At 44.1% G+C, this 144179-nt stretch overlaps 1 long non-coding RNA gene across 2 annotated transcripts; it reads right to left on the bottom strand.

Moving 5' to 3' along the window:
* Positions 1-72306: 72306 nt before the first annotated feature.
* LOC137305449 (uncharacterized) lies at positions 72307-142534 on the bottom strand. Of its 2 annotated transcripts, none has more exons than XR_010958719.1 (3): positions 142413-142534; positions 130866-130995; positions 72307-72390 (listed from the first exon to the last, which is right to left on the bottom strand). It is a non-coding gene; the product is annotated as an uncharacterized lncRNA (long non-coding RNA). The 2 variants fall into 2 exon arrangements; XR_010958723.1 differs by lacking the exon at positions 72307-72390 and adding an exon at positions 90444-91009.
* Between the last annotated feature and the right edge of the window lie 1645 nt (positions 142535-144179).

Genomic DNA, 144179 nt, shown 5'->3' with positions numbered 1-144179 from the left:
ACATTCCAAAGTGCTTTACAGCAAATGAATTTTGAAGTGTAGTCACTGTTGTAATGTAGGAAACGTGGCAGCCAATTTGCGCACAACGAGGTCTCACAAACAGCAATGAGATAATGATAAATCTGTTTTTGAGTGATGTTGGTTGAGGGATAAATATTGGCCAGGACACCGGGGAAAACTCCCCTGCTTTTCTTTGAAATAGTGTCATGGGATCTTTTACGTCCACCTGAGAGGGTTTAACATCTTATCCGGAAGACGGCACACTCCAACAGTGCAGCGCTGGGAGGGTCAGCCTAGATTACGTGTTCAAGTCTCTGGAGTGGGACTTGAACCCTGAACCTCGTAACTTAGAGGCATGAGCGCTATCACTGCGCCACAGCTGAATATGCTGACTTAGCCGTAGAGTTCCACAGATTCTGGTTGTCCTCCAGCATCTTTGCCCCGGTGACAATAGTTCAAGCGTGAGGCGCCCTAGACAATGTTCTTTCTTTTGTTTCATATCGTTCGCATTATTTGAAAGCTGGGGCCTGTTGCCTTCATTCTAAACAGGTGCCAAATCATCCGACTTCACCGACATCAGAAATTCGTGCAGCCCACGATTCTCCACTCATTAGTTTAAGTGGATGTGCTCATCTGGATAAATGCTTCTTCCGGATTAGGCTCCATGCTGGGAGCACAAAGTCAGGAAATCACCCCCTTCGTAAATCAGCTCGTTCTATTATTTCACTTTGCTTTCGGAACATGTCCCTTTCATCTGGGGAGCATTTTAAGCTCTCATCCGTGTCATTTTAATAATGCTGCAATCATGTCATTGAGACAGTGATTGTTACATTTGCAGAGTTTGTCGTTATAAGCGCATACATTGAATGAACCGCAACCCTAGTTCTAAGTTTGTATCCTAATCGCTCACCATCACAGTCTATACTTCCCCAAGAGACAAGGATGGTCCCTGAAATCTAAAGTCACACCTGGGCTGTCACAAAAGGGGTGGAGGGATCTGATGACAGTATTTCGAGAGATCCGAAGCATCTCACAATTCCCTGGGTTATCCCCTCTGTTTATGGTACCTGTTCCTTTTTTTTAATGTGGGTTATTGGGTGAAGCAATGCTCTGACATCAACTGTTTACAATCTGTATTAATGACTTAGATGAAGGGATCGAGTGTAATGTATCCAAGTTTGCTGACGATACAAAGCTAGGTGGGAAAGTAAGCTGTGAGGAGGACACAAAGAGTCTGCAAAGGGATATAAACACATTAAGTGAGTGGGCAAGAAGGTGGCAGATGGAGTATAATGTGGGGAAATGTGAGGTTATTCACTTTCTTAGGAAGAATAGAAAAACAGAATATTTTTTAAATGGTGAGAAAGTATTAAATGTTGGTGTTCAGGGAGACTTGGATGTCCTCGTAGAAGAAACACAAAAAGTTAGTATGCAGGTACAGCAGGCAATTAGGAAAGCAAATGGCATGTTGGCCTTTATTGCAAGGGGGTTGGAGTACAAGAGTAAGGAAGTCTTACTACAGTTTTACAGGGCTTTCGTGAGACCTCACCTGGAGTACTGCGTACAATTTTGGTCTCCTTATCTAAGAAAGGATATATTTGCCTTGTGGGGGTGCAACAAAGGTTAACTAGATTAATTCCTGGGATAAGAGGGTTGTCCTATGAAGAGAGGTTGAGTAGAATGGGCCTATACCCTCTAGAGTTCAGAAGAATGAGAGATGATCTCATTGAAACATATAAGATTCTGAGAGGGCTTGACAGGGTAGAAGCTGAGAGATTATTTCCCCTGGCTAGAGAGTCTAGAACTAGGGGCATAGTCGCAGGATAAGGGGTCAGCCATTCAAGACTGTGATGGATAGATTTTTGGACTCTAGGGGAATTAAGGGATATAGGGATCGGGCGGTAAAGTGGAGTTGAGGTCGAAGATCAGCCATGATCTGATTGAATGGCGGAGCAGGCTCGAGAGGCCGTATGGCCTACTCCTGCTCCTATTTCTTATGTTCTGACGTCTTCGATTTTCTGCCAATTGACTACGAATGGGTGGATTTCAAGCCCCGTATTCTTGAAATTGGGTTTTGAAAGCCCCAAGTGGCCAGGCTCCCATCTTCTATTTGTTTATCTGTCTGCAGCCTTGGCAACAAAAGAAACCTATTGTAGATTTCCAACTTCAATTGTTTGGACAAATTCTACCATGATGCACTTATTATATGGCCTCAGTATTGCCTGTGCAGGATTCCACACTTAGGCCTTGAAATTACGCTGTGTGAACATTAACGTAAATATTAAGAAGAAAAAAAAAAGAAAGAACTTGCATTTATATATAAATTGGCTCATGAGGAGCATAAACACTGACATGGACCAATTGGGCCGAATGGCCTGTTTCTGTGCTGTACATTCTAAGTATTTCTATGTAATATTGCGCCTTTCACCAACCATCTCAGAACGTCCCAAAGTGCTGTATCGCCGATGAGGTACTTTTGAAGTGTAATCACTGTTGTAATGCAGGGAAATGCGGCAGTCAATTTGCGCACAGCAAGTTCCCAAAGGTGTTTAATGCGTTCGTATGAAACTCCTTTGTCCGCTATTTTATAAGGTTTATTGCTTCCATTAAAATGGGGAGAGAAGAAAGGGATTTCTCATGCGTGTATGTTATTAAGTGCACAGTGTAATTTCAAAACCTCAATAGTTTTTGCCTTAAATTGAGGAGTATTTTCATTTTCATTGAGATAACACTTAATACAATGACTAATATACGGTAATTACATTGAACTTTTTGCGGTATGCAAATGTCATTCTTCAACATTCACAATAAAAACTTTGTGCCATCACCACGGTTACGTTACTTGAATCAACTATCACACAATATCTTCCATCTGTTGTTTTAAGTTCAATCTCATCAATTCATATTGAAAATTTAATCCATCCTAAAACAACCTCCATATCATGCAACTTTGTTTAAACAAATCTGAGACTTGGCTGCAGTCTTCTTACTGAACCCTCTATTATCAGACACCAGACAACTTATCATGTTAGTGGTTGAATGTCAGCTTGTAAATATTAATAATGGGGTGAAATAATTAGCTTTTTCATTAATATTATGCCATGGATAAGACAGAGAGGCGAGTACTTTGATAATCATTGAATGATACAGCACAGAAAGAGACCATTCGGTCCATCGTGCCTGTGAAAGAGCTATCCCATTAGTCCTACTCCCCCCTGCTCTTCCCCCATAACCCTGCAAATTTTTCCTTTTTCATTTGGTGGCTGGGAGTTTGGCTGACCGTCACTCTCAGCTTACGTCACATACTTATATGAGCCCACCCAGACCCCTTCCCCCTGCATGTGCGGCAAAAAAATTACCTTTTCTGGTATCCTTTTGCAACAGGAAAAATACACATAAATCGTCCACCCTCTCCAAACATTTGACGTTTTCTCGTCTGATTAATAATATAGTTAGCCTCGGTTACTGTGACATATAACAACGGAGTTTCAGTTTTCACTATTGACGTTTCAAGTCCGTGGCTCCAGTATACCTAAAGAAAGTTTCTATCTAAGTGAAATTTGAGATGATTTTATTTGTTTGCAGGATTACACAGCAGTGGGAAGGTATTGCTGAACTCATCTCACCAGTATTAAAATGGCACCTGAGAAGGTCAAGAGATCTCAAAGAGAACTTCTATCTGTGTGTATTACATAGAATTACATAGAATTTACAGCACAGGAACAGGCCATTCGGCCCAACAGGTCTATGCTGGTGTTTATGCTCCACCCGAGCCTCCTCCCACCTGACTTCATCTCACCCTATCAACATATCCTTCTATTCCTTTCTCCCTCATGTGTTTATCTAGCTTCCCCTTAAATCCATCTATACTATTCGCCTCAAACACTCCTTGTGGTAGTGAGTTCCACATTCTAACCACTCTCTGGGTAAAGAAGATTCTTCTGAATTCCTTCTTGGATTTATTGGTGATTATCTTATATTTATGGCCCCTAGTTTTGGACTCTCCCTCAAGTGAAAACATCTTCTCTAATCCACCCTATTAAACCAATAATCTAGAAAATGTCATTTTAAATTTAATTTTAATTGTAAGATTATGTAATCGAGAAAACATTGATTGAAGCCTGTGTAAGTGTGGGAACTCCATCAATGTTTTCTAGGTTACCCACAGTATTAAAATGGCAAGAGGTGTGAACAGAGCTTCTATATGTGGCAATCTAGAATGGTCCTTATTAGCTGTGGAGCCACAGAACAAAGTTAGTGCAAGAATATGTTTTCTGGGTCATGAGGAAGCCTTGCAGCTAGATAAGGGATGTGACTACTAAAAACAATTGAAATTACTTGGATCATTGAAAGACTGTGGAACGCACTGCCTCAAGGAGTAGTTGAGGCAAATAGCATGAATGCAGTTAAGGGAAAGCTAGATAAACACATGAGGGAGAAAGGAATAGAAGGGTATGCTGATAGGGTGAGATGAAGTAGGGAGAGAGGAGACTCATGTGGAGCATAAACGCTGGCATAGACCAGTTGGGCTGAATGGCCTATTTCTGTGCTGTAGCTTTGATGCAACTTGAGGTAACTGCTGACACAGTCTAGCACCATAGAACTGATACCATTGAAAGACTGTTGAAGCAGTCTGGCACTATAGAACTGATATCAGCAGAACATAGCAGCTGAATAATATAAAAACAGGGCATGTGGTACCCGAATTTCGGAGCTCTCAGGACGGTCTGAGGTCCACAACCCTATGAAAGCCAAGCTTGATCACCTTGAAATCTGCAAGAAAACTAGGTGGTACAAATGCTTGTTGTTTGATCTAACTATATTAGAACATTGTTCTTGGGTTTGTAATAAAGCTTGCTATTACAAACACACTCATGTCCGAACCCTGTGGAATATTATTGAAAAGGATTAACATTGGATTTAGAGGTTGGGAGGGCTTCCTTCTGGTCTTCCCCTGAGAATTCCTGGACTTGGTTACGTTCCCAGGAGCTTGGAAACTTTTCCGTGCAGCCTGGCACAGAGCTAGGCAAAAATTAGAAGGGGACTGAGATGTGCCTTTGGGGAGCCTCTGAATTGCAGCCAACCAGATCTCATGGGGTTGTTTCACATTGGAATACAATGAGGTCCTGAGATAGTCTAAGCATTGGGTGACATGCAATTTGTCAACCAACTACTGAAAGGACATGTTTTCACCCTTAATGACGCAACTAGCACCACTCAGTGATGACCTTCTCATGCTATGACTCGAATCCTCTTGCACGGAGATCCTCTGGGAGGTTGGATAAACATAATTTAATAGGACAAAGTCAGCATGGCTTTACGAAGGGGAAGTCATGTCTGACAAATTTGCTTGAGTTCTTTGAGGATATAACGTGCAGGGTGGATAAAGGGGAACCAGTGGACGTAGTGTATTTGGACTTCCAGAAGGCATTCGACAAGGTGCCACATAAAAGATTATTGCTCAAGATAAAGAATCACTGGATTGGGGGTAATATTCTGGCATGGGTGGAGGATTGGTTATCTAACAGGAAGCAGAGAGTTGGGATAAATGGTACATTCTCGGACTGGCAACCTGTAGCCAGTGGTGTTCCGCAGGGGTCGGTGCTGGGTCCCCAACTCTTTACGATCTATATTAACGATTTGGAGGAGGGGACCGAGTGTAACATATCAAAGTTTGCAGATGATACAAAGATGGGAGGGAAAGTAGAGAGTGAGGAGGACATAAAAAACCTACAAGGGGATATAGACAGGCTGGGTGCGTGGGCGGAGATTTGGCAGATGCAATACAATATTGGAAAATGTGAGGTTATGCACTTTGGCAGGAAAAATCGGAGAGCAAGTTATTATCTTAATGGTGAGAAACTGGAAAGTACTGCAGTACAAAGGGATCTGGGGGTCCTAGTGCAAGAAAATCAAAAAGTTAGTTTGCAGGTGCAGCAGGTGATCAAGAAGGCCAACGGAATGTTGGCTTTTATTGCTCGGGGGATAGAATATAAAAACAGGGAGGTATTGCTGCAGTTATATAAGGTATTGGTGAGACTGCACCTGGAATACTGCATACAGTTTTGGTCTCCATACTTAAGAAAAGACATACTTGCTCTCGAGGCAGTACAAAGAAGGTTCACTCGGTTAATCCTGGGGATGAGGGGGTGGACATGTGAGGAGAGGTTGAGTAGATTGGGACTCTACTCATTGGAGTTCAGAAGAATGAGAGGCGATCTTATTGAAACATATAAGATTGTGAAGGGGCTTGATCGGGTGGATGCGGTAAGGATGTTCCCAAGGATGGGTGAAACTAGAACTAGGGGGCATAATCTTAGAATAAGGGGCTGCTCTTTCAAAACTGAGATGAGGAGAAACTTCTTCACTCAGAGGGTAGTAGGTCTGTGGAATTTGCTGCCCCAGGAAGCTGTGGAAGCTACATCAGTAAATAAATTTAAAACAGAAATCGACAGTTTCCTCGAAGTAAAGGGAATTAGGGGTTACGGGGAGCGGGCAGGAAATTGGACATGAATTTAGATTTGAGGTTAGGATCAGATCAGCCATGATCTTATTGAATGGCGGAGCAGGCTCGAGGGGCCGATTGGCCTACTCCTGCTCCTATTTCTTATGTTCTTATGTTGTTGTTCTTCCAAAGTGGGAGTTCCAACAGCATTCCGAGATTACATCTTGTTTCTTCTACTTGTTTTCTAAGAAGGCAACACTGATACTCCAGCACTTACCTTCTGCTCTGCACTTGGACACGTAACTTCCCAGCACCGATTAATCGAAGACGGTCACCAGTGTCGACTTTGCCGCTGCACAGACTAAACATTTATCGTATTAAAAACGCGGGATGGTAAAATTACCACTTTTGCTCCAAGAGTCAACGTTGTAACCAAGTATAGCACTAGCACCAAGTTTATCAAACACCGTGTGGTGAGAGGCCAAATCACTCAATTGCTCTTTAAGGAGAATTTGAAGGTTAGCCATGGGTTTTAGTCTCACTGCGGAGGATAAATAAATAAGGATGAATTAGGTGGATGAAGTAAAGGGGAATAGGGTGGGTAAATGTGATTAAGACTATTTGCTCACATGGAGGGTAAACGTCGATCCCGATTGGTTGGGCCGAATGGCCTGTTTCCATGTTGTAAGTTCTGTTTGTTTATGTATAGAAGGGACAAAGTTTTTATATGCTGTTACTAATATGGACATAGTGTGTGAAAGAAAGACACAGACAGACGACAGACATGAAACAAATGACGAGACAGTCTCTGTTCGTGATGTTAATTGAGGGATAAATGTTGGCCAGGACACTGGGAGAACTCCCTTGCTCTTTTTCGAATAGGAGGTTCATGTGGAGCATAAACATTGGCATAGATAGTTGGGCCGAATGACCAGTTTCTGCGCTGTAGACTCTTTGGGCGTAATTTTGACCCCGAGCCGGGAAGGGAGTGGGGCGGGGGGTCAAATTGCAGATGGGAAACCTGGAAGTACGGGTTTCCCAGACGTCCTTATGATTTTGACGTAAGGACGTCTTTTTTTTGTCGGTTTGCCGTCCGACTGACCGGCCTGATTGGCAGACTGGTCTCAGTTGGACGGGAGAGCAGCCAGGAAGAGGACATGTTCAGGTAAGTCTTCAAGTAAATCTTTGATTGCATGGGTGGGCACGGGACATGGGTGGGCATGGGGGCACTGGTGCGCATGGGGGCTTGGGTGGGCACGGGGGCACCGGTGGATATGGGACAGGGGTCATTGCAGGAGCCCGTGATCGTTGAGGGGGGTCGGAGATCGTGGTGGGGGGGAGGGTCCGCAATCATTGGAGGGTCGTTGCAGGTAGGCTTGTTGGACCTGGGGGAAGCACTCCTGCTCCTCTGGCCTCTCAAGCAGTGCCAGAAAAGCACTCACCTGTAGTTTCGGGCCTTCTCGCCTCCTTTCATGTAGCGTGAAGGAGAAGACCCGGGAATCCTGGCCCCCAGGGGTTGAAATTGCAAATTCTGCAAAATTGTTGGCCCGCAGCCTCCTTGAAAGGTTTTAGTCACCAACCCGCCTCGTGGGAGCGGGTTGGTCGCCCGCCCTGGTGCAAACTGGAAATGGGCAGGTTGGAGGCGGGTTAGGGGCGGGTCTGAAATGGTTGTGATTTTGGATCCCCCCTGCCCCCGCCCCCAACCCACCTGTTTTTCAATGTTAAAATCGTGCTCTATGTAACTATATGTGCTCTGGGATCTTTAACGTCCCTGAAAGGGCAGACGGAGCCTTGGTTTAATGTCTCATCCGGAAGCTTGTTTTTTGCAGATTATCTGCCAAACTAAAACAAATAGAACTTTTCTATTGATATTGAAGGTATAATGAGAGAAACAGTGGGAGAACCCCACTGAATTTACTTATATATCAAATGTAACTGTATTCCTGATTTGTATGTGTCTGTGTATGAGTCAGGAAAAGAGAGGCTGATATAATAGCTTGCTGCATTCGGGGAGTCATCTGAAGGTTTCCCAGTGATCTCACTTGCAATAATGGAGTGTTTAGATTGAAAATTTGGCAGATGCTGGGAATACTGCATTAAAACTTTGATTTTATTATAAAACAGTTTGAGTAAGATATAATAAATGTCAAGCCTTGCCAAACCTTTTGGCACAAGTATCTTACTGTTACACTTCTCTAAACGGTCTCTCTGGCGCCTTTATTTATATGATATTTCATAACATTAAAAAATACAGCAGGGATTTTCCTTGCTTGTCTTTATTTATTTATTTTTTAACAAGTAGTTGATTTGATGTTTCACAATCAATGACACTCAAATAGATGCCTGTATAACCAGCTAGCAATGGACAAGATAGCAATTAACCTGTGTCAATGTTCTGTGCTTTGGGCAGTGCTGTAGATAAAGGGACAGGTGGATATTTCAAGCCCTGTTAACCACAGTAAATTTGTAAACTCCTCTCAGGGAATGAATATAGGCAGATGAGTATTCATGTAGATCTGTTGCCTGGAATGTTGAAACTACCACAGCCCATTCCTAAATGCGATCCCATCAAAGCGTTTGGCCCAAAACTGCCGTCTGGATTCACTTAATGCAGATTGTTGTTTTCAATTAACCTATAACACACTGCTTGGAATGTGGGGCAAGAGTAAAATAGCACCGCACTGATAGACTATCGCTTTGATTTAGCAGCTGACATGCAATTGCTCAATGCAATCTGTTCATTCCAACCCCAACTAATCCTAAAATGTACAGTACAACATATAAAAAGCTACCATCTGTGATTGATTGTTTCATACATCGCGCTCCAAAGTGCAGGAAATCTGAAATTAAAACCAAGGACGGACTGGAATACAAACGAAAATGCTGAACAAACGACTCCGCGTCTGAAAGGGAAAGAAGGATTAACGTCATGTTAAGGATTGGGACTGTGCACAGGGCGGCAAATTGGCGGCATTTTCAGTTTTTATTTCGAAAACTTCTGTGCAGTCCTTCATTGTGATTATTCTGCTGGTCCCACTTTATACCAAACCTGAAGCAATGCTGAGTTTTTCGCAGCCAACACTTAAGAAAATATCCTTTTTGAGATGCTTTATAGAAGCTTTGACAATTTGTGTAATATCCTTTTATCTTGTAATGACCTCTATCTTTTTGGCTGCCCCCTGTCTATGCTCTGTCTCTCATTAGAATCCGTTCATTTGCATTTCAATTAAAATCTGTACAGTAGAAATTGGTCTGCAAAGCCAATCCCTGAAATCTCCAAGAAAGCTTCGCTCGTTATGAAGAAGTGCTATAGAATTAAACTTGAAGCTGTCCCCAGAGTCGGGATTAGAAAAGGAAGATTGCCCCAATTGACTTTCTAATCTTAATCGCCAGCTTGGCTCGGTGGCATTCTCAGCGTTGAGTCAGAGAGTTGAGGGTTCAAATCCAGCACACAATCGATGCTGACGTTTCAGTGCGGTATTGAGGGAGTGCTGCTTTGTCAGAAGTGCCATCTTTCAGATGAGACGTTAAACTGGGGCCCCGTCTGCCCATTCAGATAGGTGTGAAAGACCACATGACTTTATTCAAAGAGCAGGGAGTTCTCCCAGTGTCCTGGGCAAATTTCATCTCTCAACCAACACCTCCAAAACAGATTAAGTGGTCAGGTATCTCATTTGTTGCTTGTGGGAGGTTGCTATGCACAAATTGGCTGCCTTGTTTGTCTACAAAAAAGAAATTAATTGGCCTTAGGATGACCTGAGGACGTGAAAGGCTCCATATAAATTCAAGTTCTTTCTTTCCTTGCACACACAACAACAACTTGTATTTAAACAGCATCTTTAACATAGTAAAACTTTCCAAGGGGTCTCATAGGAGCGTTATCAGACAAAAATTGGCTCCAAGCCAAAGAAGGAGACATTAGGACAGGTGACTAAAAGCTTGGTCAAAGAGGTAGATTTTAAGGAGCATCTTAAAGGAGGAGAGAGAGGCGGAGAGGTTTAGGGAGGGAATTCCAGAGCTTAGGGCCCAGACAGCTGAAGGCACGGCCGCCAGTGGTGGGGCGAAGGAAGTGGGGGATGTACAAGAGGCCAGAATTGGAGGAGCGCAGAGATCTCGTAGTGTGGAGGAGGTTACAGAGGTAGGGAGGGGTGAGGCCGTGGAGCGATTTGAACAAGAGGAAACAAATTTTAAATTCGAGGTGATGTTGGATTGGCAGCCAATGTAGGTCAGCAAGCACAGGGTGATAGGTGAACGGGACTTGGTGCGAGTTAGGGCAGCAGAGTTTTGGATGAGCTTAAGTTAATGGAGGATGGAAGAGGGGAGGCCGACCAGGAGAACATTGGAACACACAAAAACATCGTCCTCAGAAGAGATTTCCCTCTGCCCCAAATTGTGAAGTAAACACTTACTTGGAAACATAGTGAAAAATTACATTTCCAGTAATGCTTGCAAATTGCCTAAACACACAAATATTTATAAAAATATACATGACTGTTATAATTCACAAACCATTCAGTTCTGAATTTGAAACACATACACTAACTGGGCCCCTTAGTAATATCAGCCAACTGGGAGGAGAGGTTAAAATCTTCCCTTTTATTGTCACATCTGTCTTTCCCGCCTGGGAAATGACACCTGCTGTTGACTGTTTTCTACCTCCCCCTCCTTCCTCCTCCTCCTCCGCTGGTTCTTTAAATAATAGCACAGGGAATCTGAATGACATTAAACGTCTGCCAACAGGGGAATGAAATTCCTCCCGTTGATAATTTTAGCCGAAAAAAAAAGCCAGCGTCAGAAAATCCTGTTCTGTACTCACTAAAACTATCAACGGAAGGAATTTTGCCCCTTCCAGCTGTCAGTACATATCAATACGTGTTGACAATAATATTGGAGATGGACATGTTATGAGGTAAATTCTAGCCGATTAAATGTCTAACTATGGTTCGTTGGTTGATGCACCAGGTTTTATCCCAGCCGTTGTAACGCAGACCTATCGAATGTCCCAAGAACTTGTGAAACGGCACTTACCAACTAACGAAAAATACAACGTCTCACCCTGTCAAAAATTTTATTTCAAAAATGACCATACAGAAGAAAGATTGAGACTTGGGAGAGATTATAAACATAGTAATCTCACCTCGGGGTTCAGAAGGCATCATAAACAATGACAGCAGTGCTTGAGTGGTTTATAAACTGTCATCAGAACGTGAGATAAGATTACAGCTTTCAAATCACTTCGTGGTACGTCTGTATGCATCTATATATATGTATATATATATATACATGAGTGTATGTATATATGTGTGTGTATATATATATATATACATATATATATATATATGTGTGTATCTTTTTACCAGTTTTAACTTGTTTCCCCCAGAACATATATGTGTGTGTGTGTGTGTGTGTGTGTGTATATTATATATACATATGAGTGTGCTAGCTTTCTCCTTCTAGATACTGTTGATTATTCTTTGCTGGGATAGGGCTTCACAGTCAGCCAAGCTTCCGCTGGCATCTCAGACTCTTCGTGTGTGAGCCTGGGCAGTGAGTACTGGTCGGCTATTCGACTACACGGGGCATCGTATATAGATGCGCTCAATCCTGTTCTTGCCTGATGCCCATCTGAGCACACTCCCAACAGTGATCACAAGGAAGCAATCGTGGGAAAGGAACCCCTGCTGACGTTTTATTCCCCTTAGTTTTCTTTAATCAAGTGTCAGCTTGGCTCAGTCGGTAGCACTCTCACCTCTGAGTCAGATGGTCATGGGTTCACGCACTTGATCCAGGCTGACCCTTCAGTGCAGTGCAGAGTGGTGGCTGTATTGTCGGAGATGCGACGTTAAACCGAGGTCCGGTTTGCCTGTTTAAGTGGACGTAAACGACCCCAAGGCTCTATTCAAAGAGCTGGGGGGGGGTGGGAGGAGCGGTTCGCCTGATGTGTTGGCCAACATTTATCGTTCAATTAACAACATTAAAACATCTCATTTATCTCATTTGCTGTTTGTGAGACTTTACTGTACAAAAAAAATTGTCAGCCGCATTTGCCTACGTAACAACAGAATGTGGCATTATCTGCCGTAAGCAGTGATGAAGCACAACCCATAAATTCTTTAAAAAGGAATTCGATAGTTGCTTGAGAAAAATAAATATTAAAGGATGTGGGGAGTGAGCAGGAGAGTGGGATTAGACTAGGTAGGTCACTTGGAGGAAAAATACCAGCACAAATTTGGCGGGTCTTGAGAGAGGGTTAGGGAGAAACAGTTTCCACTGGCAGGTGGGTCGGTAACCAGAGGTCACAGATTTAAAGTAATTGGCAAAAGAACCAGCGCGGGGTTCGGGGGAGGGGAGGGGCGGGGAAATGAGGAGAATTATTTTTTACGCAGCGAATTGTTACGATCTGGAATGCGCTGCCTGAAAGGGCGGTGGAAGCAGATTCAATAGTAACTTTCAAAAGGGAATTGGATAAATACTTGAAAAGGAAAAATTTGCAGGGCTACGGGGAAAGAGTGGGGGGGAGCGGGACTAATTGGATAGCTCTTTCAAAGAGCCGGCACAGGCACGATGGGCCCAATGGCCTCTTTCTGTGCTGTATTATTCTATGACTGAATGAACTGTTTTTGCTGTAACGTTCTGTGATTCTAAGCCCTGCTGTGTCCTCGCCCTCCGATTTAAACTGGGGCTCTGTTAAATCCATTACGTCCATCTTCTCATTCTACATGCCCCACAGTGCCAGGACATTGGTGCTTGTCCAACCAAGCCAAGTAAGCTTGTTGGGATTCTGGCTATTGCAAGGACTTGGTGACAAAGTGTATTTATTGCATCAAGACATTACATAGAATTACATAGAATTTACGGCACAGAAACAGGCCATTCGGCCCTACAGGGTCTGTGTCGGTGTTTATGCTCCACACGAGCCTCCTCCCACCCCTCTTCATCTCACCCTATCAGCGTAGCCTTCTATTCCTTTCTCCCTCATGTACACATCTAGCTTCTCCTTAAGCTTCCACGTTGCCTGTGGAATAGTTTAGAGTTGCACTGAAGATTTGTATTTCAGTACAAGTGCGAGGATAGAGAACACTGCAGTTTTAGCTAACAGTTGCAGTTCAGTGAATAGTTGATAAAGAAGTGTTGAAATAAATGTTTCATAATGAATAACAATGTCAAATGGCTGTAAATCCCTAGCTTTCACTCAATGTTGGTGTGTCAGATGATTTACTATTAGGGCTTACATTACTATCGCAATATGTATTTTGCCTTTCCACTCAGATGCAACTATTCTGGAATATAGTGTTACGTTGCAATTTAAAGTACATCAGGTGTGTTGTGATAGATTAGATGTAATGATATTTGAATGCAAATTTCTACACTCTTGAGGAATGTTTCCAATTCTGCTATGAACAGTTATTTGTGCGAGCAGAACCCAGCACTCCCAGCTCTCAATCCAAGCCGACCATCTGCCATTCGGTGAACAGTTGATAAGATTACAGATATAATTATATTTTATGTGGTCAGACTTGACTGGTCAAATATGACTCTCAGTAACACAATATGGATTTATCCACGTCTCACCGCAGATGTGAAGACGTTCGCTTAAATCAACAGTACGTTCGGCAAAAGACCCTTCATAACAATGCATGAATTCAGTGTCAGTTCCCTTGCAGTGAAAGCTGAAGGCAGGTAATGGAAAGGCAAACTGTGAGCAATTTGATTTTATGGGGGCATGGCTCTTCTGTAGATAGTCCCACAGAGAGTGAAGAACAGAATAGATCCAAAACTGCTGCGACTGGGAAATCTGAAGTGGTCAATATTGACAGAGAGGATGGAACGACATATGATGTAGAAGATGGAGTCAATGCCTTGGCACTGTAGTGACTACATTAGATTACAAGGCAGAATTAAATATCGATAGAACTCCATCTAGGGATCAATGGACTTTTTGAAGATTGATACCTTGGCACTCTTTAACAGTATCCATTTATACAATTCAATAATCCACTTGGTGTGGAAAAGTAATACAGTGGAAGGCTGTTAATGGGGATGGCATTGGGGGAATGAAATCATCCACATTTATTAAATCGGTTCCCAGCACACAAAATCCATCAGTGCTCATTTAAATAAATTGGGAATCAATCATTGTGCCGATGCAGCATTCCTTACAATGGGATAACGTACTCAATAGTCACAACATTAGAGCCGGCCTCATGGAAACAAAGTCATACCGCATTAAAAGCAACACGGTCCAGTGCTCCGATTGGAACCCCGCCTTCTGTACTGTGTCCAGATTTACTCGCCGAGACACAAGGGAGATATTGAATCCCGAGCATGAGAGGACTCGGTATTGGATGAGCAGAAATTTCCTCCAATTAAGTATTGGGAAGACCGAAGCCATTGTCTTCAGCCCCCGCCACAGACTCTGTTCCCTAACCACTAACCCCATCCCCCTCTGAGGCTGAATCAGACTGTTCGCAACCTTGCCGTCCTATTTGACCCTGAGCTGAGCTTCTGACCCCCTATCCTTCCCATCAACCAGGTGACCTGCTTCCACCTCCATAACATCGCCCTTCTCCGCCCCTGCCTCAGCCCATCTGCTACTGAAACCTTTATCCACGCCCCTGTTACCCCCAGACTCGACTATTCCAATGCTCTCCTGGCCGGCCTCCCACCTACCATCCTCCATAAACTTGAGCCCATTGAAAACTTTGCTGCCCGTATCCTAACTCGCACCAAGTCCCGCTCAGCTATCACTCCTGTGCCCGCTCACCACGATGGCTCCCAGTCCAGCAACGCCTCGATTATAAAATTTTCATCCGTGTTCAAATCCCTCCGTGGCCTCGCCCCTCCCTATCTCAGTAAACTTCCTCCAACCCTACAACCCGCTGAGATCTCTGCGCTCCTCCAATTCTGGCCTCTTGGGCATCTCCAATTTCCTTCGCTCCACCATTGGCGGCCGTGCCTTCAGCTGCCTAGGCCCCAAGCTCTGGAATTCCCTCCCTAAACCTTTCTGCCTCTCTATCTCTCTCTCCTCCTTTAAGTCACTCCTTAAAACCAACCTCTTTGACCAAGCTGTTGGCCACCTGTCCTAATATCTCGTTATGTGGCTCGGTGTCAAGTTTTGTCTCCTGTGAAGTGCCTTGGGATGTTTTATTACATTAAAAGTGCTTTATGTAAATGCAAGTTGTGGTTGTTGCATCAAGAGGAAAGATTGAGGCAACTAAAGAGGGAATTTCATAGAAATATTTAAGGTAGCAAATAGAATAGAGAAGGTAACTCTGGAACATTACTTCAAGTTAAACCAAGATGCTAGGACAAGGGCCATTGGTTCAAACTTGCAAAGGGCAAATTTCGGAGTGACTTCAGGACTTTGCTCGCACACACAGAGTGGTCAACATGTGGAATGGACTTCCCAGTAGAATAGCAGAGGCAAAAACATTGGAAACATTTAAGATCACTTGGATACTCTGACGGGAAGACTCTGGGGTCTTTCTGGATGCATAAACTGAGATGGGCTGAATGGCCATTCTCATTCATATTTATCTTGTGATCTTGTGAATGACCATTCCCCATTAAGCAAAATCTTTCAGTCTAATCAAATCAAATTCCAACTTGATTACAGCTTTAGAAGATTCCTTGTGTAACGGAATGCATGCATTAGGTATCAACCTTGGTTTAGTGGCAGCACTTGCAGCTCTGAGTCAGAAGGTCATGGGTTTAAATCCCACTCCAGGACTTGAGCACATGACCTTGGCTGCACCCCAATGCAGTACTGAGGGAATGCTGCACTGTCAGAGGTGCTGCCTTTCAGATAAGTTGTTATACCGAGGTGCTGTCTGCCCTCTTGGTGGATGTAAAAGATCCCATGGCACTATTGGAAGAAGAGCAGGAGAGTTTTCCTGGTGTCTTGGCCAACATTTATCCCTCAACTAACATCAATTGGTGTTTGTGGAAACTTGCTGTGTGAAAATTGGCTGCCCTATATGCTTACATTGCAACAGTGACTACACTACAAAAAAAATACTTCATTGGCGGTGAAGCACTTTGGGAGGTCATAAAAGTCGCTATATAAATATAATTTAATTGCATTCCCATTTCCTGATGTCAACTCTGTGTAATATGAATAGGTGCAAGTGTGAGTATTGCACTGGAGGTCGTGAACATGCAAACTTCATTGTAATCCATCATTGTAAAAAATATAGAATTTTTTGTGAGGACTTTATTCAATAAGGGCTTTATTAACAACTGGCACTCTGGCATGGTGGCATTGGAGTGCCAATGTGCAAATGAGGGCAGCAGGGAGAAGAGAAGGCTCTGATACTTGAAAAACACTACAAAAATGGGGATAAAAGTACTTTCAACACAGGCGGTAATCTGGCAGAATGGATCACCCCTCCCCCTTTATAGAACTCACTCTATTTTCATTCCATTGATTTCGAGTGAATTAAAATCAGGCGGGTTCTGCAATGGGCAGGTGATCCATCTCTACTGCCCAGATTACAGCCCAGAAGGTGGAGATGAAAATGTAATCCCTATGTCTATTTCAACAGCATTCATAGAGTACATTTTGCCCATTTTTCCTTCCTATCTGCACGATATCTTACATTTTTCTGCATTAAATTTTAGCTGCCATTTTTCAGGCCCACTTAAATATTCTGTTCAACTAATTCTGTAATTTCTGTGGCCTTGATTCCTTCAATTCCACTGCTCCTCCCAGTGTGGTATCATCTGGAAATGTAACCAATTTGCATTGAGTTTCTGGACCCAAACCATTAGAAAAAGTAATGGTCTTAACAGCAACCTCTGTAGCAGCACACTCAGTACCTCATCCCATCCCACCATTACTCCTCTGACAAGGACCCATTTTTTTTCCCGCCCTTCAGCCAGCTTCCTACCCATTCCCAAGATTTTTCCCTGAATCCCCACAGCCTTAAGCTTAAACAACAGCCTTTCAAGTGGAACTTTGTTAAATGCCTTTTGGAAGTCTAGGCACAACATGTTCTATGGCTTTCCGCAGTGCACTTTGGACGGATGGCATCTTCTCAAGGAAGTTGAACAGATTGGTCAAACTGGGTTTTTCCCTGCTGAATCCTTTCTGCTACCGTTTACTAGGTTATTATTGTTCAGGTTCCCTTCAAGTGATGATTGATTCCAACAGTTTGCATGTGATTGAAGTAAAAATAATGGGTCTGTAATAGCCTGACTGTTTGACATAGAATGACTTAAGTTTTACAGCACAGAAACAAGCCACTCGGGCCAACTGGTCTACGCCGGTGTTTATGCTCTACACGAGCCTCCTCCCACCTTACTTTATCTCACCCTTCTGTCACCCTTTTTGAATATGGGCACCAAATTGACCTGTTTCCAATCTACTGGCTCCTCCTCAGCATTCAGTCAATCCCTCCTAATGATTGCCAGTGCCACACAAATCGCTCCCTAGTCTCTATTTTAGTACTCTGGGGGTAAATACCATTCATCCCAGGGGAATTATTGGTTTTGAGCTTTTTTAGCCTGTCTACAACTTTGATCTAATTTACGTTATTAATTTTTGCCTAGACTATCTCCGTTTGGGGAACGCATGTTGGTCATATCTTCCTTCGTGAATACTGGGAGAAAGTAATGATTCAAAATGTTGACAATCCTGTGATTAGCCTCTGTTTTGAACTCGTTCGCATCTTTTATCGTCCTCACCCCTTCTCTGACTGTTGCAGTACTGAAAGCATTTCTTACTGTTATGATTTACATCAGCAGCTATGGTATTTTTCATTAGGTGTCTCTTTGCTCCTCATCACCATTTTAACATGTCTCTACATGATCCTATATGAATCCCAGTGAACCCCTGAAGGATATGCAGATGTGTTTAGGATCACGTGACTGGAATTTATTCACCAACAAATCTCAGATGTGACTCAGTGTTTTAATAAGACAATGATATCTTCTGTCTGATCAAGTTGAAGAAATAATGGGGGTAATTTTAACTTTTGAGTGACAGTGTAAAATGGGCACTATCGATTTGGCCACCCATTGTAAACCCCGCCCGTTTTTTCCTTCCATTGACTTCATTGGGGTGTGATGTATAATAAGCGGCTAATTCAATATCGCCCGATTTACACCGTCGGCCAAAGTTACAGTGACCCCCAACGGCTTACAAGAGGCAGTTTTTTCAGGGACTCTTATCCACCAGGAAGCATGCATCGGAAATTCAGGCACGTATTGTACATGCTGTGGGTGGCACAGTGGGTGAACATGTTCATCTTTCACCTGCAGAACATGGATTCAAATCAGCCCAAACTGAGAGCTCTCGGGCTTCTACAGAAAGTGAGTTTGGCCAATTTCAATCTAGGTTTTAGTGAGCATGAAAACTTGAGCATTGGGCAATGTGAACATCACTCAACAGGGGCACAGAGATGGCTGGTGAGGGGAATGGAAATATCACACGAGTACAGTAGGGAATGTTCTTCTCGGTTGGAGATTAACGTAATTGGGGCAGAGCGTATTACCCATCCCATACCCAATCTGCGAATGGCCGATGTGGACATTGTCGTAATTAGAAAATGTTCCAATCCTCGGCACCGTCCAACATCCTCACACAAAACAAAATAACCAAAAATATAAATTGAAAGTAAATTGAGATGGTTGGATTGGATCTGAACATCGTTTCGTTTCAAACAAATACCTTTGTTGGTAAGAGTCTCTCGCTGGGGTCCTGTCTGTCTATGTTATCCCAGTGGAATGCTGGGGCACAAACACAGTAACTTGAATTAATGCAGCGTCTTTAGCGTAAAATAAAAAATCCCAAGGTGCTTCACGTGGAAATAGATAGAATGGATGGCAAGTCATGGAGGGAGAGATAGCAGGAGTAACTGAATGCTTGGTCTAAAAGATGAGTTTGAAGTAGGGTTTTAAATTTGAATAGAGAAGTGGATAGGCGGAGAGGTTCAGGGAGGGACTTCCAGAGAATAGACCTGAGGTGGCATAAAACTTTACCACCAGTGGTAGGGTGAAGGGAGAGCAGGGTGCACAAAGGCTCAGAATCAGAGAACTGAAGGATCCGGGAGTGACTATAAGGCTGAAGGAGGCTGTAGAGATAGCGCAGTGCAAGACCAGAGAAGCACATGAAGATGAGAATGATTTAAAATTTAATGTGTTGGGGGACAAGCAGCCACTTTAGGTTGGCGACGCCGGGGGTGATGGGAAACTGGGCATAGTGCAGGATGGAGGCACCTGGGCTTTGAACAAGTCGGAGTTTATTGGGGGGCGGAACACGAGATGCTGGAAATCAGGGTACATTTCAATGACATCAGCCAAGGGAAGACCGTTTCAGCACAGTCTGATAGGGAGGAAAATAGCTTGAGATCAGTGTGAAAACAGATCGAATACATTAATATCAGAAATGGCACAACACGTGTTCCAAAGGAGTCTCATGGCAGATATCACTGAAGCATGCCCAGTCCATATTTTTCTGAGGAAATGGAGAATATATGGAAATCCAAGCCATCAGGGATGCTCCTCTCCAAGTATTCTTCGATCAATCTAATTTAGTGAAGTATGTTGGGTGTTTGTGTCGGCATCAGACAATGGAATCAAAAGTACCAGGAGTTCCGTTAACACCAGTGACAGCTCAGTGCCCACCATTTCTGCTTCTGTGGGGACAATACCAATCAGACACCAGATGCTGCAAGGAGGGAGGGAGGCACATTCCATGCCACTCTTGGATGCCTCCTAGATATTGCCTGCCTAGTTGCACTGGCAGAGGTCTGTAAACAGGTTATCCACCCACCCAGATGTGGATGGCATGAGGAGATTCAGCTGAGAAAAGGCTAAGAAATAACTTTAAGAAATATGTTAAAGTATTTATATTTTTAATTAAGAAGCATTTATGAAAAATGACCATCTCACGTTAATTGTTGTGCTATTCAATAATTCAGATATATGAGCAAACAATTACATTTTGAAAGTTGGAGATGAGGATATTACTAGTCTAAAACTTTAGATATAGATTTCCATGACAGAGCCTTGGCAATTATATGATCTGGCCAGATTCAGTGAAGTGACTCACATCAGGGTGCTCATTAACTTAGTATTTTAAGGAATGTACATGCATTATACCACTTCATGCCTAATGTGTACCAGACAATTAAATGCTGGAGTTGTAGTTGATGAAATACCATGGACGAATAAGCAAAAGAAAGATGAAAGAAAAAAGATGAAAGAATTAAAGAACATACAACTGAAGACTATTGAACTGTTAAATAAAAACAGGAAGTGCTGAAAATGCACAGCAGGATATAGTCAACTGGATGATTCTAATTAAAGAAGGAACTTGCAGTTTTATAGCACCTTTCACGACCTCAGGACGCCCCAAAGCGCTTCACAGCCAATTAAGTACTTTTGAAGTGTAATCACTGTTGTAATGTAGGCAACATGGCAGCCAATTTGCGCACAGCAAGGTCCCACAAACAGCAATGTGATAATGACCAGATAATCTGTTTTTTAGTGATGTTGGTTGAGGGATAAATATTGGCCAGGAGAACTCCCCTGCTCTTCTTCAAAATGGTGCCATAGGTTCTTTTATGTCTACCGGAGAGGGCAGACAGGGCCTCAGTTTAACATCTCATCCGAAAGACGGCACCTCCGACAGTGCAGTACTCCCTCAGTACTGCACTGTAGTGTCAGCCTGGATTATGTGCATTCAAGTCCCTGAAGTGGGACTTGAACCCACAGCCTTCATGATAAGAATGCTACCCATTGAGCCACAGTTGACATCAATTAATGATTCAATTCAAAGCATCAACCTGCCCCTCCCTTTCTCTTGCCAGGAATTCCATTTGGATTCCCCCAGTTGGCCTCCGTAATTTTGGCGGAAAAATCAGCGGCCAATTGGGAAATCCCTTGAGGAAATTCCTGGCCTCTGTTTATTACCAGTACTTCTGTTTCTCTTTCAGATTTCCAGGGTTCTCTGTTCTTTTTTTCATCTCCACTATTAAGTTGCCATTCTCCTTTCTTAGGATTAATTGAGACACACCTGCATTGGTTTTTTTTGGTACGGGAAATTCCCTCCAAAGTACAAAACAAAGATCGTTCTATGTTACTTGGGTCCTGTATATGGAGAAAATGAATGTAACTCCTGGGACCTATTATATTTCAAATATCAGCGATTACACTGCTCCTGAGAGAGTTCAAGTGCATTTCAAAACCGGAATTGTTCAAAAATAAATCAAGCTACTTCAAAATCAAGTTACAAGAGAAATACACGCACTCCTTAAATGTACACATGCAGCCAACTCCAGATAATTGCATGGCTGCCGTAAACACACCTCCAGTCAAAATGGCCTGGAAAATCATAAGAGACTATAATTTGCTGTGTAAGGAATCTTACAAGGAAGGAGAAAGCCTCCGAAAGCTTGTGATTTTCAAATAAAACTGTTGGACTATAACCTGGTGTTGTAAGATTCCTTACATTTGTCAACCCCAGTCCATCACCGGCATCTCCACATCATAATTTGATGTAGCAAGGCATCTAACGCTGTCTGCCGTTAGTTAGACTTCCCCTTGCACGTGTCGGCTTTTTAATTTTTTGGGTGGCAAGTTGCTGAAAGTGCGAGCTGATAACGTCGCAGCGAGGGAAACCGGGCATCTGGGACCTGAGGGAACAGGGCAAGCAACAGGGTATCTCCTTAACCGATCAGATTGAAGGATTGGGGACATAAACCGCGCAAGGACTCAGAAGGAACTGTAAATTAGAGTGGGTGCATTCAATGTCAAATCAGGTACAGAGAGAGAAATAGAAAAGGGAAAGAAAGATTGGATTAAGAGAGAAAGAAAAAAGAGACAGAAAGGAAAAGTTTTTTAAAAATTAAGTTTAAAATTTAACGTTATTGAAATCTCCAACAAAAATTAAAACCTGAAGGAATGAGACTCCACACTTGTAATAGTTAATTTTCAGTGGCGGAGAGGTTGACTGGCAGTAATTAACACTTATCACATCGTTAAAAGGGTACTTAGACTGAAATGGACGAGACGTAACTGTCTGTGGTGAGTTTAGTTTGTATCTACTGCGCAAATACAGCAACTTCACGCCGTTCAATGTATTTCAACGGTGAGGCAGACAGCGAGATGCTGTTTTCGTGAAGCTAACGGCAAAGCGGTGCATCTCGGACAGCAACTTTTGGATTTCCGCATTTAATCGCGCATCTGCCCCTCAACTGAAGTTGCTGTACCATTTTCGCTTAAATAACGGCAAACACCATTAGCCTCACCGTTATTTTGACAGCAAATTCTATCCGACAATGTGGAAAGTTGCCCAGGTATGTCCTGTCCACAAAAAGCAGGACGAATCCAATCCGGCCAATTACCGTCCCATCAGTCTACTCTCAATCATCAGCAAAGTGATGGAAGGTGTCGTCGACAGTGCTAGCAAGCGGCACTTACTCACCAATAACCTGCTCACCAATGCTCAGTTTGGGTTCCGCCAGAACCACTCGGCTCCAGACCTCATTATAGCCTTGGTCCAAACATGGACAAAAAAGCTGAATTCCAGAGGAGAGGTGAGAGTGACTGCCCTTAACATCAAGACAGCATTTGACCGAGTGTGGCACCAAGGAGCCTTAGTAAAATTGAAGTCAATGGGAATCAAGGGGAAAACTCTCCAGTGGCTGGAGTCATACCTAGCACAAAGGAAGATGGTAGTGGTTGTTGGAGACCAATCATCTCAGCCCCAGGGCATTGATGCAGGAGTTCCTCAGGGCAGTGTCCTTGGCCCAACCATCTTCAGCTGCTTCATCAATGACCTTCGCTCCATCATAAGGTCAGAAACGGGGATGTTCGCTGATGATTGCACAGTGTTCAGTTCCATTAGCAACCCCTCAAATAATGAAGCAGTCCGAGCCCGCATGCAGCAAGACCTGGACAACATCCAGGCTTGGGCTCATAAGTGGCAAGTAACATTCGCGCCAGACAAGTGCCAGGCAATGACCGTCTCCAACAAGAGAGAGTCTAACCACGTCCCCTTGACATTCAACGGCATTACCATCGCTGACTCCCCCACCATCAACATCCTGGGGGTCACCATTGACCAGAAACTTAACTGGACCAGCCATATAAATACTGTGGCTACAAGAGCAGGTCAGAGGCTGGGTATTCTGTGGCGAGTGACTCACCTCCTGACTCCCCAAAGCCTTTCCACAATCTGCAAGGCACAAGTCAGGAGTGTGATGGAATACTCTCCACTTGCTTGGATGAGTGCAGCTCCAACAACACTCAAGAAGCTCGACACCATCCAGGACAAAGCAGCCCGCTTGATTGGCACCCTATCCACCACCCTAAACATTCACTCCCTTCACCACCGGTGCACAGTGGCTGCAGTGTGTACCATCCACAGGATGCACTGCAGCAACTCGCCAAGGCTTCTTCGACAGCACCTCCCAAACCCGCGACCTCAACCACCTAGAAGGACAAGGGCAGCAGGCACATAAGAACAACACCACCTGCACGTTCCCCTCCAAGTCACACACCATCCCGACTTGGAAATATATCGCTGTTCCTTCATCGTCGCTGGGTCAAAATCCTGGAGCTCCCTTCCTAACAGCACTGTGGGAGAACCTTCACCACACGGACTGCAGCGGTTCAAGAAGGCGGCTCACCACCACCTTCTCGAGGGCAATTAGGGATGGGCAATAAATGACGGCCTCGCCAGCGACGCCCACATCCTATGAACGAATAAAAAAATAAATAATTCTGGCCCAAGATGTTGAAAGAGTATCTAAAAGTGGTACATAACGTAATGGGATAGTGTCACAGTGTCACTCAGTTCTATCCATTTGCCTGTATAAAATATTTAACAAGGTGTATGGAAACCTATCTGAAGAAGGAAGTGGAACTGAACAAGACACTGACCAAATAGAGGAGACGGACTTTATTGCTGTAGTCAATCATTAATCAAAAGTCACTCTAGAGATTTACCGATCATCAAGGCCCCGGAGAGCTGTGCGGCATTATTCTCAGAGCAAGTCCCAAGCTGTATTATTCTCAGAGCAAGTCCCAAGCTGCACCCACCACTGATCCTAGCAGGATCAGGAGGAGGTCCAATGATTTAAATGGCTTTGGAGGTTTGGGGATGCATCTGGGGCAAGCCCCAGCCCTCCCCCACCAAGTCAAAGAGGCCAGAACGTCTGAAACTCCCCCTGAAAGAAACTTTTCGCTACCCCCATGACCTCCTTTCCAAGGGAGCGACCTTAAAATTATTATTTTTTTAAACTTGTGAATCCAGGCCATAACACAACTCGGAGCACAAAGTGAGCCCCTCAAACTGGTCGTCCGATACGCCCCCAGACTTACCAGCATCAACCGTATGGCAGGTCGCTAAGTAGGTCCATGTGCAAGAGATCCAATGGTCAGAGTCGCGGTCCCAGGCCTCGCCAAAGTCCTTACATCAATGGCCTTCTAAGGGCTGGGTCGTGGCTCTACTCCCTTAAGGCCACCCCGGAAATCTTGGCATTAGTCATACCGGGGTTCCGGGCTAATTTCTGTTCATTCCAATGAACTCCCGCAAAGTTACATTGTATTTATTTACAACACAGAAACAGGCCATTCAGCCCAACAAGACTCGGCCGGTATTTATGCTCCACACGAGCCTCCTCCCGCCCCTCTTCATCTCATCCTAGCAACATATTGCTTTCTCCCTCGTGTGTTCATCTAGCTTCCCCTTAAATGCATCAATGCTAGTCACCTCAACTGATCCATGTGGTAGCAAGTTCCACATTCTCACCACTCTCTGGGTAAAGAACTTTCTCCTGAATTCCTTACTGGATTTATTAGTGACTATCTTATATTTATGGCCCCTAGTTCTGGTCTCCCCCCACAAGTGGAAACATTTTCTCCATGTCTACCCTATCAAACTCTTTCATAGTTTTAAAGACCTCTATCAGGTCACCTCTCGGCCTTTTGTTGTATCAGGAATCCACTGGAACAGTTACAGAAAGGTGTTAAGAACAAAGGCATACTGATTTATGGTTTTCACCAGAAAAAAGGATAGAATCATGAAATGCGATCCTCCAAAACACCAGTAAAATTCCTGTAATCCCATATAACAAAAATGGAATTAGTTTTAATCAGTGACTGTAAACCAGTGGGTCTAATTATCAATGGGCAGGATTGTGGAGTGCAATTCCCAGAAGACTGGTAACAATCCTAGAATCCCATGTAATGCAAAGGGAATTTGTCTTATTCAGTCACTCAACAAAGCAGCCCTGGTTGTAACCTTGGAGTAAGAAATGGAGAACTTTTAACACTTCCCGCAGATTGCAAAAAAAAAACCGAATGAACATTACTGATGGAATTTCATCTCATTCAGCGCACCCCTCTTCTAATCAATGCAAGCTGGATGCCTATTGACCACTGCTAACGAGAAAGAGAGAATTGGTCTTAAGCAAGTACGGAATGACCGATCGTCTTCTGAAACAATCCAATCAGGGAGAATTCACGGCCCCAAAACTGAAATACAAAATCACAATGAAGTATTACATTTTCCCCAGTTTGCTGGTTGTGATGTTCAAACCACTGTTGAATTTTCATTCAGATAACAACAGTCTTGTGTTAAATTTGTCTGCGTCGTTGTGGTTTTTTTTGTTGCGAGTGAGTTACTCAATGAATCTGTCCTTGGGCCCCTCCTCTTCCTCATCCACGTGCTGCTCGTATCCTATTCTGCACCTTGTCCCACCCTGCCATCAACCCTGTATTCGCTGACCTAAATTGGCTCCCAGTCCCCCAAGGCCACAATTTTAAAATTCTGATCCCCGTGTTTAAATCCCTCCATGGCCTCACCCCTCCCTATCTCTACAACTGCCTTCCAGTCCTGCAACTCTCCTGAGAACTCTGCGTTCCTCCAACTCTGGCCTCTCATACATCCCCCACTCGTTTCGCTCCACCATTGGCGGCCGTGCCTTCATCCACCGAGGCCCCACACTCTGGAATTTCCTCCATAAACCTCTCCACCTCTCCACCTCGCTATCTCCCTCTCTTTCTTTAAAAATCACCTCTTTGATTGAGCTTTTAGTTACTGCTCCTAACACCTCATTCTTTGGCTTGGCGTCGAACTTTAACTACACTTCTGTGAAACGCGATGGGGTGTTTTTCTACGTTAAAGGCATTATTTAAATACAATTTGTTGTTGTTGGATAATTAAACAAGCTACAGTAAGAACATTTACAAATTATATATTAGGGATCCAGATACTAGGAAGAAAGAAAGACTTACATTTATATAGCGCCTTTCAAGACCTCAGGACATCCCAAAATGCTTCACAGCCAATAAATTACCTTTGAAATGTCGCTATTGTAATGTAGGAAATGCGGCAGCCAATTTGCGCACAGCAAGGTCCCACAAACAGCAATGAGAAAATGACCAGATCATCTGTTTTAGTGATGTTGCTTGAGGGATAAATGTTGGCCAGGACACTGGAGAGAACTCCCCTACTCTTCTTCGAAATAGTACCATGAGATCATTTATGTCAATCTGTTAGGACAGACGGGGCCTTGGCTTAACATATCATCTGAAAGACGGCACCTCCGACAGTGCAGCACTCCCTCAGTACTGCACTGGGAGTGTCAGCCTAGATTTTTTTGCTCAAGTCGCTGGAGTGGGACTTGAACCCACAACCTTCTGACTCAGAGGCGAGAGTGCTACCCCACTGAGCAACTCCTAAGCCTCCTTTAGGTCTCCTAAACCACGTATAGTGGCAGTGTCAACAACAATTGCTTGGAAAATTCACGCACAGGTTAAAATAAAGAGATTGAAAAACCCCAAAGTTGTTTTTATGCAATGTGAGATCCATGCAAGCATTACCAGATCTCCACGCACAGGAGTCACACAGCTTGCTGCAACCCTACGGTAAACCAACAAGGGTTTGCAAAGGCTATTGGCCAGGAATTCCCATCTTTATACCGTGTCTTTCCGACAATCAACCTCAGCAAATCCAATAGTGCTGGCATGGGTCTTATATCGTATAAAAGCAGATTGCGAAACAGAAAATTACGTTTCAAACACTGCCCTACTTATTTTAAATTGGATATATACTTGATAAGGAAAAATATGTATGGCTATGGAGAGAGAGATGGGGGGAGTGGGACAATTGGATAGCTCTTTCAAAGAGCCGGCACAGGCACGATGGGCCGAATGGCCTCCTTCTATGCTGTACGATTCCAATATTCTAGAGTTCTGATGAGTAGTCATTCACTTGTTTCAAAGATGCTAAATGCATTGCTGAGTGATTAGGATGAAAAGATACTGGGGTAGAAATTGGAACTCAATGCACGCATGTTACAGGCTTAAAATGGGCTCAACGGGGGCCAATTTTGGGGACCGACGTCCCGTGCCCAAAGTACACCTGAAAGACATCTAACCCGATATTGGGTCGGGCCATTTTTCAGGCCTCGCTGGCGGCCATCTAAAACTGGCATTCCGCCTCTTACGTATGCAAATGAGGGGGCCTGTTTTAGGCCGCTTTGCCGAAACTGGAACAGGAGACGGGCCTGCTCCAATCAGGATGCTTTGGCGGTGGGTAAGTTTCAAATGGTTTCTGTGGCGACAGGAGGAGCAGGAGTACCCCCCCTCACTCCACAGTATCTCGATCGACCCACCCCCCACCTCCTCCCCTCTCGTTGTCACTCCACCGTCCCCTCATCTCCCTCCGGGACTTAGCTTTGGGCCGCTGCCAGCGAGGAGTGCAGCTCTGGTCGGACGTACTCCTGGAGGTTTCATCACCTGACTTCCCTCCTCCAAATGCCCCGCCCCCTATCGCCCCATCTCCAATATTTTTATAACTAATAAACAAAAGTGTTCAAAGAAAATGGAACAAAAAACACAATGTTATTTTTAAATCACCAATGATTTTCCTCTCGGGTTTTTGCTCGGAGCAGTGTCCTGGAGATTATTCTTCAATTCCTGGAGGCTCCAGGGCGATCCTGGAGGATTGGCAACCCTAGCGACAGCTCGCCCAAATAATATTAATGAGGTCCGAGGCCCAGTTTCTGGTCGGCCCCTCAGGGCCTTCCGGTTGGGAATTCGTGTTCTGCACAGGGTGCCTATTGCAGGCCCGAAAGGGGACCTAAAGGAATTTCAGCTCCACGATATCTGAAGAGCTTTGTTCCTGTTTAAATCAATGAACAGTGGAATCCTGGACTAGTCTAAGGCGGCTGTTTTGAAAAAAAAAACCCATTCATTCACAGCAGTAGGGTGAGACAGGTGGGACCTAGGAAATGGTATTTTATGGAATATTTAAATCTTTCAGTTCACAAGTCTCCATGAACAGGATAATACACGCACTGTGTAAAAAGAGACTGTAAATGAAAATGCATCTGGATCAGAAGATTGTGTCTTTAAATTTCAGCCGCATTAATTTACAATTGCCTTTAAGCTACATTTAAGAGCCTATTTTGTCAAGTCTGATTGAAGCATATGTCTAGACCTTTTCTTTATTAGATATTATTACCAAAATGCCATGTTTTCATTGTGCAGTTTCCTGCAGAGCTTATAATAGGTCCCAGTCAGGGTCAGGGACTGAGAACATTACCTTCTCTGCTGGAGATATCACAAAGGCAACATAATTAAATAAAATTATAAATTAAACAGCAACATAATTAAACAAGGATTTTTAACATTTATGCCGGTCCATTTATTTCTAATGTTCATCATAACTCATATTAACTCTTTGCGTGCCACGCCACATATCACGTACAACTCATATTTAGTCATAAATCCAGTTAGATGGGCCTTTAGTGCATAATGGGATCTTTGAAACAGCCAAGTGAAATACCAGTAGGCTGTTAAATACTCTGTAGACGTTTATTAGACGAGAACTTTATGGATCAGGAGGATAGTTTAAAGAATGGTTTTCATCCATTAACAGTAAAAAGCACAGGCCATAAGCCAACTCTACCGCCCCACATTACGACACGCATCGCAAAAAGAAAGCTCCATTTCTCGACCTTCGTTCTCACTGCACTTTCACAACGTTTGCATTTTGAAGCCTCCCTCTTGACAACTCCGGTGCCTTCATCCTGTCATCCAGTTAAGTGTCATGACAACGGCATGGACCAGTTAGGCCAAATGGCCTGCTTCTGTGCTGTACATGCTGTGTCATTCTATGTAACTTTCTTCCAGCTACACATCGAGAAGGCCAAAGCCATCAGCCCTCACCGCCAACTCCATAACCTCGCCCCCCAGCTTCATCCCATCTCCCCAACCACTGTCTTGGGCTGAACCAGACTGCTTGGAACCTCGCCATCCTGTTCAACCCCGTGTTGAGCTTCCGGCTCGTAGATCTTCTCCATCGCTTATTTCTACCTCTGTAGCATCGCCTGTCTCCGCCTCTTCCTCAGCTGAAACCCTTATTCATGACCTTGTCCCCTCCAGACTCGAGCACACACCAGGCCTGCCTCCTATCCTCCACCCTCTGCAAACTTCAGCTCATCGAAAGCTCTTCTGCCCGTATCCTATCCTGCACCAAATCCCACTGGCCAACAACAACCGACATTGGCTTCCGGTCCCCCAACGGCTAAAATTTAAAATGATTATCCTTGTGCTTAAATCCCTCCATTGTCTCACTCCCCACTTTCTCTGTAACTTCCTCTGGCCCTATAATCTCCCTGAACTCTCTGTTTCTCTGACTCCAGCCTATCGTTCATTCCCCCCCCCCCCACCCTCTTTACCCCAACATTGACAGCTGTGCCTTAAGCTGCCTAGATCCCAAGGTCTGGAAATGCCTCCCCAAAACCCTTCTGACTCCCCATCTCTCTCTCCTCCTTGAAGACTCTACTTTGAGCCCAGCTCTTTGTCCAAGGGTATGGTCACTCCTCCTAATCTATCTTCCTTTAGCACGTGTCCATTTTTCCTTCCGCTCTGTGTGGCACCTTGGGATGTTTTTCTATGTTATGTAAATGCAAGTTCTCTTTGTCATGCCGTCCGATTGCCCTTCGACCCACAGAATGAATTTCTCAAATCAGCTACGTCAACAGCAGGAGAAATGTCAAGGCACAGGCGACTCAGAGCTGCGGAATCATAGGCCCTGACTTTATGGGGAATGTTGCACGCGAACCCTTAAGCGGGTGGCACCCAGAAACGTTGGCGATGTTGACCTCCGCCTGAACCCAGGCCAGATCCACTATCTGGCTGGCGGGCGTGAGTTGGAAATTGGTCCTTAGCCAAGGACCAGCGGGAACAGTCCCCGGCAGTCAGGTAAGTGGTTAGGGGGGAGGGGCTGGAGGGCGGAGGGTGTGGGGGGGCGGGTGGGGTGGTGAAAGCGATCACGAGGAGGGAGGAATCCAGGGGCAAGGGAAGCCCAAGGTTTCCTTGTGGAAAGGTTTGGCCTGATAGGAACACCATCACTGCTCCCCAACTCGCTGTGTCAAAAAAAATTCTCCTCATCTCCCTTCTGGTTCTTTTGCCAATTACCTTAAATCTGTGTCCTCTGGTTACTGACCCTCCTGCCAGTGGAAACAGTTTCTCCCTAACTACTCTATCAAAATCCCTCATAATTTTGAACACCTCTATTAAATCTCCCATTAACCTTCTCTGCTCGAAGGAGAACAATCCCAGCTTCTCCAGTCTCTCCACGTAACTGAAGTCCCTCATCCTTGCACTCCCCCTCCCCTGCCCCCAAATAAGTCAGAGAAAAGCAGGAAATGAGTTACCCCATTACTCTCACACATTTGTAAGTAGCAAATCAATCTGAGACTGCATTCTTCTGCTGAGGGAAAGTGACAAAAGAGGATCAAAAACCAATGTATACAGCACAAACAGGCAAACATCTCTGTAATTGCTCATAAAATTAATCCTGCAAGTAGACCGATCTGTTGAATAATATTTGGATACTTACTGGCAAATGTCTTCAAGCTGGCAACAGTGAGCAGCATTTAAGTGTCAATAAAATTGAGTTCATATTTTTATGTGGTCTTTGCATTTGTGTCATTGTGTACTCATCTCTGAGCAGTCCTATTTACATTACATTTCCCAGTGGGGAAGCTCAAACATTAATCTGGATGGCACCAAAAGGATATTTATACCAGTTTTAGCATAAACCCAAGGTTCTACTATTTAAACAGTTGGCTTTAATCTTCGGACAAGTATGTACTGTGATCTCATATCAACCATGGGTCAGCTGACATTACAGCTATAGAATTTACAGCACAGAAACAGGACATTTGGCCCAGTTGGTCTACGCCAGCGTTTATTTTTTTTATTGTTCGTTCATGGGATGTGGGCGTCGCTGGCGAGGCCGGCATTTATTGCCCATCCCTAATTGCCCTTGAGAAGGTGGTGGTGAGCCGCCTTCTTGAACCGCTGCAGTCCGTGTGGTGAAGGTTCTCCCACAGTGCTGTTAGGGAGTTCCAGGATTTTGACCCAACGGTGAAAGAACAGCGATATATTTCCAAGTTGGGATGGTGTGTGACTTGAACGTGCAGGTGGTGTTGTTCCCATGTACCTGCTGCTCTTGTCCTTCTAGGTGGTAGAGGTTGCGGGTTTGGGAGGTGCTGTTGAAGAAGCCTTGGCGAGTTGCAGCAGTGCATCCTGTGGATGGTACACACTGCAGCCACTGTGCGCTGGTGGCGAAGGGAGTGAATATTTAGGGTAGTGGATAGGAACATAGGAACAGGAGTAGGCCATTCAGCCCCTCCTGCCTGCTCCGCCATTTGGGGTGCCAATCAAGCGGGCTGCTTTGTCCTGGATGGTGTCGAGCTTCTTGAGTGTTGTTGGAGCTGCACTCATCCAGGCAAGTGGAGAGTATTCCATCACACTCCTGACTTGTGCCTTATAGATTGTGGAAAGGCTTTGCGGAGTCAGGAGGTGACTCACTCGCCACAGAATACCCAGCCTCTGACCTGCTCTTGTAGCCACAGTATTTATATGGCTGGTCCAGTTAAGTTTCTGGTCAATGGTGACCCCCAGGATGTTGATGGTGGGGGATTCGGTGATGGTAATGCCGTTGAATGTCAAGGGGACGTGGTTAGACTCTCTCTTGTTGGAGACGGTCATTGCCTGGCACTTGTCTGGTGCGAATGTTACTTGCCACTTATGAGCCCAAGCCTGGATGTTGTCCAGGTCTTGTTGCATGCCGGCTCGGACTGCTTCATTATGTGAGGGGTTGCGAATGGAACTGAACACTGTGCAACCATCAGCGAACATCCCCATTTCTGACCTTATGATGGAGGGAAGGTCATTGATGAAGCAGCTGAAGATGGTTGGGCCTAGGACCAAGTTCCACATTGTCTAAACCCCCCCACCCCATCAACTTTAACCTCGTTTCTCCTTTACAAATGTAAAATTACAAGCCCTGTACTCTGAGGGGTGATAGGAAACCAATCAGTAACCATCAGTAATAAGAATACAGCTGAAGACGTCATATTTGGAAGCCATCCTTTAGGGACTGCAAGATACCCGATACGAAAAAGATTGAAATGTTCTTTTCTGCTGTAATTTTATCGTTCGATGTTCCAATGGCTGTCGTACTGAGACAGTTACACCCATTCTCCCGTTCTCACAAGCGTTTGGTGTTCTGATGTCCATAACTCTACTTGATGACGATTCGCAGATTCCTTTCATTTCAGCACCAGCGTTGACTCCCAATAACCTCTTATTTGAGCAGTACATTGCTCGGCTCGTCAGCGGAACTTTCTCACCAATGATTAGCTCAGGAATCAGATGATCTGGCCGCTCGTTTGCTCAGTCGTGATCTTCCAAAAGCAAAAAGAAATTTGTTTTTTTAAAAAAAATGTTTTGCACCAAAAGGAAATCTATTGCACAGATTTCCTCCCACATTTCCTCAATGTTATAAGGAGAGAGAGTGGTACACTTCATTCTGCCTTTCTTCCTTGCATCTCACTTTCTCATTATGTTTCCTGCTAATTCGAAAGGCACATGGGAAGACATTTTGAGCAAAGATCCCCTAATGATCCCAAACCTGTGACCTCCACCACCTCCAAGGATAAAGGCAGCAAGTGCACAGGAACACCATCACTTCCAGGTTCCCCCTCTCAGTCGCAGATACCATCCTGACCTGGACATGTATTGGCCGTTCCTTCATGGCCACCGGATCAAAATCCTGGGACACCCTACCCAACAGCACTGTGCGAGCACCTTCACCACACTGACTGCAGCAGTTCAAGCAGGCGGCTCACCACCGCCTTCAGAGGGGGCAACTCGGGATGGGCGATAAATGCAGGCCTTGCCAGCGATGCCCACATCCCGAGAATGATTAACAAATTGCTATCGGAAATACTGCCCGTCCCCACTGTCCCCAGCATGTCTATGAGTTGAGAGCGGTAACTGCAGAGGGGTTTATAAAGGTTACTTGAAAAGATTACATCGGAAGAGAAGATACAATGAAGTACGTTGCAGATATTAAGCCTCCTTTCACTACCATCACTTAGTCTCACTCATGGCTCATTACATTTTATATTATTCTTAAAGTTGATTCAGTATAATAGATCACCATCCTATAAAGATGACAATATTTAATACATAAAACAAGCAATTAGGACATAATCATTTGCATTTAAGTTTGCACAAATTTATTGGGCCGGATTTTGCTCTAAAAATAACAGTGAGTCCAACAGCTCTCACCGTTATTTCAGTGCAAATGGTAGGGCAACTCCCGGCAGTCACAGTTAAACACGGAAATCCTCTACCAGATGCCCTGCTGCTCCAGACGCTTCACGGATAGGAGATCTGGCCAGCCGACTCACCGCTAAAATGACTGCAATGGCGTGAAATTCCTCTCCTGCCTAGCTGGAAACGAACTAATCTCGCCAGAAAAAGGTACGTCAACTTTTTTAAGTGTACTCAAAATTTTAACAGCATGATAAGTCTTAATGACTGCCAAACGACCTCACTGGCATTGAAAATTAACTTTTACAAGTGTGGAGTCTCATTCCTTCAGATTTTAATTATTGTTGGACATTTAAAAAAAAACACATTTTACATTTTTTTTAAACTTTTTCTTTCTGTCTCTTTTATCCCTGTCTTTTAATTCAACATTTCTTACCCTCTCTTTATTTTACTTTCTGCAACTGATTTTACATTGAATTCATTGTTCTAACTTACACTTCCTGGTTCTGTGTCTGCACTGCTTATTAACAATGCTCCAATCTGATTGGTTAAGGGGATAGGCAGCAGCCTGCCCCGTTCACACAGGTCCCAGATGCCCAGGAGAGGGGGGCCGTGCTGGATTGAGGGCCCCATGAGGGGAAGTTGTTGTGTAAGAGCCCATGAAAAGTCTATGGGCGAGTGCAAGTCTAATGAGCAGTGGTTGCTCTTTGTTCCCTGCTCAGAGCAAAAATCCGGCCCTATCTTTTTAATATCTATACCTGTGATTTTCTTTCCCTTCTGTTCTTTGAAATAACAGATGCCAACAATTTCTCATTATTGGCAGCCACTGCCAGCTTCAAGCAATCTCAGGTCAAGCATAGCGACTGTTAGTAATAGAGTAAAATTGCCTCTAGTCTGTCTCCAAGACATGTCTTAACAGGATACTCAGAACTATTTCACCGGTGTGACATCTGTCATTCTCACACCAGCCACCCCTAAGGCCTCTTTGAATGAATTGAGCAATGTAGTTGCAATTTGTGGTCAGTTTTGTCCTGATCTCCATTGCAAACAGGGCTGGACTAACCAAACTCATTTCACATAGGATTCTTACAGCCAGCAGAGAAAGACCTTTATCCCATTAGTCTAGGCTAGATTTGAACTCTTGTACCAGTGTCCTGCTTCACAATACTCAGTTCCTCTGTTATAATGTTTCCCTACGTACTTAAATTGGTTATTAGAAATGAAGACAATGGAAGTAAAAACGGGGAGAGATGTAAGACGAGTTGCACCCATTTTACACTGTCGCACATTTCAAAATTAACCCCTTTGAGTGTGACTGGTCTTTGCTTGATGTATCCTTTGACAGCAGGGCAGATATTATTAACGTGCCAAGTGGGAAACTGTGAGCTTTAACATGTGCTATAAGTTGGAAAGACAGCAGCCCCAATTTTAAAAGGGGGGGAGACGGGAGCGTGAACGGTATGCACGAGTCCCAAAGAGTCCGGGGATGTGGAGGCCCACGGGCATAAAAGTTGTGCAGTCCCGCTCAACACCCTGGCCGACGGGTGGGAGCGGGAATTTGGCGGCAGGTGGCTGCAGCCGGGGACCCGTGAGAGCAGTGGGTGCAGAGGTCTGGAGGCGATCGGGGGGCAGGGAGGTTCCAGCGTGGTCGGAGGGAGACCGGGGCTGGGAGGCCCAGGGACTCCTTGCTGGGCCTGAGTCTGGTGGGGGGGGGAGGGGTGGGCGGGATGGAATGGGTAGGGGGGTGGGGAGCACTCCTGCTCCTCCTGGCCCACAAGGAGTTCTGACAGAAGTAATTTTTTTACAACTTACCATGGCGTCTTCTGGCCCGGTCGGCTTCTCCCACTGTGATTCCGCTGCCGGGCAGCAGACAGTGCGGGACTCCCCCCGACTCTTAGTTAAGATCACGTTGCGTCGCTGGTGACATCGTCGGGCTGTGACTTTTGAATATAGAGTAGGCCAGGCCCTCCCCACCACCCACCTGCCTGTAGTGGGAACCCCGGCCGGCTTGAAAGTCAGTGAAGATAAAATGGCGTCGGTGGGAACGGAGTGACCTTCGGCTCGGTAAGCCGACTCGGCCTGATTTTAACCCCCTCCCACGCACCATTCTCACTGGGCGTTGAAGCCCCAACCCAAAATTTGAGTGCATTGCGTAGGTTAACAGGTTATTGCAGTACCGGGGGAATGCTGCATCGTTGTAGTACCCTCCTTCAAGTGAAATGTTAAACAGAAGGCCCTGTCTAGGCAAATGTTATTTATTGGAGGCAAAACACAACTGCTGATAGCTGTGGAAACAGATTGGAGGTCTTGGTTGTTCCAGATCACAACTAGAAAACAGAAGTTAGTTCTACACTCTTTACTGAACATTAACTGTATATTACATTACAAACTAATTCACTTTCTTAATTAACTTCTACCTTCCCTCATCTGCCCTGCAAAGAATCAATTTAACAGAAAATAAAAAATCTGTTTAAATCGTCATTAATAGATAGTATTTGGGAGTGGGACTCATTGGACAGCCCTTTCAAAGAGCTGGCACAGGCACGATGGGCTGAATGGCCTCTTTTTGTGCTGTAAGATTCTATGATTCTAAGATAGGGATGAGTGTATTAGTTCAGAAGCCCCTTAATGGCCATTTCTGAACAAAAAAATGTTCATTATATTAAAAAAAAATTAACTTTTAAAACGGTGCAACCCGGGTTTAGATTCCTTAACTTTATTAGGTCCCTGCGGCAGAGGTGAGGGCTACACCAGGTCTTACTGTGCACTCTGCGTTAAATAGTTAACATGCGACGGTTAGTTAATGAATTATACGTTAGCTCAGGTCAGAATGGAAGTGAAGCTGTTTTGCTGTGGCTGACTGCATCCATTGTTATTCCACACTTGCAATGGGCTGGGAGCACGAGCAGGCCAGCTAGATAAAACATTTGGAGAGCCACAGGAGACTTGCACGCAGTTTGCGAGACATCGGTTGAACACCCCTGGACTAGAGCCCCCTGCAGTCCTCGATTGTTAGCAGATTTTCTCCCGTTACTGTCGCAACTATGGGTTGTTAATCCATCAATAATAACTTCTGCTTGATTCTAGCCCGTGTTGCTATAAAATAGCACGTTTAATAGGTTGACTTACAACAAAGTTGCATTACAACTGCGTTCAACATTACATTCAACAGTTTTGTAGTTATAATACAACTGTCTGCAGATTACATTAAATGACAAGCAATCAATACAACCTGATGGACTTCTGACCGTCCCCTCTTGAGAGCTCTAACTTTTGAGAGGGAGCATGGCCTATCTTTATACTATTTGGCTGCGTTGTTCTGTACGTAAGCACTGCTGGTCTTATCTCATAGTCGTAAGTCCTCCCACCGTGCTGATGCCATGTTAGTGACTCAAGATAAGCTTTTTTAGCTAAAGACCTCAACCTCCATTTCTGTTTACAAACTGTTGTGTTCCTGAGGAATTCCTAGGTCCTTCTTATCTGAGTACGGCCCCCCCCCTTATTCGGCCATGCACGGCCCCACCAATGTGGTTTCTTAGCAACTACATCTTTTGTTTTGGTGTAAACCACCTTTTGTCGTTAATGTTATCTATTCTGTGGCCTCCCTGATGCTCCGCTGTGTGAGCTGTCCTTGTTCTCACCGAGATGCTGAACTTCTGCCTTTCTATTTTCTATGCTTGTTTCAAACCGTATTCTTACCTCGGTGAAATGGTAAAACTTTTTCACTTTTAAATTGAATCAAGCAAGGGGGCATAATTAAATCAACATTGATCTTTGACCTGCTAATTTCCACATTATTAGTTTCGAGTTTCACCCAGGCTGAGTGGGGAAGCTGACAGGCAGAGAGGACAACACCCCACCCCTCGCCAAAGTGTGGCTTGGGAATGCAGAGATTGAGTCAGCTGGCACTGCGGTCACGCACCCACCTCGCCCTGTCGCAGATCTGTTATGGCAGTTCCTTTGGAGCAGGACCTTGCTTGCCCCCTTGCTTGGGAACTGGTGTACGACTTGGAGTGATCAACAAATTCAGAAAATAACCTTAGACTTTACGGAAATTGGCAAAAGAAGCAGAAGCGACATAAGGGGAAGAACAATTACGCAGCGAGTTGCTACGATCTGGAACGCGCTGCCTGAAAGGGCGGTGGAAGCAGATTCAATAATAACTTTCAAAAGGGGGGAATTGGATAAATACTTGAAAAGAAAAAATTTGCAGGGCTATGGGGGAAAGAGTAGGGGGATTGGATCGCTCTTTCAAAGAGCCGGCACAGGCACGATGGGCCGAATGGCCTCTTGCTGTGCTGTATGATTCTATGATTGTATTTCTATAATTGTATGCCTACCCTCTTGCGATACAGTATAGGAATAATTTGAGACATGACCTGTAGTAAGTGTAGCGTGCTTGGGAGGAACAGGTGACTTTGGACCAATGGCTCCCAAAGCTCTCCACCACTGGGGGTTTTCCTCACCTCATACCTGGGACTGTTATAGGGTAATTGATAGAGATTTGATTTTCTCTGCCTCTGCTCCTTGGCTATTGTAGCTGTTCCTGACTGCCAATTTTTTAAGCCTTTCACTGCTGGTTGCTATGTGATAATCACACATTTCATACCTGCTCAGTTATGATTTATTGTTGAGTTTATGAATACAAAATTTAAGCCAATCATGTGCAAATGTGATTTGCAAATTTTACATATAAATAAGTGTGACACAGGAAATGCGACAGATGGCTGAAAATGCACACGTGCTAATCCTTTTATCAATAGTCTCGCAGCTCTCTCGTAGCATTGCTCACATTAGGTCAGATGATGCGCTGTTTAATAGGGGCAGGAGTGTTATACTATGTAATGCAGATAAGATGGACCTGTGCCCTTTAGGGTCACAAAGTCTAATTGTGAAGTAAACAGTATATCAGATAAATCAGAGTTTAACTGTTTGATGAGGGAACTGTGTAAACCAACATCAGTCAGAGTTTAAGGGCGGGATTTTAAATGGGGGCATTGAAAATTGCAACAATTTCAGACCCGCCCCCAACCCGCCCATTGATGAGGTAACAGTGAGGGTTGATGAGGGCAATGCGGTTGATGTGATGTATATGGACTTCCAAAAGGCGTTTGATAAAGTGCCACATAATAGGCTTGTCAGCAAAGTTGAAGCCCATGGAATAAAAGGGGCAGTGGCAGCATGGATATGAAATTGGCTAATTGACAGGAAACAGTGGTGAACAGTTGTTTTTCAGACTGGACAGAGGTATACAGTGGTGTTCCCAGAGGTCGGTATTATGACCGCTGCTTTTCTTGATATATATTGGGTGTACAGGGCACAATTTCAAAATTTGCAAATGACACAAAACTTGGAAGTGTAGTGAACAGTGAGGAGGATAATGATAGACTTCAAGAGAACATAGACGGCCGGTGGAATGGGCGGGCATGTGGCAGATGAAATTTAATGCAGAGAAGTGCGAAGTGATACATTTTGGTGGGAAGAACAAGGAGATGCAAAATAAACTAAAGGGTACAACTCTAAAGGGAGTGCAGGAAAAGAGAGATCTGGGGGTATATGTGCACAGGTCGTTGAAGGTGGCAGGGCAGGTTGATAAAGCAGTTAAAAAAGCATACGGGATGTTGGGCTTTATAAATAGAGGCATAGAGTAACAAAAGCAAGGAAGTTAGATGAACCTTTATAAAACACTGGTTGGGCCACAACTGGAGTATTGTGTCCAATTGTGGGCACCGCACTTTAGGAAGGATGTGAAGGCTTTAGAGAGGGTGCAGAAGAGATTTACTAGAATGGTTCCAGGGATGAAGAATTCAGTTACGTGGGTAGACTGGAGAAGCTGGAGTTGTTCTCCTTAGAGCGGAGAAGGTTGAGAAGAGATTTGATAGAGGTGTTCAAAATCATGAGGGATCTAGACAGTGCAGATAGAGAGAAACTATTCCCATTGGCAGAAGGGTCAAGAACCAGAGGACATAGAATTAAGGTTATTGGCAAAAGAACCAAAGGCGACATGAGGAAAAACTTCTTTACGCAGCGAGTGGTTATGATCTGGAATGCACTGCCTGAGGGGTGGTGGAGGCAGATTCAATCATGAAGATTGGGAGGGTTTTAGGAATCAGTAAAGGATGACCAAAAAGCTGATAAAGAGGGAGAAAATAGAATGTGAGAGTAAACTAGCAAGAAATATAATAATAGATTGTAAGAGCTTCTACAAGTACGTAAAAAGGAAGAGATTAGCGAACATAAACGTGGGTCCCTTAGAGGCAGAGACAGGAGCAATTATAATGGGAATTAAGGAAATGGCCGAGACGTTAAACAAGTATTTTGTAGCTGTCTTCACAGTAGAAGACATAAAAAACAAGGGTCTAATGAGAGTGAGGCTCAGTGGGTAGCAGTCTTTCCTTTGAGTCAGAAAGTTGTGGGTTCAAGTCCCACTCCAGAGCCTTGAGCACAAAATCCAGGCTGATATTCCAGTGAACTACTGATGGAGTGCTGCACTGTCGGAGGTGCTGTCTTTCAGATAAGACGTTAAAACCGAGGCCCTGCCTGTCCTCTCAGGTGGACGTTAAAAGATCCCATGGCACTATTTCGAAGACGAGCAGTTGAATTCTCCCCGGTGTCCTGGCCAACGTTTATCTGTCAACCAACACCACTAAAACAGATTATCTGGTCATTATCACATTGCTGTTTGTGGGAGCTTGCTGTGCACAAATTGGCTGCCGTGCTTCCTGCATAACAATAGTGACTACACTGCAAAATGTACTTCATTGGCTGTAAAGTGCTTTGGGATGTCCTGAGGTTGTTAGAGGTGCTATATAAATGCAAGTCTTTCTTTCTAAAGTAATTAAGCTTCGTAAAGAAAATGTACTGGAGAAATTAATGGGACTAAAAGCCGACAAATCCCCTGGACCTGATGGCCTACATCCTAGGGTTTTAAAAGAGGTGGTTGCAGGAATGGTGGATGCATTGGTTTTGATCCTCCAGAATTCCCTAGATTCAAGAACGGTCCCCATGGATTGGAATATAGCAAATGTAACCCTGCTATTCAAGAAAGGAGGGAGAGAGAAAACAGGGAACTACAGGCCAGTTAGCCTGACATCAGTAATAGGGAAAATGCTAGGATCTATTATTAAGGACGTAGTAATAGGGTACTTAGAAAATCATAATATGATTAGGCAGAGTCAACATGGTTTTGTGAAAGGGAATTCGTCTTTCACAAACCCATTAGAGTTTTTTGAGGGTATAACTAGCAGGATAGATAAGGGGGAACCAGCGATTGTTGTATATTTCGATTTTCAAAAGGCATTCGATAAGGTGCCAGGAGGTTGTTACACAAGATTAGAGCTCATGGGATTGGGGATGATATATTAGCATGGATTGAGGATTGGTTAGCAGATAGAAAATAGAGAGTAGGAATAAACGAGTCATTTTCGGGTTGGCAGGCTGTAACTAGTGGAGCGCCACAAGGATCGGTGCCTGGGCCTCAGCTATTTACAATCTATATCAATGACTCAGATGAAGGGACCGAGTGTAATGTATCCAAGTTTGCCGACGATACAAAACTAGGTGGGAAAGTAAACTGTTGGGAGGACAAAAAGAGGCTGTAAAGGGATATAGACAGGTTAAGCGAGTGGGCGAAAAGGTGGCAGACGGAGTATAATGTGGAGAAATGTGAAATTATCCACTTTGGTAGGAAGAATAGAAAAGCAGAATATTTTTTAAAAGGTGAGATACTAAGAAATGTTGGTATTCAGCGGGATTTGGGTGTTCTTGTACACGAATCATAGAAAGTTAACATGCAGGCACAGCAAGCAATTAGGAAGGCAAATGGTATGTTAGCCTTTATTGCAAGGGGGTTGGAGTCTAAGAGTAGGGAGGTCTTGCTGCAATTATATAGGGCTCTGGTGAGACCACACCTGGACTACTGTGTACAGTTTTGGTCTCCTTACCTAAGGAAGGATATACTTGCCTTAGAGGGGGTGCAACGAAGGTTCACTAGATTGACTCCTGGGATGAGAGGGTTGTCCTATGACGAGAGATTGAGTAGAATGGGCCTATATTCCCTGGAGTTTAGAAGAATGAGAGGTGATCTCATTGAAACATACAAAATTCTTAGCGGGCTTAACAGGGTAAATGCTGAGAGGCTGTTTCCCTGGGCCGGAGAGGTTAGAACTAGGGGTGATAGTCTCAAGGTAAAGGGTTGGCCATATTGGACCGAGATGAGGAAAAATTTCTTCACTCGGAGGGATGTGAATCTTTGGAATTCTCTACCCCAGAGAGCTGTGGATGCTCAGTCGTTGGGTATATTCAAGACTGAGATAGAAAGATTTTTGGACACTAAAGGAATCAAGGGGATATGGGGATAGGGCAGGAAAGTGGAGTTGAGGTCGACGATCAGCCACGATCTTATTGAATGGCGGAGCAGGCTCGAGGGGCCAAATGGCCTACTCCTGCTCCGATTTCTTATGTTCTTATTAATCCCTTCTTTTTCTAAGAGTGACTGCAAAGGAGATATTCTGACATGCAGAGGAAATCAATAATGGAAAAACCATCATGATAAGGTTGCAGGGCAGTCTTATCAGTATAAATAAAAGGGAGTTTGAAAAAGTGCTTTCTTTTTTACTCAGTGGATTAAGAAAATGTGTCTGACTCATAGCAGAATATTAGATAGAATTTATAGCAGAGAAACAGGTCATTTAACCCAACTGGTCAATGCTGGTGTTTATGCTCCACACGAGCCTCCTCCCACCCCCCCTTCATCTAACCCTATCAGCATAACCTTCTATTCCTTTCTCCCTCATGTGTTTATCCAGCTTCCCCTTAAAGGCATCAATGCTATTCTCCTCAACTACCCCTTGTGGTAGCAAGTTCCACATTCTCACCACTCTCTGAGTGAAGAAGTTTCTCCTGAATTCTCTATTGGATTTATTATTGACTACCTTATATTTATGGCCCCTGGTTCTGGTCTCCACCACAAGTGGAGACATCTTCTCTATGTCTACCCTACCAAAGCCTTTCATAATCTTAAAGACCTCCATTAGGTCACCCCTCAGCCTTCTCTTTTCTAAAGAAAAGAGCCCCAGCCTGTTCAGTCTTTCCTGATAGGTATAACCTCTCAGTTCTGGTATCATTCTTGTAAATCTTTTTTTGCACCTTCTCCAGTGCCTCTATATTCTTTTTGTAATATAGAGACCAGAAATGTGCACAGTACTCTAAGTGTGGTCTAACCAAGGTTCTATACAAGTTTAACATAAACTTAATGTGATGGTGAACAATGTGCAGTCTCTTGTCACAAGCAACATACCTGCTAGCAGTTTAAAGTGTCACTTCGCAAGAAGCCTGCTGAAACAGGCCGGATTGTATTTGTATGGCCAAGTTTGCTTTCAGTGTGGCTTGTGACACGCAAGTACCTGCTCGCTGTCCCAGTAAACTCTTTATTTTATTCAGCTTGTGTGTCCATCCAAAAGGGTCAGGACTTGCGCTGAAAATATCAGCCTTGAGCCTCCCTTCCTGCCCCCAGCACATACATGTCTAATTCGAATTTACTTTCACTAAAAAGCGTAACTATTAAGAAATCTTTCTTCCCCGTTGCTTGGTTAAAATTTTATTGTTTAGCCTTGTCCAGACAATATTTGAAAGAACCGGCTGTTTTTGTTGTATTTAAGGAGTTTCGAAGGTTTGCTGACAAGTGTATTGTTGAATATCTTCCCTCCCTCCATACAGAAAGGCACAGAATAGTGGTCCCTGTCCATCTGAGACGCTTTCAGAGTCTAAACTGATTTGAGGACGCTAGGTAGGATCAACTGTGCACGAGAAACATGTAAAATTCATCAAACCTACACCAAGGCAGGAACACTCACTTCTTTGTTGCTCTCCTTATATTTGGGGAAGTATGAAAACAGCAGAAAACTGATCAGAATAGTCACGGATGTATATTTTATTGGGCCAAACCTTGCTGGAAAAATAACGGCGAGTTAACGCCGCACGCGGTTATTAACGCGCAAATCGGCCAGCGGGTTCAGACACGCCGTGAGTTACGAATCACCAGAGCTTGCTGGTCGATTTACGCCGCTCCACCGTTTGCTTCGTACAAACGGCCTCTCGTCCTCAACCTCCCCGTTATTTTTAAGAACTTGCTGGATCTGCACATTAATTGCCCGTTAAACTCGTCGCAGAAAGTTAGGGCTGGTAATCAAGAGCGTAAGTACCTTTTTTAATGACGTGATAATCGTTAATGCAATGCCGATCAACCTCCCTGGCCCAGAAAGGGAACAATTTAAATCGTTCAAACTCACTCCTGCGTGTACTGTAGCAAATTGTTCTCAGAGATTTAAAAAATGTCAAATTTAAAATTTAAAATGTTTTTTTTTACTTTTCTTTTTTGTTTCTTTTTTTTCTCTCTTAATCCAATCTTTCTTTCCCTCTCTTTATTTCTCTTTCTGTACCTGATTTGACTCTAATTCACCTGATTTCCTTCTCCGTCGTTCCTCCGTTTCTTTCTCAATCCTTCAATCTCACTGGGGTTGAGGAGATAGACTGTTGGTCCCATCGTTCACTAAGGTCCCAGATGCCCCGTTACCCCCGCTGTGCAGTTATCAGCTCGAGCTTCCAGCAAGTTACAGGGCAAAAAAATTTTGAGCTGAAGGGTGCAGGTCTGACTAAGGGCACACACCGCGAGATGCCCCACTCCAGCAAGATCCGGCTCATTAATCCACAAGTTTTGCTAAGTGCCTGGAGAAAGAACTGAAATTGGATATTTATTCACCGGGTAAATATCAGATCAATTTCATAATCATAAATTAACCTCCCCAATGATCTGTGTTTAGTTTCCACCAAATGGGTCTTCGTGAAAAGTCGCCAAAGAACTAAACTGGTATTAAAGACCAATGTCAATTTGCAACTTAATATTGGTCAACATGGGCACAATGTGCCCAAGTCTAATTCATTTTGATAAAACATATGGAGAAGATTAATTGACTTGGAGTGTGATATAAGGCTGCAAAACTATCGAGGGATTCGAATGACGTCATAAATCACAAGCCGAGCTTGATCGGTTCTATAAAGACATCTGAACCCTGAGATTGTGGTACATCTTGTAATGTATCAGCCAAGCGGGTTGCTCTAAGTCATCTATTTATGTAATGAAAGTTTTTGCACCCTGCAGTGTCCGTAAGACATGGGAAAACATCTTTTGTGCAATCCTGATTGCTTCGACGACAGCCTCGATTTTAAAGACAAAACAGCGAATCACGATCTGTTAACTATCACCAAACTGGGAAAGACTGAGGCCTGAACCATCTCTGCCACAATGTGGCAATGAGGGGACTGACCTCTCGCACATGGTGGAAGGCCCGCCAACAGAGGCGATTGAGTCCATGCGTGTGCGGAGTCGAGGAATTGCTACTGCCCCAGCACCTCCTCAGCTCCGCGCTGCCCAATTAGGCAGAGGGGGGTACTAAAACAGGCTTCGGGCCCCTCATTTACATATGTCAGGGGCCTGGTGCTTGATTTAGGCGGCCGGCATGGGGCGCCTGAGAATTTGTCCAAGTGAATTTTGGGTCGCACGTCTTTCAAGCAACGTCAGGGCACAGGGCATTGGTCCCCGAAACTGGCCCCTTGTGGCGCCTGTTTGACACTTGTAAAATGGGCGCAACAAGATCCGATTTCTACCCCTACATGTGTTACCATGTCCTGTATGTGCACATATAATCGTCATATGTAGATCCTGCCAGCTTGGGACCGGTATCCCCCTCGCCTGCTCAAAAGAACAGGGTGATTTTCGGACCCGTCAGGAAGCTAGCGGGGTCGGAGGGGGGTAAGTCGCTCCCTTCAGTTTAACTGCACCTCCACCCCCCCACCCACATGGTTTCTGTCAGGCGGGGGGGGGGAGTTCAAATCAGGGATTCAAAACTGAGAACTTAAATGAGAACAAAAAAGCGTGATGTGATATGCAAGAAACACTATCCTGGCCAGGCCCTTCAGCAGGAATTAATACACATTCCTAGAATATGGATTTTGATCCCTTGTGAGCTGGATTTAACCCAATAGCAACATTGCAATATTAAATTACCCGAATTTCCTTCTGGGTCAAATAGTCAAAAATCCCGAAACATGACAGTAAGTCACATCCGTGATGAGGAATGGCAGAATCTTCACTTCAGCTCAGTAATAGTACAGACAGATACAAAGTCAACCTCCCTCTGCTCCATTCAAACAAAATGCCTTAATACCCACCATGCAAGAGCAGCCTCTAAAGTACAATCACTGCGGTTCAGTTACTCTGACCAGCTACACTTGGCCCTTTAGATTGAGGTTGCCAATTTAGCATCAAGCAATGGGCAGTTTTAGCCCTGTGGGCTAAGATGGTAAGAATGTGAAACTCGCTACCACATGGAGTGGTTGAGGCGAATAGCAGAGATGCATTTAAGGGGAAGCTGGATAAACACATGAGGGAGAAAGGAATAGAAGGATATGCTGATAGGGTGAGATGAAGTAGAGAGGGAGGAGGCTCGTGTGGAGCATAAACACCAGCATGGACCAGTTGGGCTGAATGGCCTGTTTCTGTGCTGTAAATACTATGTAAATCCATGTAATTCTACGTAAGGGCTGATGCTTAAACTGCCAAGCTCAGTTCATAGCGGACACCTCCGGACAGTAGAGATTATATCCATTGTATCAGTCGGGGATGAATTCAAGCCCAGAGTTTATTCAAAATCATGAAGGGTCTAGACAGAGTAGATAGAGAGAAACTGTTCCCATTGGCGGAAGGGTCAAGGACCAGAAGTCATAGATTTAAGGTGATTGGCAAAAGAACCAAAGGTGACATGAGGAAAAACTTTTTTGCACGGCGAGTGGTTAGAATCTGGCATGCACTGCCCGAGGGGGTGCTGGAGGCAGATTCAATCATGGCCTTCGAAAGGGAACTGGATGAGTACTCGAAAGGAAAAAATTTGCAGGGCTACAGGGAAAGGGCGGGGGAGTGGGACAAGCTGGATTGCTCTTGCATGGAGCCGGCGCGGACTCGATGGGCCGAATGGCCTCCTTCCGTGCTGTAAACTTTCTATGATTCTAACTTAGAGGTGAAAGCAAATATATTGTATTCCACAATGCCATTAATCCCGAATTCTGTTTCTCTGTAGGGTCAGGGTGGATATAAAAATTGAGACTCGTTGAATTTTGCAAAAGATTATTTGTTAATATAAATGCTGTGATCTTACTAAATTTTAAAGTCCCCTATTCAGATATTTCTCTGACCAGCAGTCCAATTCATCAATTTGCAACATTGGCTTTATGTAATGGAATATATTTCCACTTGAATTAATAATCTCATGGAAAAGTCTGGTGTCACAGGCCCTGCATCATTATATTTAATGGGGTGATTGATTAACTCTGAATATGGTTAATAAACGTTCCTATTGACTAAATTTACAACTAGTAATAAAACAGCTATATCCCCGTTCTTCCTTGGACAGCTCTCTCCTATTTCTGATCCGACTGAGCGTCATCAGGGACTGGACACTGCCAGCGCTGTTTGCCAATATTAATGAGGTCAAAGTACCGCAGGTGTTTGTGAGCCAACTCTGAATCTGAGACTCACTCCATAACCACCTTTGTTTAGACTCGGTGGCCTTTCTGTATCAGCGGATGATTGTCTGGTGTGAATCCAGGTCGGTGAGTGGGTGGATCAGGTCAGATTCTGTTAACTTGATACTACTGAAACAGAGAAGCAGGAGGACCTGCAATTTCACATGGAGCTGGGGGGGAGTTAAGGCCCAGGTAGTGTTGCCAACCCTCCAGGATTGTCCTGGAGTCTCCCCGGAATTTAAGACCAATCTCCAGGACACTGCTGCGAGCAAAACCCGGGAGAAAAAAAAAATCAAAGGAGCGTTAAAAGAAAAATTAAATTTTCTTTGCACACTTTTGTTTAATAGTTATAAAAAAATATGGGGCATGGGGAAAAAACGGCTGTTTGACCGATGGTCAAGAATCATCCAATCGGGTACCAAAGAGTCTGTTTGCTTTCCGATTGGTGTGGGAAGGCGGGGCACCGTGAGGACGGACGTGTCGGGCAACCAATGACGGAAGTGTGGGGGCCGGGGGAGGAGGGGGGGTGGGGGGGGGGGGGGTTGGAGGCAGGAGATCATGTGATGAAACCTCCAGGAATATGTCCAACCAGAGTTGGCAACCCTAGGCCCAGGTGATCGGACTTAAATTTGGTCTAAGTCAGGTAAGTGTTTTCTGAAACGGTTTCATTTCATCGAACAACAAGCAGACAGGGGTAAGTTGAGTGATGATACAATCTGTTAGCTGCTGCTAACACACGTATTGATTATCCATCTTGAGCTTGTGCCCCGTCTCGACGACCGAATCAAAATCTGACCATTGCCTCTTCGAGTTGCAAGACTGACTCTGGTCAAAGGCTGTTTTGTTTTTAATTAATGCTGTCAAGATTTAGCCTTGGTGCTAACTTTTCACTGATCTGAACTATGAAACTGATCTTAGCCACAAATATCTCCTGCGAGGGACATATATGAGGATAGACATATCCACCGACAATGCATGCGTAGAGGAGAAAGAAGGAACAAGGCAAACGGAGAAGAAATCACAGAGTGAGTTTGAATGAGAGAGAAACAGATTACACACACGCATTCCCTCACTCTCTTCCTGAGCTTAATATTACTGTTTATCATGTCTTTATGCAGATTCTAACTTTTGTTCGTGCGTGCTTTTTATTTACAGTTAATACCTGCACATTGAGGATGTGTTTTTATTTTTAAATTGGCAAATATATACCAAGCTAATTCAGAGGCAGCCGCACGCCCTTAATAATGCATCAGAATTCGGATCCAAGACTGCATGGATATCAAACAAGGCATCTTTGTCATTCACAGGCAGTGTGAAAAGGGGCTGAGTCCCTATTGCTTCAATTGGACGTTAAGATCTGACATCTGGGCACGTGCGAGCTACACAAATAAGTTAGGAAGAGAAGTGCAGCCTAATGAGAACCCACGATGAAGAAGCAAGTTCTAATTACTGAAGATGGGGGAGTGCAGTTTCCTGAATTCTGGCCAGATCTGCACAGTTTTTTGTTTTTTTCTTGCTCCCTTATGTCTGAAGCTCCATGTAAATTTGAAATGACATGCTGGGTTTTGCATCAATTGTCAGATTGAAAGGCAGAGCAGAGGCAAAGCAGGTGCAGTGGAAAGCACTACGGATGATGGTCCTGCACGGTTGACATTCGGAAGGCGACAGATTGCTTTGATGGCCCTAAAAATGAAACCGGGATGAAGTCAGAAAGAACGGCTCACATTTATGGAGCGTTTCGTCCCGTCTCTCAGAACCATCTCAAAGCACCTCGCTAACAATCAATCGCTTTCAAAGTGCAGGTGACTATTGTGAAAGGCAAACTCAGCAGCCATTTTGCGCATAGCAAGATCCCACAAACTGCAATGAGATGAGTTGACAGTGGACGCGGCTTTGAAAGTGATTTATCACGTGGCGTTCAAAAGGACTGCGTATTGCGAATGCAAGCACTCGGGGGAAATAATCGAAGTGTACGTGACAAATATTAAAAATGCTGCTGACTCCGTGCGTGGAACTAGCTTGTGTTAGGAACGGTAGGAATCGCTGGACAAAAAAAGACCGAGGTCCATCGAGTTCTCCTTCTCCCATCCTGGTAGTCGCATGATACAACGTTAATGGAGTTGTTGACTAATCAGAGCAATCAATCTCCATCAATTAGTCCACAACAGACCCAGCCATGAGGCGAGGAAAACCCCCAGTGGGGGAGAGCTTTGGGAACCATAGGTCCAAAGTCACCTGTTCCTCCCGAGCATGTTCTACTTACCACATGTCACGTCTCAAATTACTTGTATACTGTATCCCAAAATGTTATTTTCTGAAAGAAATCCATCTAATTTGCATTTGGATGAATCCATACTAATTGCTTCCACCGTCTCCCCAGGGAGTCTGACCCATAGATTGACCATTCGCTCACTGAAATATTGTTTCCACAGATTAGTTTTGAATTCACCCTCCCGTCTGTTGTAATGACCAATTCTATTGTCCATTTTTTGTGAAGGTGCACGGTTCGTGAAATACTATTTAAGGTCATAAAATTGATGCTGAAAGCTAGTTTCTTTAACAATTTATTACATTTCAATGTTTACGATAATTTTTGAAGCGCAGTGACATTTGTGTAGGAAAACATGGCAGCCATTTTGAGCACAGCAAGATCCCACAAGCAGCAACAAGATGAATGGACAGTTAATCTGGTGGTGTTGGTGGTTGAGGGAGAGATGCTGACCACAACACCAGCAGAGCTCCTTGCTCTTCCTCGAATAGTGCCATGGGATCTTTAAACACCACCTGAACCAGCAGAATAGGCAAAAGGATCTCAATTTAATGTGTCGTACATCAAACCTTTCGTCTTTCCAATATGCTTTTGTTACCTCCAGACTCAACTATTCCAACGCTCTCCTGGCTGGCCCACCATCCTCTACCCTCCATAAACTTGAGCTCATCCAAAACTCTGCTGCCCGTATCCTAACTTGCATCAAGTCCCGTTCACCCATCACCCCCGTGCTCGATGACCCACCTTGGCTCCCGGTCCATCAACGCCTCGATTTTAATAGTCTCATCCTTGTATTCAAATCCCTCCATGGCCTCACCCCTCCGCCCCTCCCTATCTCTGTAACCTCCTCCAGCCCTACAACCCTTCGAGGACTCTGCGTTCCTCTAACTCTGGCCCCTTGTGAATCCCCCACTTCCTTCGCCCCACCACTGGCGGCCGTGCCTTCAGCCGTCTAGGCCCTAAGCTCTGGAATTCCCTCCCCAAACCTCGTTGCCTCTCTACCTCTCTCTCTCCTCCTTTTAAGACGCTCCTTAAAACCTACCTCTTTGACCAAGCCTGTCCCAATGTCTCCTTCTTTACCACGCTGTCAATTTTTGTCTGATTAGGCTCCTGTGCAGCTTTATACATTAAAGGCACTTTTCAAGTATTTTGAAAGTTACTATTGAAGTCAATATTTACAATAATATTACAAAACAAAAATAGTATATTGTACGGAAATCTGAAGTGGTTGATTCCCTGGCCCACTGATTTCCAGGCACATTTGAACTAAACAGAATAAAACCCATTTCACAAGAAGGGAGAGCTGTATTGAGACAGCAACCTTGCTATGGGAATTCACTGGAGCTTGTATTATGCATTCATTTAAATGGAATTGCAAAGCGCCATATAAATTTCTGAAATGGAACCAAATTAAATACAAAGTAACCATCGCAAAGGTCACTTTGGCCTATAAAATTGGGCGCTGTGCATTATTGAATTGTGTGCAGTATTGTGTGTTTAAAAAATAGAACTGAAAAATTATAAATAGAAGGTATGGAGATTCAGAAGCTCAAGTGATCTAAACTAAGCCGTTTTGGTTTAATTCGTAAATCCTTAAATTCTGCCCAATTTGGATCCTTTCAGGAGTAGATCGACATGTGACTTAAAAAAAATTAACAGCAGAGACATGTACACAGGAGACCATGGGAGTCCACTGGATGTTGCTCTCCACATCCCTTTGAAAAATTACCACAGTTATGCAGTGACTTAAACTCGCACACCTAATAATGTAGCAAATACATAAAAATGTAGCAAGCCTTGCAATGTGAGCAGCATTGATGGACAGGAGCAGCAAATTGGAAGGCACTGATCCAATCAAGTTGTTCATCAAATGATACCGTACACTGTCAGAGAGAAGCTCTTCAGCTTCAAAGTCTGGGATTGCATTGATGTTTTTTTTTTAATGCCCTTCTACCTATTTATTTTTAATAATCAATACACTTGCAGTCCTGACCCACTCAATTTGGGCCTTCTCGAGTTCTTACTGATAGGGAAAGGGTTTTGTCAGTGGAAGGCAGATTCTGAGCAGTGCAACATCAGCGTGCAGAAAGAGTTCCTCCATCTGATAAGAGCGTTAGAAGGATATTACAAGGTTATGGGTTGCTGTAAAATGGATAGATGTGCGGTCTAGCAGGCATTGGAGATATGAATTTTACAAGTGACCCACCAAGCAGAGTGTGTGAACTGTTTATCAGAATAAAGCTGATTTGAAGCACCTAAATACTCTGACTGTTCAGCTATAATAAATAACAGGCTGTATAAAATGCCAGTCTATATTTCTGATGATATGTTATTAGAAATCTGTAAAGTAATGGTGGTTGACTCATCCCCTCCTCATGATCAAACTGCATACAAAAGTTGCAGTGGATAAAGTTCACTTTTCTTATTAGCAATTGTGATTCGTTCCGGTTTAAGGAACCAGGAGCAGGGGGGCAGACGCCGATGTCAATCTTGGGTTTAGTTGCCGTTGCAGTGGGAAGTTTTGCCCAAGAATCTGACATCTTTGCACTGCGCCGTGAGACCTGACAAGTGGTCCATGTTATCCCTTTAATGAACCGAATCGCCCCAGGCAAGTGTCCCCCCCACTCTTGGCAGCGAGGGGCGTGATGATCACAGGCAGACCGATGGTGCGAAGGGGATCAGAGAGTGAGAGCTGAGCTGAGCTGAGCTTTCTGCGGTGGCAGAACAGTCAACCCCTGCCAGGGAGCTGGTGGGTGAGATGCCTCCTAACAGTGCCAGTTAATTGCGGTGATCCCCTGCTGCACTCGTGTTTTTGCTTCAATTAAATTTAATTTTCTGTACGCTTTTTGTGCATATTAACCAAACAGAAACACACAAAGATGGGCACGTTCGTTAAATGAATGTATAAAGGGTATTAGTTAATTATTGGGGCCAGGATTGTGGTGTGAAGGTCTAGTTTTATATTAGGATTAGAAAAGGGAATTTAGAGGCTGAGGGTTTAGAGCAGAATTCAGGATTGAGACAAGACACCGAGATTCATATTTTTCTTTTGTTCGAAAAAAAGGGAGAGGAAATGTCCGATTTTCTTAGTTATTTACAACCCGCTAATGAAATCGTGGAACTCACATTTTAAAATTTTGTTTGGCAAAACCGAAAAAAAATTCCCCAGTAATAACAATCCTCCCACATTGCTTGAGAATTCCCGTCCATCCAGCTGTGGACTGCACAGTTTCGGAGGAAAGTAGTTCGTTGAAATTTGAGGAAAAACTGACCACTTTTAAAGCATCTTCAATGCAACAAAACGTCCCAAAGCGATTCACTGAGCTGAAGAAAACAAAACCGAACTTGCTCAGAGCAGCGCTTGTAGAGAGTTAGAAGTAGAGGTAAATCGAAGAGAAAGCTTTAAAAGAGGCTTTGGAAAGGGAAGGGCGAGGGGAGTGTGTTCCAGAGTGTGGGTCGGAGATAACTCAATGTTCTCCTGTCAAAGGTTGTGGGGGGAGGGGGGAAGGAATTGCAAAGGAGGCTAAAGTTGGAATAGCTGAGGGCAGGTGCTAGAACATAGGGTGGATGAGGTTGCAGAGATTGGGAGGAATGAGGCTTGGAGATGAGAACAAGGATTTTTGAATCGAGGAGTAGAGAGTGGGATTTAATGCAGGACAGGATGTGGGGTGTCAGAGTTTTTTAGGCAGTTGCAGTTTGTGAAGAATGGAATTCGGGATGCGAGGAAAGAGAGGATTAAGGTAATTGAGTCTGGAAGTAAGGATAAAGATTTCAGTCGTAGTGAAATGGTGGTTGTGGCAGAGGAAATAAGAGGTTCTGCTAATGTGAGCACAATTTTTGGTAAAGATACACGCAAGTATGTGAAGGAAACACTAAGCATGGCAATTTGTCACTGAGAATGTAAGTGAGGTAAATGGACTTGGAGGAAATGGTGGGGGGGGTCTCACAGAAATTGAAGAACACCAAGGTAATGGATGAATATTATTGTAAAGTAATAGCATAGGACGTGTACCGACATGAAGGAAAGTGGTGATAGTTACAGCAGGATATCACACTAGCTGAGCTGCCTAGTCGCCATGAGATAATCAGGGTATATGGGTCCATAACCCGCCCCGCCCCCACCCCGCCCAGGTTAAATACGAGCAACCAGACCCCTTCAGTAGATTACTGAATCTGACACATGCTCCTGCACTGTATTGCAAAGGTTCAAACCTTCCCCCAACAGTAGATCACCAAAGCTATCGTCTTTTGAAAAGGTATGGGTGCATTTATATAGCGCCTTTAACGTAGTAAAACGTCCCGAGGCGCTTCACGGGAGCGATTATCACACGAAATTTGACACCGAGCCACGTAAAGAGATATTAGGACAGGTGACCAAAAGCTTGGTCAAAGAGGAAGGTTGTTTTTCAGATGAGAAACGAGAGAGCAGCAGTGTAAAAAAAATCCTGCATTGATGCTCATAAACTAAGGGGAAGGGGAGAACAGCTGCTTTTATTTTGTAGTTCGCTAAATGGCATTATCGTCACATTTTGGAACACCACGTGAAATGATAAGATGCTGCAGCACAGAAAGTAACTGGGCCCAGTCAGTCTCCATTTGTGTTTTTCTCTACATGAGCTATCCCACTTTCCTGCTGGCTCCTTATACCCTTTAATATTCCTCTTTTTCTAAATATCTCACTCCCTTTTAAAAGAATGTATGGACCCTGCTTTGTGACTGAAAAATCCACGTTGTCACCAACCTTCTGCGGAATGATTTTTCCCCCCCCCCCATTCTCCCCTTTTTAATTTGCTTTGTGATTATCTTAAATTATCTCATCAACCAGTGGAAGCAACCAATCACAATTTACCTAATCAAAACCCTTCATGGAATCATACAGAACAGGAGGCCATTCGACCCATCGTGCCTGTGCCGGCTCCTTGAAAGAGCTGTCCAATTAGTCCCACTCCCCCCTGCTCTTTCCCCACGGCCCTGCAAATTTTTCCCCTTCAAATATTTATGAAATTCTCTTTTGAAAGTTACTATTGAATCTGCTTCCACCGTCCTTTCAGGCAGCGCATTCCAGATCATAAAAACACCAGTGGAAACAGTTTCTCCCTATGTACTCTATCAAAACCCTTCAAATCCTTGAAGATCTCCATCAGTTCATCCCTTAATCTTCTCAGTTCCAGTGTTGAGCGATAAAAGCCCTAGCTTCACTTCATAACTGCAGCCCCTCATCCCTGGGAACATCCGAGTAAACCTACATCGCACCTGTTGCATTGCTTCTACAAACTTCCTATAATGGCATGCCTAAAACTCTTCTCAATACTCCACCTGCAGCCTCACTAAGGTCTTGCACAAGTACAACCTTTAACTCCTTGCTTTTATATCCTATACCCCTGGACGAAGAACAAAGGTTTCCTTTTGCCTTTTCTGCTTCCCTCACTTCCTTCGCCCCTGCCATTGGCAGCAGCGCCTTTAGCTGTCTAGGCTCTAAGTTCTAGAATTCCCTCTCTAAACCGTGTGAACGACAAACGCCGTTATTAATGCGCAAATCGGCCAGCAGCTTGCGGTGGGGAAGAGATACCCTGTGAATTGCGAATTGCCACAAGTTGCTGGACGATTAGCGCCGCTCCATCATTAGCTTTGAGAAAACGGCATCCTGCCCTCAACCTCCCCGTGATTTTCATGGGGGCATAAATTGCTCACCCGAGGGCGCTGTTCATCAATGGCGTCCTCTCCGACCGCCGGCGAAAACTGGGAGCAAGTTCGCGAATGTGCGTACAAACTTGCTCCCATTGGTTTGCTGGCGGTTTGACAGGTCCGAATTAAAGGGCCAGGCAACGCTAAAATCAATGGAATCATTAAACATTCGTAAACTTACACATCTGCCCAGCTGGAACGAAGATACTTATGTCACCAAAAGGTACACTGGAAAATACCAGCCTTACACTACTTTTTAAAAGCGCGATGACTATTAATGACTGCGAAACAACAAAAAATTAAATTTTAAAAATGTGGAATGTCAAATTACTCTTACTTCAATAATTTTTGATCATTAAATTTTTTTTTACTTTTAACTTCTGTAAGTTTCATTACACTAAACCATTTGCTTGGCTTTTTATAAGTTATGTTAATTTTTTTATTTAAACTAACATACAGAAGTTAACTGTGAAGGGATGATTTCTCGTTGCCTGCTTGTGGGCGTGACCTCTCTTCTTGACAGATTCTGTGGGCGAGGCTTCCGTTCCCACAGTCTGTATCGGTTCCCAATGAACCTGCGCCGAAATCACGGCACCGAACTTCAAAAAAAAATTGGAAAGGGAGCAAGTGGACGTCGGAGACCGTGAGCTAAGTTTTCTCGTGGTGTTTGTCCTCAGGATGTGCGGATAGCCTCGCCACACCGTCAGAGCAAGTTCCGGCCCATGAAGTTGCTACATTAATCGCCAATTAAACTTACCGCTGAAGGTTAAATCTAGTCATTAATAGCATAAGTACCCTTTAAATGACAAATTCCAGCCCATCTACTTTTCCAGGAATCTCTGTACTACATTTGCACATACATCTGAACAGTAACAGCAGAGGCAGTTTCAATTTTCCAAATTGCTACCTTCCCCAAAGTTCAGAGCATCGTTGACTGTATGCATTTAGCCATATGTGTGCCCAACATCAACCCTACAACATATTTAAATAGGAAAGCTATTATTCACTCAACCTACAAATATATGCGCTCGCTACCAGAAGATACTGCACCTCAATGCAGGCTTCCTAATAGATGCTTTCGTTCTGAGTGATTGAAACATCAGTGGTAGACTGCAGGGCATGGCCAACTGACCCATACCACCCCAGCGCCCTCCTAATGTGAGCTGAAAGGAGGCAGATGACTTCTCAGTAGGGGTCTGACGCTGTATCAGTGTCCATGTGAAAGCAGGCCCACTCAGGTCTGTACCCTCGTGCGACTCATACTGTGCCCCTTCCCTGTACCAGATGGCCCCTCATCACCCACCAACAGTGATGCCCATTCATTCCCAATGTTCTGATACACCTGCGTTTCCTCCTCAAAATCAGCATCATGATCTCCCACAGTGTGTACATGCCCTGCTGTCTGGTTCAAGTGGGTGTAATGTTGCTGGGTGACGCGCTGAGTGGTGCCTTTGTTCTGGATTGGCCTGGCAAAGCGGCAGTACACGTACAATGGGCTGAATGGCCTCCCTCTGTGCTGTAAACATCTATGGTTACATTCTGGCTGAAGGCCAGTTGGGCTACTCATTGCTCTGCAAAGCGAGCAGATGGACGTTATGAGTAAATAAGCACACTTATTCATTTGGCTACTTATTGTCCATTGCAACTTCAATTCTCTACCACAGTGAAGAGGACTCCCCGGTGGATAATTGGAATTGGCACAAGAGTCTTGGCAACCTCAACTCCAGCTGGTCTCCACCTGACCCAATGTAGATCAAAAACCTGCTCCGACCTGAATTTCTCCACCTCAAACCTGACCTGAGGTTGGAGCTCAGCACCCATCGAAGTTGCAACAAACTGTACAGAAAAGACCCAACTAAGAAGCTGCAGGAACATCAGAATAAATCACGCAATCTGGCCCGACCCAAAGCCCCAATCCCTGCTGATCCGATTCGCAGTTAATTGCACACACAGGTAATAGGAGCATAGGAACAGGAGGAGGCCATTCAGCCCCTCGAGCCTGTTCCACCATTCAATTTGATCATGACTGATCTGTATCATGACTGAACTCCATCTACCCGCCTTGGTTCCACAACCCTTAATAACCCTTGCTTAACAAAAATCTATCAATCTCAGTTTTCAAATTTTCAATTGACCCCTCAGCCTCAACAGCTTTTTGGGGGAAGAGAGTTCCAGATTTCCACGACCCTTTGTGTGAAGAAGTGCTTCCTGACATCACCCCTGAATGGACTAGCTCTAATTTTAAGGTGATGCAGGTTACTGAGTGTGGTTTGCTTATGGAAACCACCTCTTCCCCATGAACGCTAGACAACACTGCTGGAGGAAAAGACCCAAACTATAACACTGTCATGTGTTTGTCCAAATTCAACATTCATCAGGTTAATGCAAACTGGGTGTGGGCGTCACTAGCAAGGCCAGCAACTATTGCCCAGCCCTAGTTACCCTTGAGAAGGTGGTGGTGAGCCTTCCCTGAGTAAGATAGTGTGTACCATAAGTTCTGTGTCTTCCCCCACTCCTTGTCTTTCAAGCTTTCCCTTCCGAACAAGTTAACAATAGTTTCTTCATGTGGAGCGAGCCACATGTTTGGAGCTCCATGACCTGTTGCATGCAGAGACCTCCAGTTATGTGCAGTTTACTTTTAAACATAACAGCAGTGTTTGTCAAGACAGGATGATTTGGCCCAGGGATGTTCTATTTACTGTCATGATACTTAGAATGTAGTTTGCTCAACCTTGTTCTTTTCACTTTTCTGTTAAGTGTCAGCTTGGCTCAGTCGGTCGCACTCTCACCTCTGATTCAGAAGGTGGTGGGTTGAAGCCTTAGTGCAGGACTTGAGCACATAATCCAGACTGACACTTCAGTGCGTTCCTGAGGGAGCATTGCATTGTCGGAGGTGCCATCTCTTGGTTGAGATGTTAAACCGAGGCCCCGTCTGCCCCTCATTTTTCGAGGAAGAGCGAGGGAGTTCTCCCAGTGCCCTAACTAACAATATCCTTCAATCAACACCTATAAAACAGGTCAACTCGTCACTTAGCTTATTTGCTGTGAACAAATTGATTGCTGCATTTTCCTGTATAAGGAAGCAGATTCAATAGTAACATTCAAAAGGGAATTGGATAAATACTTGAAGGGGAAAAAATTGCAGGGCAATGGGGAAAGAGCAGGGGGGAGTGGGACTAATTGGATTGCACTTTCAAAGAGACAGCGGCAAAACTTTTTTTTGAGGGGGGTATTCTGAGCAGCCGGCAATGGTCCCGCTGTTTTCAGCCGCTCAGTGCTCTGTTCCGCTGGCTGGATCACGCCCTCCCCCCAATGGGGGACCGGAATTCTATTGGGGTCCTACGTCGGACCCTGATTTGAATATTTTAATGAGGCGCCCGCCTGTTTTGGGCCGGGATTGCTGGCCACCAATTTCGAGACCTGCGTGAAAATCGAGTGGGATGGGCCTCGGGCGACAAGTGAAATTTTTGTAACATTTACTCCTCCCTGAACCATTCAGGCTGAAAATTGGAGCATTGGAGAGATGGAAAATCACCCCTTTCTACGCGTCTCTCTGTCTCTCCCTGTTTCACTCCTACCACCTCAATATATCCGGGCCGCATTTTTTGCATATACTTTTACCAACTGCTATTAGGGGGTTGCCAACTCTGATTGGCCGTATTCCTGAAGGTTTCAGCGCATGGCCTCAACTGCCCCGCCCCCACACTCCCCCCATTGGTTGTCCAACACGTCCGGCCTCATGGCGCACATCAATCGGAAAGTAAACAGTCTTCGTTAACTGATTGGATGATTTTGGACTGTCAATCAAACAGCCTTTCTCCCCCCATCTCCAATATTTTTGTAACTAATGAATGGAAGTGTTCAAAGAAAAGAAACTACACTTTTTTTTTTATTGCCTCTTTGATTTTTCTCCCAGGTTGTTGCTCGCAGCTGTGTCTTGGACATTAATCTTTAATTCCTGGAGACTGCAGGACAATTTTGGAGGATTGGCAACTCTTACTGCTATTTTCCTTAACCTCCACATAGAATGCTTTGCTGCTAATGTTACAGCAGCATCCACCTTGCCTTGTATTCTTTCTCACTTGTGTAATAATTTGCGGAGGGGCTGCTATTGGATCCTCTGCGTCACAGTGTCGACTCTGTTCCTCACTTCCTGCCAGGCCAGTTGATTCCTTTGTGGGTGTCCTTCCCCTGCAGAAATCACTCGCCTCACTACGAACAGGATAGGGCTAGCTGGTCGATCAAGCCTGCCCCAAACCATGATGGCTGGAGCATCGTAACTAAACACTTCCTCCCTCCCTCTCTCTTCCCTCCCGCCCCCCGCCTCGACCCACCCTGAAGCCTGGTAATCTTCTAGGAGAGGCAAAAAACCAGGGTAAAAACCCAGGGCCGATAAGGCGAAAAATACTCTGGAAAATTCCTCTCCGACCCCCTCAGGTGATTGAAACCAGTCCAGGAGATCACATGGACCAAGTGTTATCCATAAAGACACTTACCTTCTATACGATGTGATCTCTGCACCCACCAGTCAGGGACTGGTCCAGCTCCCTCTTGAATACAGAGAGTCAGCACTTACCGCACCAGCCAGCAACACATTCCAGAGGCTCACCACTCTCTGGGAAATGATGAACCGCCCAACATCCAGTTTATTCCTACTCTTCCATAGTTTAAACTCGAGCCCCCTGGTCCTCCCCATTTTGTTAAACTGGAATAATCTATCAATAGGGATGCTGACCTGCTCTTGAATTATTTTACAGACCTCTATCAGGTCAACTCCAGTCTACGCTGCTCTAAAGTAGATAGACCAGGTTCCTTGAGCCTATCTGAGTAACTGAGGTTTTTTAAGTTAGGAATCATTCTTGTAGTTCTCCTCTGGATCTTATCCAAGGCCACGATATCACTCCATTCCAGCGGGGTCCAATGCCCTCAGGGCTTGGTTTGCAATACATTGAATCATAGAAACATACAGCACAGAAGGAGGCCATTCGGCCCATTGTGCCTGTGCCGGCTCTTTGAAAGTGCTATCCAGTTCAGTCCCAGTCCCCCCTGCTTTTCGTTGTTGGCATCCATCCATTTCTGATCACTTTTGCACACCCACATTTGGACAAATAATGTGTGTGATATTTCTACCAGTATCACTGCTTGAGAAGAGTTACAGAGTCACTGGGGCAGAAATTACTCACCTGACAATGGCGTTCCTCAATGGCGTCCTGTGTCTCCACCGGCGAATCGGTGGAGTAAGTTCACGCATTTTCACATGCGCACTAAAACCCGGAAATCGTGAACTTGCTCCTATTGGTTCACCGACGATTTGACAGCTGTAAATTATAGGGGAATCGCACGCTGCAATCATAGAAATCACAGAAAAATCATAAACTTGCCCATCTGCCCAGCTGGAACGTAACTTCTTATGTCACCAAAAAATACCAGGTCTACACTACTTTTTTAAAATAGCAATGACTCTTAATGACAGCCAAACAATTAAAAATTAAATTTTAAAAATGTGGAGTCTCATATTACTTCTTATTGTAATATTTTTTGGTTGTTTTAAAAAACTTTTTTTAAATTTTAAAGAGTTTTTTTTTTACTTTTCACTTCTGTCTCTTTAATTTAATCAAATTACTTCTGTGGCTTTTTATTAAAAAAAAATTAAATTTTTTATTTACAATGACTTGCAGAATGTTACTTTAAATGAATGAACATTGCTTGCCCGCTTGTGGGCGGGACTTCTCTTCCTGACAGATTTTGTGGGCGTGTCTTCCGTTCTCACCGACATTTCCCACGCCAATCAACCCACTCTGTTCAGAGGCTGGGCTGATGTCGCGCCTTTTTTGAAAACTTCCAAATCGCACAAGCCTACATATTGCGTACATTTAATTCGCAGGAGCTGCAGAGAACGTTGCCATGCCACCCTGAGCAGGTTCCGGCTCCTTATTCTGGGTGCTTTCTCACTGGCTGTGTATATTTATCTTTGCATTCCCGCTAGTGAAATTCTGGGAAAGTTTGTGTCTCCAACCCAGGCATTTCTGCAATTTTGTTAGGTGGGGGGGCATCATAAATTCCAATGAAAAAATGAGCATTGGTGCCATATCTCACTGAATAACAGAAAATATGGACCCCTCCATCTGCCAGCATGGAACAGACAGAAGAATCAGGGGAGAATTCTTTTGTGGTCTGCTGTTCAGCAGTTGGGATAAAACGATTGCTGATCTTTCCAAAACTGCCCGTTGAAGCAAATCCAGAGATGGCAGCTAGGAAACTGGGTAGATTACTGCTGGCTGATCTCCATCATAGCTTTTCATGATACCTGGTGCAGGAAGAAATTCGATCCCCATTTTGACCATTCGACCGTCTGGTACTCTACTGTGCTCCATTTCAGTCACACACCCTAAGGCAGTATCAAAGCAGGTACAGAGACAAGTGATATCTGAGCGTGTTTAAATTTAAACACGCACACAATCACACACACGCGCTTACTTTGGCTAATAAACAGCTGCGTTAGAAAATGGTGCAGGAACAATTTGATCTTGAAGGAGGATCGGGGTTGCTAATTGTGTAAGATGAATGCATCTGGTCTCAATAGGCCTCTTTGACCTTGTTTAGTGGCTCCTTAATGAGATTCCTGATAAAACTTTCAGCATGACCCTTTTAAGCCATGGCATGACTGACTCGCAGCAGCCATCTGAGCTGCTGAATAGTAGCAAGCAAAATGTCTCAATTTGACAGCACCCTTTAAGGGGGCACTTACTGTCAGCGGCTTGTTAATGGTTTCTGACAATCTCCACACATCTAGCAACGCAACGATTTTTTGCCACTCATTTTTATTACTTTGATGCGTAGCCGGAAGATTTATGTTGTCAGTAATGTTACAATTTTTTGTTTCTCGTTATGAGAATCAAGAGAATGAAAATGCAGCATTAAAGTAGCAAAAACCCAGAGTGAGACACGTGCACAACATTCAGGTGAGTATCTTCGAGTGAGGAACAGCAACAACAATTTGCATTTATATAGCGCCTTTAACTTAGTAAAAGGTCCCAAGGCGCTTCACAGGAACGATTATCAAACAAAATTTGATACCGAGCCACACAAGGAGATATTAGGACAGGTGACCAAATGCTTGGTCAAAGAGGTAGGTTTTAAGGAGCATCTTAAAGGAGGAGAGAGAGGTAGAGAGGCGGAGAGGTTTAGGGATGGAATTCCAGAGCTAAGGGCCTAGGCAGCTGAAGGCACAGCCGACAATGGTAGAACGATTAAAATCGGGGAGGTCAAAATTGGAGGAACGCTGAGATCTCGGAGTTGTAGGGCTGGAGGGGGTTACAGAGATAAGGCGGGGGTGAGGCCATGGAGGGATTTGAAAACAAGGATGAGAATTTTAAAATCGAGGCATTGCGGATCAGGAGCCAATGTAGGTCAGCGAGCACAGGGGTGATGGGTGAATGGGACCTGGTGCAAATTGAAGGAGGTTGCAGAGACAGGTTACTCTGTCCATGCTTATGGTCAGCATTACATCATGTAGAAAATCTACACCTTAATAGTACATATGTGTACTGGGAGAGTCTGAAGTACAAGTACCAGTGATTTGGGTTTCTTCAGCTTTGAGGTGTACCTTGCTTTACTGCTCACCAACAACACACCTATCCCTGTAATCTCCTCCGCCCTTGCAGCCCTCCAAGAATTCTGCGTTCCTCCAATTCTGGCCTCTAGTGTATCCCCCACTTCCTTCGCCCCACCGTTGGTGGCCTTTATTCCCTCCCTAAACCTCTAGACCTCTCTCTCGTCCTTTGACCCTCCTTAACACCAACCTCTTTCACCAAGCTTTTAGTCACCTATCCTAATATCTCCTTCTTTGGCTTAGTGTCAATTTTTTTGCACGATAACGCTCCTGTGAAGTGCCTAGGGACGTTTCACTAGGTTAAAGGCGCTATATAAATGCAAGTTGTTGCCGCATGGGTGTGGTACATACGGGCAAATGTTATGAGTTTACAGTCTCAAAGGGGTACTTCATAACGCTAAGGGCACATATCGGGAATTGGGGCTTAGAGGCCAGAGGGTAAGGCAGGGTTTTCTGCTTATTCATTTTAATAGATGGAAAATCCTTGAGGTTGAAGGGACCCATTGACCGGTTGTGCCTGAATTCCTGATATGTGGCTCCATGGCAACAGCATAAAAATCGAACCTCAGTCCTCCAACTAGGCCATTAAACATTCCTCAGGCTAACTAGACAAACAGGGAATGCAGTTGAACATTATCCACCAGATCCCCACCCCCAACTAGCCTACCACATCTGAAGTAAAAAAAATAGAAGAAGGTTAAGTAAAGTCGAGGGCATGAAAAGGCCAATCAATTTACCGAAGCCTATCCCCAACTCCCCCAATCCAACGTCCAACTATACTTTTTACGTCCCGCAAATTGACCTCCCTCTGTTGCCCCGGCGTTCTCCACAGATAAGCATGATGGCAGGTAAATGAAAATGTCCTTGCAAAACAACCTTCGCTGCAGGACACTATTTTTGTCATTTTTATGGCAATACTGTTCTTGTCGTGAAGCATTTGTTTGGCAAACCTTTCCCTGTGGTTACAAACCAAATTACACGGTGACCGAATCGGCATGATTGTGATGTAATCTGTGTAACTGTGTTGCTGCACCCTCCGCCCTCTGTCAGCAAGCCTCAATATCCTCGCACTCCACTAAATATCCTTCTGCTGATTTTGCCGGTATCAATTACATAGAATTACATGGAATGTACACCACAGAAACAGGCCATTCAGTCCAACTGGTCCGTGCTGGTGTTTATGCTCCGCACGAGCCTCCTCCCACCCCTCTTCATCTCACCCTATCAGGATATCCTGCTATTCCTTTCTCCCTCATATGTTTATCTAGCTTCCCCTTAAATGCATCTACACTATTCACCTCAACTACTCCTTGTGGTAGTGAGTTCCACATTCTCACCACTCTCTGGGTAAAGAAGTTTCTCCTGAATTCCCTATTGGATGTATTAGTGACTATCTTATATTTATGGCCCCTAGCTCTGGTCTCCCTCACAAGTGGAGACATCTTCTCTACGTCTACCCTATCAAACCCTTTCATAATCTTAAAGACCTCTATCAGGTCACCTCTCATTCTTCTCTTTTCTAGAGAAAAGAGCCCCAGCCTGTTCAATCTTTCCTGATAGTTATAACCTCTCAGTTCTGGTATCATCCTAATAAATCTTTTTTGCACCTTCTCCAGTGCCTCTATATCCTTTTTATAATATGGAGACCAGAACCGTTCACAGTGCTCCAAGTGTGGTCTAACCAAGATTCTATACAAGTTTAACATAACTTCTCTGCTTTTCAATTCTACCCCTTTAGAAATGAACCCCAGTGCTTGGTTTGATTTTTTTTATGGCCTTATTAACCTGTGTCGCTACTTTTAGTGATTTGTGCATCTATACTCCTAGATCCCTCTGCTCCTGTACCCCGTTTGGACTCTTATTATCCAAGCAGTATGTGAATTATGGAAGACTACTTCTATATGCAGACCTCAGCGCAGCAAGACAAAAATATGTCAAACTTAGTCTCAGCTTTTTTCATAGTGACAAAGATGCATCTCTGTGCCATCTACCTTGAATTCTTCCTCTCCTCCTCAAATTTTCAGCTTAGAAAACTATGCTGTATTGATGATACCAGGGAACCTAAATCAGGAATAAGTTAGGACGTAGTAAAAATATATCCTATATATAAATCCCAGTGAAGAGAGAATGTCACAAAGTTGCAACTTTATGGCCGTCAATCCGGTAGCAGATTTGTATTTGAGTGGGTTTGGGCATGTCTGTGGGTCCTGATAAACAGACAACCTCTTCACCAGAAAATGTTACGCTTGGGTCAGGAATTCTACGAAAGTAGCCAACTGGCAAATCTTCATACTGCAGACTATTTAATTATCTATTTAGAAATCTGGTCTAAGCAGCGCATTTTACACAAAGTGATTTGATCTTTATAGATGATGCGAATTCATCAATTATAAATAGAGCTTTGCATTGTCAGCTTTATCCTGAAAAATCTTTATTTTCTTCCCCCAGTTTTCGCTTCCTCTCGTGTTTTTTTCATTCTCCCATAAACCCCCCACTCCCACCTATTGTTTCAAACTGGAGATACTGTTTCCACATCCCCGCTAATCCATCCCAGAAATTATTCTGTCTTCCAGTTCTGATCCAAAGAAGAGTCATTTCACTAACCCCTGGACACCACAGGAAGAAAAAAAAAGCACACAGAAGATGGCAGCACACCACACGCATGAGGATGAAGTCAATTTTGAAATTTATAAGAAGCCTAAAAAGGGGAAGGGGCGACCAAGGGTTGCTGGATGGGTTCCTGCGAGTTGTAAACATCTCCACATCTGGAAAGTAGGCAGTCAGTGAGGGCTAGTGTCGCTCGTTATCGTGATCTCCTGCACCTTGATGGTCTTCACAGGGTCAGAGAGGAGTTTCCCAGAGTTTCCCGAAGGAAAGCAGAACTGGAAGAGCAGAATGATCCAAAGCAACACGACATTCATTTCACACGGTGCTTAAGGCAATGTCACTTTCACTATGCTCCATTTCCTTTACGATCAATCCCCTGTCATTTTCAGCCAAGTGCCCGCATACTCGATTGTCCACACTAGGAATTATTTTCTTCACCCAGACAAAACTAGTACAAAAAACTCGTCATTCGATCCTTCAGTTAGATACAAAGTTTATTCAGCAATGTGCACAGATTTGTTCATAATAATTATGTCCTGGTTTTTCTTTTTGCCATGCTCGAGACAGATGGTTGCAATGCTCTACTGGTTCTGACTTTCAGCCTTGCGCCATATCTTCTCCATCACCAAGACCACCTACTTCCACCTCCGTAACATCGCCCGTCTCCGCCCCTGCCTCAGCTCATCTGCTGTTGAAACCCTCATCCGTGCCTTTGTTACCTCTAGCCTTGAATATTCCAATGCTCTCCTGGTCGACCTCCCATCTTCCACCCTCCATAAACTTGAGCTCATCCAAAATTCTGCTGCCCATATCCTAACTCACCCCAAGTCCCATTCACCCATGACCCCTATGCTCGCTGACCTACATTGGCTCCCAGTCCAGCAACGCCTCAAATTTAAAATTCTCATCCTTGTGTTCAAGTCCCCCCCATGGCCTCGCCCCTCCCTATCTCTGTAACCTCCTTCAGCCTGACAACCCTACAACCCTTCAAGAATTCTACATTCCTCCAATTCTGGCCTCTTGCGCATCCCCAATTTCCTTCACCCCCTCCATTGGCGGCCGTGCCTTCAGCTGTCTAGGCTCTAAGCTCTGGAATTCCCTCCCTAAACCTCTCTGCCTCTCCCTCGTCCTTTAAGACGCTCCTTAAAACCTGCCTCAAACTTTTGGTCACCTGGCCTAATATCTCGTTATGTAGTTCGATGTCTGATTACACCCCTGTGAAGTGCCTTGGGGCATTTGTTGGTGTACTCTCAAAACTAAAATGGAGTTCCTGGTAGAAAACCTTCCGCCTTGGTCATTATGTAGAAACAGCTGTAATTCTCACTCAGCAATATAAAGGATTGATCCAACGTTGTCATTTAACACTCAAGGTTTCTGCTGAGTTGCATTCCAAGCCTGGTCAAAAATATTGGGTCAAAACCCAATTCTTCATTGATATTCTCTCTGAAGAAGATTAGAGATTGATGATTGTTAAATTTGTAGATCTTGCAACATCTGACCTGCCACCATTGGTTGGAACATGAACTTGGAAGTTTTTTATGCTAATGTCTCATTCTGGAATGTCATGCTTAACCCTTCTTATGAGAAGACCTTGAATTCCTTTCAGCAATTACATCTTGTATGCGTTTATTAAATAACATTTTAGGATACAGTACATGAGTAATTTGAGACATGATATTTGGTAAGTGTAACTTGTTTGGGAGGAACAGGTGACTTTGGACCTATGGTTCCCAAAGCTCTCCACCTCTGGGGTTTCCCTCATGTCACATCTGGATCTGTTGTCAACTATTTGATGGAGATTGGTTGATTAATCAACCACTCCATTATCATTGTATGATGCAACTACCAGGATGGGAGAAGGCGAACTAGATGGACCTCGGTCTTTTATTGTCCAGCAATTCCTATGTTTTGTAACTCAATTAAATGAGTGAAAAAACCTCTGGTGCATTTACAGCCCACATGAAAATGCCAACCACAAGTTCTGCCATTTTCCCTTGGATTTCTGGTGACCTACTGTACAACCTACTGCTTCGATGCTCTTCAAGCTCTCTGCGCATAACCTGGTTCTCCTGATCTTGAGTTTACACGCCACATCTTTAGGACTGCTGCAAATGGGTATGGATCCTGAGACCTTTGAAGTTCTTCACTAAGTGCCAGCATCTGCCACTCGGTATTGCGCACGTTTTTAAAAAACTTGAATAGGTAGGAGGAGGCTCATATGGAGCATGAACACCGGCATGGACCAGTTGAGCCAAATGGCCTGTTTCTGTGCTGTACATTCTAAAAATATAAAACTGTTGCAAATTTAGCCCTAGGTTGAAAATTTGACTGTGAAAGTTATAAGTAGAAACAAAATAAAAGACAAATATAAATATATTCATGTTGTTTCATCATGCAAAAGAGAAAACCAATTAAGGAGTCAGAGCAAAATACATTATTTACTCTTTGGTGCTAGCTTGGCTCAGTGGTACATCCTCATACCTTTGAGTTAGAAGGTCATATGTTCAAGTCCCACTGCAGGACTTGAGCATGTAATCTATGCTGATAACTTCAGTGCAGTACTGATGGAGTGCTGCATTGCCAGTGGTGCCATTTTTGGATGAGCTGTGAAACTGAGGCCTGCCTGTTAAGATGGATGTAAAAAATCCTATGACACTATTCGAAGAAAAACAGGGGAGTTCTCCTGGTGTCCTGGACAACATTTATCCCTCAACGAACACCGCCAGAAACAAATTATCTGGTCATTTATCTTATTGCTATTCCTGGGACCTTGTTGTGCCCAAATGGCATGAAAAGTAACAGTGAGGACACTTCAAAAGTAATTCATTGGCTGTGAAGCACTTTAGGATGTCCTAAGGTCATGAAAGGCGCTATATAAATGCAAAAAACAAAATACTACAGATGCTGGAAGTCTGAACTAAAAACAGAAAATGCTGGAAACTCGCAGTAGGTCAGGCGTCATCTGTGAAGAGAGAAACGTAGGATTTTTTTTATTCATTCGTGGGATGTGGGTGTCACTGGCAAGGCCAGCCTTTATTGCCCATCCCTAATTGCCCTTGAAAAGGTGGTGGTGAGCCGCCTTGTTGAACCGCTGCAGTCCGTATGGTGAAGGTTCTCCCACAGTGCTGTTGGGAAGGGAGTTCCAGGATTTTGACCCAGGGACGATGAAGGAACAGCCGATATATTTCGAAGTCAGGATGGTGTGTGACTTAGAGGGGAACATGCAGGTGCTGGTGTTCCCATGTGCCTGCTGCCCTTGTCCTTCTAGGTGGTAGAGGTCACAGGTTTGGGAGGTGCTGTCGAAGAAGCCTTGGTGAGTTGCTGCAGTGCATCCTGTGGATGGTACACACTGCAGCCACTGTGCGCCGGTGGTGAAGGCAGTGAATGTTTAGGGTGGTGGATGGGGTGCCAATCAAGCGGGCTGCTTTGTCCTGGATGGTGTCAAGCTTCTTGAGTGTTGTTGGAGCTGACCTTTCACAAGTACGCATAAATACACATAAATGTAGTTCCTTCTTTCTTATTATATCCATTTGCACTAGATCTCAGGTTGAATACTGAGATTGTGATAACATGCACCTTTTAAAAAAAAAACTGTTTGCAACAACTTTGCTCTTCCTCAGATTTCCTCCAGGCTTCTCACCTTTACATTTCACTCTCTAATTTCCACCTATCTTTTGGAAAGTCTGAAATGATTACTGGGAAATCGACTATGTTAATAGTAGATAGGAAGGTGAAAGGACAGGTGTGCCCACTAAAGGACCAATTAGGCCGATGATCAGGATATGCGGGGTATATTGAACGGATACTTCACAAAGGAGGACTGCAGACAGATTCCAGCCATGACAAATTGAGGAGTAAATGATCCATAGCATGTACAGAAGTTAGTGAAGATTGTGTTAAGCATAAATCGGAAGGATTAATTATTGGCAAAGCCGTCCAGGCCAGTGGGAATGCATTCTGAAATCCTCAAGGATCTACAGGATGAATTTAACGAGGCTTTGGTTGATATTTCGGGGAGCGGGGCCACCCTGAAAATGCCACAGAAAACCGCGGGGCCACTGATTTGGTTGTGGAGCCAGGGGGACCATGAATGCTCCTTCTGACCGGGCAAAACTCTTTCCCCACACCGCTGGGCGCTCACCGTCCTCTTCCTTTAACATTTGACCTCCGGTCTTCCCAGAGGAGTGGCCGGATTTCCCGCCCTCCCCCTCCCCCGACCGACCAGCTGCCCAGCGCTCATGGAACACCAATCAGATTCAAATGAGCGTCCCACCATGAAAATGGTTTGGGCTTCTCACGAGTGCCATTGGGCGAACAGTTTCGATCGTTCCACCCACTGCCCACCTGATGTGTGCTGCCTATGAAAATCACCCATTGGGTTATTGACTGCCCAAACTCCTCATACTCTCTTGACATTTTAAATGACAAACCAAAGTAATCTTCTAAATGGAGAACGTATACTGCTGGAATACTGAAATAACTATAAAATACTCCAAGGCAGAAGTGGTGTTGGAGGTGAGAGGAAACAGAACCTCAGGTGCAAGGGAGCTGAATGAATGTGTACTTCTTTTATCATCCATTAGCAACAAAATGTCCCCTGAGCATAGATCGTGACTTTGAGAGACATTTGGGAGGAGCTGCTGAATCATTCATTGAAATATGTGACCCGCTGAAAACAGCCAAGCTTGGCAGAGATGGTTGATTTGATAGTAATTCATCTGGATGAATTCTTGTAAAATAAGACAGGGTAACTTGCAGTTACAACTCAGAAACACCAGGAAGGTCAAAGGATAAATTCAATAAAGGCTCCATATACGAAAGATAAATCAGTGCTTTGCAGCCCTTAAAGGGGCACTGTTATCAAGAGTAACTGATGAAAAGAAAGGAAGGAACTTACATTTAAATAGTGCCTTTCATGACCTTAGGATGTCCCAAAGCACTTTACAGCCAATGAAGTACTTTTTGAAGTGTAGTAACTGTTGTATGGTAGGAAACGTGGCTGCCAATTTCCGCACAGCAAGATCCCACAAACAGCAATGGATTAATAACCAGATAATCTGTTTTGGTGGCGTTGGTTGAGGGATAAATGTTGGCCAGGGCACCGGGGAAAACTTCCCCGCTCTTCTTTGAAAAAATGCCACGGGATCTTTTATGACCACCCGAGGGGGCAGACAGGACCTCGGTTTGACAAGTAAAAGGTGGCACCTCCGACAGTGCAGCACTCCCTCAGTACGGGCGCCGGGACTGTCGGTCTAGATTTTGTGCTCAAATCGCGAGATTGGGACTTGAACCCACTTGAACTTCTGACTGCTTCCCACTGAGCCACCGCTGTCTTGACAGGAGGGAAAGCTTATATGCTTGCCTTGGTGGTTAGTTGGACAATGGCTAAACCCACTGTCCAAGTCTTTCCCTTTAGGAGACCTGCACAAGTGGCTTGTAACAATACAAAAACAGTCTACAGATATTGGTAAAATATCTAGATTATTAGAGATTTAAACTGTTTTTAGGGGTGTAATCAGATGGTTTAATGTGCGGCACATACAGTAGAGACAGAGTTAAGCAAATGGCCCTGCTGTGATACCTAGAGACAGGCATCAAAGATTGTCAAAGGAACTAGTGTCAGAATAGGGCTCTTAGTACTGCTAATTGTGTCTATAACTCTGCAAGTTTACAAAAGCAGCCATTTGTGAGCTGGTTAATATATTCACAAAGCTAAGGTATAGATTTTAATGCCTAATATTTAATTTGTTTGTCAAGAGATTAGAATTATATTAAAACACCACACTACTTGTAGCATGATTAATATTTTACATATATTTAAGTAGAGCACAAAGGCATTTATGTCGAAGGTGAAATGAGGGATTTGGGACAGAATTAGTAGAACATGAGCCACCCTGACTGGGATATAATAGCAACTCATGAATAGGTTTGCTAAAAGGGGAAATAACAATGTATGACTGAGCTTTTACATTGTGATTGCATAAAGCTCGCTAGAGGCCATTAGTACAGGAGATGATAGGAAGTTCTGATCTGTAACGGTGGAGTTTAATCATATTATTTGTGTATCTCTCATATTTACTGTTAATTAAATAACACATTAGATGCTAGTTTTATCTTCTGTTCACACACTAGCGACTGATGCTTGCACGCAGCCCGGCACAACAAACTTCAGCAGATGTTGCAATTATACAGTGAGTGATATCTAGCCTTCCAGCACTTCACAAAATTCGACATTATGAAATCAATGGAAAATAAAAACCGAGCAGGGTCACCGACTCGCTGTCGCCTAGTTTTGCGCTGCTGCCAAACACCGATTTCAACCCCTTCGTGTCTGGGTCAAGATCGTGAAGAAGAGAAAAAAAACCCCAGCTTTCAACAGAGTGGGGAGAAAATCGACGGGAAAATAAATAAATGAACGGAGCAATTTCTACGCGCCTCATCAAACCATTCTTCCAACCGTGTACTGTGGTTCCATCCAGGGTAATTGTAAACAATTTTACAACACCAAGTTATAGTCCAGCAATTTTATTTTAAAATTGTAGGTGAACACAGCAGGGTAGGTGAACACAGGGTAGGTGAACACAGCAGGCCCATCGGCATCTGTAAAGAGAAAAAAAAGAATCTAACAGAGAATCTGATCGGGTTAGATGAAGAGGGGTGGGAGGAGGTTTGCCTGGGGGCATAAACACTGGGTATAGACCTGTTGGGCCGAGTGGCCTGATTCTATGCTGTAGCCTCCGTGTAACTCTATGTATTTCGGGTAGGGATTATTTGTCATAACTCAGCACTCAAAATATTTATAGAACCAGCTGTGACTTTCTAATATTTTTTCTGAATTCAAAGTATTAAATATTAGTGGATCTTGCATTATGTTACTCGCAATGAGTCAGAGGATTTACTGTTTTAGAATGACAGGAACATTGGACGATCTAACATATTGGGTATTATTATAAAATAGTCGAGCTCTCATGGCACTGCATACAAGAGGGGGTAATTTTGACTTTGGGTGATAGAGTTCAGTGGAAATAAAAATCGGGAGAGATGTGTAACAGGTGGCTGAATCAATATTGCCTGTTTTATACGATCACCCAAAGTCAAAATTACTCCCAGACAGTCCAGATTAAGTGTCGTCCTCGGGTGAAGTGGGGTAGCGGATAGGATTAATTGGATCAAGGTGTGTGTTGGTAATTCAGTCGCATTAGAAAGTCATACATTCTATCCTATTTTTATATTTCTATTATATATTTGTATGTCCACATTTATAATGGAAACCGCCTATGTAAATCTGTTACACTATAATTACACCCTCCTGCTGGTGATGGTATTACAGCACCTCCACTGTTGGGATCATTACATTATGATAAGTTTACAATGACTCCATTATAAATATGCATATAGGAATTTATAATGGCAAAAGTTTACAGGAAGTGGACACAGACATAAGGGGCCCGATATTAGGAGGGAGGCGGGTTGGCAGTGGGGGGTCGACTGGGTGCGTGGGTAACGCGCCCAGTGAAATCGGTGGGTTCCCTACGCGATCGTAAGTAAATGAAGCCACTTACCTTGGCTTCCGGGTTTCGCGCTGGAAAGCTGCGCAGCGGGCGGACTGCGCACCCGCATCATAGGCTGTCAGCTGGAGGAGCCCTGTTTAAAGGGGCAGTCCACCATTGACTGATGCTGCAGAAAATAGGCAAAATTACAGCATGGAGCAGTCCAGGGGGAAGGCTGCTCCCAGGTTTAATGATGCCTCACTCCAGGTCTTACTGGATGGGGTGAGGAGGAGGAGGAGGAGGGGGAGGGAGATCTTCCACCTGGCGGACAGGAGGAAGTGGCCTGCATCTGCCACCACGAAGGCTTGGCTCGAGGTGGCAGAGGAGGTCACCAGCACCACCAACATATCATGCACCTGCATACAGTGCAGGAGGCACTTCAATGACCTAACCAGGTCAGCCGAGGTGAGTACTCTTACTCATTCCCCTACACTCTGTCTGCCACATCACCGACCCCACCCCACACCTCCTTCTGCACTGCCAACACTACTCGATCACATCACTCCTCACACCCACTGAACCCTCATCCTCATCTTACCTGCACTTTCTCACCTGCCCAGTACTCATCCCACCACTACCACTCAACCCAATCCTCATACAATCTCATGGCTCTGTCTCATACTCATCCTCTGTTGCATCTCTTTCACGGTCAGCCTCACCCCACCTGCCACTACCTGTGCTGCAACCACAGGGCATGCATCACTTATGTGTAGTAGGAAGCGTAAGGCAAATGTGTCGTGAGCATGAAGGGGATGCACAAGGGTGTTTGAGGGTTTGTCATGGTTTTTACTGATATTTGATTTCTGATCAACTCACATTTCATATTATATTGTCACCGCTACTGCCACGTCTTGGTCATTCTTGACTGGCTTGTGCAATAAGGCCCTTTCATGAGGTTCTCCATGAACACCCTTGATGCCACCCATTGGGTCACCCTACAGTGGGTGTATGTGTAGTTACACGACTACTTTGTGCAGGTGCCTGTTGAGCAGCACTGTGTTGTGTAGCTCCATGTGGCGGAGGTGGACGGCGTGCCTGGTGATGTTGGTCGTCCTCCAATGGAGTGATGAATGCAGCTAAGGACCCCCCCCCAACCCCACCGGCCATCCTGATGGTGTGAGTGTGAGGGGGTCCGCAAAGTAGGTAAATGTATTTGGACAGCAGAATTTAGGGCATGATGTAATAATTTTGAGTGTGGAGACAATGGTGTTGCAGGCAAAACTTTGTCTGAGGTGACAGAGTGCCCTGCTGCAATGAATGAGGGTTTTCCCCCCAACTGTCAAGGAATCCTCAGCATCTCCCAATGGCTGCTGACTGAAACACGTCTGCAACAACAGGGAGTATTTCCCACAGCACGGGAAACACGCTGAGGAGACTCCAAAATCACATCCCCTGCCAAAATCTCTTCCCAATGGGGTCTGTCAACGACCTCAAGTACCTCCCTAACTATCTAAACTGTCATCCCGCCGGCTGTAATTGCCGGCGGGAATCCCGCATGCGGGGACTGCGCGCGCACCGATTCGCGTCATTGGGGAACCCGGAAGTGGGCGGGTTGGAGCCGGGCTCCACACCCGCTCCGGGATTCCCCAATTTTAGGAACCCCCCCCCCCCCCCCCCCCCCCGCCATGAACGCACCTGCTCGGCCATCCTAAATTTGACCCTAAGATTTTTGATATATTACTAACATAGATGTTCTGTGGCATTGGACATATTTTTAAAAATGATGTGTCGCAGTCTACCTGTAACTGTCTTTCTGTTTCTCTACCATTGCATAATCTTTCAGCTTCCCTTTGTTTTTCTGTTTGGCTCCCGGACTTTCTCCCTTTTTCTTTTGTGTAAATAACCCTATTTCAGGGAGCTGAGGGCTACTTTTCATTTACTTCACCTCCTGTGCAATTCTGCGCAGTGCTCTCGGGTTAAGCCTTTATCGAGGTTTTCACAAGTCTTAACGGGTAAGGTTTCTTTTGTTTACTGACTGACTTACATCCATTTCAGGCTGTGAGCAGGACTCAGAGAGGTGATGATAATAGAAAAAAAAGGCTGCTTTCTCCTTCTTGTGCCCACATCTCCTTTTTCATTCAAATTATCAGCTGGAGGAAAAATATACTCCCAAATGATTTAAATAAACTTTACTCAAGCTGTTTGCGAACCAACACCTAAAATCAGATGATCTAGTCATTTATGTCATTGCTGTTTGTGGGATCTTGCTGTCCGCAATTTGGCTGCTGCGTTTCCTACATTACAACAGTGACCACACTTCAAAAAGCACCTCATTGGTTGTAAGGTGCTTTGGGACATCTTAAGGTTGTGAAAGGTGCTATATGAATCCAAGTTCTTTCTTTCTTTCATTTGAATTGTCATACTACTTTTTTTATAATTCCTCCCACCACCCCAAGTGTCTACTATTCTCCAGCAAACAGCTCAAAAGACCAGCACAGCTCAATATCAACAGTAAAAGCGCACGGATTTCATCTGCAACAGCAGAATTCATTAACTGTCCCTCATGCAAACCTTTTCCTGACAAGTATGTTGCCCATGGAAAATGTAAGTGACTGAGAACCTTACAAGTAATAACCAATTAGAAACAACATGCCTTGAAAACAGCAGGAAGAAGGAACTTTGTGAATGAAAATGGCTGCCTTTTTTCGTTCTCCTCAACTAATGAATTGAACAAATAGCCAACTCTTGATGTTTCGCATCAACTGCGCATCAGGTCCTCTGCAGACTTGAAGAAATTGAGCAAGGTTTAAAACCTCCTAGCATCCATTCAGCGAATCAACATTGGCCATCAGTGGTGTCAGCCACTTCTCTCTGGGGCACAATGAACAAAACGCGCTTAATGCCAAAGGCTTGCTCCGTGTTCTTAACAGAGAAACTCCCATATTTGGCAAACTTAATAAACTGGGATCATAGGGGACCAAGAGGTGGCAAGTGTTCCTTCACAGGGCTCTTCACAGCTGAAGTGTGTGGATGAATGCAGATTCTATCAAACCTGCCTCAGGAATCTATAAAACATATGGATGTCAATTCTCACTGAGAAACTCAAAGCATTAAATATGGGGCATCTGGAATTGATCCTCAGTGAGTGGAGACGTAGGTGAAACACTGGATTATATTTTAGAGAGCGCTTCACCTATAGAAGGTTTGTACTTGAAATTTAATCTTTATATTAAGGAAAGAGGATGAGGTGTGAATCTGGGAACTACAGACGAGATTAACAACACTAAGGGGAAAGAAGCCATCGGTGATCATCAAAAGAATAAAAGGGACCATAAGAGGAAATTAGCTTAATTTAAAAAACGTTGAGCCAGAAATTGCTCCGAGCAGCGAGTCAGCAGTCACCGGCAATCCTGCGAATTAAATTAACAGAATTACTTACTGCGGGCTCTGTGGCGTCGAATTGCCTGAATTTGAACTTTAAAACAATTGTGCGCTGTCACCCCAGCCTGTGAGCAGCGTGAGTTGCCGAGGTTGGAAATTCTGTAAGAAGAGAAGACGCCCACAAAATCTGTCAGGAAGAGAAGTCCTGCCCACAGATTCAGCTTGCATTGCTCAAACAGGCAAACAGACTTCATTCATTGAATGTTAGTATTCTGTCTGTCATTGTAAATAAAAATTTAATTTTTTTTCTTATAAAAAGCCAAAAAAAAAATTGAATTAAAAGAGACAGAAGGGAAAAGTAAAAAAAAAAATTTTAATGACCAATAACTATTAAAATAAGTTTTCCACTGTGAGCCGGCAGTTTGTGGTGTCGATGGTAGTCATGATGTGGAGATGCCGGTGATGGACTGGGGTTGACAATTGTAAACAATTTTACAACACCAAGTTATAGTCCAGCAATTTTATTTTAAATTCACAAGCTTTCGGAGGCTACCTCCTTCCTCAGGTGAACGATGCGGAAATGAAGTCCTCGAAATGAAGTCGCATTTATAATTCACAGAACAATGCTGGTGATAACAGACAGTTTTTTCAACTGCCCGTTGCCAAGGCAATCAGTGTGCAGACAGACAGGTGTTACCTGCCAGGTCTCAGAATATACAAATCACCAAAAAAAACAACAAACAAAAAAAAACAGAGATAGAGAGGTAGAAACATAGAAAAGACAGCAACTGACCCGTTATATTAAAAACAGATAACATTTGTTCGCTGGTGGGGTAACGTGTAGCGTGACATGAACCCAAGATCCCGGTTGAGGCCGTCCTCATGGGTGCGGAACTTGGCTATCAATTTCTGCTCGACGATTTTGCGTTGTCGTGTGTCTCGAAGGCCGCCTTGGAGTACGCTTACCCGAAGGTCGGTGGCTGGATGTCCTTGACTGCTGAAGTGTTCCCCGACTGGGAGGGAACCCTCCTGTTTGGCGATTGTTGCGCGGTGTCCGTTCATCCGTTGTCGCAGTGTCTGCATGGTCTCGCCAATGTACCATGCTCTGGGGCATCCTTTCCTGCAACGTATGAGGTAGACAACGTTGGCCGAGTCACAGGAGTATGAACCATGCACCTGGTGGGTGGTGTCCTCTCGTGTGATGGTGGTATCTGTGTCGATGATCTGGCATGTCTTGCAGAGGTTACCGCGGCAGGGTTGTGTGGTGTCGTGGACGCTGTTCTCTTGAAAGCTGGGTAATTTGCTGCGAACGATGGTCTGTTTGAGGTTGGGTGGCTGTTTAAAGGCGAGTAGTGGAGGTGTGGGGATGGCCATAGCGAGGTGTTCGTCGTCATTGATGACATGTTGAAGGCTGCGGAGAACATGGCGTAGTTTCTCCGCTCCGGGGAAGTACTGGACGACAAAGGGTACTCTGTTGGTTGCGTCCCGTGTTAGTCTCCTGAGGAGGTCTATGCGATTTTTTGCTGTGGCCCGTCGGAACTGTCGATCGATGAGTCGAGCGTCATATCCCGTTCTTACTAGGGCGTCTTTCAGCGTCTGTAGGTGTCCATCGCGTTCCTCCTCGTCTGAGCAGACCCTGTGTATTCGCAGGGCCTGTCCATAGGGGATGGCCTCTTTGACGTGGTTAGGGTGGAAGCTGGAAAAGTGGAGCATCGTGAGGTTGTCCGTGGGCTTGCGGTAGAGTGAGGTGCTGAGGTGCCCGTCTTTGATGGAGATTCGTGTGTCCAAGAAAGAAACTGATTCTGAGGAGTAGTCCATGGTGAGCTTGATGGTGGGATGGAACTTGTTGATGTTATCGTGTAGTCTCTTCAGTGATTCCTCGCCGTGGGTCCATAGAAAGAAAATGTCGTCGATGTATCTGGTGTATAGTGTTGGTTGGAGGTCTTGTGCAGTGAAGAGCATGGTACATTGGCGAGACCATGCAGACACTGCGACAACGGATGAACGGACACCGCGCAACAATCGCCAAACAGGAGGGTTCCCTCCCAGTCGGGGAACACTTCAGCAGTCAAGGACATTCAGCCACCGACCTTCGGGTAAGCGTACTCCAAGGCGGCCTTCGAGACACACGACAACGCAAAATCGTCGAGCAGAAATTGATAGCCAAGTTCCGCACCCATGAGGACGGCCTCAACCGGGATCTTGGGTTCATGTCACGCTACACGTTACCCCACCAGCGAACAAATGTTATCTGTTTTTAATATAACGGGTCAGTTGCTGTCTTTTCTATGTTTCTACCTCTCTATCTCTGTTTTTTTTTGTTTGTTGTTTTTTTTGGTGATTTGTATATTCTGAGACCTGGCAGGTAACACCTGTCTGTCTGCACACTGATTGCCTTGGCAACGGGCAGTTGAAAAAACTGTCTGTTATCACCAGCATTGTTCTGTGAATTATAAATGCGACTTCATTTCGAGGACTTCATTTCCGCATCGTTCACCTGAGGAAGGAGGTAGCCTCCGAAAGCTTGTGAATTTAAAATAAAATTGCTGGACTATAACTTGGTGTTGTAAAATTGTTTACAATTATTAAAATAAGGAGTAATATGAGACTCCACATTTTTAAAAGTTAATTTTTAGTTGTTTGGCAGTCATTAAGATTTAAAACTTAGTTTAGACCTGGTATTTTTAAGCGTACCTGTTTGGTGCGTGATTAGTTACTTTCCAGCTGGGCAGATAAGCAAGTTGGCACTTTTTCAGTGTTTTCTCTGATTGCAACGTGCGCTGTCCCTTTAATTCGAAGCTGTTATCTCGTCGGCGAACCAGTAGGAGCGTGTTCCGGATTTCCGCGTTTCGCTGCACATGTGTAATCGCCAGAACTCGCTCCTTCAATTCGCCACTAACAACGAAGAGCACCGTTATGCTCCTCCGTTATTTCAGGAGCGATTTGTGCCCCAATAGGTCATACTAGGGTTACCAACCCTCCAGGATTGTCCTGGAGTCTCCAGGAATTAATGATTAATCTCCTGGACACCGCTGCATGCAAAAAACCCAGGGAGAAAAATCACAGGGGCATTAAAAAAAATTCTGTTTTTTTTTTCATTTTCTTTGAACACCTCTGTTTATTAGTTATAAAAATATTGGAGATGGGCTGTTTGATTGGGTGGGGCAGTTTGAGATGGGAGGTCATGCGATGAAACCTCCAGGAATACGTCCAATCAGAGTTGGCAACCCCTCGGTCACACTCACAAAAGGTTCAATGTCGGAAGGTTGCAAAGAGTTAAGGACAAATTAGTGAGCTCAAGTGAATATTGACTCAGCGATAAAGAGCAGAGAGTAATGATAAATAGCTAAAGCTGGGGTCAGCGATGAATGAAGTTCTGCTGAGGCCAGTTTTGGCCTCCTCTGTTGTTTATGCTGTTCATAATTCGCAGGGGAGAAGGAACTTCTAGTAATAATATAAAATTTGCTGATGATTCCAAATTACATGGCCACAAATTTGCTGACAAGAATCTTTGTTGCCAGATGCCCAATTTCAGTGAAATTATTGTACTCAAAGGGACGTGTTAAGATTAAGCAAATGAGCTGATTTTTGTCAATTAGAATTTAAATCGAAAATGTAGGGTAAAGCTACAAGAAATGTTAAAAGTACGTGTAGATAAATGTACATGTAGATAACTGATGGCTGTCCAAAGGTTGAAAATCTAAATTATATATGGGTGACTTTCAGCCACTGTCTGAAAGTATCCAGTCAATCTGAAACAAAGACAGAAAATGTTGGAATTGCAGTCGGTCAGGCAGCATCGATGGAGGGAACAGACCCTTCTTTCAAACCGGCTTTTTGTTCAAAGTCAATACGATGCTGTTATCAAGCACAGTACTAGCAGGCTTCTCGAGTATTGGATTATAAAGTGAAGCAGGTTGGTTTAACTCATTATAACTCACTGGACAATACTGCCTGCAAGTTTCAAAATTATGATGGGTTTTGATAAGAACATAGGAGCAGGAGTCGGCCGTTCAGCCCCTCGAGCCTGTTCCGCCATTCAATTAGATCATGGCTGACCTGTATCTTAACTCCACCTACCCGCCTTGGTTCCGTAACCCTTAATACCCTCGCCTAACAAAAATCTATCAATCTCAGTTTTGAAATTTTCAATTGACCCCCAGCCTCAACAGCTTTTCGGGAGAGAGAGTTCCAGATGTTCACTACCCTTTGTGTGAAGAAGTGCTTCCTGACATCACCCCTGAACGGCCTTGCTCTAATTTTAAGGTTATGCCCCCTTGTTCTGGACTCCCGCTATCTACCCTATCCAATGCTTTAATCAACTTAATCACAATTCGATCACCCCTTAATCTTCTAAACTCAAGGGAATACAAGCCTAGTCTATGCAACCTGTCCTCATAATTTCACCGTCTGAGCCCCGGTATCGTTCTGGTAAATCTGCGCTGCACCCCCTCCACGGCCAATATATCCTTCCTGAGGTGCGGTGCCCAGAACTGAATGCCATACTCCAGATGGGGTCTAACCAGAGCTCTGCACAGCTGGAACATAACTTCCACCCCTTTTGTATTCCAGCCTCCTTGAGATAAAGGCTAACATCCAATTAGCCTTTTCAATTATGTTTTGTACCTACCACTAACTTTTAGAGAAACTAGGGAGAAACTGTTTTCACTGGCAGGAGGGTCGGTAACCAAAGGACACAGATTTAAGGAAATTGCCAAAAAAGCCAAGTGGGAGATAAGGAGAAATTATTTTCCGCAGCAAATTGTTACGATCTGGAATGCGCTGCCTGAAAGGGAGGTGGAAGCAGATTCAATAGTAACTTTCAAAAAGGAATTGGATAAATACTTAAAAAGCAGAAATTTGCAGGGCTACAGGGAAAGAGCAGGGGGAGTGGGACTAATTGGATAGCTCTTTCAAAGAGCCGGCACAGGCACGATGGGCTGAATGGCCTCCTTCTGAGCTGTGTGAATCTATGATTGCATGACAAGGCTGAAGGCATGACTGAAGATCATGAGCTGTGAGGACAGGCTCATAGAATTAGATTTGATCTCGTGGGAAAAGGAAGGTTGAAAGAATCTCTGATCTAGATCTGTAAAATATTGAACTAAATCAAAAGTACAGCTGCAAGCAGATCATTTAATAACAACTGTCCTTACAAGTCAGAGGACACAAAACAAAATCAGCAATCCTCAAAATGCAATGAGAGATTAGATTTTTTTTTAACTGTGTAATCCAAAGATTGATTAGATACCTATTAAATAATATTAGTTTGGGTAACCTCTTTAAAAAGAATTTGGGCAGCTAGCTGAAGGTTTAAAGGTCATAGGCATAAGTATAGATCAACTACTCTGTAGAATACAATCATACCAATCCTGCTGGGACCTTGGAATCCCATCTGTGGAACATTGGCCAACACTGAATAATATAGTTTGTAATATTTAATAGCATGGAAGTTTAATTTGATCGCCTTTGGTGCCAGGGAGAAATGTATCAAGGGTTTCTCTTCTTGGGTGGTTTGCTGTAGCGATTCACCTGTTTTAAGGGATGAACAGTTGCATTTTCCAAGACTCTGCTCCACCTCCTCTTTGAATCTCACTCGACTGGAGCGCAAATCAGAGAATCGAGTGTGGAGATTGCGGTGTCCAGTTCACAGCTCTCCCGATTACTGACTGGGAAATTGGAGGCACCGTAGATTGGGCGTGCGAGCCTCTGTGTCCAGTTTTCCAATGCGCATTCCCACCAAACGCGGGGAGCAGAGTCTCGAAAATCTACCACTAAATAAATTGATGGAGTCCATAGAGTGATTCTCTCTGCCTGCTGACAATTACCACCGTACAGAAACTGCAACTGTGGGCGGAAAGTTTAATTTGGGTGCTGGCAGTTATAGTTCTCAATTTCTGACATAGGTTTGAAAAGAAATTAAATGTTTCCACTGGTAAATGAAAAAACAGCAGTGAAGCCCGTTATTGAGATTTGATTAATTTTGAGATACTCTGGAGTTTTCTGAATAGTTATGCAGTGTAAGCACACTTGGAGCAGGACCAAATAGGTGGTAAATCCAGCAATAGGATAGCTTGTAAGATTCTCAAAATTCACAGATCCCCCAAAACCCTAAAGAAAAGGACTCTGGACTCTTTTCTAACCATTTCAGGGTGATGAAATGTATTGGGCCTAATAGAGGGTGATTCAAGGTCAAAAACCAAGATTTGGTATTTTTTTTAAAAAGGCATGTTTGGGCTTGTAAAGGAAAAGGCTGCAACAGGAGTTGGGACCAACCTCTGTAATAGATGGTTTGAGTATTGGAGTTAATCAAACTGTCTGGGGAACTGCGTGACCTCAGTCAGCCCCTACCAGACATTTACATTCAGACAATAGACCCACAGAAGAGCAGTCCCCACCCAAATTACAGGACCCATCCAAAACATGCATAAAACAAATCCAATCAGCCCACTCCATAGAAATCTCAGGCCCAGTCAGGAAACTCGAAACCTGAGCACAACGACTACAATCAAGCAAGAGCTCAACAACTCATGAAACCATCCCGAAACCACTTCACACATTTCATAAACAAGTTACTCTTAACCAGCCCGCCAAAATCTTACAATAAACTGGGTCAGATTTGGCGCGCAGATAAGGAGGCTTCAATTAGTATAATTGAAGGCTCGTTTTCTCAAGAAGGCAGTTCAGCCAGGAGTTCGACAGCTCGGAAGACGACAGTTCAACAAGGCAAGGGGGCAACAGAAAGAAGTTCAACAGAGAATGTCAGCAGCTCTAGAAGCAGGCCGACACACAAGAAGAAACCAGAGCAACAGCCCCAGTGACCATCAGACACCTCGCGGCAACAAGGGCCTTACAAAACAACCAACCGAATATTACCACCAACCAACCGGGTAATATTGGGCCACCGCGACCAAAGAAAACCAACTCGGGAGAAAACCAAAGATCCGCAAAGTTTCCACTCTACAATCTATCCCTGACTTACCCCTGGGTAAGTCTTCTACTCAAAAGACTCTAAATCCTATCCCGATAGGAAGAAAAGTGGGTACTCACCCGATAGATCCAATACGCACCCCACCGCATCAGCGGACTCGCGAAGACTGACCAGCTACGCAGTTGAAGTCCTCTACCACGTCCGGGGTACGGCAGACACCAACCAACACATACAGCGAACCCCGAAATCGCGAACCAGCTCAACTGTCAAGGATTCGTTTGGTGAGCATTATCCCTGGTCCTTTAGAGCCCAACTTAGCTAGTAAAGTGGGATTGGGAGGGGTGAGGTATCTTTCTACTGTAATTTCCCTCGTGTGTATCGAAGTGTTCCCCATTTTATTAGAGTGTTAAGATTGTTGTGTTGTATTTTCTCTCTTGAAAAAAGATCAAAGTTTCTTGCACCAAAACCAGTTGTCTGCTGCACTTTCGTCACAACCCCCAAATAAGTCCAAGGTCTGGAACCAAGGGAGTGGGAGCGATTCGAACCGTTCAGAAGTCAGAGGTGAAGCTGACACACACCACCACCTCCTACAGCTACGTGACATTTGTTCCTATCATCATGCCCACGTCCTCTCAGATGAGGGGTTCGGGATGGACTGATTGGCACCTAGTTCAGTTAAGCAACTCCTCTCTGCCAAAGTGAGCCTTCTGTGCCAAGGCCAGTTCCTTATGCCAAGTGATTGAAGGGACATACGTATAGCATTTAAGACAGCGAGCAGGAGAAATTTTATTTACACAGAGGAATGGACGAGCAAAGTTAATGATTGATGCATAGATTATGTCAACATTTAAGAATAGGTTAGACTGTTGGTTTAAGGAAAGGGATAAAGGGGATATGGGAAAAGAGTGGGCATATGGTATTAGGACTACAGCTCATGTGGATGTAAGATACTAACTTGGACTGATTGGGCCGAATGGCCTGTATCCGTGTTGTAATTTCTATATAACGCTATATAACTCCTGTACCAAGACAAGAAACTTCATTCATTTTGATTGATACTAGGCCATTCATTCTGACCCATTATACCAACCTTGGGCCCATGAAAAATTTCTTGTTGACATATAGGCATATTGATTGGAGAATGAAATAAATTACCTGCAATAGAATAGGTAGAGTGTCACTTCTGCAGTTGCCCTCTCACGAATAGAAAGTACATTTAACACAAATGCAAAAAAAAGTGATTTAAATCAACTTTAATTATGGAATATGTGCTAAGATGACATGTCCAAGAAGGATTGACAAAGTCAGGGAAACACAACCAATTTTACAAAATCGTGCCACCAATATAAGGCACTATGTATGAGGTGATGAATGGAATTATAAGGAACTATGCATGAGGTGGTAAATGGAATTGTAAGGAACTATGTATGAGGTGATGAATGGAATTGTAAGGAACTATGTATGAGGTGGTAAATGGAATTATAAGGAACTATGTATGAGGTGGTAAATGGAATTATAAGGAACTATGTATGAGGTGATGAATGGAATTGTAAGGAACTATGTATGAGGTGGTAAATGGAATTATAAGGAACTATGCATGAGGTGATGAATGGAATTGTAAGGAACTATGTATGAGGTGATGAATGGAATTGTAAGGAACTATGTATGAGGTGGTAAATGGAATTATAAGGAACTATGTATGAGGTGGTAAATGGAATTATAAGGAACTATGTATGAGGTGGTAAATGGAATTATAAGGAACTATGCATGAGGTGATGAATGGAATTATAAGGAACTATGTATGAGGTGGTAAATGGAATTATAAGGAACTATGCATGAGGTGATGAATGGAATTATAAGGAACTATGTATGAGGTGATGAATGGAATTATAAGGAACTATGTATGAGGTGATGAATGGAATTATAAGGAACTATGTATGAGGTGATGAATGGAATTGTAAGGAACTATGTATGAGGTGGTAAATGGAATTATAAGGAACTATGTATGAGGTGGTAAATGGAATTGTAAGGAACTATGCATGAGGTGGTAAATGGAATTATAAGGAACTATGTATGAGGTGGTAAATGGAATTATAAGGAACTATGCATGAGGTTATGAATGAAATTCGAAGGCACTATCATGAGGTGGTAAATGGAATTGTAAGGAACTATGTATGAGGTGGTAAATGGAATTGTAAGGAACTATGTATGAGGTGGTAAATGGAATTATAAGGAACTATGTATGAGGTGGTAAATGGAATTATAAGGAACTATGCATGAGGTTATGAATGAAATTCGAAGGCACTATCATGAGGTGGTAAATGGAATTGTAAGGAACTATGTATGAGGTGGTAAATGGAATTGTAAGGAACTATGTATGAGGTGGTAAATGGAATTATAAGGAACTATGTATGAGGTGGTAAATGGAATTGTAAGGAACTATGCATGAGGTGGTAAATGGAATTATAAGGAACTATGTATGAGGTGGTAAATGGAATTGTAAGGAACTATGCATGAGGTGGTAAATGGAATTGTAAGGAACTATGCATGAGGTGATGAATGAAATTCGAAGGCACTATCATGAGGTGGTAAATGGAATTGTAAGGAACTATGCATGAGGTGGTAAATGGAATTATAAGGAACTATGTATGAGGTGGTAAATGGAATTGTAAGGAACTATGCATGAGGTGGTAAATGGAATTGTAAGGAACTATGCATGAGGTGGTAAATGGAATTATAAGGAACTATGTATGAGGTGGTAAATGGAATTGTAAGGCACTGTCATGAGGTGAATGGAGATGTCGGGCATTGTGTCTCAGATGTTGGTCTGCTCAACACCAAAGCACTTTTTCATTTTACACAACCAGGCGCAGCATCTGTTACAGCAAGGCTTATCTGACAAATAAATACTCATTTGCCCTGAATAACATTCTGCATTGACTTGGAATCTGTTCTGTTTGAAGACAGCCAGAAATACTTCAATAAAAATGCAATTTTCGAACCAGCACATTAAATATTTAGTGGTCGCTCAGTTTTAGGAAGGAATTTCGAGACCATTTGATGTGAAGTGAAATTTGGAATAATGTTACTGATGGAGGATAAGAGATGAGGGGGGGCGGCGGTGGAGTCGTGCAGGCGAGACAATGTTAACCGAAAGGCATAGAGAAGCACATAGATCCTATCTGTTCATTCTTCTGACAAATGCAAGACCTGGCACATGACTGTTTTGGCGATGAGTATAACTGAAATGGTCTTTCACTAAAGCTTTCAGCAATGGGATCAATCCAGCTAGGATATCCTGCAGGTGCAAATAAGAATCACTCCAAGACGGCTGTGGCCAGGGGACAGAAATGTATTTGAATTGGTTTGGGTCACAGGTAATGACACGTCGCATTCATTCAACTTTAAACCCTGAACAATTCTTTACGGTGCCCTCAACAGGCGACAAGCGAGTCAGGTAGAATCGCCAGTGCTGCAGGCGTCAGGAGGTCGAGGGCACTTGATCCACATGTTCTGAGGTGTCACACAGCTTACTGGTTTTGGGAGAAAGTCAGGGAACTCTTATTCAAAGTGCCAAGGATACTCCCATCCTCACTGCTGGCATTGTGCTTGATGGGTGAACCGTGTAAGTGTGAGTGTGACTGTGAGTGTGACGGTGAGTGTGAGTGTATGTATGTTGAGGGGGGAGATGGGGGCAAGCCATCATTAGATGGCTCTGATTGTCCTATTAGCTTTGTTAGTATTCAGAGAGAGAAAAAAAAATCAGCCTTCCAGAGAATCATTGCCAGAGTTCAAATTCAGCCCGAGTTGCACCACAAGCAATGTGTCTCATTACTGAATGCCTAGTTGAGGTTTTAACAATATATCGTCCTCAGTGGTTAAGGACAAATGAGAATTTATTCGACAGATAAGCCTTGCTGTAACAAGGCCGCACACACTACACACCACATGTCAGCATAATGGAAGTTTGGTGCTATTAGCAATATTCATGAGGCCAAAGTCTACCCTCTGCCCTTCATCCAGATATATTAAAGGTTAAAAATTACTTGGAATGGGCCTCGGTGGACTTCCTTGTGGATATATGAGGGAAAGATGTGAAGTTAAATGCTTGCTTGCTCTGTACTAATTTGCACCAAATGTAATGGATAATCTCTGTGTAATCCTCAATCAACCCTGCTATTAAGAAACTAGTAAAGAACATTTGTTGGAAGGTAAAATGTTCTTTCTTCTGTGCAGCTGCAACACTTTTTTCTTTGTATGTACATTTTTCCCTCAGTACTTGGCTTCTGCCCACACCCCTCCTATCACAATGTCTGAGGGTTTAGTGGAATACACACAACTCAAAACCCAAGACTCAACCAAGCCCTGAGACTTAATTTTTCTTCTTCTGTCCTTTCCTATGGATCATTCTGTGCTGGAGGTGCACAATCGACATGCTTCCATGTGCCTGGTTGTGCCACTTTTGAACTGGCATGGGGAGCAGCCAATCGAGATTGTTACCATTCGCGATTCTGTGGCCACTTTTTCAACAGATGGGGCTTAGATATGAGCTGCCTTAAAATGCGTTCTGAGCAGAAGCCTGCCTAAAGGTGGTCACCTGCTCCACACCGTCCCATTTTAAGTTGTCAAGGCATTCGCGCCCGAGAGGTCTTTTAAGTGCTGTAATCTAGCAGGAGTCTAGTTCTATCCATATCCCGCTGCGTCAAATTGCACGAGAGATGCGATAGGGAAAGAATGTGAGAATGCAGGTAGCTGGGAAGGTGGAGTCACAATCTGCAATATCTGCAAAGGACAAAGTACTGGCTCTATTGAGAAAAATGACTGGAAATTTTTATTTGGCTTGTCCCCTAAACAATCACGACCCTGTCACTTCCAACTTATGCATTTCCAGCTTTCTCACTTATTCCTTTAAATGCCCTTTGGTACAAACTATCTGATCCTGGGGACCTGTCTGACTTCAATCCCACATCTCCACATCATGACTTCCAACTTAGTAATTTCTGTTTCGTAGTGGAATTACAATCAATGGTAGATTTGTGCTGTGGGTCCATGCTCACTGGGAATTGGGCTGGAACTCATTTTCACGTACGACCTTTACAAGAATTAGACAGAGGAGACTTGTTTGGGTTGGATCTGAATCCAGGGTTCAGAGATGAAAGACAATTGTTTAGCCCACTGCACCAAACAATTCTTTCAATCTCTAATTTAAATTATTTTGTTAAATTGTTCAATTTTTTTTTTACAACTGTAAGACCTACCATGGTGTAACCTTCTCAAATGCCTTCTGAAAATCAATACATATATCTTCTATTGATCCTACTCAATCCGCCACTTCAGTGATTCTGTCGAAGAACTCTATTAGGTTAGTTATGACCTACCTTTCACAAGACCATGTTGACTCTCCCTAATCATCTTATGCTTTTTTCTAAGTCCTGACTTACTCTTGTCACTGATGATGGATTGTATCAACCTGCCCACCACAGACACTAAACTGACCGGACTGACATTATTTGGTTTGTCCCTTCCTCCCTTTTAAATAATGGTGTAACACTCGCTATCTTCCAGTCCTCTGATACTGTCACTCAATACTATTGAGTGAGCTTTGCAAGATTATAACTAATGCATTTCCAGCTTTCTTACTTATTCCTTTAAATGCCCTTTGGTACAAACTATCTGATCCTGGGGACCTGTCTGACTTCAATCCCATTAGTTTATCCATTCCAGTTTTTCTCTTCGTATCATTGCCAGTATGTTTCTCCCCTTCACTGATCTCTAGTTTTCCTTGTACTCCTGGTATTGCATCTTCCTCTTCCACTGAAGACTAAAGCAAAATATTCGCCTGAGTCAGAATGTCGTGGCTTCGAGTCCCGCTCAGAGACCTGAGCACATAATCTAGGCTGTAGTACTGAGGGAATGCTGCACTGTCGGAGATGCCGTCTTTCAGAGGAGATGCCAAATTTAACCTTGTTTAAATCCGAAACCTTGCTTTGTGACCCTCCTTTCACCCCTTCAAACCTGATGGTGAATTTAATCAAACTATTTGCAAGAAGCTCTTTTACTACAAAATCATAATTTCTAGCTCATTCCTCATAACTAAACTGAGCATCGCTTGCTTCCTTGTTGACCTGCTGCTATCATGCATACATTCAGCAGGTCTATTCCCTTTCCCGGTTGAGCTGCTAGTTCTCTCCCAATCTATATGCAGGTTAAAATCTCCCACTGTCACATTCTTTTCTTCTGACAGACCTCCCTGATCTGCATACAGTTAAAGTCTTCACATTCCAAAGGTTTATAAAATAATGCCACAACATTTCCTGCTCCTGACCTTCGCTAATTTTGATGCCACTCACTCAGCTCCCTTCTTTCTACTGCGATGACGGTATCCTTTATTAATGTTCCCATCGCCTCTTTTATAAGCATCCGATGTCCCAATTTTACTAGGCCAGCTATCGTATCCCCCTCTCCATCACCTCCCATCAAGGCTGCAAAGCTCAAGAATTCACCATTCCTTCCTTGTAACTCAATTTCTCGGCACGAAGGATCAGCCATGTGACCCTTCTCTGCATCACCCCAGTGATCTGATGTAAGACAAGACAGACCTTTCAATTATTACCCAGATGGAGGGGTGGGCCTGAGATGTCTTGTGGGAGGCAGTACAAAATCTTGGCAGGAAAAGAAAACTTTTCATCCTTGCTCCTTCACACAAGAGCACCTCGCATTAACTGAGCATGGAGCAGTGTAGACATCCACTGACTGATTTCCTGATTTAAGAATGACGTGCCCTGTGGGGTTCGAAAAGAGAAGTGAATTTACCATGTTCCTGCATTTGTGAATAACAGTCAGCTGCAGAAGACTGTGTAAATTTTATTTGTGTTTATTAATTATAAAAGAAAAATAAAGGCTTGCATTTATATAGCGCCTTTCATGACCTTAGGACGTCTTTGCAACCAATGAAGTACTTTTGAAGTGTTGTAATGTAGGAAACGCGGCAGCCAATTTGTGCACAGCAAGATCCCACAAATAGCAATGTGATAATGACTAGATAATCTGTTTTTTTAGTGATGTTGGTTGAGGGATAAATATTGACCAGGACTGCGGGGAGAACTCTCCAGCTCTTCTTTGATATAGTGTCACTCATATCTCCTTCTTTGGCATTTTGACCATTTTTTCTTTATTCTTATGGATTTGAGGTGAAGGGTTAGGCAGCACAGGGCACCAGGAGCCGACAGTCTCGTAAGGCGGAGGTTCACTCTTGCAATTCGCAACATGGGAGCTTGCCAATCAGGTGGAAAAAGGAGGGGAAAGCAGAGGAAGAGCTCATCCCGGCCATTCTCAACACTTTGCAGCAACTGGTTACAGAATTGCCTTGCTAGAAGCTTGGAAACAGATCAATGTCTACCCTCTCAGCTGTGGAACACTGCATGTTACAAGGGGAAAAGGGGAAAACAGCAATAACAATTCACAACATGGGACAATTCGGAACGATAACAATTTGCATTTATGTAGCGACTTTAACGGGCACTCCGTAATGTATGGCTCGCTCTAACAGCCTACAGGCAAATGCTGACATGCCTTCAACAGGCCAGAATCATGTGAACTCTGGAACCCCCGAAATTGCTGATCAATATCACACAATGGGGGTCATTTTGACTTTGGACAATAGTGTAAAGCGGACACTGTTGAATGAGCCGCCCGTTATAAATCACTCCCGATTGTCAGAAAGATGTATAACGGGCGGCTAGTCCAATATCGCCCCCTTATGCTATTGCCCAAAGTCAAAATTACCCAAAATGCTTCGCACCAACAGCAATTTCTAAGACTTCCGTTTTGATCCTTTTCTGTTCTCACCACGTAACTGATTTAGTAACTCGTATCAGCTCTGGAATCACTGCTGAAATAAGCAGTCATTTGGGACAAGGCAGCTTTGTGGATTTAAGGGTTAATCTTTCTTTCGGGCTTTTCAAGATGGCAGCCATTTCTCTCTGGACAGAGGCAACTCTTGTTAACCTAACTAAGAGTCTTAAAGGTGTCTCCACATTTATGCTCAGGTCTACTTTTTATTCTACAGTAAATGAGCAGGGGAAAATGTAGCCCTAATGACTTATCTAATGTGCGTTCTAAACAAAATAAGTGATGAGGACTCATGGGAAATCTTTTATATCCAACTCAATAAATCTCACAAGCCTTCATTGCCCATGAGTTATCAGGATAGTACACTAATGGGATATAAATTGTATCCCAGGGCTATGGACGGAAGAGAGCCAGGCAAAATCTCATTCATAGAAAGAAATATAATTCTCTGCTCCCTCAATAGCAGCACACCTCATGCCTATCGATCATATTTGCAGAACCAATGATATATATCACTCTCTAAGTTCTCAGTGTTTACTCTTTTCCAATGCAGATACTAATCAGCGTATGACGATCTTTATCTCTGTGATATGCCTTTTGAAGCCTATTTGGAATATATACTGCCCTGGAGTGTTTCTAAAATCCCAATAAATTGCTCCATCCCTTTGTGACTCAAACATTCTCATTCCCCAACCACATAGAATTACATAGAACGTACAGAACAGAAACAGGCCATTCGGCCCAACATGTCCATGCTGGTGTTCATGCTCCACACAAGCCTCCTCCCTCCCTACTTCATCTCACCCTATCAGCATATCCTTCTATTCCTTTCTCCCTCAAGTGTTTATCCAGCTTCCCCTTAAATGCATCTATGCTATTCGCCTCAACCACTCCTTGTGGTAGTGAGTTCCACATTCTAACCACTTCCTGGGTAAAGAAGTTTCTCCTGAATTCCCTATTGGAATTATTAGTGACTATCTTATATTTATGACCCCTAGTTCTGGTGTCTCCCGCAAGTGGAAACATCTTCTCTACGTTTACCCTATGAAACACTTTCATAATCATAAAGACCTCAATCAGGTCACCCCCTCAACCTTCTCTTTTATAGAGAAAAGAGCCCCAGCCTGTTCAATCTTTCCTGATAGGTATAACCTCTCAGTTCTGGTATCATCCTTGTAAATCTTTTTTGCACCTTCTCCAGTGTCGCTATATCCTTTTTATAATATGGAGATCAGAACTGTTCACAGTACTCCAAGTGTGGTCTAGCCAAGGTTGTATACAAGTTTAACGTAACTTCCCTGCTTTTCAATTCTATCCATAATAACTTCATCGAACCATTGAATCATACAGCACAGAAGGAGGCTATTCAGGCCAACATGGTCGTGCAGACTCTTTGAAAGAGCTATCCAATTAGCCCCACTCCCCTGCCCTTTCCCCATCGCCCTACAAATGTTTCCCCTTCAAGTATTTATCCAATTCCCTTTTGAAAGTTACTATTGAATCTACTTCCACCACCCTGTTAGGCAGTGCCTTCCAGATCGTAATAACTCACTGCATTAAAAAAAATTCTCCTCATCCCCCCCCTCTGGTTCTTCTGCAACGATTTCTTTGACATTCAGGTTAACCCCCAGGGAAGTTGAATCTGGAACGTTTAGTGAACCCCAGCAGAGCTCCAGGATAAATATGTAGGGGATAGAGACATGTGACTCCTACTGGAAAATGGCAGCCCCAGGGAAAAATATAGGGTGGAGTTCCACCTCATCTTCCCGCCCCCAATCCAGAGATCTGCTGGAATTCTGCCTTGGAATTCCAGTTCCTTGTTGTTGTCCATGTCTGTAAAGGCACACATTTCTGAGTGACAGCCTCGGTGCCTCTATTGCACCGTTGCTGTGATGTGGGTTATAGTCGCTTTATGAAGTAAAAGCAGATCCTTTTCACAGGAAGTTGCGGCATTAATATCGATGGTTGTCACCTCATTAATGCTTGGGATGCTGTGAGTGTTGGGACTAATTTACCATGTATAACTTTCAATGCATCAAGAAGCACGCATTACATTTCCCTTCCTCCATACATACGCAAATTCTTTTCATTTTTCTTCCGTCTATTTCTATTTTGATACATATAATCAAATCAAATTAACCACAGGCTCATATTAGAATTGTACTTTTTAATGTATTTGTGCACACACACGTGTAGATTCATACCCTTTGAATTTATGTTAAATTACTGGCATTTTAGCTGAGTGAGTGGATTAAGGATTGGCAGATGGATTTTATGTACGATTTTGAACAGACCATTGGTTAATGGGATTGACTTGAGATTGAATCTTCACTGACTTCAATGGAACAGGCTGGGTGTTATACGGGCTGCCAATTCGCCATTGCCTGTTTTGCACCACAGTTCAAGACCAGTTTCACCCCCCCGCACTGTGATCATAGAATCATAGAACCACATGGCACAGAAGGAGGCCATTTGGCCTATCGTGCCTGTGCCGGCTCTCTGAAAGAGCTATGCAAATGAGCCCCACTCCACCAGCTCTTTTCCCGTAGCCCTGGGCATTTTATCCTTTTTAAGTCTGCAACTAATTCCCTTGTGAGAGTTACTATTGAATCTGCTACCACCGCCCTTTCAGAATAGAAGCTGCAGAACCTGAGAGGCAGAACCCCAAATCTTTTGAAAGCTGGTTACCGTTGTTCTCTGCAAACAGTTACCCCAAGGCCTAAAGGTCAGCAGTAAAAGCATCCACAATGGATACATTGACTGGTCTGGAGGCCATTTTGTCTGAGAGGGGGGTGGGGGGATGGTGCTTGATGCAGATGTTCCTGATGCCACCACTCACTCCAGCCAGTGCTACATGGTATCGTATTTGCCCAGAAAATTGCCCAGGTATGTCCTGTCCACAAAAAGCAGGACAAATCCAATCCGGCCAATTACCGCCCCATCAGTCTACTCTCAATCATCAGCAAAGTGATGGAAGGTGTTGTCGACAGTGCTATCAAGCAGCACTTACTCACCAATAACCTGCTCACCGATGCTCAGTTTGGGTTCCATCAGGACCACTCGGCTCCAGACCTCGTTACAGCCTTGGTCCAAACATGGACAAAAGAGCTGAATTCCAGAGGTGAGGTGAGAGTGACTGCCCTTTACATCAAGGCAGCATTTGACCGAGTGTGACACCAAGGAGCCCGAGTAAAATTGAAGTCAATGGGAATCAGGGGGAAAACTCTCCAGTGGCTGCAGTCACATCTCGCACAAAGGAAGATGGTAGTGGTTGTTGGAGGCCAATCATCTCAGCCCCAGGACATTGCTGCAGGAGTTCCTCAGGGCAGTGTCCTAGGCCCAACCATCTTCAGCTGCTTCATCAATGACCTTCCCTCCATCATAAGTTCAGAAATGGGGATGTTCGCTGATGATTGCACAGTGTTCAGTTCCATTCGCAACCCCTCAGATAATGAAGCAGTCCGAGCCTGCATGCAGCAAGACCTGGACAACATCCAGGCTTGGGCTCATAAGTGGCAAGTAACATTCGCGCCAGACAAGTGCCAGGAAATGACCATCTCCAAAAAGAGAGAGTCTAACCACCTCCCCTTGACATTCAACGGCATTACCATCAGCGAATCCCCCACCATCAACATCCTGGGGGTCACCATTGACCAGAAACTTAACTGGACCAGCCACATAAATACTGTGGCTACAAGAGCAGGTCAGAGGCTGGATATTCTGTGGCGAGTGACTCACCTCCTGACTCCCCAAAGCCTTTCTACCATCTACAAGGCACAAGTCAGGAGTGTGATGGAATACTCTCCACTTGCCTGGATGAGTGCAGCTCCAACAACACTCAAGAAGCTCGACACCATCCAGGACAAAGCAGCCCGCTTGATTGGCACCCTAAACATTCACTCCCTTCACCACCAGCTGCAGTGTGTACCATCCACAGGATGCACTGCAGCAACTCGCCAAGGCTTCTTCAACAGCACCTCCCAAACCCGTGACCTCTGCCACCTAGAAGGACAAGAGCAGCAGGCACATGGGAACAACACCACCTGCACGTTCCCCTCCAAGTCACTTACCATCCTGACTTGGAACTATATCGCCGTTCCTTCATCATCGCTGGGTCACAATCCTGGAACTCCCTACCTAACAGCACTGAGGGAGAACCTTCACCACACGGACTGCAGCAGTTTAAGAAGGCAGCTCACCAACCACCTTCTCAAGGGCAATTAGGGATAGGCAATAAATGCCGGCCTCGCCGGCGACGCCCACATCCCGTGAACGAATAACAAAAAAATCCTCAGATGTTGGCACCAAGGATGGCACTGAACTTCGTCATGACGCCTGCCATCTGTGTCAGGTCCTCTGAGATGATTCTCCGTGTCTCCATATGAGTGTGATGCTCATCTAACATCCTCCACTTTTTAGCGCAGGACCCCCACGGGCTCGGGAAGCAGGGGCTGACTTCTGCAGAGACTCCACTCCCGACTGTTAGATCCCACTCTCACATCTGGCTCCTCTGTCGCGGTGAGGAGAATGAACGAAGGAGTGCCACACGTAGAGACAGACTACAAGGAAGGGTTAGGAGGAGGAGATGGCTTACCTTGGCTGCTCTGGTGAGGTTGTTGAACATCTTCCCGCACTGCAAAGGAATCCTGGGCTTCACGAAGGTGATATTCACTGCCACACCCACCTTTCTCCACATTGTTGACTCTCCAGCCCTCGACCCCCAAACAACCTGTCCATCTTGCTCCACATCACCGTTAGGAGGTCGTGCAGGTCTGACCCTTCGAAATTTGCCACTCGCTTCTTCAGTCTGGCTGCCATCCTTCCCACCCGGCTAGCCTGCTTCCTCCATGTGCTACCATTACCACTTTAAGCAGCAGCAGGTTTGATATCCTACAGCTGCACCAGGTGTCTGCCCCTACTTCAGGTACCTTCTAACCCCCTCGCCCCGCCACTGGAGACCATTCAGGGCCCATTTCAGGCCTAGCTTCTGAGGCCTCTGCAGGGGTTTTTCGCCCCTCCCCTCTTTACAGCGAATCCGAGAAGTTGTAGGCTGTACTTGGACAGCCTGCGTGCCACTGCGTCCCCAAATTAGCTGCGACACAGTCAGTGCCACAACTTCATGATGGGTCAAAGTCCAGCCATGCCTCACCTCTGGCAGCACGACAGCATCATTGCAATCTCGGACACTCTGTGATGTTCAGATTTCAGACTTGGTTGGATAGCTTGTAAAATTGAATAACCTCGATTTTCATCGACCCACCACTGGCGGCCGTGCCTTCAGCTGCCGAGGCCCAAAGCTCTGGAATTCCCTCTCTAAACCTCTCCGCCTCTCCGCCTCTCTCTCATCCTTTAAGATGCTCCTTTAAAACCTACCTCTTTGACCAAGCTTTTGATCAGCAGTCCTAATATCTCCTTATGTGGCTCGGTGTCAAATTTTGTTTGATAATCGCTCCTGTGAAGCGCCTTGGGACGTTTTACTGCGTTAAAGGCACTATATAAATGCAAGTTGTTGTTATTGTTGTTTTTGACCCGCTATTGCTCGACGGCAGCATCGCGATGCCTGATCATTGTTTGATATTCCAGCTCATGGGTCGTTTCAAATCACATCACTTATGCGAGCATTATCTGGAATCAATGAATATTGTTGCATTTGATAAAAATCCATCCCCTTATAAGACTTGCTCTACTTCTGCAGCTTTCCGTGTCGTGTCATGTCTAATTTACATTATGATAAAAAAAAAAGCAAAATAATTGCTTTGTAAAAAGAAATCTTTATGCACAGCCCGACTTTGATTTTGACAGGTCTGTATCAGTATCTCCAATACTCTATATAATGGGAGACGGAGAACAAGTAAGGAAGGAATGGAGCGTCGCCCGGGAGGAGTGTACATTGGGAAATCGCAGGTGCATTCCCCATCAATTCCTGATACGTGCTCCTGATGGGGATGCAGTTGGAACATCAGCTGTAGAGTTTTCATTGCATTTTGCGCAAAAACAAAGGCAGGAACCCAGATTTGCAATTTTGCTTTGCTAAAACTGCCTGCAAATAGTAAAATGATTCATAAAACCAACCAGATAGGCTGCAGAGAATTATATCGAATCGCAGAGGTCTGGGGGATCTATGGTATTTGGTTTAATTAGAACTGGGCGGAGGAAAAAAATATCCTTTTTCAGAACACGCTGCCGCCACACATGACTTGGAGCTATAAATTAATGGATGGAAAATCGGACGTGCTCCATCACTGGTGTGTGATCCTCACTGACCAATTTCCCTCTGTGTTTTCAGGTGACTACTTAACACTCAAGCAAAACAGAGGAAAATTGCCCCCTTTGTCTCCATGTGTATAGAAGACTTCTGAGTGTTTTCTCCCACCTCCTTTTCATTCTTCCTCTCTCTCTTGCTCACCCCCCCGACCCCTCCACATTTTTATTTTGTTCTTGTGAAGTGGGTGACATTGGCAAGGCCGCAGTGCGAGCTGGGAAAGACCCCCAACAAAAACAAAATGGCTGAGAGCAATGGCGGCCTTGCCTCGCACCGACAAGAGGTAGAGGAACATTGGCCGGTTCAGAGCGTGTCTCACTTGCCGACGTGGAGGAAAAACAAGTGGGTCCTTTTACACGCACGCGCTCCCACAGATCTCAAGCTTAAATGGTTTTCCACGATATTTATGTTCTTTCGTGTCAGTGAAACTTCTCTATCCGTCTCGTAGAGCTGTGTGCCATCAAGACTCTTCTTTAAAAATCTTATACCTGTTACGAGTGCTTGAAGGGTCTAAGTGCGGATACCAATGTGAGAGTATTACATTCATGATTGGAGTGTATGAGGACATTTTACCCTGCACTGCAATTAAATCTCTACCCCCCTATATACTTGACTGATCATTGCATATGAATTAGCAGTTGCAGTAGAAAGGGGGTGTGCTGAAAATATTCAATGTTTAGCCCATGACCTGGAGTTCTGAAGGGAGGGCGAGTGATTGATAGCACTAATTAGGAGCAATCACTTGTTCTCAGCTATCAGCCAAACCTTAATTACTCATTTGTTGAGCAGCAAGGCAAACAGCGACTCTTGCCCTGGCGGATAAAGGTTGGTAAAACAAACTTATTATAGTCTCTCTTTCTCAGGGTTACAGCAGAAGCTGTATACTTGGGTGGGAAGCCTGAGAGCACATGGGCAGCCTTTATGTACACAACCACAGGTTATCAAGAAGATCATCCAGTCAAAGTTATTGAGCAAACCACTATCAGCATAGAAAAACCATCAGCCAGGCTACAAAATGGAAATCCTGTTATAATTTAATCTCGGGATGTGGGCGTCACTGGCAGGGCCGGCATTTATTGCCCATCCCTAGTTGCCCTGAGAAGGTGGTGGTGGGCCTTCTTCTTGAATCGCAAGGGGTTTGCTACAACTGAGTGGCTTGCTAGGCCACCTCAGAGGGCAATTAACATTGGTGTGGGACTGGAGTCACATATAGGCCTGACCGGGTAAGGGCGGCAGGTTTCCTTCCTTAAAGGGTATTAAGAGCAAAAGGAAGACTTGCATTTATTCAGCGCCTTTCACAATCTCAGAACGTCCCAAAGCACTGTGCAGCCAATGACGTTCTTTTGAAGTGTAGTTACTGTTGTAATGTAGGAAACCAGTTTGTTGGTATTAGTGAACCAGACGGATTTTGATGACAATCTGACAGCTTCATGGACACTTTTACTGGTACCAGCTTTTTATTTCCATTTTTTTTAAAAACTTAATTCAAATTTTCCAACCGCTATGGTGAGATTTGAACTCATGTTCTGCAGGATTACTCGTGCAGTAACATAACCATTATACTATCGTACCCGTATTGTAGAGCCCACTGCGGACAGACCTACTGAAATGGCAGAGATTGATAATGTATTGAGTTAACATGTGCACTATGTTAGCCGGTTAGCACGTGTTGAATCACACCACTCAACCCCATCTTGCCTTTTCTTTCCACACAATAAAAGTACAATATACTCAGACGCTTGTCAAAAGGTTTAAGGTCCCAGCTACGAAAAGCTTACGCTGCATTCAAGTGGCAATGTCACTCATTTTCCTCTCTGTGTATTTTCATGGCAACAGAGTTGGACAACTAGACAGCTGCTTAACTTATCAAGCAAGGAATGTCTCTTTGATTAGAATGATTCTACAGTTGATGGGAATTTGCATAATTACAAGGGCACATTATTAGTCCAGCCTATGCTAGCTGTAAGATGAAAAACTGCAAAGCTTTCACGTAAACTCCTACAAATCAGCAGGGAGTGGTAATATTTTATTTCCAGTGGGTATCAACTGTGGCACAGTGGGTAGCACTCTCGCCTCTGAGTCAGAAGGTTGTGGGTTCTAGTGCCTACTCCAAGAGACTTAAACACAATATCGAGGCTGACACACCAGTGCAGTACTGATGGAGTGCTACACTGTCGGAGGTGCCGTCTTTTGGATGAGACGTTAAACTGAGGCCCCGCCTGCCCTCTCAGGTGGACGTAAAAGATCCCATGGCACTGTTCAAAGATTAGTAGGGGAGTTCTCCCCGTGTCCTGGCTAATCTTTATCCATCAATCAACATCACTAAAAAACAGATTATCCGGTCAGTGCTGTTTGTGGGAGCTTACTGTGCGCAAATTGGCTGCCGTGTTTCTTACATGCAGTGACGACACTTCAAAAAGTACTTTGTTGGCTGTAAACTGCTTTGGGGCGTCTTGAGGTGGTGAAAGATGTAATATAAATGCAAGTCTTTCTTTTTTTCATCAAGTAATCAACCAGTTTCTAACCCTTGAAAGGCCAGTTGCATCACCCCATACCTCACAGAGCTCAAAGCCCACAAATTGTCCCGACACCAGCTTCTGAACATGGCTGCCCGTAATGGATATATTTCAGTGGTTCTTGGCTGCATCGTATCAGTGGAGTGCTCCACTGAGAGTGGGAATTAAATCAGCAGACTGATCCCACCTCACTAATCAGGCTGTCTGTCAACTAACGTAGAATGACATTGGCAGTGGGCAGCTCCTGAGAAATCAGCGGTCCAGACTGGCTCGCCTCCTTTCCAGCTAAGCGAGGGTAGCCTCAAGGCAGAAAGACAAAGAAGGATGGTGCTGAATAACAACTGAACTAAATACCTCTGCACAAGTGGCCGTGACAAAACATGTCTTAAATAAAAGTAGCAGCGGTTCCCTAGAACACCAAAACATTTATACTGAGTTTCAGTATTGTGGGAAACTGAAGTGATTTTTTAAAAAGACATCCTGCATTTTAACGTGTCACATCAGATCAGCTCATAGCATACTGGTCGGACGACGAGAATCGTTCACTCCAATTATACATTCTAAAATATGGTCCATATGCTTTGCCATGTGCAGAATCATTGTATCGTGGGTTGTACATTACCTGCAGCTGATTCCTGGCTCCAATTTTCACACTGAATTGTAAATGTTTTATCAAATGATATTACATTCAGTAAACTGGATAACTGATCCAGAGCAGGGACAGGCGAACTAGCATTTAAATGTCAAATAAATAAGCAACTGTAAATCAAAATCTAAATTGTAACGTGTTTGTTTTAAACCATAATCTAATTGCTGTGGCCAAATGATCTCACAATGATGTACAACCTGCAACAATACTTTCTACAGAATTAGGATAGCTCATGTGAGAAGGTTGAAGTTTTTCAGGAGAGCAAAATGTTCACACCAATAGCAAAATGATCATGAATTCATCTTGGTTAATTCATACATCTTCATGATTAACTCATGCATATTGTTAATTAATCATATTTGTGTAGGATACCTTTTCTAAAAAGCTGATGGATATTTTGTCCCATTTGCCAGTTATATCATTTGTCTTGGTTTCTGTATTACCTGGTATTGGCTGGCCTGAAGTCGGAGGTTCCCAGATCCAATTAACCTTGTGCTTTTATGGTTAAAAAATGATCTTTTGTGTTGACAAGTTTATATATATATATATATTTCTTGCAGTGGGGTCAACCCAAGGGCATGCTAATTGCTGCACAGTATTTGTTACAGTTTCTGTTTTTTACAGAACCATCTACACAATGGTCTAACAGTTGGTCCTTGTGATTCAGAGTTGTACCTTTCCTGTATACTGACCTTGCAAAAGTGGATATCTTAATTTTTAAAAATTCATTCTCAGGACATGGCTGTCGCTGACATTTATTGCTCATCCCTAGTTTCCCTGAGCAGGTGGTGGTGAGCCTTTTTCTGGAACCACTACAGTCCGTCTGGTGACTGTTCTCCCACAGTTAGGTAGGGAGTTCCAGGATTTTGACTCAGCGACGATGAAGGAACGGCCGATTTTTGTCCAAGTCGGGATGGTGTGTGACTTGGAGGGGAACTTGGAGGTGGTGGTGTTCCCATGCGCCTGCTGCCCTTGTCCTTCTAGGTGGCAGAGGTCACGGGTTTGGGAGGTGCTGTTGAAGAATTGCAGTCACCTGCTCACTGCATTTAACGTAGTCTCACAATAATACTTTCAAACTCTCTTCAAAAGGGTGGATATTGCCAAGTAGATCATCGGTATATGGACCGAAACAGCTAACTTCTTTAAGTATTAAGTGCTAACATGAAGCACAAAAACTGGAAAATACTAAAGCAGCAATACATACAAGGATGAATACAGTGATGAAACCCATAAAGGGTTAATTACCCTCGTTAGAATCATACAGCGCAGAAAGAGGCCATTCAGCCCATCATGCCTATGCCGGCTCTTTGAAAGAGCTATCCAATTAGTCCCACTCCCCCCGCTCTTTCCCCATAGCCCTGCAAACTTTTCCTTTTCAAGTATTTATCCAATTCCCTTTTGAAAGTTATTACTGAATCTGCTTCCACCGCCCTTTCAGGCAGTTCATTCCAGATCATAACAACTCGCCGAGTAAAGAAATTTCTCCTCGTCTCTCCCCTGGATCTTTTGCCACTTGTCTTAAATCTGTGTCCTCTGGTTAACGATCCTCCTGCCACTGGAAACAGTCCATCAAAACCCTTCCTAATTTTGAACACCTCGATTAAATCTCCCCTTAACCTTCTCTGCTCTAAGGAGAATTGGACACAACACTCCAGCTAAAGACTACAATTCAAACTTTGCGTTGGTATCCGTTATCTCAACTCCTTCTAAATTTATTTATTTGAAAATGTTTAACCAGTGTTGGTCACTGGGATTGCACATCTCGTTTCCTTTGAAGGCCTAGGAGAGTTTTTAAAGAAGAGTTTTGACTGAGATCTGTATTGTTTTCATTGAATGCCATCTTCACTGGCTACCAGGTAGCAGATGAGACCGATTTTAACATCTCATCTGAAGAATGGCTCCTTCTCCCTTCTGGGGTCTCACGATCTCAGCATCAGATGTGAACTCAAACTCTCCCAGTTGAAGCCTAAATCTATAGCAGGAACTGCATTTCCGTCTAAATCAATTAACGCCACATAAAATACATCAGCAATGGTTTTGAATTATTTAGTTATGCAAAGTTACAGTCTGTTCCTTTACACCTGATATCCTGTACGTGTTTATGGAATAAAGACTGTTTTGAGCTTCTGAAGCTCATATGAGTGAGCCACTGACTTTTAAAATCCTAGAGAGTTGCGAGGAACATTGACAGAAACTCCAGCGTTACTTCGCCGGAAGTACAGTGGAAACTCCATCAGCGCGCATAAACGCGGTTTCAGTGGCTCAGTGGGTAGCACTCTCGCCTCAGAGTCAGAAGGTTGTGGGTTCAAGTCCCCACTCCAGAGACTTGAGCACAAAATCTAAGCTGACACTCCTGGTGCCAGCACTGAGGGAGTGCTGCGCTACCGTCCTTTCGGACAAGACGTAAAACCTGTCTGCCCTCTCAGGCGGACATAAAAGATTTTGAAAAAGAGCAGGGGGGGTTCTCCCCGGTGTCCTGGGGCCAATATTTATCCCTCAACCAACATCACTAAAAAAAGATGATCTGGTCATTATCGCATTGCTGTTTGTGGGACCTTGCTGTGTGCAAATTGGCTGCCACGTTTCCTACATTACAACAGTGAATAGTCTTCAAAGTACTTCATTGGCTGTAAAGCGCTTTGGGAATGTCCTGAGGTCGTGAAAGGTGCTATATAAATGCAATTTAATTCCTCATATTTCAGCGTGTCATTTTTTTCTCCCTCTTTTTTTTCAAAACCAGATATAGTCAGTGTATTTTGATGACACACGATGGAATAAATTCTGTTCCCTCTGTGGTGCAGCTCCTCGCATGAGCTACCAGTTATAGCATTATGTACCATTGCTGGAAATACATTGTATTGTACAATTGTCCAGTTCTGTGGATGTGGTGCTCACTGTTTGTTTGTGGCCTCATGTGAATGAGCCACTTTGTTATACTACACGATAACACTGCAGTCTAAACAAAGAAGCACTGTCTGCCTGAAGAAGTGCATTGGCAAACCTTGTTTGTTTGCAAACACATAGCGCAATGATGTAAATACGTTTGAAACATCCCTTCCCCGAACAAAAAACAGATCTGCCAAAAATGGATGCAGTGCCCCTTTAAGAGGCGTTCCCAGCAATATTGTATGGTTGTGATAGAACCAAACTCCTTTTGTTATCCGGCACTTTATTTATTTTTTATTGTTGCTGCTTATCAGTGAAACAGCCTCATGAGGTAAAGACCTTGACTTGACAGCGGGGATGGTGGCCAACTATAAGCAGTGAAGGATGAGTGCGATCATTAGGTCATGTTGTACTCCACAGAACGTACCGATGGAAAATTCCCAGGGTGAGGTGGTCAGGTTACATGAAATTTTAAACGTTGAGATAAAATAAAACAATGGGCACGTGAGGGAAGGTGACTAAGATTGATGGTGAGACAAAATAATAGGATTGTGGCTACCTACTGAGTTGGAAAAGCCAGTGATACAATATTACAGCATTTGGTGTGTGTTTGACAGAATGGATCCCATTAAAATTGGCAGCAGGGAGAATTTCCATGGAGACTTATGAGTCTAACACAAAATATAAACTTTTCTGATCAGATATTGCCAGACTGTAGTGAAGTAACAGATCTCCGACAAGAGGTCAGAAAGGCAGAGAAATAGTGATAAATGTCACGAGTTTGACAGTGCACCTTGGGAAAAAGACTGATAGACCAGTAAGGATCGAGACCTGAGCCTTTTTGCTCAGGTACATTGTCAGATTCGAAACATTTCTCATTAATTTTTTCCCTCGCTCCCTTCTTGTCAGACCTGTTATTCCACTACACTGTGATCAGAAAAGTTTATATTTTGAGTTAGACTCCAATGTCTCTATGGAAATTCTGCTCCTGCCACCAATTTAATGTGATCCATTCTGTCAAATGTGGACACCGAGTGCTGTGATATTGTATCAGTCTCACCACTGCCTTCCAGATTAGTAAATTTCCACACTCTTATTAAGCTTTTCCTGGGTTTCTTTCTCCCCCCCCCCTCTCGCAATTGATTTTAGGCCTCTTCCCTGACCTTCATGGTGTTTTATTTTATCTCTACGTTTAAAGGCCTTGTAGAACCTGATGAAAGGTACAGAAGTGTACTGGTGATGTTGCTGGACTAGTAATCCAGAGGCTTGGATGTGAGTTTAAATCCCACCATCGCAGTTAGAGAATTGGAATTGAGTTTAATCTGGAAATAAAAAGCTGATGTCAGTAAAAAGTGACGATGAAGCTGTCGGATTATCAAAAAGACCCAACTAGTTCACTAATGTCCTTCAGGCAAGGAAACCTGCTGACTTAACTGGTCTGTTCTATATGTGGCTCCAGTCCCACAACAACGTGGTTGACTCTTAACTGCCCTCTGAGGTGACCGATCAAGCCATTCAGTCAGACGAGCAATAAATACCGCACTCCCTCAGTGCACAGTCAGTGTAGTCACTGTTGTAACGTAGGAAAGGCGGCAGCCAATTTGTGCACAGCAAGCTCCCACAAACATTAATGACCAGATCTGTTTTATTGATGTTGGTTGAGGGATAAATATTGGCCAGGACGCCGGGGAGAACTCCCCTGCTCTTCTTCAAATAGTGGTCGTGGGATCTTTCAGGTCCACCTGAGAGGGCAGACGGGCCCTCGGTTTAACGTCTCATGCGAAAGATGGATAGTTAACCAATTACTTGCTGCTTCGTAAAACATACATCGGTCAATTTGCAGCTAAGAAAACACCTTAAAGAGATCCTGTTTTGATATTACGTAAACCTCAGACCTTCTGGGCCAGCACAAAGTGAGACACTGACATCACTTTATTGTTATAATAAATTAAGCTTGGTGCCAGTCTGGTAATAACACCATGGGGAACACCACTCAGTGTCACTTCAAACATTTTGTTCTGGAAGTGAAAGACCGACCACATTTAAAAGATTGGGAACCTCAAGCCAGGAGGACATTGGGAGAGGAGAAGGCCACGATGACTCTATCAGATACAGGCATATTTAAGCCATGTTAAGGAAAACCTGAAGTTCCATTACAATTTGCTTTGAGGAAGCTATTAAATGATAGGATAAGAGTTATCCAGTGGATGTAATTTACTTGGCTTCTCCAAAGGCATTTTTAGTAATCTTCCACATCTGAGGTTTTTGAAAGAAGATCAAAGCACATGCATTGATGGCAAATTAGCCGGCTGTGTTGAAAATTGAATGGAATTAGAAAGGCAATAGAAAGCAGAAGGTGGTGATAAATGGAAAAGGTTCTAAGTAGAGAGGGGAGGGGGTGTGACTGGTGGAGTTCTGCAGGGGTCTGTCTTGGCTCACCTGTTGTTTATTCTTGTAACATGGAGGATGAAGTCCTGAAACCTTAGAACCTCACTTGAAGGATATGCAAAAACAACTTATTGCACAATATGACCAAATTTACTGATACCAGTGATAGTAGCCGATAGTCAGCATGTTCGTAGAGATTGAGGCAAATTTATATGGATAAATATACATCGAAACCTACAACTTCAGTGAGGCGTAAAACAGGCAATATCAGATCGGCTGCCCATTATACACCCCACCTGATTTTCCTAAGGAATAGGAACAATAGCAACCACTCTGACCAAGCTTTTAGTCATCCCTCCAAATATCTCCTTCTTTACCCCAGCATCCATTCTCCACCTGAGATGGCAGACAGGGGCCACGGTTTAACATCTCATCCGAAAAACAGCACCTCCGACAGTGCAGCACTCCCTCAGTGCTGTAACTGGGATCCTAGATTATGTGCTCAAGTCTCTGGAGTGGGGCTGAAACCCACAACCTTTTGACTCAGAGACGAGAGTGTTACCCACTGAGCCACGGCTGATAACATTGTATTAACGTCATCCCATTGAAGGAGACACAATGGAACTCTTTTACCGTCACTTTCAATTTGCAAAGTGGCCCAGAAGGGAGATTTGAATAGCACCATTGGGCACTGATTTATATCGTCCTTCTTGCATTCCCTTAAATCAGCGTTGAATTAACTGGCAATATTGGTGTGGAGTCAAACTGCAGCTACCTGTTTGAGACCCGTAGCTGGAGTTCGGGTTCCAGCCAGGCAGAATCCTGGTTTCCGTTGCTTGACTCCTGCCTGGTTGGCACTTTAACTGTCCTGTTGAGGAGAAAGTCCTGTGCCCGTTTGTATACATGGGCAAAGCTGTCTTCCAACATTTAGAAATGTAAACCTGCTCTCCACACATTTCATAGGGTGTCCGGGGTGGAGTCCAGGTTTGAGAGTACACGGGATTTACACTCTGTGCAGTGCCAACCCAAAGCCTCTAGAAAGTCTCACTCCAGAGTCAAGTTTGGTCCTGACTCTGCTTGACTCTGTTTAGTGTCGGTGAATCGTGGAACTCAACTTGCACTGACTCTAATTGTGCGGTGTAAATGCACTTTTAGAAAACTCCGAGGGGCAAAGTGCAGTTTCTCGATATATTCCACCGATCGTTTGTCAAAAACTAGGGAAACTTTACTGGGGTTGTTATCTGGATTGAGCGGAAGATATTTAGCCCAATGTCGTCAGAGTGCACTAGCGATCTTGAAGCCTCATTGGTACACCTGGCAAATACCCCGTGACAGAAAAGAAGAAAATATTGACAAAGACATGAGATTCTACATGGGAAATATTGAATCCGGAAATATTCAACTTCTCAGTATGCCTTTAGTGACACCTACACCCAGCGTGTCAGATAATTACACTGGAAAAGACGGCTTCACCACAGCAAGGTGCTTCTTTAACTCAAGGAAACATTGATTTTATAATAAAACCATGGACTCTGATACTTCTTGCAGCGGCTTATTTACTTTGCACCAACATGGAGATTTTTGATGATGTGTAGATTCTCTAGTGGGGAGGACAGAGAAAGTCCACAGCTGACACATTCCGAGGGCCCTGTTGTGTCTGCATTAAGTGTGTCATCTGCTTGCCTTGGCTTTTCACTCATCGACTGTGGCTCCTTTGCAAGCCCTTCAGCTTTGCTCAGCAATCGATAAAATGGTAGCAATGCTTTAAACAACAGCCAGAAGAAATAAATCTCCCATTCAGGCGTCTGCCCGTGTCCTTGTAGTTACGTGAGAATAAAAATGACAGTGAGGTGCACGGGTCTCTTAAACGTTTCTGTATAAAAAGGACGTCACGACTGGCCGGAAGTAGCAAAGATAAAACTGTAGTGAAAAGAAGACCAGCTTTAGAAGGAAAGAGCAAAAATATGTGGCTCCAGTTTACGATGATCAAAGCAGAATGCAGTTAAACGGATGGAGTTGGCTGTGTTGTCTGATATCTATCCCTTCCTCCCAACAAACCAAAGTTTGTAACGATCACATGTCTTTGGCAGGTAAGGGTATCAAGGGATTATGGAGATCCAAGGCAGGGTAAATGGAGTTGAGGTACAGATCAGCCATGATCTAAATGAATGGCGGAGCAGGCTCGAGGGGCTGAAGGGTTTCCTTCTATTCCTATGTTGACATGGAGATGTCAGGTGATCTCACCACATGGCACATCCAGCAGGAAGTGACGGTAACAAACGCTGCATCTTGGGAAACGCCAGGCCTGCATTAAAATGAACGGCCAGCGAATCGTGGGCCAACCTTTTCACGAGACGTGCTTTCCCGTGAGCCCCGGATTGTGGAATTGGTTCCTTTGGTGAGAAGCTGCAGGAAAGAATCTTCAAAATGCTGCTTTGATCAGCCTCTGCAGACCCTGCTTGATTTTATATCTATATGTCTTTCAAAACACCCTGTTACACTGGAGTGGAGGCATTAGACAAGGTCATTGATTTCTGATCATGGTCTGCACAGCTCTGCACAACTTGAATGCGGTAGAATATTAGATCAAGGGTGTTCTACATATTTAATCCAGCTTCAGAAATGTTTTAAAAGGAGAATTGATCGTTTATTTGTTTTGATTTTTTTCCTTTAAATCACCCTGCAATCTGTGAACTGTTCGTGGCTAAGATTCTGATTTGCATATTAGTCTCGCCGCTAATAATAACACTTTCATGTGATGTGTCACATGAAGAATGGACAATATTTCCACATTGAACCTTCACTTGAATTAATTTCCACTCTGCTGACTTATCGGAGCGTAGAATCTTACGGCGCAGAAGGAGGCCAGTTGGTCGTTTGTGCCTGGCTATCCACTTAGTCTCATTCCCTTGCTTTTTCCCCCAGTGCCCTCTTAAATTTCCTTTTTCCAAATATTTATCCACTTTCAAAAAGCTATTATGGGTCTGGGAGGCATTCCATGTCCTAACAACCCTCTGCATTAAAAGAGAATCGCCTAAAATATCCCTTCGCCCTTTTGACGATGCTCTTAAATTTATTCTCTCTATAGCAACACCAAGAACAAATTGCATTTCGATAGCTCCTATAGCATGGAAAAAGATCCCAAGGCATTTCACAGAATTGTTAAGACAAAATGGACGCTGAACCATAGAAGGAGTGATTAGGAGGTGTGACCACACAGGAAGAGACTGGGGGAGGTGACCAAAAACTTGTTCGAAGAGGTGAATTTAAAACAGGATCTTAAAGAAGGAGAGGAGATGGGGTTTAGGGAGGGAACTCCAAGGCGGCTGAAGGCACCGCCAGTTGTGGGGCAGCTGGAGGGGGCTTGCACAAGATGCTGAAGTCAGAAGAATGGAGGAACGGCTACGGGCCTGGAGGAAGTTAGAGATTGGGAGGGGCAAGGCCACGGAGGGATTTAAATACGAGGACACGAATTTTATATTTGAGGCATTGAGGGACTAGAAGCCACTGTAGGTCAGCAAGAACAGGAGTGATGGGCAAGTGGGATTCAGTGGGGGGTATGGTACAGGTAGCAGAGTTTTGGATGAGCTGAACTTTATGGGGAGTGGGGGATGGGAGTTAGCAACTCACTGACCAGTGGGAACAGGATTTATTAATTTACTATATCAAAACCTCTCCTAATTTTGAACAGCTCTACTAGGTCTCCTTTTAACCCCCTTTGTTCTATTGAAATTGTATTGATTCTGGAATGTTGTGCCATGTAGCAGTGATCACCCAGTTGAGACTTACTTCCAATTCTATTCCCCAATTTCACATGAATTTGGAACTATTTTTTTAAAAAATGCAAGAGAAAGGGACAAATGGCCTTAAGGATGTTTGTTCAAGGGGATTATTAAAATTCCTTTTCATAAAAACAAAATGGCTTTGGGGACTGGTTGGTGCACAGCGGCAAAGAATCATCGAATCATACAGCACAGAAGGAGGCCATTCGGCCTATTGTGCCTGTGCTGGCTCTTTGAAAGAGCTATCCAATTAGTCTCACTCCCCTGATCTTTCCTCCATAGACCTGCATCCTTTCAACCTTTGGGTGTATTCCAGCCAGATTTACGGGGTGAACGTTTCCTCTCTCTCTCTCTCTCTGCTGCATGGGTCCTTTGGAAAATAAGTTCCAACAGCGTTAAGCCAATTCCTAACTAGTGCGGGAATAGCACAAAACTCTTCACGATTCAGCATAAATTGGCTTAAGTGACTAGTCTCGTTCAGAGAGGTTGCAGTGATGGTTCATGTGGGAAATGACAGAATGAACTAGGCAAAATATATAAGTGGCCAGAACACTGACAGATGAAATTTATTGCAGATAAGTGCAAAGTCCTGCAGGTAGAAAGAAAGAATGGGCAACAGACCCACTCCATGACCAGTGTCGAAAAAGAAAGAAAGAAAGAACTTGCATTTATACAGAGCCTTTCACGACCTCAGGACGTCCCAAGTGCTTTACAACCAATTAAATACTTTTGAAGTGTAGTCATTGTTGTAATGTAGGGAGCCAAATTGCACGCAGCAAGGTCCCACAAACAGCAATGTGATAAATGATGAGATAATCTGTTTTTTAGTGATGTTGGTTGAGGGATAAATATTGGCCAGGACACCAGGGAGAACTCTCCTGTCTTTTACGTCCACCTGAGAGGGCAGATGGAGCCTCAGTTTAACGTCTCATCCAAAAGACATCAGAAGGCATCTCCAACAGTGCAGCACTGGGAGTTTCAGCTTAGATTTTGTGCTTAAGTCTCTGGAGTGGGGCTTGAATTTCAGCCATCTGACTCAGTGTTGAGAATGCTACCCACTGAGTCACAGCTAACACTAATAACTAAGGATGAAGGTGAAAGAGACCTAGACATGTTAGTAAACTTGACAATCAGCAGATCCAACCAATGCACAGCAGCAACAGGCAAGGCCAATAGAGCGTTGAACTATATAGCCAGACAACAGTAGAATATAAGTCATGATCAAACTGTATTGCACTCCGGGGTCAGACGACAGCTTGAGTGTTGTGGTCCTAGTTCTAGTCACTGAGACGTCAAGCATTGGAGGCAGTGCAGAGAAGGGGCAAAAGACTCATCTCCAAATGTGAGAGGTCTGAGTTATGAAACTTGGGCTTTTTAAGATAATTGGTAAAAGAACCAGCAGGGAAGATGAGGGGAATTTTTTTTTTGACTCAGAGAGTTGTTATGATCTGGAATGCACTGCCTGAAGCAGATCCAATAATAAGTTTCAACAGGGAATTGGGTATATACTTGAAAAGGAAACACTTGCAGGGCTATGGGGAAGAGCAGGGGAGAGTGGGACGAATTGGATAGCTCTTTCAAAGAGCCGGCACAGGCACGATGGGCCGAACGGCCTCCTTCTGTGGCTGTAGGATTCTATGATTTTCAGCCTTGAAAGATGGCATCTGAGAAATTATCTAATATAAGATAATAAAAAGTAAATCCAGAAAATTACTTTAAATTAAATGGTGGGAGTAGGAAAGACTGCCACAGGTTCATATTAGTAAAAGACAAATTTAGGGTTAAAAAAGAAGTTCTTTTTCACACAAAAAGTGATCTATACATGAAATTAATCTCTGGATAGTGTAGTAGAGGCAAAACCCTGGAATCAATTAAGAGCCAATTGTAATAGGAAAGGGATGGGGGAGGCTTTAGGGTCATTCTGGATAGGTGACCGAAGATGCATTGAATGGCCTTCCTCACCTGTAACAACTTGCGATTTTGTGACTTTATTTCTTGAGCTCCATAATCCCAAGAATCGTCAATTGGTCCCTCGCAGCAAAAAGTAACTGCGTAAATTCACTGACCCAGTGTCAAACTGGTGTGAAAATGCGAATTAGATGTTAAACTGCCGTTGCCCTTTTTTAAATTCGTGAAGCAATTTAAAATGGACTGTGACAAAGAATAATTTGATTCCATGGAAAACTTTGTATTCCAAATGTATTCAGTCTAAATATATCAATTTCTACTAAGATTACTTGTCTATTTCTAAGCAGCTTGTACATACAAATTCATATAAAGGTGAATTAAAGCAAGCTTTCATGTTAGCATATGGCCAGCTCTCTGGGTATTAATTGAATTAAGCCCCTCTGTGTGTTTCTTGTGATAAATATTGAACGTTCTGTTCTATTTAAACATGTTCAGCTGTTCTTCAATAAAGACATGCCAGAAACACGGGTCTTGCAAATTGTATTCCTGTTGGCTTTAATTGTGCTATCTTTATTGATCAAGGGAAGAGCTGAATAGTCGAGAGGTGAGAATGAATATTTGGGAGTTTTCCTTAACTACCTTAGGGAATCTGGGTGTATTGATATGGAGCTTTCCCTCGGGAGATTAAATATGTGGGAATGTCAATTAAACATCCACTCCCTCCACCACCGGCGCACTGTGGCTGCAGTCTGTTCTATCCACAGGATGCACTGCAGCAACTCGCCAAGGCTTCTTCAACAGCACCTCCCAAACCCGCGACCTCCACCACCTAGAAGGACAAGGGGCAGCAGGTGCATGGGAACAACACCACCTGCACGTTCCCCTCCCAGTCACACACACCATCCCGGCTTGGACATATATCAGCCATTCCTTCATCGTCACTGGGTCAAAATCCTGGAACGCCCCACCTAACAGCACTGTGTGAGCATCTTCACATTATACAGACTACAGCGGTTCAAGAAGAAGGCCCACCACCATCTTCTCAAAGGGCAACTGGGGATGGGCAATAAATGCCAGCTTTGCTAGCTAATGCCCATATCCCGAGAATGAATGAATGAATGAATGAATGAATGAATGAATTTTTTGAAAGATTTTTCAAGATTGTGCACGGTCTGTGGAAGGAGCAGCCTTGATGAACTTTTCTACTGCCCTGCTTTCTTACGAAGCCTCCCATCCACAAGTCTACCTAGATTTACTGCAAGATGATATTCTTAGAGATCACGGTGGGTCATTTTAACCTAACTCGCCAGGCGGAAATCCCACAGGATCGGATGGATCACTGGTTTTACACTCTGCCCAATATTACTCTCCAGTGACTTCAGTGGAGAATAATTATCAGGCGGGGTGTTACACCCTATCCCTTCAGTTTCCCGACGGGCTGATTAGGTTAAAATTGCCCCCTGGGGGATCCATCTTGTATGAAAAGAATTCATTGATATGAATTGTAATTAAAATCTTAGAATTAAAAGGCTGCAAACCAATGACAGCAATTTGTGCGTAGTACGAAGGTTAGCTATAGTCTTGTTCGAGGTCTGCTTGCTCATATTTACATTTAGATTCCCTTCATCAATCTAAACAGGAGACTCAGCTCTCCTCTTACGCTTTCTGTTCAACTTCAAGACCATTAGAGGCCAGAAAGAAAACCTTGTGGGATAGAGGTTCAGAGAACCAGGATTTTCAATGATGAAGACTGATGAGAATTGGTGCAAAGTGAATCCACGATCACGTGAAATCGCGTGTACAAATGACGAAATCGCGATGTGAGGGGGGAAGAAGGAAGAAGATGGAGAGGAGAGAGGGAGGGAGAGGAGAGAGGGAGGGAGAGGAGAGAGGGAGGGAGAGGAGAGAGGGAGGGAGAGGAGAGAGGGAGGGAGAGGAGAGAGGGAGGGAGAGGAGAGAGGGAGGGAGAGGAGAGAGGGAGGGAGAGGAGAGAGGGAGGGAGAGGAGAGAAGGAGGGAGAGGAGAGAGGGAGGGAGAGGAGAGAGGGAGGGAGAGGAGAGAAGGAGGGAGAGGAGAGAGGGAGGGAGAGGAGAGAGGGAGGGAGAGGAGAGAGGGAGGGAGAGGAGAGAGGGAGGGAGAGGAGAGAGGGAGGGAGAGGAGAGAGGGAGGGAGAGGAGAGAGGGAGGGAGAGGAGAGAGGGAGGGAGAGGAGAGAGGGAGGGAGAGGAGAGAAGGAGGGAGAGGAGAGAGGGAGGGAGAGGAGAGAGGGAGGGAGAGGAGAGAGGGAGGGAGAGGAGAGAGGGAGGGAGAGGAGAGAGGGAGGGAGAGGAGAGAGGGAGGGAGAGGAGAGAGGGAGGGAGAGGAGAGAGGGAGGGAGAGGAGAGAGGGAGGGAGAGGAGAGAAGGTTGATCTTCACGGCCACATCTTTTGTAATTCCGATGTTGACTCTGGGTATGTGTCGGTTCATTTACTCTTTAATAAACAACAAGTGTTTCACTCTTGTGTCCAAGAATTCATCCTTCGCACAGGACTACAGCCGTTGTCTATATTATTGCAACAATACACATCCTAACAACATGAACTAGCTTTTAACAGCAATTCACAAAGCATTAAATGGAACGGTAACTAAACTGTGACGTTGCAGTGCGCACGGTGTCTAGAAGACCTTGTTTGGCTGGACAATCAGATAAACCAAATAAAAACAGTTTTCCCAAACCGCATGCACTAAAAAGTAGTGTCACTCTGACGGACATTTCTTTATCGGACCTGACTGTAGTTATAGGGAAATGTCGGTAGACCAGTCACAGTGTGGACTGGATCAGTATCATTTTCTTCTCTGTGGCGGTGATAAAATGGCAGATGTTACTTATTCTGGAGTCCAAGCCAGTAATCTATCAATTCAGCTTCAAAGATAAGCTAAATGTAAGCAGCTAAAGGATATCAGGAAACTATCACCTACACCAGATTTGAGAGAAGTTGCTGTCACTTGCAGTAAAGCTGCACTATAACTGAACAAGTACAATCTCATTTTTATTGCATTTTAGTAAACGAATGAGGTATAACATGCTGGTCTGTGGACAGTCCATAGAGGGGCTTAATGCTTGAGCTGATAAATTTATATTACTGTGCTCACCGCCCCTAAGCTAATGCTGGAATGGTGGTCATTCTGTGCAGTTAAAATGCAGTCTTTAAGACTCATTCGAATTTTCGATGACTATTACTTATTTGATGCCATATAATAAGAAAAATAGCACGAGGAAGTAAGTGCCTTCCATTATTGTGGCTGCGCAAAACATTATTAATGTAAGGGGTTGCTGCCCATTGAATCAAAAACCTTATAACGAGAATTTAATGTACCACGTAGTGGAATTAAGCAAGTTTGTGTTGGGCAATCAGCGTTCTCATGTATATCTAATCAAGTGGCTCACGTCTGTTTTAATGTACGCTACAAATTCTGGTTGAGGAATGATGGGAAAATCTAAGGAGATTTAATGTCTATTTTTGTGATGCAAAGACTGCCTTTCTTTTTAAGAAGAGTCTGGAACAAGCCTTCTGAGCCCTGTGGATAGAAACAAGGCCTTGCAGTAGATTGCAACAATATCTTTCATCATGAAGGAATGATTATTTCAATCATACATCTGAAGGAGGCTCAGGAAGAAGCTGTAAGTCAGAAAAGCCATACGAGGCACTAGTTTTGGACTAAAGAGGAAGTCTCCCCAGGTGAGCAGAGGACTGCAGCACTATCTGATCTGCATGGGGATAAAGGAAGGGGTAATACCAACAACCACAACAACTCGCATTTATATAGTGCCTTTATCATAGTAAAATATCCCAAGGTGCTTCACAGGAGCGTTATCAAAAAAAATTTGACACTGAGCCACGTAAGGAGATATTAGAACAGGCGACCAAAAGCTTGGTCAAAGAGGTAGGTTTTAAGAAGAGTCTTCAAGGAGGAGAGAGAGGCGGAGATGTGGAGAGGTTTAGGGAGGGAGTTCCAGAGCTTAGGACCTAGGCAGCTGAAGGCATGGCCGCCAATGGTGGAGCAATGAAAATTGGGGAGACAGGTTGATACAGTCGATCCCCTAAAATATTTATTTGCAGGTTGGTAAATGTGACACATTGCTCAAAGAGGCATAGCAACGTTTGAGACCAGAGTGTTTTAATTATCGAAACTACTGCTCCATAAAAATGTAATCAATACAGTTACTGATGTCAACCATGGCTCAGTTGATGGTACTCTTGTCTCTGAGTTAGAAGGTCATGGGTTCAAACATCACTCCAGAGATTTGAGCACATAATCTAGGCTGACGTCTCAGTGCAGTACCGAGGGAATTCTGCGTTGTCCTTTGAATGAAACTGAGGGCCCATCTGCCCTCTCGAGAAGAGCAGGGGAGTTCTCCCCAGTGTCCTGGCCAATATTTATCCCTCAACCAACATCATTAAAAAATAGATTATCTGGTCATTGCTACTTGTGGGACCTTGCTGTGCGCAAATTGGCTGCCATGTTTCCGACATTAGTAGGAATGTAAGTAAGTTGGACAAACACATTATTTGCCAATCAAGTCAAGTGTCATAGTCCAGGAGATATGCCAACCAGTCGACGGTGGATTTGGTCCCAAAGGTGGTTTTTGTATTAATAACTAGAAATTTAAACTAGCTCTTAATATACTACTGAAATAGGCTTTTTAAAAATTAGTTGCAGGGACTGAGGGAATTATGCAGTCCTGCTCCCGCTAGATGAATAAGTTAGGCAAGTCGGACGTTAAATTAAATCTGTACTCCCTCACATGTGGCATTGAAAAACAAAGGCTGCATAGACATTTTCAAAAAAATGGGCAGAAAATGGAAAATATTAGAAATTATTCCATCAGTTTCAGTTAATTTGAGACACATTACATCCAATTATTCCAGTAATGTTCTGACCATTTCCCTGTGACATTTTCTTCATAACTGCAAAAGGGTGTGTTACCCCTTTAATGATAACTAACTGCTAAGTCCTGAGGAGCCTTAATGAACATTGATTAACCCCGTGCCCTGGGGCAATGAAAGTTCTTTAATTGAATAACCAGAAAACCAATTTTGCTTGTACAGGAGCTTTGTCATAATCGTCATCCTATTAAAAGAAAAAGGAAAGACTTGCATTTATATCGTGCTTTTCATGACCTCAGGACGTAGATGAAAACATAAAATTACAAAGCCATATTGATAGATTAGGTGAATGGGCAAAACTGTGGCAAATGGAATTCAATGTGGACAAATGTGAGGTCATCCACTTTGGATCAAAAAAGGATAGAACAGGGTACTTTCTAAATGGTAAAAAGTTAAAAACAGTGGATGTCCAAAGGGACTTATGGGTTCAGGTACATAGATCATTGAAGTGTCATGAACAGGTGCAGAAAATAATCAAGAAGGCTAATGGAATGCTGGCCTTTATATCGAGAGGACTAGAGTACAAGGGGGCAGAAGGTATGCTGCAGCTATACAAAACCCTGGGTAGACCGTACCTGGAGTACAGTGAGCAGTTCTGGGCACCGCACCTTCAGAAGGACATATTGGCCTTGGAGGGAGTGCAGCGTAGGTTTACTAGAATGATACCCGGACTTCAAGGGTTAAGTTACGAGGAGAGATTACACAAATTGGGGTTGTATTCTCTAGAGTTTCGAAGGTTAAGGGGTGATCTGATCGAAGTTTATAAGATATTAAGGGGAACGGATAGGGTGGATAGAGAGAAACTATTTCTGCTGGTTGGGGATTCTAGGAGTAGGGGGCACAGTCTAAAAATTAGAGCCAGACCTTTCAGGAGCGAGATTGGAAAACATTTCTACACACAAAGGGTTGTAGAAGTTTGGAACTCTCTTCCGCAAACGGCAATTGATACTAGCTCAATTGCTAAATTTAAATCTGAGATGGATAGCTTTTTGGCAACCAAAGGTATTAAGGGATATGGGCCAAAGGCAGGTATATGGATTTAGATCACAGATCAGCCATGATCTTATCAAATGGCGGAGCAGGCACGAGGGGCTGAATGGCCTCCTCCTGTTCCTATGTCCCAAAACGCTTTGCAGCCAATGAAGTACTTTTGAAATGTTGTCACTGTTGTAGGAAATGTGGCAGCCAATTTGCACACAGCAAGGTTCCACAAACAGCAATGAGGTAATGACCAGATAACCTATTTTAGTGACGTTGGTTGAGGAATAAATATTGGCCAGGACACAGGGGAGAACTCTCCTGCTCTTCTTCGAAAAGGGCCGTAGGATCTTTCACGTCCATCTGAGTGGGAAGATGGGGCCTTGGTTTAACCGAAAGACGGCACCTCCGACAGTGCAGCACTCCCTCAGTACTGCACTGGAAGAGTCATCTTAGATTTTGTGCTCAAGTCTCTGGTGTGGGATTTGAACCTACAACCTTCTGACTCAGAGGTGAGAGTGCTACCCACTGAGCCACGGCTGACAAAAATTCTCACAAATGTCCAAATGAAATTCTCAGGACACAGTGTAAATCAGGAAGGCGTCAGGACAGATCCACTAAAGGCACAAACCAGCACAGAGAATAAGCCACCTTTGAGTGTCACTTCATTTTGTCATATCCTACATGAACCGATTAACTCGGAAAATTCTTTTCAAATCTTCAGAAATGTCAAAAATCATTTGGAGAACTGTTGAGCTAAAACAGTGATTCGATATGGAACAAATCCCAAGAGAGAGCCTCCCAACTCATCAATGGAGAATTGAAATTCTTGACCATCCTAGCACAGTATGACCCAAAGTATTACATCATTGTAGCGGTAGATGTAGCTTCTTCCTGCCGATTAGAATCATAGAATCATACAGCACAGAAGGAGGCCATTCGGCCCATCGTGTCTGTGCCAGCTCCTTGAAAGAGCTTAAATTAGTCCCACTCCCCTGCGCTTTTCCCATAGCCCTGCAAATTTTTCCCCTTCAAGTATTTATCCAATTCCCATTTGAAAGTCACTATTGAATCTGCTTCCACCGCCCTTTCGGGCAGTGCATTCCAGATCATAACAACTCGCTGCATAAGAAACTTTCTCCTCATCTCCCCTCTGGTTCTTTTTGCCAATTACCGTAAATCTGTGTCCTTTGGTTATCGACCCTCCTGCCACTGATAACAGTTTCTCCCTATCTACTCTATCAAAACCCGATAGATTGGGTACTGTATTTATGCAGAAACAAACTGATGGACACAAGTCCAATGACACATGCGTTAACAAAAACGGAATAGATTTGAGAGAAACAGAGAACGAAGCTTTGGTGACAACTTGAGCACATGAACAATTCTCATATTACCAGTTCCATGCCCTTTCCTGGTTCTTTTTTTTTACATACTTTGTTTTCAAATACTTCACTACTTTTTAAAATGATATTATAGTTTCTGTCTCACTCCCCATTTGTGATAAAGCATTCCATTGTCTGATAACCCTCCCTGGTTCATTTTGACTCTGTGCGATCGTGTAAAACGGGTGATAGCCAATTGGCAGCCCGTTCTACATCTCTCCTGATTTTCATTTCCATTGGCTTGGCAGCAGGGCTTCAGAACCAATCCACAGACAACTTGACTCTCTAGTCAATCCCTTGGCAAGAGGGCTGTGGGACTGAGCATACTACCATGCAGTAACATTGATGAGTTATTTCAAGAAAACAAGTGTCCATCAGAACACCATGGAACCTTTATCATGGCAAGATATATTCTATTTTATATTGAAACAATTTTGAACATTTTTAAAATTTAATTACACACGACCTTCATTGTAAGATTCACAACTCATTACACTATCTCTGCTCTACAGTTTTTGGCTCCTGCGTTTTGCAATTTACACCGTGTTTTGGAAGATTAATAAATGGTTGAACAACATTGAATGTAACTGAACAGCGGCAATTAATTCCTGGTCAAAGTAATTAAACTGAAGAGCTAATTCTAAGCTTTTAAAGGGCTGGCACACAGATCGAGAACAAGAGCAGCATTCTAAAACAAATGAAGCAATAACTACGAAAAGAAAGGGAACAAAAGCAGAAAAAAAAATGTTTAACGAAGACTACCCAGAGAGTGGTGAGAATGTGGAACTCGTATACACAAGGAGTAGTTGAGGCAAATAGCATAGATGCATTTAAGGGGAAGCGAGATAAACACATGAAGGTGAAAGGAATAGAAGGATATGCTGATAGGGTTAGATGAAGAGGGGCGGGAGGAGGCTAAGGTGGAGCATAAACACCGGCATGGACCAGTTGGGCCGAATGGCCTGTTTCTGTGCTGTACATTCTATGTAATGTTCATTCTCTTACACATTTTTTTTTGCTGGACTAGGAAATCTCATGTGATCAAAGGACTCAGTTACTTCTCTCTTTCATATTTCAGTACAAAGCCTGCCACTGTAGACTTATTCGCTTTAGCATACATCTCATTATAACAGTACAAGCTACCTGGCTCATGAGAAGTGCTTTGAGATGAGCCTTAATGCTCAAGAGTTTTAAAAGGATATATAACCCACCATTTGATCATTGTCAGACTGTTCCTGTGTACCCCACGCACAAACACAGATTGTCTGTACTCTCTAGGTGATTTTCCAGAATACACTAAGTGAAAATGTCCCACACAAAAAGCAGCTAAGCTGTTGAGATATTTTGATCTAAGTTCATGAAATGGCACTTGTAACAACTCACTTTGCTTTTCTCTCATTTCTACCTACTTTTCTTTCTCTCTTTCCCTTTTATGATTCTCAATCTTTTTTATTTGCGAATTTCTGCCTCAACTCTCTCCTGAATTGTTTTTGTTGGTTGGCCTGGCTGTTCAGTCTCTGTCACCCCGGTCCAGTTTTAATCATTTTTAACAGTTTTAAACCTGGGTTGGAAGGGGCCGATTTTCCTAACCTTTACCCTCTTGGGGAATGGCCATTCCCCAGGTGCAAAGGCAAGGAGAAAAAGGGCAGAGGGCCGTCTTGCCAGATCTCTGCCCTCTTTATATTGTACCGAGATTCCCGGGGCCATTGCAGGGATGCAAACTGAGCGAGAGGAATGGAGTGGGGGGGAGCAGTTTCCCAACCCCCCACCTCACTTCCCTCCCCTTCTCGTTGGCTTGTTGGGCACCCAATTGAAGGGGCACTCAAAGAATCCAGGCATTTTAGCTAGCATTGGGATCTCTGCAGACCACAGGGTCTGTGCAGGTCCTCAGGGGAGCAAACCTGAAGATAGCTACGGGCAAGTTGTTTATTTTTCATCTCAAATTCGCCCGGACGTTCTTAGTTCCCCAGGACGGACAGAAGGACCTGAGGCCAGTAGCCAGAGGCCTGCAGCAATGCCAGAACTTCCTCCCCCTTTAGCTGCTGCTAGGCTTTTATAGTGGGAGGAGTGGGCCTGCACCAGGACATGCTCTTGGCCTGGGATAGGTACTAGAGCCTGGACAGGCACAGCGCACTTTGGGTGTGCCGATCTTATCCAGCATTGGGGCGAGGATGCGCGGGGGCAGGAAAATTGGCCCTGAAAGCTGATTTATTAATTAATTTTCAGGATACGGGCACCACTGATAAAGGCCGGCATTTATTGCCCGTCCCGAGTTGCCTCTTGAGAAGGTGGTGGTGAGCCGCCTTCTTGAACCGCTGCAGTCCGTGTGGTGAAGGTTCTCCCACAGTGCTGTTAGGGAGGGAGTTCCAGGATTTTGACCCAGCGACGACGAAGGAATGGGCGATATACGTCCAAGAGGGGATGGTGTGTGACTTGGAGGGGAACTTGGAGGTGATGGTGTTCCCATGCACCTGCTGCCCTTGTCCTTCTAGGTGGCAGAGGTGGTGGTGGTGATGTAACATTCCATTTTCCTGCCTATATCATTGAATATAGGAATCTGTGTAGACACAATGGGTGAAAAAAAAATTGGATAGGGCCTATTATTGGGTGGGGGTAGCACAATCCTCTATTACCTGCGCCCAATGGCCCCGCAAAGGCTGAACGAGACTTTCGTGAGGCCTGAGAACGTACCTTCAAGCAGCGTTCCAAATCAGCGTTGACACGAGGATTCAAAGGAATTTGCATTTTCCACCAGCAGGGGAAGCCCCAATCTCTTAAAGGCAGGATGTCTCTTAAAAATCTCTTAAAGGTAGCTGATACCTGTTATTTGCTAAAAAAAGATAACAGTCTGCTGTCCGCACGAAGTCTGAACGGAGATCAGACATCGCACATGCAAAACACTGATACAGCTCCCGTCCCTATGTTTACAAACTGATGAGTTATGTTAAAACATTGAATAAAGGTTGCGCACTACTAAATCCCTCATCCTCCAGACCTCACCAATCTACCGATTTGAGTTGGTAGCAGGCCTGCGAGATTGCGTGCACCAAGGTTCTCTGCTGATCGGCTAGAGGCCTTGGAGCAAGAGGTGGACAGAAGGAGGGACATCCTATATCCGCATTGGGGGAGTGGGGGGGCAAGATGCCCTCCAGACATATACCCAAGAGGCAGTGGGAGACAGCGGGGGACAAAGTCAATGCCAGGAGCACAGCATCATGAACATGGATGCAGTGTAGGAAGAAGTTCAATGGTTTGACATGAGTGGTCAAGGTGAGTGAGGTCAACTGTCAAGTGGCGTCTCCCACCAACTGCACCATGCACTACACCCCCATCACCCACATACCAACAAACTCTTTCCATCAGTACTCAACTCTTCCAATCAGATGCTTCCTCTCATCCTTACATATTACCACTGATGGAAGCCGCCCACCCACAACTCACAGGCCACACACTCTGGCAGCTATTCAACCATGACAGGCACATCACCCAGACACACATCACGCTTTCTTGCAGGAGAAGGTGGCACATATCAGGAGGCAGCAAGTGGCAGTGACATTTAGCCCCTCGAGCCTGTTCCAACATTCAATGAGATCATGGTGGACCTGTAACCTAACTCCATATACCCGCCTTAGCCCCATATCCCTTAATACCCTTGGTTCACAGAAATCTATCAATCTCAGATTTAGAATTCACAAGTGAGCTACTATCAATTGCCGTTTGCAGAAAAATGTCCTTAACTTCTCCCACCCTTTGCGTGTAGAAGCATTTCCTAACTTCACTCTTGCACGTCCTGGCTCTAAATGTTAGGCTCTGTCCCCTGGTTCCAGTATTCAAGTATAGAAGACCTCCAAAAACAGTTATAAATGTCTCGGCAGGCAGAGGCAATAATCTAGCCACTAAACTGTAAATCCTGCATGGTCCCTTTCAATAGCGCCGGTGGGGGGATCCTCCAGGCACTCTGAGACACGTTCAGATGGTCGGGGTTAAGATTGTGCGTTGAGTTGAGCGTTAAGTCCCAAAATGGCGTCTGTCACTTTAAATCGGTGTTGCACACTGATTGTATCCATTTTCTCCTTACTTTACATGCTTCCTGTGTTCGGTATTTGTGCATGCGCTAACTCCTATACCAAGGTGGCGTCCGTGCACGTCACGCTGGAAACGTGCGTGCACAGCCAAGACGCCATCTTGGATGTTGGAGAGACTGTGTAGCACCTAAATAATGGGCGCTACACGGCCCAATTTTGCCCCCCCATGGTTCTGCATCCTCCATTATAAAGAATGATGACAATTGAACATATATATATATATATATATGGCATTCCTCACTTTACACTTGTTAAAAAAAATCATAATTGTTTATTAGCAATCTGAAATCAAAAAGTGAGAGAGTCGGACTAGTTTTAAAACTCATTTTCAGTTTGGCTTCATAAGTAAACAAAACGATTTGCACTAATCTTGCAGCAGCTGGCTCCTTCACAAGTCTTTGATACATCGCACCTCACAATGAAGGCATTTTAGAAAGATGCACAACAATCTTAAAATAGTACATTCCTGTGCCAGGGTGAGAAGTGGACAGCGCATCCACAAACTGCACAATTATCACATCAAAACTCAAAGTAAAAAAAAGAAAGAACTTGCATTTATATAGCGCCTTTCACAACCTCAGGGTGTTCCAAAGTGCTTTACAGCCAATTAAGTACTTTTGACGTGTAGTCACTGTTGTAATGTAGGAAACATGGCAGTCAATTTGCGCACATCAAGATCCCACAAACAATAATGAAATAATGACCAGATTATCTGTTTTTTTTAACGATGTTGATTGAGGGATAAATATCGGCCAGGACACAAGAGAGAACTCCCCTGCTGTACTTCAAAATAATGGCCGTGGGATCTTCTACTTCCCCCCGAGAGGGCAGGCAGAGCCTCGGTTTGACGTCTCATCCAAAAGGCAGCACCTCCGACAGTGCAGCACTCCCTCAGTACTGGACCGGGAGCATCAGCCTAGATTTTGTGCATAAGTTTCTGGAGTGGGAATTGAATCCACAACCTTCTGACTCAGAGGCGAGAGTGCTACCCACTGATCCACAGCTAACCCCTCAAAGTAACCTGAACGTTAGCAAAACGATGGTGAACAGGGTAAAGGTTAGTCTTCGCCACATGTTCAGTAAGTTGGCAGAGCAGATTGCCCACCGTTGTAGAGCCCAATCAGACGGATTCTATAATCAAGTGAGCGATCCACTGCACCAGATCACTGCCAACGAGGTGAAAATTTATCCCAATGATTATTTTTTACATTTCCTACGTGACAAGACAAAATGCAGGGCAGGAACAAGATGCCATTGATGCTGCTAACGCATGTGCTTTGTTCATAAATCACTACCAGGGCACGGTAGAGCATGTGTCACAGGGGGAGAAGGCACTTCCACCTTTCACTCCAATACTGTGCGTTTGGCCTTCTGCATGGCGACTCTGAATTGTGGCTCTGTAACACCTTTTTTTTTAATACACAAGCACATCTCTTTATCTATCTCTATCCCTCTCTCTCCCGATAAGACTCAGGAGACAAGTAGGCATGGTTAAAACAAATACTTCTGTCTAGCCATAAAGCTGTTGTCATGGAGACCAAGCCACCATTGCCAGCTGCAATATCAAACGGGCAGACTATTTAGAGAAGAGGCATTTTCTCAGGAAATAAAAAGTCACAGATATTAGATAATATAAAACTCTGAATATATATATATATATATGACCTATATTACATAGAATTACATAGAATATACAGCACAGAAACAGGCCATTCGGCCCAATTGTTCCATGTCGATGTTTATGCTCCACACAAGCCTCCTCTTCATCTAACTCTATCACCCTAACCTTCTATGACATAAACTAAAGCACACAAACCAAGATACAACTTACTCTTTTAAGCAATAGTTTTTCTAAACACAGCTTTAAACATTGATATTTTGCCTTACAGTTCCTCCTATGTTTCCTTCATTGTTAGAGGTGGTTACAAATTTCAAGTCTGCATGAGATATTCTCTTGGATTAGCATGACCTGACATTCCCATAAGTGGACCTTGCGTCCCCTATGAACCGGAGAGCACCTCTTCTGCCGAATAGCTAGCTAAATGATAGCGTGACTGAGGGACCATAGCAATAGCACCTCTCGTCATGTGTACTGGATAGTTTGATCTCATACACATCACCACATACATTCTCCTATCTTTTCAGAAGGTGAGCTGAAAAGTACCCCCAGCCCTGGCCCACGCAGCCCTGGTTTTCCACTTTTTCAACAGCTGCAGCAGACAATAGTTAAACAATAAGTTGAACAAACTGATATCCATTGAATAGCTTGATCTAAGAACATAATAAAATAAGGAATAGGAGCAGAAGGAGGCCATACGGCCCCTCGAACCTGCTCCGCCATTCAATAAAATCATGGCTGATCTTCTACCTCAGCTCCACTTTCCAGCCCGATCCCCGTATCCCTTGATTCCCTTAGTGTCCAAAAATCTATCGATCTCAGTTTAAATATGGAAAAGTTTAAACTTTTTAAACACTGGATCTCACATTTCGAATAATGTATACTTTCTTCCTCTTGCATTCAGCTCTCTTCCTTACAGAAGAAGAGAAACAATTTTGAAATGCGGTGTTTTTCAGCTCTGTCTCTCTAAGAACTTATTCGTTCCACTATGACTTCATGGCAAATGTATTCTTGCCATGTGTTGATTTTTTTTTACTTATATTTTTGCATTACTAGAATAAGGATGTAAAGGGCGAATTCCAAAAGCCACATAAAGAGCAGAAAGTCATCAGCTCAGAACAGAGGGTTTTCTAGGAAAGGACTCCTCAGAATGTAAGTTTGCTTCGATCTGAATTGTTAATGGGGTTAATCATCCAACGGGCCATCATCTGATGCTATTGTCAGAGATGGCCCCATCATCCCTCAGAATTACCATTTTGACACCTTGCTGTTTAAGGTGTTGTCCTATTCAATTTATCTAGGGTAGTATGCAGCTAGTCAGACTACTGGGAGCCCCTTGGTCACACATAGAATCATAGAAAGGTTACAGCACGGAAGGAGGCCATTCGGCCCATCAAGTCCGCGCCGGCTCTATGCAAAAGCAATCTAGCTAGCCCCACTCCCCCGCCCTATCCCCGTAGCCCTGCAATTTTTTACCTTTCAAGTACTTATCCAGTTCCCTTTTGAAAGCCATGATTGAATCTGCCTCCACCACCCCCTCGGGCAGTGCAATCCAGATCCTAACCACTCGCTGTGTAAAAAAGTTTTTCCTCATGTCACCTTTGATTCTTTTGCCAATCACCTTAAATCTATGCCCTCTGGTTCTCGTCCCTTCCACCAATGGGAATAGTTTCTCTCTGTCTACTCTGTCTAGACCCTTCATGATTTTGAATACCTCTATCAAATCTCCTCTCAATCTTCTCTGTTCCAAGGAGAACAACCCCAGCTTCTCCAGTCTACCCATGTAACTGAAGTCCCTCATCCCTGCAATCATTCTAGTAAATCTTTTCTGCACCCTCTCTAAGGCCTTCACATCTTTCCTAAAGTGCGGTGCCCAGAACTGGACACAATACTCCAGTTGTGGCCGAACCAGTTTCTTATAAAGATTCATCATGACTTCCTTTCTTTTGTACTCTATGCCTCTATTTATAAAGTCCAGGATCCCGTATGCTTCTTTAACCACTTTCTCAACCTGCCCTGCCACCTTCAACGATTTGTGTACATATACCCACAGATCTCGCTGTTCCTCCACTCCCTTTAGAATTGTGCCCTCTAGTTTATATTGCCTCTCCTAATTTTTCCGACCGAAATGCATCACCTCGCATTTTTCTGCATTAAATTTCATCTGTCATGTGTCCGCCCATGCCACCAGCCTGTCTATATCCTCTTGAAGTCTACCACTATCCTCCTCACTGTTCACTACCCTTCCAAGTTTTGTGTCATCTGCAGATTTTGAAATTGTACCCTCTACACCCAAGTCCAAGTCATTAATATATATCAAGAAAAGCAGTGTTCCCAGCACCGACCCCTTGGGAACACCACTGTACACCTCCCTCCAGTCCGAAAAACAACCGTTCACCACTACTCTCTGTTTCCTGTCCCTTAGCCAATTCTGTACTCATGTTGCTACTGCCCTCTTTATTTCATGGGCCGCAATCTTGATGACAAGCCTACCATGCGGCAGTTTATCAAATGCCTTTTGAAAGTCCATATACATAAGAACATAAGAACATAAGAAATTGGAGCAGGAGTAGGCCAATCGGCCCCTCGAGCCTGCTCCGCCATTCAATAAGATCATGGCTGATCTGATCCCAACCACAAATCTAAAGAACACAAGAAGTCGGAGCAGGACCCGGCCACATAGCCCCTGGGCCCTCTCCGCCACCCACAGGGCATTGACCGATCCGAACTCAGCTTCATGTCCAATTTCCTGCCCGCTCCCCATAACCCCTAATTCCCTTTACTTCTAGGAAACTGTCTATTTCTGTTTTAAATTTATCTAATGATGTAGCTTCCACAGCTTCCTGGGGCAGCAAATTCCACAGACCCACTACCCTCTGAGTGAAGAAGTTTCTCCTCATCTCAGTTTTGAAAGAGCAGCCCCTTATTCTAAGATTATGCCCCCTAGTTCTAGTTTCACCCATCTTTGGGAACATCCTTACTGCATCCACCCGATCAAGACCCTTCACAATCTTATATGTTTCAATAAGATCGCCTTTCATTCTTCTGAACTCCAATGAGTAGAGTCCCAATCTACTCAACCTCTCCTCATATGTCCGCCCCCTCATCCCCGGGATTAACCGAGTGAACCTTCTTTGTACTGCCTCGAGAGCAAGTATGTCTTTTCTTAAGTATGGAGACCAAAACTGTATGCAGTATTCCAGGTGCGGTCTCACCAATACCCTATACAACTGCAGCAATACCTCCTTGTTTTTATATTCTATCCCCCTAGCAATAAAAGCCAACATTCCGTTGGCTTTCTTGATCACCTGCTGCACCTACATACCAACTTTTTGATTTTCTTGCACTAGGACCCCCAGATCCCTTTGTACTGCAGTACTTTCCAGTCTCTCGCCATTAAGAAAATAACTTGCTCTCTGATTTTTCCTGCCAAAGTGCATAACCTCACATTTTCCAATATTATATTGCATCTGCCAAATCTCCGCCCACTCACCCAGCCTGTCTATATCCCCTTGCAGGTTTTTTATGTCCTCCTCACTCTCTACTTTCCCTCCCATCTTTGTATCATCTGCAAATTTTGATATGTTGCACTCGGTCCCCTCCTCCAAATCGTTAATATAGATTGTAAAGAGTTGGGGACCCAGCACCGACCCCTGTGGAACACCACTGGTTACTGGTTGCCAGTCCGAAAATGAACCATTTATCCCAACTCTCTGCTTCCTGTTCGATAACCAATCCTCCACCCATGCCAGAATATTACCCCCAATCCCGTGATTTTTTATCTTAAGTAATAATCTTTTATGTGGCACCTTGTCGAATGCCTTCTGGAAGTCTAAATACACTATGTCCACTGGTTCCCCTTTATCCACTCTATACGTTATATCCTCGAAGAACTCAAGCAAATTTGTCAGACATGACTTCCCCTTCATAAAGCCATGCTGACTTTGTCCTATTAAATTATGCTTATCTAAATGTTCCGTTACTGTCTCCTTAATAATAGACTCCAAAATTTTACCCACCACAGATGTTAAGCTAACTGGCCTATAATTTCCAGCCTTCTGCCTACTACCCTTTTTAAATAACGGTGTTACATTAGCAGTTTTCCAATCTGCCGGGACCTCTCCTGAGTCCAGGGAATTTTGGAAAACTATCACCAAAGCATCCACAATCCCTACTGCCACTTCCCTCAAGACCCTAGGATGGAAGCCATCAGGTCCAGGGGATTTATCCGCCTTGAGTCCCATTATTTTACTGAGTACCATCTCCTGAGTGATTTTAATCGTATTTAGCTCCTCCCCCCCGAGAGTCCCCTGTTTGTCCAGTGTTGGGATATTCTTAGTGTCCTCTACTGTAAAGACTGAAACAAAATATTTGTTCAGCATTTTTGCCATCTCCATGTTTCCCACCATTAATTTCCCGGTCTCATCCTCTAAGGGACCTATGTTTGCCTTAGCCACCCTTTTTCTTTTTATATAACTATAGAAACTCTTGCTATCTGTTTTTATATTTTTTGCTAATTTCTTTTCATAATCTAACTTCCCTTTCTTAATCAATCCTTTAGTTACTTTTTGCTGTCTTTTGAAGAATTCCCAATCTTCTATCCTCCCACTAAGTTTGGCTACCTTATATGTCCTTGTTTTTAGTCGGATACTATCCTTGATTTCTTTACTTAGCCACGGATGGCTGTCATTTCTTTTACACCCTTTTTTCCTCAGTGGAATATATTTATTTTGAAAGTTGTAAAATAACTCCCTAAATGAACACCACTGCTCATGTACCGTCTTACCCTTTAATCTATTTTCCCAGTCCACTTTAATCAATTCCGCTCTCATACCATCATAGTCTCCTTTATTCAAGCTCAGTACGCTTGTTTGAGAATCAACCTTCTCACCACATCAACTGCAGTGCCCTCATCTACCCTCTCAGTTACCTCATCAAAAAACTCTATCAGGGTAGTTAAACATGATTTGCATTTAACGAATCCATGCTGGCTTTCCCTAATCAATCCACACTTGTCCAACTGACTGTTAATTCTGTCCTGGATTATCGTTTCTAAAAGTTTCCCAACCATTGAGGTTAAACTGACTGGCCTGTAGTTGCTGGGTTTATCCTTATACCCTTTTTTGAACAAAGGTGTAACATTTGCAATTCTCCAGTCCTCTGGCACCACCCCTTGTAGCTAAGGATGTTTGGAAGATTATGGCCAGTACCTCCGCAATTTCCACCCTTACTTCCCTCAGCAACCTAGGACGCATCCCATCCGGACCGGGTGACTTATCTACTTTAAGTACAGCTAGCCTTTCTAGTACCTCTTCTTTATCAATTTTTAGCCCATCCAGTATCTCAACTACATCTTCCTTTACTGAGACTCTGGCAGCATCTTCTTCCTTGGTAAAGACAGATGTAAAGTACTCATTTAGTACCTCGGCCATCCCCTCTGCCTCCATGAGTAGATCTCCTTTTTGGTCCCTGATTGGTCCCACCCCTCCTCTTACTGTTTACATGTCTGTAGAAGACTTTCGGTTTCCCTTTTATGTTGGCCACCAGTCTATTCTCATACTCTCTCTTTGCCCCTCTTATTTCCTTTTTCACTTCCCCTCTGAACTTTCTATATTCAGCCTGGTGCCTGGTTCTCACTTGTGTTATCAACCAGACATCTGTCATACGCTCCTTTTTTCTGCTTCATCTTACTCTCTATCTCTTTTGTCATCCAGGAAGCTCTGGCTTTAGTTGCCCTACCTTTCTCCCTCATGGGAATGTACCTAGACTGTACCTGAACCATCTCCTCCTTAAAGGCCACCCATTGTTGAATTACAGTTTTGCCTGCCAATCTTTGATTCCAATTTACCCGGGCCAGATCTGTTCTCATCCCACTGAAATTGGCCCTCCTCCAATTGAGTATTTTTACTTTAGAGTGGTCCATGTCCTTCTCCATAGTTATTCTAAACCTTATGATACTATGATCGCTGTTCCCCTGAATGTTCCCCCACTGACACTCGTTCCACTAGGCCCTCCACATCAAAGACTCGGCCCCTACCTTGGGGGCGGTGACTTCGATTGACAGCTGTTTCTGAGACCAATGGGAAGAGGGACCTTGATTGTTGGGATCCTCTGTGATTGACATCTCAGTGGGCAGAAACTTCATCTCTCAGATTTATATTGGCAACCTATAGGCAATCAATGGGAGAGAGCAGTCAGTGTGTGCACAGTTAACAGGTAATGGCTGAAAAGGCATTCAAGATTGAGATCAATAGATTTTTGGACACTAAGGGAATCTAGGGATGTGGGGAAAAGTCGGGAAAGTGGAGCTTAAGTATAAGGTCAGCCATGATCTTATTGAATGGCGGAACAGGCTCGAGGGGCCATATGGCCTACTCCTGCTCCTATTTCTTCTGATCTTATATAAGGGCTATAATGCTCTCTGATTTTAAAGTTGATCCCAGGGAAGCAGGGTGTGTGAATTTACAGTAAATGGAATTTCATTTAAAGGTCCATGTTTAGAGAAGAAGCAAGTTGCGTACTTGTTGTTTTACGCATCGAGCAGTATGTGGAAATATATATCTCACTGTGCTAAACTGTGTACTGTCTATTAAAGTACCTTTGGTAAATAAACCACTTGGTGGGAGCAACGCGTAGTAATGGAAAACTCCCCTCTACTAATGTGAGAGGAGAAAGGGTTTCTTTCTGTAAAAATCTATTAATCAGTTTCAAAATGTATTTTGGACTCAAAAAGATATTTTTTCATTTTCAAATATTTGCATGATTTAGTGGCCTTCAATTTGTTTTTTACTTTCGAACACTATGTTCCACCTAATTTATATTCACAGAGGGGAGCAGAACTAATGGAGAAACACAAGGTGAGTCAGCTCCTGTTTGCGGCTGTAAGCATCATTAATTATGTATTTTTTTTTAAAAAGCTCATAAATCAACCAGAGTAAATGTGTTCTGCCCTTAAACCCGACTATCAGGTTCACCGTGGCACAAAAGCTCAGTCATGCCAACTTATGGTTTTTGAGCAAGCACCTCAACTTCTAGGAGGTCGAGTTGGTCAATAGAGTGGGTTGGAAATCCATCGAAGGTGGGAGTGGCTATGTTTTCTGCACGGCCATGAAATGAGTTTGGCCGGTCTAAGTCCAGTTATCGATGGACTGATTGGGTGTGGATCTAGTGTTGCCAACCCTCCAGGATTGGCCTGGAGTCTCCAGGAATCAAAGACTATTCCCCAGGACACTGCTGCGAGCAAAACCTGGGAGAAAAATCATAAGGACGTTAAACACTTTTGTTTACTAGTTATAAAAATATTAGATGTCGGAAAAAAAGGCTGTTTGACTTTTTAAAAAATTCGTTCATGGGATGTGGGCGTCGCTGGCGAGGCCGGCATTTATTGCCCATCCCTAATCGCCCTTGAGAAGGTGGTGGTGAGCCGCCTTCTTGAACCGCTGCAGTCCGTGTGGTGAAGGTTCTCCCACAGTGCTGTTAGGAAGGGAGTTCCAGGATTTTGACCCAGCGACGATGAAGGAACGGCGATATATTTCCAAGTCGGGATGGTGTGTGACTTGGAGGGGAACGTGCAGGTGGTGTTGTTCCAATGTGCCTGCTGCTTTGACTGACAGTCGAGAACCATCCAATTGGGTAATGAAGAGTCTTTTCACTTTCCAATTGGCGTAGGAAGGTGGGGCACTGCGAGGATGGACACATCGGGCGACTAATGGCAGGAATGTGGGGGTGGGCGGTTGGAGGCGGGGTAGTCATGTGTTGAAACCTCCAGAGTTGGCAACCCTATGTGGAACTGGGTTCCGAAAAAATAAAACCATTCCTTTTACAAGTGACCGTCTCTGCCCTTTTCCCATCCACAGCAGCACCTGTTTTAATTTCCTGACCGCCTGTGTCTCTCGTGACGAGTAACAGTGTGACTAACGTGCAACACAGGCTTCAACACCAGGGGGTATATAGTGGCGACGGCAGGCCCCGTCAATTTTGAGGGGCCAGGGACTCAATAACCATTTGCCTGGCTGGCAGTGGGCCTTCGATGGGCACCGGATCCAGGCTGGCACAATATTGCGCGGCCAAGAGGCCGACCTGGCTTGCATCAAGGTAGGTCCTGGGTGAGGGGACGGGTTGCCATTCGCGGAAAGGGGGCACTTTGTGGAGTGCTCCAGCTCCTCCTGGCCCCACTAAAGTAACTAAGAACTTACCTCTTTTTTGGTTCCCCTTCGGCTGGACTTCCAGGTGAACCTGCGCGGAGCGTGTTCAGCGCACTACCCTGTCCCAAAATGGCAGTCGGGGGTCTCATGTACGCCATACGACCCCGATTTGCATCGTCAAAAGGGACTCACAGGCTGAATCAGGTCGGCCCTTCCGGAGATGGCGTAGGCCGGATTGGGAACGGGGCATTAAGCTCCTCCCACTTTATGGGTGTAACAGCCCTGTTTACACCCAGTGGCACCACACCAATCTCCCCCTACAGGCCCACATTACAGACCTGCCCACATATCCGTCAGTCCATCCCCACCATTGACAGGATGGCGCAGCTCAAACATTTCATATTGGATCCTGGATACAGCAGTCATTTCCTGACTTCAAGCCCTCCGCACTGGGAGTAGCTATCAGAAATTTGGGTTCGGGTTAAGCTTGATTTTCCAGCCATTAATTTTAAATCAGAAAACCAGGCACAGCCTGCTCCCAAATTTCCAATATGTGCTCCCCACTAAGAGTACAAAGCCATAAAATTACCTCTCACAAAGTGCTTGATGAGGTCCCTCACCAGACAGTTATGGTTGAAGTGAAAGCACATGGGATCCAATTGGATTATTGATCTCCAAGGTAATAGGAATCAGTTAACAATTGCAATGGTCCTAATTGGGCAGCCACAACCAGTTAGAGATTAGTACTAGAGTCTTGTTAGGCACAATATTTACCAGCGACCTTGAAAAACAAGAATCAGGATAAACACAAGTTCTGTTCAAAGGGTCCAACCAGACTGAATGAATGATAAAAGGTATTTAATGTTAAAACTGTAAGCTCTTATAATGTGCCAATAGTGCTGACCTGATTTGTCTGGTTTAATTGGTCCTCTGTTTAGTGACCATCTATTGACAACAATTCAGGGTCTTTGAAATGACTTTAAATGCATTGTGTAGCTACTCACACTTGTTTTTTTTATGATCAGTCAGTTCAATAACTTTTGGTGTGGAATATTTAGTCCATGAATTGAGAGTGGATAAGCAGCAGATTACTGGGTACAGACTGGAATTAAGAGTTCAAACTCTGGAATGGTGTAATAAGGTGTGCCATTTCATTAGCACCATATGCAAAAATGATTGCACTTGCAATCAAATCATAGTTGATTTACCTGCATCTCCTGCAATTTGAACTGAAGAAATGTACAGATAAACCAATATTCTTGTCCACTATAATCACTGAGAACATTCATTATTTTTAATGCATTTGCTTTGAGAAAACTGTTTCTCTTTAGTCACCTGATTGCTTGGACAAGTACACTGTAATACAAACAAGATAGCAAATACAGTCACACTACAAAATGTTGCTCATTGCATTCAATCCAGAGGGAAAAGGTTTGTGTGTGATAGTTGATCAAAGATTAAAAGGGTTGTCTCATTGTATACTGGTAATTGCTAATGGAAGAAAAAAAACGTTTGGTGTATAACCAGATGAGATAATGTTTAAGTTTAAAGAAGTTATACCGACACTCAGTAAAATACTTTGTAAAAGTCTTCTTTACATTCCTACCTGTAATTCTTCTTGTAAACTAATGCACTTGTTGCCACATGGGAGTGAGAATTGACATTTGAACCAACATTCAGGTACAATGGAAAGTTTGGACTTTGAAAAAAGTGAATGTGCTAATATCCTATTTTTTTTTAGTATTGAAATATACAATGTTTTGAAGCTCCTGCACAAACTGCATGTTTTGCATAAATGGACTCAGTATTCACCCCCCCCCCTCCATCAATAGTGCAACGTGGCTACTGTATGTACTATCCAAAGGATAATTGCAACAACTCGCCAAGCTTACTTCATCAGCCCTGCGACCTCTACCTCAAGATACTCAAGAGCAGCAAGATTGTTGCAACACCATCACCTCCAAATCACACACCGTCCACACTTGGACATATATCGTCATTCCTCCATCATTGCTGGGTCAATCTCCTGGAATTTCTCATCTAATGCCATTGTGGGACCACCATCAGCACAAGGACCGCAACAGTTTAAGAAGGCTGGCTCACGCCTTCGCAGGGCAGCTCGGGATGGGCAATAAATACGGCCTTGCCAACATCGCCCATATTCCCAAAAACACACTTATTAAAAAAAAATTCTAATTTCACAATAATTATACTCTACGTTTTGTCAGAATATATTGTGAATCAAATTATATCAGTGCCAACTTTCTTGCGCACACTGGGATATTTTAAATGCTCATTTAAGTGGATGGTCCCATTGTTCTAATGGCAAAGGGCCACACTCCCACTCAGAAGGATGAAGTTTCAACTTCAGTCTCACCTCCCGTTGGAACCCGGTCCTCCTCAATGTGAAACTTTGACTGGAACAGCTTGGCCAGGTAGCCAGGTGCAATGCCAGGACCTTGTGGCAATACAACAATACTCCAATGGGGAAAGGTGTTAAGGGAGAATAACAGTCTGGCAAAACCAACCTTGTTCAGTAACTAATCAGGGAGAACCATTGCCAACAAGGGTGAAGAAAGCCATTGTCCCAGATCAGGGTGAGCAAATGATGGGCTTGGGCCCAAGCATCAGCTTCTGATCCCTTTCGTTCCAATCTCCAATATTGTCATAAATCTTCACGAGATATAATTTCTTGCTTTTAGTTTACTGTTACATTGCGTTCACTATCCATTGCCTCAAGTGGTCAGAAATCATTCCCTCAACTGGAACTTGTTGTTGTGATGTGGAGAGGCCGTGAACCTCTGACTAACACATCACCACACACTTAGCCCAGCGAGCCCCATCAAATTGTAACCCTGTCGCTCTGACCTGGCCCGAACTATTTCCCCCACTGCCCCCTCCGCCGCCCACCTACGCTGGCTGAGAAAGCACCCGTGGAAGCAAGAAGTAGCCGGGGAAATGCAATGGAACGATAGGAAATGATAGGAAGCAAACAATAAATAAGTAAGTCAGTCATATGTGAAATTATAAACATAACCACATCAGCTCCAATTTAACAACCACATAAAGAGCTGTCGAATAAACATATTGTGAGGTGAAGGGGTTATATCAAGAGTCAGTGAAGCTCATATCAATTAGTAGTGCATGGTAATGCTGGCTTCATTGGGCATTTATCAACTTCAACAAGAAGACTAATTGTTCTAGTCTCACTGTGTTTAAATTTCATCACATCGCTCCTGTACCTCATAGTACAAATTATATGTAGGCAATTACTTTTTAATTCAGTACACGTTTAAGTATGCTGCTATGATTTAACAATGAAAACAATTCCAGGCCTGTCATATATTCTAATACAGTGCATGAATGGTGCCCTGGACATAACCAGTTTAAATATGACCTATCGGTGTACTAATCACCAGGACCCACTCGAATACAGGACGCAAATGTAATGTATCATCACTGACCCGACTGAACATTTAAACCCAGTGCAACCACACAAAGTTTTCCTACGTTACGACAGTGATTACAATTCAAAAATGTCTTTCGTTGGCTGAAGCCACGGCCGCCAATGGCGATGTGATGAAAATCAGGGATGCGCAAGAGGCCAGAATTGGAGGAGCGCGGAGATCGCGGAGGGTTGTAGGGCTGGAGGAGGTTACAGAGATAGGGAGAGTGAGGCCACGGCGGGATTTTAAAACAAGGATGAGAATTTTATAATCGAGGTGTTGCCAGACCAGGAGCTAATGTAGGTCAGTGAGCACGAGGGTGAAGGAGAACGGGAGTTGGTGTAAGTTAGGGATACGGGCAGCAGAGTCTTGGATGATCTCATGTTTAAGAAGGGAGGGGGGTTGGAGGTCGGCACCCTTTAAATTTAGGGGAGTGGGGGGGAGCCCGGGCCCAGCAGAAAATAAGACTTACCTCATGGAGCCCACTTCTCCTTGTGTCCCAAATGGGGAAAGTGTTTGACTTACTTCAGAGCGCCTCCTCTTCTTTGTTGTCTCCTAGACTAGGCTTGTATTCCCTTTTGAATATAAAGATTAAGGGGAGATCTAATTGAGGTATTTAAGATGATCGAAGAAGTTGATGGGGTAGATAGTGAGAAATTATTTCCTCTGGTGAGGGAGAGTCCAGAACAAGGGGGCATAACCTTAAAATTAGAGCGAGGCCGTTCAGGGGTGGTGTCAGGAAGCACTTCTTCACACAAAGGGGAGTGGAAATCTGGAACTCTCTCCCCCAAAAAGCTGTTGAGGCTGGGGGTCAATTGAAAATTTCAAAACTGAGATTGATAGATTTTTGTTAGGCAAGGGTATTAAGGGTTATGGAACCAAGGCGGGTAGATGGAGTTAAAATACAAATCAGCCATGATCTAATTGAATGGTGGAGCAGGCTCGAGGGGCTGAATGGCCTCCTCCTGTTCCTATGTTCCTTGACAGGTTTTACTGAGCGGGACAGCTGTGACAGATGCCCCAATCAGTAGGTGGTTAGGGTACCATCGGGGTCCTATGAATATGATGAGACTCCCGGCCCAAAGTTTGGAGGAGAGGCGGATGGTGCTCATCCCATTCCCCGCCTGCCCGAATCCCACTCCGTTAAAATCGGGGATGCATTATTTTACTATTTACTCCTTTCTCTCTCTTCCTTTTGCTGGATTTTTTATTTTATTTTACCCCAATTCATTATATTCAACACCCTCAAATGGTCCATGTTCCAGCTAGTAACAGTTCCTTTCATACCTGACCTGAGTGTAGCTTGCATCCATTACAGTTCAATTGCAGGTACGATTCCTTTGATCTTCCTGACAATTCCCTTCAACTCCTTCCCTTTCGTTGGCTTCCCTTTTCATCTTCTGTGCTTTGAATCTGTGAATCTAAGAGTTCTCTCGCGCTTCCCGCTCAGGCAGCAGAATATATAAAGATTTGTTTCATGCCTTTCCATTTGGATATTATAATCTCCACAAAGTTATCTCATTAACCATGACATTTTGTCTCCATTTCAATGTATAGTCCACGAGCTGTCTCTGCCTAACGGATCTTCAACAATATTTTGAACAAAATGGAGGAAGATTTTCTCTGTTTTCTGTGAGTAACAGAATTGTGAACCTAGTCTTTATAAATTAGTTTACAATTACATTCCAGATGGTTCCCGCAGGGAATCTGCTTCCAAACTTTTTTTGTAATCATTTACGGGATGTGGGCGTCACTGGCAAGGCCGATATTTATTGCCCATCCCTAGTTGCCCTTGAGAAGGTGGTGGTGAGCCGCCTTCTTGAACCACTGCAGTCCCATGTGGTGAAGGTTCTCCCACAGTGCTGTCAGGTCTGGATTTTGACCCAGCGTTATGAAGGAACAGGCGATATATGTCCAAGTCGGGATGGTGAGTGACTTGGAGGGGAACTTGGAGATGGCGGTGTTCCCATGCACCTGCTGCCCTTGTCCTTCGAGGTGGCGGAGGTCGCTGGTTTGGGAGATGCTGTCGAAGAAGCCTTGGCGAGTTGCTGCAGTGCATCCTGTGGACAGTATACACTGAAGCCATGGTACGCCAATGGTGGAGGGAGTGGATATTTATGGTGGTGCTGGGCTAGCTGTCTATCTGAAAAGCTACATCATCTATTGCCCCATTTATATTAAAAGCACATCACTGAAGATAGCAACAGGCTGTTAACACGAATTCCTGCTTACAAGACGTTGAAGTCAAGGAGCATCACCAAAGCCTATGGTTTCTGCCTATGCTTCTGACAACTGCACTCTTTCTATAGGCAGTCTAAATGCAAGTGGTACAGACACTCAAAGCTGATGTCGTTCAGCAAAGCCACAGTGTAAGCTTTTTAGTTGCAAATCAGCCACATGTTATTGCATTTTTGATTAACCATGGTTGAAAGATGCAGCCAACACACAGGAACCACATGGAGTAGGGAGTCTCCCAGCACGATTGATGGGCATCAGATGTAATATAAAAGCAGCTACATCGAAGTCTCATTTTTAAAAAAAACACGAAAGCTTTAAATTTGAAAAAGTATCCTACGCTCACAAAATTCACATTTTAATTATTGAAAAGATCTTACCGGCTTTCATCAGTCATCAAACATCACACTGGTGTTGGGAACCGAAGCAGTTTACAGTATAGGAGGAGGCCATTTGGCCCATCGTGTCAATGCTGGCTCTTTGCTAGCAAACAAATCCTGCAGCAAATGTCCTGTAGGACCTTCCTCTGCTTCAGATAGTGCTCCAATTTTCCATAAAAGGGGCAATGGTCTCTGCTTCAACCAGTCCCTGGGGGTGAAATTGGTCTTCGTCAAAAGCTGAAATGGGCAGTAGCGAATCGGCAGCCCGTTTTATACCGAGTTCAATTTTCTTGAAAGTAAGGCGTGGTGTAAAACCGCTTTCCGATTCTCTGTGACCTTTTTCAGACTTCCTGGAAATTTTAGATTTGAATTCATTTTTTTAAAAAAAGTACTAATTTTACCCCCTCCGCCTCCCATGTCAAACCGTTCCATGCACCCTCTGTGTAAAAACAAAAATCTCCTAAACTCTTAGTGTTTTAATTGATGACCCTCATTTCCTCAAACACAGAAGTCCTTTATTCTAGAGTGGTAGCCTCTGAATCAGAAGGTCATGGTTTAAGTCCCAATTCAGAGACTTGAGCACAAAATCTAGGCTGACACTCCCAGGGCAGTACTGAAGGAGTGCTGCACTGTCAGAGGCGCAAATTAGCTGCTGGATTTGCCTACAACAAACGACTACACTTCAAAACGGAATCCATGTGAAGTCTTTCAAGATGGTTCTCAGAGACGCTATGTTCCTTATTCTTTTTATTTTAAAACGTTTCTGTCTTCACAGCCCGCCTGGCCACAGGTGTGAGTGCTGCTGCTTCATTTCTTCTGCATTCTCTCCCTCGAAGCCAAGATTTACTGATACCTGTCGGTATGAGATCGCAGTACCTGATAGTAAGCTGGGATGTGGCAAAATATGGGAGGGTTAGTACGCCTCTGGCATCAAACAAACATAGCTGCCAACGCAGGAGTGTGCTGAAACCCTTCGTCTCCCTTCTCTAGAGGTAGAGAATGGGTTTCACTCATTATATAGCTTCCACAGCACAGCAAGTTCAGGGAGCCAAAGAAATCAGATCAGTTGGGTGGAGGGAGGATGGAGGTTCACACATGTCTGGTTGTTTTAATTGTTTTTTCCTAAAGAATTCTCTGTGTGGGTCGTTCACTCACTGTCGGAGGGAGCCAGCACCGCTTCATCTGCTCAGCCTGAAAGCATCTTTTTTCTTTTTTTGTTTTGCTGCTTTTTCTGTCCTGTCTCATCTTTACATTGCCAGGTGGTTTTAACAGCATGGCGGCTGTACGCCAGATCAGCAGAATTGTTTCTTGCGAGAGCGCTGTGACACATAGGTTTACAAATCTAGATTTACATCGAGTCTACAGCACAGAAACCAACTGGTCTATGCCGGCATTAATACTCCTCCCTCCCTACTTCATCTCACCCTATCAGCATATCCTTCTATTCCTTTCTCCCTCATGTCCTTATCTAGCTTCCCCTTTAAATGCATCTCTGCTATTTGTCTCAACTACTCCTTGTGGGAGCGAGTTCCACATTCTCACCACTCTCTGGGTAAAGAAGATTCTCCTGAATTCCCTATTCGATTTATTAGTGACTATCTTCTATTTCTGACCTCTAGTTTTGGACTCCCCCCCACAAGTGGAAAACATTTTCCCTACATTTACCCTATCATAATCGGCTATATTAAAATAAAATGACGACATTCCTTCGATGCCTCAGCAAGTATGACCATTGAGAATAAAGAGCCATACATGAGCCATCACTGCCCCGCACTCCACTACACCTCCTCCTCCTCATACTCGTGTGGAGCAGAAACACCGGCATGGACCTGTTGGGCCGAACGGCCTGTTTCTGTGCTGTACACTTTATGTAACGCTCACACACTCACCACTATTACAACTCTCACTTACTCCCAACTCGTAGCGCGCACACATACTATTCCGCCATGCCAACCACATTCTCTCACTAACACTAACGTGCTCCCTTCTTTCTCAGCTAACCCAGCGCAGACCAGGATGGTCCCAGGTTCAGTCTCTGGTCTGTGCTCGAGTTAGCTGAACTCAGCCGCACCATCAGGAGGGGTACTAAAATTAGCCTCCGTGCTCCAGGTTAGAGAAGAGAAAGTCATAGGAATGTAGGAACAGGAGTAGGCCATTCAGCCCCTCGAGCCTGCTCCGCCATTTGATAAGATCATGGCTGATCTGTGATCGAGCTCCATTTACCTGCCTTTGGCCCATATCCCTTAATACCTTTGGTTGCCAAAAAGCTAGCTATCTCACATTTAAATTTATCAATTGAGCTAGCATCAATTGCCGTTGAAGTCTCACTTCATCCATATCCCTTGAAGTGTGTGTGTGTGTGTACACCAGCCAAGGACAAGATTAATGTCAACTGTGATGCCCCCTGTGAATGAATAGTCCGCTGACGCCCACTATAAAGGCCCATACATGAATCATACCCACTCAAGCTAGGTCCTAGAGAAGGACCATTGGCTCGGGAAGAGTCAAAGAGCAATGGAGGGAGAACATTGGCGAAAAGAATTGGCAAGAAAATACAATAATCACAAAAATTGGGCAGCATGGTGGCATACTGTGCCACACAGTGGCAGGACAAGGTATTGCACCTACGATTCCCTACATGGTGGAAATTTCCAATCAGTTCTACCAAGCTACAGGAGGGTTGGAGCGCAGGTTGGACAACAGAGGGGAAATCAGACGACTCGGCGCCTTGGTTCCATCCTGCTCCCCAACTAGGAACCAGTTAGAGAGTGCCTATAACACGAGTCTGAGAGGAGGTCACCCTCTCACCCTCTTAGTGCGAGACAAGTCGACCTGAAGAAAGAAGGAATAAATTAAAAAGAAAAGCTCAAACACTTTGCTAAAATATTCAGTGCCACCAATGTTAAAGTTTCTGTCTTTCAGCCAATCAATCTTCGGCAGCACCTCCCAAACCCGCGACCTCCACCACCTTGAAGGACAAGGGCAGCAGGCGCATGGGAACAACACCACCTGCACGTTCCCCTCCAAGTCACACACCATCCCGACTTGGAAATATATCGGCCGTTCCTTCATCGTCGCTGGGTCAAAATCCTGGAACCGCCAACCTAACAGCAGTTTGGGAGAACCTTCACCACACGGACTGCAGCGGTTGAAGAAGAAGGCCCACCACCACCTTCTCAAGGGCATCAAGGGAAGGGCAATAATTGCCGGCCTTGCCAGCGACGCCCGCATCCTGAGAATAAATTTTTTAAAAGTCACATTTTCAAGTCCACAGGGTTTCCACCTCAGTCAATGCTGCCTGGTTTCACCATGTCTTTGCTGGTTACTAAGCAGAACTCAGCACGGTGGTATAATAGACCTTTTCAAGGGACATACTCACCTTGCTACAGAGTCGGGGTAACAGAAAGTATCCACTTCTGACCAAGTACAGTCCTGGCTCAGGCGGACTGTGTGCATCCTGTGGGGGGGAAACAAGGGAAGCAAACCGAGACTTGAACCAAAACAGTTCATAAAACAAAAACACAGACACTTATATTGAACATTGTACTCTTAGTAGACTGTGGGTTGAGCATTTAAAAGGTGGTTGTATGCAAAAGTTACAAGTTGACCTATCCACTGTTTCACAACACAATAATGTTAATGTATTTTATTACTTAGAAATTAGTGACAATTATTAATTAGAACTTTTTGTGGCATAATATGGGATAATTGGCTTTATAAATAGAGACTTGGCGTACAAAAGCAAGGAAGTTATGATGAACCTTTATAAAACACTGGTTCGGCCTCAAGCTGGAGTATTGTGTTCAATTCTGGGCATCTCACTTTAGGAAGGATGTCAAGGCCTTAGAGAGGATGTAGAAGAGATTTACCAGAATGCAACCAGGGATGCGGGACTTCAGTTATGTGGAGAGACTGGAGAAGCTCTGGGATTGTTCTCCTTGGAGCAGAGAAAGTTATAGGGAGATTTAATAGAGGTGTTCAAAATTATAAAGGGTTTTGATAGAGTAAATAAGGAGAAACTGCTTCCACTGGCAGGAGGGTCGGTAACCAGAGGACACAGATTTAGGATAATTGGCAAAAGAACCAGAGGTGAGATGAGAATTTTTTTTTATTCAGCGAGTTGTTATGATCTGGAATTCACTGCCTGTAAGGGTGGTGGAAGCAGATTCAACAGTAACTTTCAAAAGGGAATTGGATAATTACTTGAAGGGGAGAAAATTGCAGGGCTATGGAGAAAGAGCAGGGGAGTGGGACTAATTGGATAGCTCTTTCAAAGAGCCAGCATAAGCACGATGGGCCAAATGGCCTCTTTCTGTGCTGTATCATCTTATGAACGCAAACCACCTGGCTGCCGTCTCTTTAGGCTATTGTTGCTGTGCGGTGTATCTGTGGATGTAATGCACGGAGGAAAAGGTTTCCTTAGGTACGTCTTAAATTATATGAACCTAGTCAATCAGAGTCCCAAACAAGACAATTAGTGGGTACCGTAAAAAGTAGATGGCGGGTAACAGACTGGGGCAGATGGGAGGGCAACTTACTCGGACATAACTAAAGCCAGGATTTTCAGTATCCTGAAATAGCAGAGCAATTATTGGCAAATCAGTGGTGGAGCTTTGCAATCATTAGCTCAAGGAACAAGTTAGCAATGCACAAAGTGGCATAAGAAGCAGGCTTTAAACAAAGTCAGTCTGACAGTCTCCGCTAAAACACGAGGAACTGAACTCCTTATTGCATCTTTTTTGGTGAACTTTGCTGTGACATGACCTCGAGATTGCACTGACATCTTCAAAGAGTTTGTAGTGAAGGGAGATTCCCTTCTGTGTGAGTTTATTACTTTTTTTACATTAGCATCTCTCTCACTCACGTTATTTTATTTTTTATCCCCCACTGGTTGATAAATGATTCAATTATTATCACAAACTCTGCCCACAAATTCTCCTTTCGCTGTTAATAAAAGTGATTTCAATCCTAATTCTAGTTGTTGGTGAGTCAACATCGACCACCACCTACTGAACGCATCGCGTTTGGTTAAGCTCAGGCTGTGGAATCTTACTGCTTCTGGCAATTACATGGAGAGCAATTGCTTTCTCTTCGAACACGATGCCAAGTAACTACGTCAGCAGGTATAACTGCTTTCCTTTTAATT

This window comes from Heptranchias perlo, chromosome 1 (assembly GCF_035084215.1).
Source record: "Heptranchias perlo isolate sHepPer1 chromosome 1, sHepPer1.hap1, whole genome shotgun sequence".
In the NCBI taxonomy this organism is placed as follows: domain Eukaryota; kingdom Metazoa; phylum Chordata; class Chondrichthyes; order Hexanchiformes; family Hexanchidae; genus Heptranchias; species Heptranchias perlo.
Note: the sequence above shows the minus strand (reverse complement) of the source record. Positions and strands in the feature narration are given on the sequence as shown.